Source organism: Oncorhynchus nerka, linkage group LG4, assembly GCF_034236695.1.
Source record: "Oncorhynchus nerka isolate Pitt River linkage group LG4, Oner_Uvic_2.0, whole genome shotgun sequence".
NCBI classification, from domain to species: Eukaryota; Metazoa; Chordata; class Actinopteri; order Salmoniformes; family Salmonidae; genus Oncorhynchus; species Oncorhynchus nerka.
The window spans coordinates 77469432-77611107 of record NC_088399.1 but is presented as its reverse complement, the minus strand read 5'-3'; the positions used below and the strand labels follow the sequence as shown (position 1 = coordinate 77611107).

The window sequence follows — 141676 nt, the reverse complement described above, 5'->3', positions numbered from 1 at the left end:
CTGTTGGTTTTGTCTGTTCCTCCGTCTCTTTGTCTGTTTTTAGTCTGTTCCTTTGTCTGTTAGTTTAGTCTGTTCCTCCCTCTGTTGGTTTAGTGTGTTCCTCCCTCTGTTGGTTTAGTTTGTTTTTCCATCTGTTGGTTTAGTCCGTTCCCCCATCTGAGGGTTTAGTCTGTTCCTCCCTCTGCTGGTTTAGTCTGTTCCTCCCTCTGTTGGTTTAGTCTGTTCCCCCCTCTGTTCCTTTGTCTGTTGGTTTAGTCTGTTCCTCCATCTGTTGGTTTAGTCTGTTCCTCCCTCTGTTGGTTTAGTCTGTTTTTCCATCTGTTGGTTTAGTCCGTTCCCCCATCTGTTGGTTTAGTCCGTTCCTCCCTCTGCTGGTTTAGTCTGTTCCTCCCTCTGTTGGTTTAGTCTGTTCCCCCCTGTTGGTTTAGTCTGTTCCCCCTCTGTTAGTTTAGTCTGTTCCTCCGTCTGTTGTCTGTTTTTAGTCTGTTCCTCCATCTGTTGGTTTAGTCTGTTCCCCCTCTGTTGGTTTAGTCTGTTCCTCCATCTGTTGGTTTAGTCTGTTCCTTTGTCTGTTGGTTTAGTCTGTTCCTCCATCTGTTGGTTTAGTCTGTTCCTCCCTCTGTTGGTTTAGTCTGTTCCTCCATCTGTTGGTTTAGCCTGTTCCTCCATCTGTTGGTTTAGTCCGTTCCTCCCTCTGTTGGTTTAGTCTGTTGCCCCCTCTGTTGGTTTAGTCTGTTCCTTTGTCTGTTGGTTTAGTCTGTTCCTTTGTCTGCTGGTTTAGTCTGTTCCCCCCTCTGCGGGTTTTGTCTGTTCCTCCATCTGTTGGTTTAGTCTGTTCCTCCTGTTGGTTTAGTCTGTTGGTTTAGTCTGTTCCTTTGTCTGTTGTTTTAGTCTGTTCCTCCATCTGTTGGTTTAGTCTGTTCCTACATCTGTTGGTTTAGTCTGTTCCTCCATCTGTTGGTTTAGTCTGTTCCTCCATCTGTTGGTTTAGTCTGTTCCTCCATCTGTTGGTTTAGTCCGTTCCTCCCTCTGTTGGTTTAGTCTGTTCCTCCCTCTGTTGGTTTAGCCTGTTCCTCCATCTGTTGGTTTAGTCTGTTCCTCCCTCTGTTGGTTTAGTCCGTTCCTCCCTCTTTGATTTAGTCTGTTCCTTGCTCTGCTGGTTTAGTCTGTTCCTCCCTCTGCGGGTTTTGTCTGTTCCTCCATCTGTTGGTTTTGTCTGTTCCTCCGTCTGTTCATTTGTCTGTTGGTTTAGTCTGTTCCTTTGTCTGTTAGTTTAGTCTGTTCCTCCCTCTGTTGGTTTAGTGTGTTCCCCCCTCTGTTGGTTTAGTCTGTTTTTCCATCTGTTGGTTTAGTCCGTTCCCCATCTGAGGGTTTAGTCTGTTCCTCCCTCTGCTGGTTTAGTCTGTTCCTCCCTCTGTTGGTTTAGTCTGTTCCTCCCTTTGTCTGTTGGTTTAGTCTGTTCCTCCATCTGTTGGTTTAGTCTGTTCCTCCCTCTGTTGGTTTAGTCTGTTTTCCATCTGTTGGTTTAGTCTGTTCCCCATCTGAGGGTTTAGTCCGTTCCTCCCTCTGCTGGTTTAGTCTGTTCCTCCCTCTGTTGGTTTAGTCTGTTCCCCCTCTGTTGGTTTAGTCTGTTCCCCCCTCTGTTGGTTTAGTCTGTTCCTCCGTCTGTTCCTTTGTCTGTTGGTTTAGTCTGTTCCTCCATCTGTTGGTTTAGTCTGTTGCCCCCTCTGTTGGTTTAGTCTGTTCCTCCCTCTGTTGGTTTAGTCTGTTCCTCCCTCTGTTGGTTTAGTCTGTTCCTCCATCTGTTGGTTTAGTCTGTTCCTCCATCTGTTGGTTTAGTCTGTTCCTACATCTGGTTTAGTCTGTTCCTCCATCTATTGGTTTAGTCTGTTCCTCCATCTGTTGGTTTAGCCTGTTCCTCCATCTGTTGGTTTAGTCTGTTCCTCCCCTCTGTTGGTTTAGTCTGTTCCTCCCTCTGTTGGTTTAGGTTTTTAGTCTGTTCCTCCCTCTGTTGGTTTAGTCCGTTCCTCCCTCTGTTGGTTTAGTCTGTTCCTCCATCTGCTGGTTTAGTCTGTTCCCCCTCTGTTGGTTTTTGTCTGTTCCTCCATCTGTTGGTTTAGTCTGTTCCTCCGTCTGTTCATTTGTCTGTTGGTTTAGTCTGTTCCTTTGTCTGTTAGTTTAGTCTGTTCCTCCCTCTGTTGGTTTAGTGTGTTCCCCCCTCTGTTGGTTTAGTCTGTTTTTCCATCTGTTGGTTTAGTCCGTTCCCCCATCTGAGGGTTTAGTCTGTTCCTCCCTCTGCTGGTTTAGTCTGTTCCTCCCTCTGTTGGTTTAGTCTGTTCCTCCCTCTGTTGGTTTAGTCTGTTCCTCCGTCTGTTGGTTTAGTCTGTTCCTCCCTCTGTTGGTTTAGTCTGTTTTTTGTCTGTTGGTTTAGTCTGTTCCTCCATCTGTTGGTTTAGTCTGTTGCCCCCTCTGTTGGTTTAGTCTGTTCCTTTGTCTGCTGGTTTAGTCTGTTCCTCCCTCTGTTGGTTTATTCTGTTCCCCCCTCTGTTAGTTTAGTCTGTTCCTCCATCTGTTCCTTTTTCTGTTGGTTTAGTCTGTTCCTCCATCTGTTGGTTTAGTCTGTTCCTCCCTCTGTTGGTTTAGTCTGTTCCTCCCTCTGTTGGTTTAGTCTGTTCCTCCATCTGTTCCCTTTGTCTGTTGGTTTAGTCTGTTCCTCCATCTGTTGGTTTAGTCTGTTCCTCCCTCTGTGTTCCTCCATCTGTTGGTTTAGTCTGTTCCTCCATCTGTTGGTTTAGTCCTGTTCCTCCATCTGTTGGTTTAGTCCGTTCCTCCCTCTGCTGGTTTAGTCTGTTCCTCCCTCTGTTGGTTTAGTCTGTTCCTCCATCTGTTTAGTCCTCCATCTGTTGGTTTAGTCTGTTCCTCCCTCTGTTGGTTTAGTCTGTTCCTCCATCTGCTGGTTTAGTCTGTTCCCCCTCTGCTGGTTTAGTCTGTTCCTCCATCTGTTGGTTTAGTCTGTTCCTCCATCTGTTCTTTGTTGTTGGTTTAGTCTGTTCCTCCATCTGTTGGTTTAGTCCGTTCCTCCCTCTGTTGGTTTAGTCTGTTCCTCCCTCTGTTGGTTTAGTTTGTTTTTCCATCTGTTGGTTTAGTCCGTTCCCCCATCTGAGGGTTTAGTCTGTTCCTCCCTCTGCTGGTTTAGTCTGTTCCTCCCTCTGTTGGTTTAGTCTGTTCCCCCCTCTGTTGGTTTAGTCTGTTCCTCCATCTGTTGGTTTAGTCTGTTCCTCCCTCTGTTGGTTTAGTCTGTTTTTCCATCTGTTGGTTTAGTCTGTTCCCCCATCTGTTGGTTTAGTCTGTTCCTCCCTCTGTTGGTTTAGTCTGTTCCTCCCTCTGTTGGTTTAGTCTGTTCCTCCCTCTGTTGGTTTAGTCTGTCTGTTGGTTTAGTCTGTTCCTCCCTCTGTTGGTTTAGTCTGTTCCTCCATCTGTTGGTTTAGTCTGTTCCCCCTTTGTTGGTTTAGTCTGTTCCTCCCTCTGTTGGTTTAGTCTGTTCCTCCCTCTGTGTTTAGTCTCTTCCTCCCTCTGTTGGTTTAGTCTGTTCCTCCCTCTGTTGGTTTAGTCTGTTCCTCCTCTGTTGGTTTAGTCTGTTCTTTGTCTGTTGGTTTAGTCTGTTCCTCCATCTGTTGGTTTAGTCTGTTCCTCCATCTGTTGGTTTAGTCTGTTCCTCCATCTGTTGGTTTAGTCTGTTTCCATCTGTTGGTTTAGTCCTGTTCCTCCATCTGTTGGTTTAGTCCGTTCCTCCCTCTGCTGGTTTAGTCTGTTCCTCCCTCTGTTGGTTTAGTCTGTTCCTCCGTCTGTTCCTCCATCTGTTGGTTTAGTCTGTTGTCCCCTCTGTTGGTTTAGTCCGTTCCTCCCTCTGCTGGTTTAGTCCGTTCCTCCCCTCTGCTGGTTTAGTCTGTTCCTCCATCTGTTGGTTTAGTCTGTTCCCTCCTCTGTTGGTTTAGTCTGTTCCTCTATCTGTTGGTTTAGTCTGTTCCTCCCTCTGTTGGTTTAGTCTGTTCCTCCATCTGTTGGTTTAGTCTGTTTTTCCATCTGTTGGTTTAGTCCGTTCCCCCATCTGAGGGTTTAGTCTGTTCCTCCCTCTTTTGGTTTAGTCTGTTCCTTTGTCTGTTGGTTTAGTCTGTTCCTCCATCTGTTGGTTTAGTCTGTTGCCCCCTCTGTTGGTTTAGTCTGTTCCTTTGTCTGTTGGTTTAGTCTGTTCCTCCCTCTGTTGGTTTAGTTTGTTCCTCTATCTGTTGGTTTAGTCCGTTCCACCCTCTGCTGGTTTAGTCTGTTCCACCCTCTGTTGGTTTAGTCTGTTCCTCCATCTGTTGGTTTAGTCCGTTCCCCCCTTTGAGGGTTTAGTCCGTTCCTCCCTCTGCTGGTTTAGTGTGTTCCCCCCTCTGTTGGTTTAGTCTGTTCCTCCCTCTGTTGGTTTAGTCTGTTCCTCCGTCTGTTCCTTTGTCTATTGGTTTAGTCTGTTCCTCCATCTGTTGGTTTAGTCTGTTCCTCCCTCTGTTGGTTTAGTCTGTTCCTCCCTCTGTTGGTTTAGTCTGTTCCTCCCTCTGTTTGTTTAGTCTGTTCCTCCCTCTGTTGGTTTAGTCTGTTCCTCCCTCTGTTTGTTTAGTCTGTTCCTCCCTCTGTTTGTTTAGTCTGTTCCTCCCTCTGTTGGTTTAGTCTGTTCCTCCCTCTGTTGGTTTAGTCTGTTCCTCCCTCTGTTGGTTTAGTCTGTTCCTCCCTCTGTTGGTTTAGTCTGTTCCTCCCTCTGTTTGTTTAGTCTGTTCCTCCCTCTGTTGGTTTAGTCTGTTCCTCCCTCTGTTTGTTTAGTCTGTTCCTCCCTCTGTTTGTTTAGTCTGTTCCTCCCTCTGTTGGTTTAGTCTGTTCCTCCCTCTGTTGGTTTAGTCTGTTCCCCCCTCTGTTGATTTAGTCCGTTCTTCCCTCTGTTGATTTAGTCCGTTCCTCCCTCTGCTGGTTTAGTCCATTCCTCCCTCTGCTGGTTTAGTCTGTTCCTCCATCTATTGGTTTAGTCTGTTCCTCTATCTGTTGGTTTAGTCCGTTCCTCCCTCTGCTGGTTTAGTCTGTTCCACCCTCTGTTGGTTTAGTCTGTTCCTCCATCTGTTGGTTTAGTCTGTTCCCCCCCTCTGTTGGTTTAGTCTGTTCCTCCGTCTGTTCCTTTGTCTGTTGGTTTAGTCTGTTCCTCCATCTGTTGGTTTAGTCTGTTCCTCCCTCTGCTGGTTTAGTCTGTTCCTCCCTCTGCTGGTTTAGTCTGTTCCTCCCTCTGCTGGTTTAGTCTGTTCATCCCCCTGTTGGTTTAGTCTGTTCCTCCATCTGTTGGTTTAGTCTGTTCCTCCATCTATTGGTTTAGTCTGTTCCTCCATCTGTTTGTTTAGCCTGTTCCTCCATCTGTTGGTTTAGTCCGTTCCTCCCTCTGTTGGTTTAGTCTGTTCCTTTGTCTGTTGGTTTAGTCTGTTCCCCCCTCTGCGGGTTTTGTCTGTTCCTCCATCTGTTGGTTTTGTCTGTTCCTCCGTCTGTTCATTTGTCTGTTGGTTTAGTCTGTTCCTCTATCTGTTGGTTTAGTCTGTTCCTCCCTCTGTTGGTTTAGTCTGTTCCTCCATCTGTTGGTTTAGTCTGTTTTTCCATCTGTTGGTTTAGTCCGTTCCCCCATCTGAGGGTTTAGTCCGTTCCTCCCTCTGCTGGTTTAGTCTGTTCCTCCCTCTGTTGGTTTAGTCTGTTCCTCCGTCTGTTCCTCCATCTGTTGGTTTAGTCTGTTGTCCCCTCTGTTGGTTTAGTCCGTTCCTCCCTCTGCTGGTTTAGTCCGTTCCTCCCTCTGCTGGTTTAGTCTGTTCATCCCTCTGTTGGTTTAGTGTGTTCCCTCCTCTGTTGGTTTAGTCTGTTCCTCTATCTGTTGGTTTAGTCTGTTCCTCCCTCTGTTGGTTTAGTCTGTTCCTCCATCTGTTGGTTTAGTCTGTTTTTCCATCTGTTGGTTTAGTCCGTTCCCCCATCTGAGGGTTTAGTCTGTTCCTCCCTCTTTTGGTTTAGTCTGTTCCTTTGTCTGTTGGTTTAGTCTGTTCCTCCATCTGTTGGTTTAGTCTGTTGCCCCCTCTGTTGGTTTAGTCTGTTCCTCCCTCTTTTGGTTTAGTCTGTTCCTTTGTCTGTTGGTTTAGTCTGTTCCTCCCTCTGTTGGTTTAGTCTGTTCCTCTATCTGTTGGTTTAGTCCGTTCCTCCCTCTGCTGGTTTAGTCTGTTCCACCCTCTGTTGGTTTAGTCTGTTCCTCCATCTGTTGGTTTAGTCCGTTCCCCCCTTTGAGGGTTTAGTCCGTTCCTCCCTCTGCTGGTTTAGTGTGTTCCCCCCTCTGTTGGTTTAGTCTGTTCCTCCCTCTGTTGGTTTAGTCTGTTCCTCCGTCTGTTCCTTTGTCTATTGGTTTAGTCTGTTCCTCCATCTGTTGGTTTAGTCTGTTCCTCCCTCTGTTGGTTTAGTCTGTTCCTCCCTCTGTTGGTTTAGTCTGTTCCTCCCTCTGTTTGTTTAGTCTGTTCCTCCCTCTTTTGGTTTAGTCTGTTCCTCCCTCTGTTTGTTTAGTCTGTTCCTCCCTCTGTTACGTTTAGTCTGTTCCTCCCTCTGTTGGTTTAGTCTGTTCCTCCCTCTGTTGGTTTAGTCTGTTCCTCCCTCTGTTGGTTTAGTCTGTTCTTCCCTCTGCTCTTTAGTCTGTTCCTCCATCTGTTGGTTTAGTCCGTTCCCCCCTTTGAGGGTTTAGTCCGTTCCTCCCTCTGTTGGTTTAGTCTGTTCCCCTTTCTGCAGGTTTAGTCCGTTCCTCCATCTGTGGGTTTAGTCTGTTCCTTTGTCTATTGGTTTAGTCTGTTCCTCCATCTATTGGTTTAGTCTGTTCCCCCCTCTGTTGGTTTAGTCTGTTTCTCCATCTGTTGGTTTAGTCTGTTCCTCCCTCTGTTGGTTTAGTCTGTTCCTCCCTCTGTTGGTTTAGTCTGTTCCTCCGTCTGTTGGTTTAGTCTGTTCCTCCCTCTGTTGGTTTAGTCTGTTCTTCCCTCTGTTGGTTTAGTCTGTTCCTCCCTCTGTTGGTTTAGTCTGTTCCTCCGTCTGTTCCTTTGTCTATTGGTTTAGTCTGTTCCTCCATCTGTTGGTTTAGTCTGTTCCTCCCTCTGTTGGTTTAGTCTGTTCCTCCCTCTGTTGGTTTAGTCTGTTCCTCCCTCTGTTTGTTTAGTCTGTTCCTCCCTCTGTTGGTTTAGTCTGTTCCTCCCTCTGTTTGTTTAGTCTGTTCCTCCCTCTGTTTGTTTAGTCTGTTCCTCCCTCTGTTGGTTTAGTCTGTTCCTCCCTCTGTTGGTTTAGTCTGTTCCTCCCTCTGTTGGTTTAGTCTGTTCTTCCCTCTGCTCTTTAGTCTGTTCCTCCATCTGTTGGTTTAGTCCGTTCCCCCCTTTGAGGGTTTAGTCCGTTCCTCCCTCTGTTGGTTTAGTCTGTTCCCCTTTCTGCAGGTTTAGTCCGTTCCTCCATCTGTGGGTTTAGTCTGTTCCTTTGTCTATTGGTTTAGTCTGTTCCTCCATCTATTGGTTTAGTCTGTTCCCCCCTCTGTTGGTTTAGTCTGTTTCTCCATCTGTTGGTTTAGTCTGTTCCTCCCTCTGTTGGTTTAGTCTGTTCCTCCCTCTGTTGGTTTAGTCTGTTCCTCCGTCTGTTGGTTTAGTCTGTTCCTCCCTCTGTTGGTTTAGTCTGTTCTTCCCTCTGTTGGTTTAGTCTGTTCCTCCCTCTGTTGGTTTAGTCTGTTCCTTTGTCTGTTGGTTTAGTCTGTTCCTCCCTCTGTTGGTTTAGTCTGTTCCTCCCTCATTTGGTTTAGTCTGTTCCTTTGTCTGTTGGTTTAGTCTGTTCCTCCCTCTGTTGGTTTAGTCTGTTCCTCCCTCTGTTGGTTTAGTCTGTTCCCCCCTCTGCAGGTTTAGTCTGTTCCTCCCTCTGTTGGTTTAGTCTGTTCCTCCATCTGTTGGTTTAGTCTGTTCCTCCGTCTGTTCCTTTGTCTGTTGGTTTAGTCTGTTCCTCCATCTGTTGGTTTAGTCTGTTCCTTTTGGTTTCTTTCTGTTAGCGGCTCCCATCACTCTGAATAGAAGAGAGGTCCTTCACTTTCTAAGCACACACCCACATGACATAGACACACACAGAGAGACACACAGAGAGACAGTGCTGACTGGATTCTGATTGTAATCCCCCGGTTTGAGACCTTTGTGACTAAGATGCTGTGTGATACTGTGTGTGTGAAGCTGCGTGTTTGAAGCTGTGTGAAACCCTGTATGTGATGCTGTGTTTGTAAAGCTCTCTCTCACCACTCCCCATTTTCTCCATCTTTTTCTTCTCCCCATTTTATTTTTTCTGTAATCTGTGGGTGTGTGTGTTACGGGGGTTGAAATGGGGGGACTCTAACCCTCTTAGAGATTTTGGAGGTCTGGGTTACTTCCCCTCTAACCTCAGCCTTACACTTCCTCCTTACCTCTCTCCTTCCTTTACCATCTCTTACCCTTCTTCCCTTCCCCTCTCCTTCCTCATCTTTTACCCTCCCTCCCTCCCCCTCTCCTTCCTTCCCATCCCTTACCCCTCCAAATCTCTCCCCTTCCCTTACCCATCCCTTACCCCTCCAAATCTCTCTCCTTCCTTCCCCATCCCTTACCCCCTCCAAATCTCTCCCCATCCCTTACCCCCTCCAAATCTCTCCCTTCCCTTACCCATCCCTTACCCCCTCCAAATCTCTCTCCTTCCTTCCCCATCCCTTACCCCCTCCAAATCTCTCTCCTTCCTTCCCCATCCCTTACCCCCTCCAAATCTCTCTCCTTCCTTCCCATCCCTTACCCCCTCCAAATCTCTCCCCTTCCCTTACCCATCCCTTACCCCCTCTAAATCTCTCCCCTTCCTTACCCATCCCTTACCCCTCCAAATCTCTCTCCTTCCTTCCCCATCTCTTCCCCTTCCTTCCCCATCCTTCCCCTTCCTTCCCCATCCTTCCCCTTCCTTCCCCTTCCTTCCCCATCCTTCCCCTTCCTTCCCCTTCATTCCCCATCCTTCCCCATCCTTCCCCATCCTTCCCCTTCCTTCCCCTTCCTCCCTACCGCACCACTGTGTCAGAGGAAACACCGTACACCTGGTGACTGTGTCAGCGTGCATAGTGCCCGGCCCACCAAAGGAGTCGCTAGTGCGCAATGGTACAAGAACATCTCTGCAGGCCAAAGCCAGACGATACTGGGCCAATTGTGTGCTGCCCCATGGGTCTCCCGTTCGCGGCCGGCTGTGAAAGAGCCTGGACTCGACCCAGGATTGATAGTGGCACAGCTTAGGCCACTGCGTCACTCGGGAGGCCTTGATATGATTATTTTCATATACCAAAAACACAAAACACTTGGGTTGTATAGCCCAGTACAGTGGGGAGAACAAATCAAATCAAATTTTATTTGTCACATACACATGGTTAGCAGATGTTAATGCGAGTGTAGCGAAATGCTTGTGCTTCTAGTTCCGACAATGCAGTGATAACCAACAAGTAATCTAACTAACAATTCCAAAACTACTGTCTTATACACAGTGTAAGGGGATAAGGAATATGTACATAAGGATATATGAATGAGTGATGGTACAGAGCAGCATACAGTAGATGGTATCGAGTACAGTATATACATATGAGATGAGTATGTAGACAAAGTAAACAAAGTGGCATAGTTAAAGTGGCTAGTGATACATGTATTACATAAGGATGCAGTCGATGATGTAGAGTACAGTATATACGTATGCATATGAGATGAATAATGTAGGGTAAGTAACATTATATAAGGTAGCATTGTTTAAAGTGGCTAGTGATATATTTACATCATTTCCCATTATTAAAGTGGCTGGAGTTGGGTCAGTGTCAATGACAGTGTGTTGGCAGCAGCCACTCAATGTTAGTGGTGGCTGTTTAACAGTCTGATGGCCTTGAGATAGAAGCTGTTTTTCAGTCTCTCGGTCCCAGCTTTGATGCACCTGTACTGACCTCGCCTTCTGGATGATAGCGGGGTGAACAGGCAATGGTTCGGGTGATTGATGTCCTTGATGATCTTTATGGCCTTCCTGTAACATCGGGTGGTGTAGGTGTCCTGGAGGGCAGGTAGTTTGCCCCCGGTGATGCGTTGTGCAGACCTCACTACCCTCTGGAGAGCCTTACGGTTGAGGGCGGAGCAGTTGCCGTACCAGGCGGTGATACAGCCCGCCAGGATGCTCTCGATTGTGCATCTGTAGAAGTTTGTGAGTGCTTTTGGTGACAAGCCGAATTTCTTCAGCCTCCTGAGGTTGAAGAGGCGCTGCTGCGCCTTCTTCACGACGCTGTCAGTGTGAGTGGACCAATTCAGTTTGTCTGTGATGTGTATGCCGAGGAACTTAAAACTTGCTACCCTCTCCACTACTGTTCCATCGATGTGGATAGGGGGTGTTCCCTCTGCTGTTTCCTGAAGTCCACAATCATCTCCTTAGTTTTGTTGACGTTGAGTGTGAGGTTATTTTCCTGACACCACACTCCGAGGGCCCTCACCTCCTCCCTGTAGGCCGTCTCGTCGTTGTTGGTAATCAAGCCTACCACTGTTGTGTCGTCCGCAAACTTGATGATTGAGTTGGAGGCGTGCGTGGCCACGCAGTCGTGTGAACAGGGAGTACAGGAGAGGGCTCAGAACGCACCCTTGTGGGGCCCCGTGTTGAGGATCAGCGGGGAGGAGATGTTGTTGCCTACACTCACCACCTGGGGGCGGCCCGTCAGGAAGTCCAGTACCCAGTTGCACAGGGGCGGGTCGAGACCCAGGGTCTCGAGCTTGATGACGAGCTTGGAGGGTACTATGGTGTTGAATGCCGAGCTGTAGTCGATGAACAGCATTCTCACATAGGTATTCCTCTTGTCCAGGTGGGTTAAGGCAGTGTGCAGTGTGGTTGAGATTGCATCGTCTGTGGACCTATTTGGGCGGTAAGCAAATTGGAGTGGGTCTAGGGTCTCAGGTAGGGTGGAGGTGATATGGTCCTTGACTAGTCTCTCAAAGCACTTCATGATGACGGAAGTGAGTGCTACGGGGCGGTAGTCGTTTAGCTCAGTTACCTTAGCTTTCTTGGGAACAGGAACAATGGTGGCCCTCTTGAAGCATGTGGGAACAGCAGACTGGTATAGGGATTGATTGAATATGTCCGTAAACACACCGGCCAGCTGGTCTGCGCATGCTCTGAGGGCGCGGCTGGGGATGCCGTCTGGGCCTGCAGCCTTGCGAGGGTTAACACGTTTAAATGTCATGAACAAGTATTTGATACACTGCCGATTTTGCAGGTTTTCCTACTTACAAAGCATGTAGAGGTCTGTAATTGTTAGCATAGGCACACTTCAACTTCAAAAATCCAGAAAATCACATTGTATGATTTTTAAGTAAATAATTAGCATTTTATTGCATGACATAAGTATTTGATCACCTACCAACGAGTAAGAATTCCGGCTCTCACAGACCTGTTAGTTTTTCTTTAAGAAGCCCCCTGTTCTCCACTAATTATCTGTATTAACTGCACCTGTTTGAACTCGTTACCTGTATAAAAGACACCTGTCCACACACTCAATCAAACAGACTCCAACCTCTCCACAATGGCCAAGACCAGAGAGCTGTGTAAGGACATCAGGGAAAAAAATTGTAGACCTGCACAAGACAGGACAATAGGCAAGCAGGACAATAGGCAAGCAGCTTGGTGAGAAGGCAACAACTGTTGGCGCAATTATTAGAAAATGGAAGAAGTTCAAGATGACGGTCAATCACCCTCGGTCTGGGGCTCCATGCAAGATCTCACCTCGTGGGGCATCAATGATCATGAGGAAGGTGAGGGATCAGCCCAGAACTACACGGCAGGACCTGGTCAAGGACCTGAAGAGGGCTGGGACCACAGTCTCAAAGAAAACCATTAGTAACACATTACGCCGTCATAGATTAAAATCCTGCAGCGCACGCAAGGTCCCCCTGCTCAAGCCAGCGCATGTCCAGGCCCGTCTGAAGTTTGCCAATGACCATCTGGATGATCCAGAGGAGGAATGGGAGAAGGTCATGTGGTCTGATGAGACAAAAATAGAGCTTTTTGGTCTAAACTCCACTCGCCGTGTTTGGAGGAAGAAGAAGGATGAGTACAACCCCAAGAACACCATCCCAACCGTAAAGCATGGAGGTGGAAACATCATTCTTTGGGGATGCTTTTCTGCAAAGGGGACAGGACGACTGCACCGTATTAAGGGGAGGATGGATGGGGCCATGTATCGCGAGATCTTGGCCAACAACCTCCTTCCCTCAGTAAGAGCATTGAAGATGGGTCGTGGCTGGGTCTTCCAGCATGACAATGACCCGAAACACAGCCAGGGCAACTAAGGAGTGGCTCCGTAAGAAGCATCTCAAGGTCCTGGAGTGGCCTAGCCAGTCTCCAGACCTGAACCCAATAGGAAATCTTTGGAGGGAGCTGAAAGTCCCTATTGCCCAGTGACAGCCCCGAAACCAGAAAGATCTGGAGAAGGTCTGTATGGAGGAGTGGGCCAAAATCCCTGCTGCAGTGTGTGCATACCTGGTCAAGAACTACAGGAAACGTATGATCTCTGTAATTGAAAACAAAGGTTTCTGTACCAAATATTAAGTTCTGCTTTTCTGATGTATCTAATACTTGTGTCATGCAATAAAGTGCAAATTAATTACTTAAAAATCATACAATGTGATTTTCTGGATTTTTTTTTTTTTTAGATTCCGTCTCTCACAGTTGAAGTGTACCTATGATGAAAATTACAGACCTCTACATGCTTTGTAAGTAGGAAAACCTGCAAAGACTTAAAGGTTGAGACCGAGTTTGCGTCTCTGACATGGGTAGGCAGACCATTCCATAAAAATGGAGCTCTGTAGGAAAAAGCCCTGCCTCCAGCTGTTTGCTTAGAAATTCTAGGGACAGTTAGGAGGCCTTTGTCTTGTGACCGTAGCGTACGTGTAGGTATGTACGGCAGGACCAATCGGAAAGATAGGTAGGAGCAAGCCCATGTAATGCTTTGTAGGTTAGCAGTAAAACCTTGAAATCAGCCCTTGCCTTGACAAGAAGCCAGTGTAGGGAGGCTAGCACTGGAGTTATATGATCACATTTTTTGGTTCTAGTCAGGATTCTAGCAGCCGTATTTAGCACTAACTGAAGTTTATTTAGTGCTTTATCCGGGTAGCCAGAAAGTAGAGCATTGCAGTAGTCTAACCTAGAAGTAACAAAAGCATGGATTAATTTTTCTGCATCATTTTTGGAAAAAATAAATGCCAATACACAACATAACATTCATTTTACTATAACGGTGACAAACGGTGCCCACAAACTGTTAGGGCCTACATAAAGCTGTCCCAACACCTTACCACACACCTGGCTATCAGGGAAGCCTTGTCTGGCAGCGAAACTGTTCATTCAGCCTCATTCACTGCCTTTAAAAAAAGCATAGCTGATATGGCTGACCTAGTTAAACAAATGTGGTTTCTACTGACAATTGCGATGTACAAACTGTGGCATAAGGGGACGACAAACGGATAAGAGGCTATCTGTAATTTTTATTAAGACATCAATGAGCGAGCTAGGATGTACGTAGTCAATATAACTATTGGTTTAGCGCTTTTGAAATGTACGGTGACAGAATTCAGAACATCAAATCAAATCAAATGTTATTAGTCACATGCGCTGAATGAAACAGGTAACCTTACAGTGAAATGCTTACTTACAAGCCCTTAACCAACAATGCAGTTTAAAAAATAATTAAGTAATTAAAGAGCAGCAGTAAAATAATAATAGCGAGACTATATACAAGGGGGTACCAATACAGAGTCAATGTGCAGGGGCACCGGTTAGTGCCCTCTTCACGACTGTCTTGGTGTGCTTGGACCATGTTAGTTTGTTGGTGATGGACACCAAGGAACTTGAAGCTCTCAACCTGCTCCACTGCAGCCCGGTCGATGAGAATGGGGGCGTGCTCGGTCATCTTTTTCCAGTAGTCGACAATCATCTCCTTTGTCTTGATCCCGTTGAGGGAGAGGTTGTTGTTCTGGCACCACACGGCCAGGTTTCTGACCTCTTCCCTATATGCTGTCTCGTCGTTGTCAGTGATCAGGCCTACCACTGTTGTGTCATCGGCAAATTTAATGATGGTGTTGGAGTCGTGCCTGGCTGTGCAGTCATGGGTGTAAGGGGGACTGAGCACTCACCCTTGAGGGGCCCCCGTGTTGAGGATCAGATTGGCGGATGTGTTGTTACCTACCCTTACCACCTGGGGGCGGCCCATCAGGAAGTCCAGGATCCAGTTGCAGAGGGAGGTGTTTAGTACCAGGGTCCTTAGCTTATTGATGAGTTTTGAGGGCACTATGGTGTTGAACACTGAGCTGTAGTCAATGAATAGCATTCACACATAGGTGTTCCTTTTGTCCAGGTGGAAAAGGGCAGTGCGGAGTGCAATAGAGATTGCATCATCTGTGGATCTTTTGGGGTGGTAAGCAAATTGGAGTGGGTCTAGGGTTTCTGGGATGATGGTGTTGATGTGAGCCATGACCAGACTTTCAAAGCACTTCATGGCTACATACGTGAGTGCTACGGGTCGATAGTTACAGTATTTATTCAGGTTACCTTTGTGTTCTTGGGCACAGGCACTATGGTGGTCTGCTTAAAACATGTTGGTATTACAGACTCGGACAGGGAGAGGTTGAAAATATCAGTGAAGACACTTGCCAGTTGGTCAGTGCATGCTCGCAGTACACGTCCTGGTAATCCATCTGGTCTTGCGGCCTTGTGAATGTTGACTTGTTTAAAGTTCTTACTCACATCGGCTGAGGAGAGCGTGATCACAGTCTTCCGGAACAGCTGGAGCTCACATGCATGTTTTCGTGTTATTTGCCTCGAAGTGAGCATAGAAGTAGTTTAGCTCGTCTGGTAAGCTCGTGTCACTGGGCAGCTCTCGGCTGTGCTTCCGTTTGGAGTCTGTAATGGTTTGCAAGCCCTGCCACATCCGACGAGCGTCAGAGCCGGTGTAGTACGATTCGATCTTAGTCTTGTATTGACACTTTTTTTAAATGTATTTATTTTTATTTCACCTTTATTTAACCAGATTTTGAAAGTATGATGTTGACATGATCAGTCCAATCAAAGATACTGTACATATAACATTATTTGAAGTCATTTTATCTGTGGCCAATGACCTTGATCCTTCTTGGATGGGCACATCTAATGTAACTCTGTGGCAGCACCCAAGGGGCTAGAATTTTCTAACTCTACCCTTAGACTTGGCAGTGACGTAGTGTCCCCATGAGTGACAGAACACAACGCTCCGTATTTTCTGCTGACTTGCCCCACCACCACAGAATTCACTGAACTAGGCTGAAACACCTGCATTTTGGAGCTGCCTTGCTCAAAAAAACAAAAAAGAGACCATGTTTGTATGCAGCTTTATTACATCAAGGATAGGTAATATATTTTTTACATTGTTTGCAAACCCTATATGTGACACGTATTAATGCCAAAATAACATGCAAAACAGGAAAGCCCTGAATGACAGGTCGCCACTGCAACTAGCCTACAGACAACTCCTTCCATCAAAGATGAAAGGAAGAAATGAACTATTATTGCTTTCCTTTAAAACTAGTCAGAAAATGATAGCCATCAAAGAGCGAATGAAGGATGCAATTTATATTAGTATTCAACTGATATTCCAAACTTTCTTTTCATTGTTTCTCCATCAAGGAGTAGCAGTGTAGGCTGGGTCTAAAAGAGGGAGGGGTGGAGGGAGGTTAGGAAGGGGAGGAGACTGAGGTTCGAGAGAAATGAAAGTCAAACTATGACCCTTTCTCAATTGTATACTCCTCGAGTCATCTCTCCTGTCTCCTCGTCACCTTCTCCAAACCCATATGAGGAGAAAGTCAGAAGGGAGAGAGACCTATAACTTAGGAAGGGGAGGAGACTGAAGTTCGAGAGAAATGAAAGTAAAACTATGACCCTTTCTCAATTGTATACTCCTCGAGTCATCTCTCCTGTCTCCTCGTCTCCTTCTCCAAACCCATATGAGGAGAAAGTCAGAAGGGAGAGAGAGACCTGTAACTTAGGAAGGGGAGGAGAGTGAAGTTCGAGAGAAATGAAAGTAAAACTATGACCTTTTCTCAATTGTATACTCCGTAAACAACTTTTGTCAATTTGAAGTCAAACGATTTGATCCCCAGTCATCTCTAGCCTACTCATCAGGGGAGTCTAACCAAAAGTCCAACGAACTAGTTGCATTTGATCTACAATCTTTAAGTCAACTATGGTTTTAACAGCGTGAGTATACCTTCTTTCTGCTACTTGCTTGCTTCTTCTACTCTGAGTTGCAGTTTTCTACTAAAAGGTAACAGAAATGTGTAGCTTTATTGATGTAGCTTTATTCACAGGTAGGTCTTGCCTAGTAGTGAACAGTCAGATATGTAGCCAGAGTGGTATTTTTTTCAAAACTCTTAGTACAAAAGTCTTAACTGATAACACTTGTGATGCCCCTTTCTGAAGTTCAGAACCTTTGATTGTGCATTCATTGGAGTTGAACACATCTTTCACCCCTGAATCATTCATGCAAAATCCAAGTTCCTCATGAAAAACCATGAAAACATTTTGTTTAGTCATCAATACATCAGATAATAAGGTGGTTGCTTACATTTATCCTATTTCACACATGTACAAGTGTGTTTTATACACATGTGAATTTTTTTTTTTTTGCTTATACTCCTCAGAGAGTGCTGTAACAGCCAGAGATAAACCATTATTGATGCTGGAGCTATTAGGGTCAAGTGCCTTGCTGAAGGGCACATTGACAGATTTTTCACCTATTTGGCTTGGAGATTTGAACCAGCAACCTTTAAGTTACTGGCCCGATACTCTTAACCACTAAGCTACCAGTAAAAATATAATAGTGTAGCTTGGTTATGTACATTGTGCATTGTACACAATCATTTCAAATGGTAGCACTTTCCAATTTGCCTTGGCCTTTTGAAGCACACTGGCTGATGGAGAAGGATGCTGCAGTATTTACAGCCATATCCATATATGATTTGGTTTGACCTTTCAACCCAAATTGTTCTCAATTGATACATTTATGATGTAAAAATATATAATTTTACAGTGGCTAGGGAAGGTCTACATACTCCTTGCGCAGCCTTCACATTTTGCTGCCTGGAATTTGCAACCCATGGTTAGGTTTTCAGAAGACTCTGTTTTCCTCTAACCTTTTACCTCTTTAACCGCCTACAGATGTCTGTACTGAATGAAATATGACCACTACCTTTTTAAAACCATGTCTATCTTTATTATTCCCCAAACACAATTCAACACAATCACACATCGCTTTGTTGTCTTTTAATCATTTTAAGCATCTTTTAACACCTAACAAACACGTTGTACTTTATTAAACACGTTAAACATATCCCAGCGCTAATGTCTTGCATTACACCTGGGAAGAAAACTATTCAATTTGCTCAACTTGCCATTGAGTCACAACCATTGGCTCAATTTACCTCAAAGGCAAACATTTTGAGTATATTAGCCCACACAGCTACAAGGATGCACTTTCATGCTAGGTTTAGGACCTTGTATTTATGCTTATGGAGTCCCCAAATGATGTACAGAACAATCTTAAAATGATATACTTTAGTTTAGATACAAGCATCATGAAACCTCTAACGCAATCAATTCATTTGTCTTTGTGAACATCCGTTTTTTGGACCTAACTTGCTTTCCACTGTTTCCAGAGGCTTCTTCCTTCACAGACTCCATGAAACGATGACCTCTTCTTAAATATTTGGTCAAATGAATTCAATTTGTATATAGTTTCCTAGAAACAAGTGTGGCTCAACTTACCTCTTTCGCTCAACTTACCCCACTCTCCCCTACCACATGCTTGCAAAAATTGCACCAATGTGATTGAAATAAATCTTTTCAACACTGTTTCATTTCAAGTTAAAACAACTGTTCTCTTTCTCCCCAGGCACTGGTTAACGTTCAGTGTTGGTCAATATGCCCTTACAATGGGAGCAGCAACAGTCTCCACGCCTGCTCTGTTGGGTCTGGGGGTAATAGCTGCTGTCACAGTTGGCTACTATTACGTCTACAAAACTGGTCATGAGAGTAAGTCATCCGTCTTCTATTTTTGTGTACGTGTGATTATGGCAAAAATAGGGGTTGGACTCTCGCTCTCGATGGCTCTGCCCAGTCTGAAATAGTACTGCTTCTGTTGTTATAGAAGAAAAGGGTAACCAGAAGAACGCATGATGTGACCCCGCCCCCTGCTGGAGGATTCAGACATCACAGCAGAACTCCACAACGCTAGATAATCATAGTTTGTGTGTTTCAAGGTGTTGTTGTGTTGAGAACATGGAATTGCGTTAAAAAAATAAATATGCAGTTGCATTTTCACATGTGATAATTATGATTCCTTTGACTAAATACAGCTACATTTCCCAAACAACTATTTAGGGGTGTAAACACAATGTCTACTTAGATACAAATCATGGAATTGAACATAAAAGAAGTATGGATTAATACATATAATTTAGTTTGATACATAAATAGGCAAGTCTTTTACTTATTTCTACAAATGATAAATGAAAAACATGAATTGAACAGCTTGAGTGTATGGAAGCACAAAACAAGGGTAATACATTATATCTGGTTCATTGACGTGAACTCAGCCTCTTCTAGTTACATCACAATGTATTACTTGGTCAAACTAGAACTAGTGTCGTGTCTTTGGCATCATTCAACTGAAGACTTATTTTTATCAAATAAATTCTCTGTAATTATTACGTGATTAAACTAACTAATCATGTAACTGTGATTAACTAGGTAGTCGGGGGAACCAAGGAAAATATTCAGATTACAAAGTTAGAATTTTCCTAATATAAATTTCAGATATTTTAATATCTGATCAATTAGTCTTCTAATGAATGAATTATTCTTTACCTCACGTTAGTCTCATTCCAAACGTCGTAAATTGTTGGTTATCTGCACGAACAGTCTTTACTATGAGTCATCCATACATCAATTGTCTTAAATCATTTATTTACTAACTAAATAATCACAGAAATGTATAAACAAACAAACAGATATAGTTACAAGGAAATGATAGTGGAGTTTCCCTAGTGGGATAAACCGGTATCGCGGATTGGTGGACAAAAGGGAAGTGGGGGTCGACCGAGATAAAAGACACTACAAAGTTGATTATCATAACAATTGAAATGCTAATCTTTTGCACATGAATGCTCACTCATTCGGGAATAATTGCAATCAATATATATATTTACGCTCAGTGTGTCGTCGTGATCTCTGTTGGAAAGTTTGTTACTTTTGGATTGGTTGTCCGCCCTCTCGCTCTCTGCGGTGGTTAGAATGGCTAGTTCAGAGTAACATTCAGCAATGTTGTTATAGAATAGATGTTTCAGCGGTTGTCAGTCTTCTTTAGCCTTAGCCCTCTCGTGGTTATCGAGGTAAGCTGGTCTCTACTCAAACCTTAGCCCTCTCGTAATTGAGAGAAGCATGGTCTCCAGATAAATTCCCATGGTGGGGGTTATATTCAGAAGGGCAGAAAAAGGCTGTCCCATGACACCAGATCAATGTCTGTACTCATGGGGAGGGCCAATGACTTAGTTCACTTTAAAGGGAATTGGGTTCCCTTTCATTAAACAGTTTAAAATCACATTACACAAGTTCACAAATAGTTTCATCTTTACTCATTCATTTTACACAACAATTAGATGCAAGCCTCATAACTGAGACTCTCGTATAAATAGGGTTATGATAATGTGGCTGTATTGTCTCTCATGAGTTTCACAAACATTAAACGAATTGGACCGGTCATAGCTGGATTCTTCCCCGACGGTGTACACCTTCTCCAAAACATGTACATTGTTCAGTCCTCAAGTTCTATGTTGTGGAAGAAATTCCTTTGTTCTCCCTATAAAAACACACTCTCTTTCTATACTGTCTGGCCATGAGGAAGAATCTCCTCCAGGAACTTACGACCTGAGATAACAGCAGCCTGGGTGTAGGAGAGAGAGGGGGGGGGGATGGTGCTCGCTGTACCCAAAGAGGGCAACGTCGTGACACTAGGGAGGAGCTACCCATCAGATTAGGTGTACGATTCACTTTGACTTTCACCTCTGCAGGCCGTCATTGTAAGTAAGAATTTGTTCTTAACTGACTTGCCTAGTTAAATATAGGTTAAATAAACACATTTAAATAGAACAGAGATAGAGGGCACCTGACCTGACACTGGACAAGAGAGCACCTGTATTTGAAACCTTTATAGACATATTCATTTAAAAGGAAATACTCAGGCAAGATGGTCCAAGCATTCTCAGTGTAGCTACTGTAAAATCCAGTTGGTTTCACGTAGAACCTTTTACAAAGAGAGTTCTACATGGAACCCAAAAGAGTTCGACCTGGAACCAAAAAGGGTTCAGGAAAAGAAGAATTACATTAAATGTACTGTCTATCACTTATCTGATATTCTGAAATATGGTAAATGGCCATTGCAACAAAAACAAGGGAAAAAAAGTTAAACATTATCTGAAAGTAGACTGTTAGATAAAAACAGTTACTGAAAAAAAGACAATGCATTTCTCTAGTTTGCTATAGCTACTGTTATCTGAATTACCACTGTTCATATTTAATCTTTTTTTCCCCTGTACCTGTGAAAGACCTTGGGACTAAATATATATCTTGTATGTTATTTGTTTCCATTTGGTAATTAAAACTTCTTGTTGATGCATAATTTGTTTAATTGAAAAACGTGTTGAACATAAATTGTGGTGTGTGCCTTTACGACTACGTGATCACAGGTAAAGAATGTTTCTGCTTTTGTCCTCAGTGATCTATTGTTAGTTTGTATATCCTCACATGACAGAGTTGGACAGAAACTACCAAACAAGCCTGAACAAAGAGATGAGAGTATGACGAATAAAAACCAAAACATGCACACAAACCATTTCCAGAAGACATCTAATAAAGAGTGCAAAACATCCTCATACTTTCTTGACAGCTCCACCTAAGCAGACATATAGTTATCTTGTTGTTGCAGCAGATCAGGCATAACAGGAGTCATGACCTGAATGTTCACCATGTATAACTGCAAAGCTTGTGGCTGTTTAGAAGGAAAACATTTGAGTGATATCAATATCACAGGAGGTCGGTGTCGCCTTAATTGGGGGGGACAGGCTTGTGGTAATGGCTGGACCGGAATCAGTGGAATGGTATCAAACACATCAAACACATGGTTTCCACATGGTTTCTACGTGTTTGATGCCATTCCATTTGCTCTGTTCCAGCCATGAGCCATCCTCTCCTCAGCAGCCTCCACTGATCAAGTTCCATTTGTTTAAGATCATTTTAGTAACCAAAAGTGTTATATTTGATTTATGTTTATTTTAGATTCTTCAAAGTAGCCTTTGCCTTGATAGCTTTGCACACTCTTGGCATTCTCTCAACCAGCTTCACCAGTCTTAAAGGAGTTCCCACATATGCTGAGCACTTGTTGGCAGCTTTTCCTTCACTCTGCGGTCCAACTCATCCCAAACCATCTCAATTGGGTTGAGGTCAGGGGATTGTGAGGGCCAGGTCATCTGATGCAGCACTCCATCACTCTCCTTTGTCAAATAGCCCTTACATGCTGGTTAAGTGTGCCTTGACTTCAAACAAAAAAAATTGTGTCAACATCAAAGCAGCCCCACACCTCCATGCTTCATTGTGGGAACTGCCCATGCGGAGATCATCCGTTCACCTATTCTGCGTCTCAAAAAGACATGGGGGTTGGAACCAAAAATGGCACATTTGGACTGATCAGACCAAAGGACAGATCTCCACCGTTCTGATGTCCATTGCTTGTGTTTCTTGGCCCAATCAAGTCTCTTCTTATTATTGGTGTCCTTTAGTAGTGGTTTCTTTGCAACAATTTGACCATCAAGGCCTGACTCAGTATCCTCTGAACAGTTGATGTGTCTGTTACCTTAACTCTGAAGCATTTATTAGGGCTGCAATATGAGGTGCAGTTAACTCTAATGAACTTATCCTCTGCAGCAGAGATAACTCTGTCTTCCTTTCCTGTGGTGGTCCTCATGAGAGGCAGTTTCATCATAGCACTTGATAGTTTTTGCAACTGCACAAGTTCTTAATTTTCTGGCTTGACTGACCATGTCTCAAAGGAATGATGGACTGTCATTTCTTTGCTTATTTGAACTGTTCTTGCCAGAATATGGACTTTGGTCTTTTACCAAATAGGGCTCTCTTCTGTTTACCATCCATACCTTATCACAACACAACTGATTGGCTCAAATGCATTAAGGAAAGAAATTCCACAAATTAACTTTGAACAAGACACACCTGTTAATTTAAATGCATTCCAGGTGACTACCCCATGAAGCTGGTTGAGAGAATGCCAAGAGTGTGCGAAGCTGTCAAGGCAATGGGTGGCTATTTTGAAGAATATAATGTTTTTGGGTTACTACTTGATTCAATGTGCTATTTCATTGCTTTGATGTCTTCACTATTCTACAACATAGAAAAAGGTACAAAATAAAAACCCTTGAATGTTTAGGTGTCAACTTTTGACTGGTTCTATATTTTTCAGCTGTGATGTTTCACAAGTTCCTCCACTAAACTACTTCTCCCGCTGGTCAATTGACTATGGCTGCCCATCCGGCCAGGACCACAGCCACCTCCACCCATTTTACCGCATGATGACATCCCCAAACACCAATTTGGCTTCCAATCCTCAGATTATGCCTCAGACTCATGCCCCCAAACTAGCTCTGGACCTAGCTTCTCCCTGCACTTACAGCTCCCCAATAGGCCAGCATTCTCTACCAAACAAGCCTGAACAAAGAGACGAGAGTATGAGGAAGAAAAAACAAAACATTCCCAGAACATCTAATAAAGAGTGCAAAGCATCCTCATACTTTCTTGACAGCTCCACCTAAGCAAATTATATGAACTCAGCTAAAAAAGAAACGCCCTCTCACTGTCAACTGCGTTTATTTTCAGCAAACTTAACATGTGACCATATTTGTATGAACATAACAAGATTCAACAACTGAGACATAAAATGAAGAAGTTCCACAGACATGTGACTAACAGAAATGGAACAATGTGTCCCTGAACAAAGGGGGTTCAAAAATCAACAGTAACAGTCAGTATCTGGTTTGGCCACCAGCTGCATTAAATACTGCAGTGCATCTCCTCATGGACTGCACCAGATTTTCCAGTTCTTGCTGTGAGATGTTACCCCACTCTTCCACCAAGGCACCTGCAAGTTCTCTAACATTTCTTGGGGTAATGGCCCTAGCCCTCACCCTCCGATCCAACAGGTCCCAGATGTGCTCAATGGGATTGAGATCCGAGCTCTTCGCTGGCCATGGCAGAACACTGACATTCCCCAACTTCCGGGTTGGAGCGAGCGGTCGCATCTGCACTCGGTCCGCAGGTAGTATTACATTTCATTACATTTCATTATAGTACAACGGTTTGATTTGTCTAATCTTAGCAATTTTTCTTCTTAGCTAGCTACATAGCCGTCTTTGTATCATAGATAATTGCGTAATTATCGTATTTCGTCGTCCTAACGCAGTCTACACCGCCCTGCAGCTAGCTAACGTCTACCGTTAGCTAGTCCACCGTCTACCGATTAGCAGCACAACTTACACTCAACTGAACGACTTGATTAGTGTAGTGTTAGCTAGCTACATAGTTGTCTTTGCTGTCTATTGTAAAGTGGCTGTTCCACTGGATGTCATAAGGTGACAAATGAGAGTGTGTAGTTTTAGAGTGATTATCTTAATTTACCGAGGTTAGCTAGCCAGCTATTCGTCGTCCTTAACGTAACAGAACTTCCGCACTCAACAATCCGGTCGCATTTCGCTTCGCTCCACAGGTAGTATCACATTTTTCATTTCATTACAGTACAACGGCTTGATTTGTTTGATCGTAGCTAGCTACATAGCTAGCTACATAGCCGTCTTTGTATCAAAGATAATTGTGTAGTCTTGAGCGATTTCCTAGGTTAGCTAGCCAGCTATTGTCGTTCTTTTAACGCAACGTAACGTAAATCAACACTGCTAGCTAGCCAGCTAGCCCAGAATAGCAGCACAGTAGCACAGTAGAAACCATTACACTCAACGGAACGACTTGATTAGTGTAGTGTCAACAACGCAGACACTGCCAGCTAGCCTACATAGTCAACAACGCAGCCTCTGCCAGCTAGCCTACTTCAGCAGTACTGTATCATTTTAATCATTTTAGTCAATAAGATTCTTGCTACGTAAGCTTAACTTTCTGAACACTCGAGACGTGTAGTCCACTTGTCATTCCAATCTCCTTTGCATTAGCGTAGCCTCTTGTGTAGCCTGTCAACTATGTGTCTGTCTATCCCTGTTCTCTCCTCTCTGCACAGACCATACAAACGCTCCACACCGCGTGGCCGCGGCCACCCTAATCTGGTGGTCCCAGCGCGCACGACCCACGTGGAGTTCCAGGTCTCCGGTAGCCTCTGGAACTGCCGATCTGCGGCCAACAAGGCAGAGTTCATCTCAGCCTATGCCTCCCTCCAGTCCCTCGACTTCTTGGCACTGACGGAAACATGGATCACCACAGACAACACTGCTACTCCTACTGCTCTCTCTTCGTCTGCTCACATGTTCTCGCACACCCCGAGAGCTTCTGGTCAGCGGGGTGGTGGCACCGGGATCCTCATCTCTCCCAAGTGGTCATTCTCTCTTTCTCCCCTTACCCATCTGTCTATCGCCTCCTTTGAATTCCATGCTGTCACAGTTACCAGCCCTTTCAAGCTTAACATCCTTATCATTTATCGCCCTCCAGGTTCCCTCGGAGAGTTCATCAATGAGCTTGATGCCTTGATAAGCTCCTTTCCTGAGGACGGCTCACCTCTCACAGTTCTGGGCGACTTTAACCTCCCCACGTCTACCTTTGACTCATTCCTCTCTGCCTCCTTCTTTCCACTCCTCTCCTCTTTGACCTCACCCTCTCACCTTCCCCCCTACTCACAAGGCAGGAAATACGCTCGACCTCATCTTTACTAGATGCTGTTCTTCCACTAACCTCATTGCAACTCCCCCCAAGTCTCCGACCACTACCTTGTATCCTTCTCCCTCTCGCTCTCATCCAACACTTCCCACACTGCCCCTACTGGATGGTATCGCGCCGTCCCAACCTTCGCTCTCTTTCCCCGCTACTCTCTCCTCTTCCATCCTATCATCTCTTCCCTCTGCTCAAACCTTCTCCAACCTATCTCCTGATTCTGCCTCCTCAACCCTCCTCTCCTCTCTTTCTGCATCCTTTGACTCTCTATGTCCCCTATCCTCCAGGCCGGCTCGGTCCTCCCCTCCCGCTCCGTGGCTCAACGACTCATTGCGAGCTCACAGAACAGGGCTCCGGGCAGCCGAGCGGAAATGGAGGAAAACTCCGCCTCCCTGCGGACCTGACATCCTTTCACTCCCTCCTCTCTACATTTTCCTCTTCTCTCTCTCTGCTGCTAAAGCCACTTTCTACCACTCTAAATTCCAAGCATCTGCCTCTAACCCTAGGAAGCTCTTTGCAACCTTCTCCTCCCTCCTGAATCCTCCTCCCCCTCCCTCTCTGCAGATGACTTCGTCAACCATTTTGAAAAGAAGGTCGACGACATCCGATCCTCGTTTGCTAAGTCAAACGACACCGCTGGTTCTGCTCACACTGCCCTACCCTGTGCTCTGACCTCTTTCTCCCCCTCTCTCCAGATGAAATCTCGCGTCTTGTGACGGCCGGCCGCCCAACAACCTGCCCGCTTGACCCTATCCCCTCCTCTCTTCTCCAGACCATTTCCAGAGACCTTCTCCCTTACCTCACCTCGCTCATCAACTCATCCCTGACCGCTGGCTACGTCCCTTCCGTCTTCAAGAGAGCGAGAGTTGCACCCCTTCTGAAAAAAACCTACACTCGATCCCTCCGATGTCAACAACTACAGACCAGTATCCCTTCTTTCTTTTCTCTCCAAAACTCTTGAACGTGCCGTCCTTGGCCAGCTCTCCCGCTATCTCTCTCAGAATGACCTTCTTGATCCAAATCAGTCAGGTTTCAAGACTAGTCATTCAACTGAGACTGCTCTTCTCTGTATCACGGAGGCGCTCCGCACTGCTAAAGCTAACTCTCTCTCCTCTGCTCTCATCCTTCTAGACCTATCGGCTGCCTTCGATACTGTGAACCATCATATCCTCCTCTCCACCCTCTCCGAGTTGGGCATCTCCGGCGCGGCCCACGCTTGGATTGCGTCCTACCTGACAGGTCGCTCCTACCAGGTGGCGTGGCGAGAATCCGTCTCCACACCACGTGCTCTCACCACTGGTGTCCCCCAGGGCTCTGTTCTAGGCCCTCTCCTATTCTCGCTATACACCAAGTCACTTGGCTCTGTCATAACCTCACATGGTCTCTCCTATCATTGCTATGCAGACGACACACAATTAATCTTCTCCTTTCCCCCTTCTGATGATCAGGTGGCGAGTCGCATCTCTGCATGTCTGGCAGACATATCAGTGTGGATGACGGATCACCACCTCAAGCTGAACCTCGGCAAGACGGAGCTGCTCTTCCTCCCGGGGAAGGACTGCCCGTTCCATGATCTCGCCATCACGGTTGACAACTCCATTGTGTCCTCCTCCCAGAGCGCTAAGAACCTTGGCGTGATCCTGGACAACACCCTGTCGTTCTCAACTAACATCAAGGCGGTGGCCCGTTCCTGTAGGTTCATGCTCTACAACATCCGCAGAGTACGACCCTGCCTCACACAGGAAGCGGCGCAGGTCCTAATCCAGGCACTCGTCATCTCCCGTCTGGATTACTGCAACTCGCTGTTGGCTGGGCTCCCTGCCTGTGCCATTAAACCCCTACAACTCATCCAGAACGCCGCAGCCCGTCTGGTGTTCAACCTTCCCAAGTTCTCTTACGTCACCCCGCTCCTCCGCTCTCTCCACTGGCTTCCAGTTGAAGCTCGCATCCGCTACAAGACCATGGTGCTTGCCTACGGAGCTGTGAGGGGAACGGCACCTCAGTACCTCCAGGCTCTGATCAGGCCCTACACCCAAACAAGGGCACTGCGTTCATCCACCTCTGGCCTGCTCGCCTCCCTACCACTGAGGAAGTACAGTTCCCGCTCAGCCCAGTCAAAACTGTTCGCTGCTCTGGCCCCCCAATGTCGGAACAAACTCCCTCACGACGCCAGGACAGCGGAGTCAATCACCACCTTCCGGAGACACCTGAAACCCCACCTCTTTAAGGAATACCTAGGATAGGATAAAGTAATCCCTCTCACCCCCTCCCCTTAAAAGATTTAGATGCACTACTGTTCCACTGGATGTCATAAGGTGAATGCACCAATTTGTAAGTCGCTCTGGATAAGAGCGTCTGCTAAATGACTTAAATGTAAATGTATTCCTGTCTTGCAGGAAATCACGCACAGAACAAGCAGTATGGCTGGTGGCACTGTCATGCAGGAGGGTCATGTCAGGATGAGCCTGCAGGAGGGGTACCACATCAACGATAAACGCGAATCCGACCATCACCCCTGGTGAGACAAAACCGCAACTCGTCAGTGAAGAGCACTTTTTGCCAGTCCTGTCTGGTCCAGCGACGGTGGGTATGTGCCCATAGGCGACGTTGTTGCCGGTGATGTCTGGTGAGGACCTGCCTTACAACAGGCCTACAAGCCCTCAATCCAGCCTCTCTCAGCCTATTGCAGACAGTCTGAGCACTGATGGAGGGATTGTGCGTTCCTGGTGTAACTCAGGCAGTTGTTGTTGCAATCCTGTACCTGTCCCGCAGGTGTGATGTTCGGATGTACTGATCCTGTGCAGGTGTTGTTACACGTGGTCTGCCACTGCGAGGATGATCAGCTGTCTGTCCTGTCTCCCTGTAGTGCTGTCTTAGGCGTCTCACAGTACGGACATGGCAATTTATTGCCCTGGCCACATCTGCAGTCCTCATGCCTCCTTTCAACATGCCTAAGGCACGTTCACACAGATGAGCAGGGACCCTGGGCATCTCTCTTTTGGTGTTTTTCAGTGTCAGTAGAAATGCTTCTAGTGTCCTAAGTTTTCATAACTGTGACCTTAATTGCCTACCGTCTGTAAGCTGTTAGTGTCTTAACGACCGTTCCACAGGTGCATGTTCATTAATTGTTTATGGTTCATTGAACAATCATGGGAAACAGTGTTTAAACTCTTTACAATGAAGATCTGTGAAGTTATTTGGATTTTTACAAATTATATTTGAAAGACAGGGTCCTGAAAAATAACATGGGCCATGCATGACCTGTGTGTTCACCATGTATAACTGCAACGCTTGTGGCTGTTTAGAAGGAAACCATTTGGGTGATATCATTATCACCCCCCCGCTCTCTAATAAACTCAGCAAAAAAAGAAACATCCCTTTTTCAGGACCCTGTCTTTCAAAGATAATTCATAAAAATCCAAATAACTTCACAATCTTCATTGTAAAGGGTTTAAACACAGATAGGTCACCCTCTATCTGTCAGTGCCAACCTCTTTCCCTCGGGTCTCTCTGACCTGTCTTCACAGCCTCCGATTCCTCTCCACCCTCAGGTCCCACAGGCCCTGTGACTGCTGCACTGGCAGTGGGTCACCCACTTCTCTACCAGTTTTGACCTCTTTTGCTCTGGTCTTGCTCTGGCCTCCCGGCTTCCTTGCCTGCTCTTCAAAGCCTCCATCTCCCATCCCCCAGCTCCAGGTTCCAATGGCCCCATCTCAGTCCAGTGGCTCACCCTCTATCTGCCAGTTTCGACCATGCTCCTTCCTTAAGGTTCGGCTGCCTCTACTGCAGCGTCTCCTCCCCTCCCTGCCTACTAATCCGCTGTCCCTGCTATGTTAGCGGCTCACCCCCTCTCTCTGCCAATGACTACCCTCCCTCTCCACCAGCGACAAACTCCATTTTCGCCTCTGGTCCCACTGGTTCTGTCACCGCCACCCCTGCAGTGCCTCACCTTCTCTGCCAGCAACGACTGCCCAGCCAGCTATATGTGCCTGCTGCTACTGTTCCCCACAGCTGTGACTTCTGTTCAGTGAGCTGATTGCCTAAATGTTCCAGTTTAATGCTCAGCCTCACCATTCCCTCTCAACGGCCGCCTGGCTTCCTCCACCCAACCCCCTCCACTTCAATTTGCATCCAGTCTCTTCCTCTCTTCGCACACTCCTTCTTCATGCCAGTGAGAACCTCTCCCCATTTAACCCTGTGATCGCTGCTCCAGCAGCGGCTCACTCTCTCTCTGCTGACCTTTCCCCACATCAGGTCCCCCCGTCCTTGGCCTTCTTGTACTAGAGACATCTGCTCGGCTCGGCTTAGGAGTTGGTTAACTACCACTCCATCGTTATTGGTCTGGACATTCATTTTGGTGGGGCAAAAATCTACAACTGCCATTGCCTGTTTTCAGCTGTCACTGCCTCCAGGCTCCTACAGTGAAATGTCAGCACATACTGGGGTGCTCACGATAGCTCTATGGTGTCTCCTTGACCACGGGGTGTCTATCACTGCAACCTCCGGTTGTTCATCCCACCCTGCCTGTATTCTGTCTGCCCTGATTCAAGTGGCCCCTGATCCATCCCACCCTGCCTGTATTCTGTCTGCCCTGATTCAAGTGGCCCCTGATCCATCCCGCACTGCCTCTGCTTGCTGCTCCACTCCCTCTTCCTTCCTCTGGACAATGCATGTACTTGGCTTCCTCTGTGGTGAAGGAAAGCAGCCCCCCCCATGCTCCAACGACCTGGTTACTACATTTGCCTTTGACACTCCAGTGGTGGCTCACCCCCTCTGACAGTGATGACTTCTATCCCTGCAGTGCTTCACTTTCCATCTCTACCAGTTGTCATGACTTGACTTTCATTTAATCTGATGACTATTTATTTAATCCACTAACTGTGTTTAATTGTTTCCCGTCTAAATGAACCATGTAACAATTAACTCATCAGGAATTGGGGCACCATGGAAGAAGTTGTTTAACGAGTTACCATCTCCCGAATGAAACTCTAGAAGATTTGTTATCAATATGTCACCGCATATCAATTCTCATTCTGAACAGTTGTGACCTTCTTGGATCTGCAAGAATCCCAACCTTGCTCATTATTCAGTACTACACAAATTGGTTTATTTACTAAATCATTCCAGAATACACACTTACATGAGACAAGGGTCCCTAGTTGACTGACAAGATATGATGGCTTGTTACATCTTAGATGGAGAAGTGGAAAACAGAGGAAAAGGGGACATTTATCGTGGATACATTCTATAACTCGTTTCACAATCATATATCTTGCACATGAACCACCACCTGTTTTGGGGTAAGAAAATAATGGATGTATTTACATGTTGAATGCCTTCGTTCGTCTATCTCGGTTAGAACCAAGCCCCCTCGGAAGGTTGTTTCGGTGGGCTCTCTTATGGGCGTAAGGCTCTGATTGTCCACCAGAGGTCACAATGTCCTTAGTTGTGGACATGGGCTCCAGCTCTTAGTCTCTCTGGTCTAAAGGAAGGTGAGTTTATTTCTTCACATCGTTTCGAGGTTCAGAGTTTCAACCATTTCCATTTCCAACAGCTAACGCTCCATGTTTTTCTGGTCTAATATGTTCATTCTTAGCTAGTCCTTTTAAGCACTCTAGTTGGAAAGGGCAGTCCATCACACTGACACTGACCTCATTCGGGGCATGATTAGAAGTTCTCTTATGACTCCTAAAATGACATTCTTATCTTAACAAAAATAGTTTCATCCATTTTCATATCACATAGACAACTTGACAGATAAAGGGGGTATCATTCGTAAGTTAAAGTATTTGGTTGATACAGTTTTTAATAGTATCACAAAATGAAAACCAATATGACAGTTTTCTACATCTGCCCACTGACCATTTCTCACATTCAAATGTTAGAAATATTGTTCCAAAGTTTACTTTTTGGACATTAGCGTTTTGTCCCCATGTGCAGTTGCAAACTGTAGTCTACCTTTTTTAATGGCTGTTTTGGAGCAGTGGCTTCTTCCTTGCTGAGCGACCTTTCAGGTTATGTCGATATAGGACTCGTTTTACTGTGAATATAGATACTTTTGTAGGCTATTCCTCCAGCATCTTCACAAGGTCTTTTGCTATTGTTCTGGGATTGATTTGCACTTCTTGCACCAAAGTACGTTAATCTCTAGCAGACAGAAGGCGTCTCCTTCCTGAGCGGTATGACGGCTGCGTGGTCCCATGGGGTTTATACTTGCGTACTACTACTTGGACAGATGAACGTGGTACCTTCAGGCATTTGGAAATTGCTCCCAAGGATGAACAAGATTTGTGGAGGTCTACAATTTTTTTTCTGGGGTCTTGGCTAATTTCTTCTGATTTTCGCATGATGTCAAGCACAGAGGCACTGAGTTTGAAGGTAGGCCTTGAAATACATCCACACCTACAATTGACTCAAATTATGTCAGTTAGCCTATCAGAAGCTTCTAAAGCTATGACGTAATTTTCTGGAATTTTCCAAGCTGTTTAAAGGCACTGTCAACTTAGTGTATGTAAACTTCTGACCCACTGGAATTGTGATAGAGTGAAATAATCTGTCTAAACAACCTATAATACTTTTCCTCTAAAACACTCACCATCAAACTCAAGATGACGACTGATATTCTCCCAAATTAGCCACTAGTACCATTAAGTTCCAATGTTTCAGCTAGAGTATGGTGCTGTAATTATTTTATACTTGTTGGTCAGTATCCAGTACTGGATCTGTGATGTCAATGTCCTGTAAAATAGAGTATCACGTCCAACATCATTGAACTCTGAACACACACACAGTAAAAAAGGACACGTACACAGATCGATAGTTTCATATAAAACACAATGATTTGCGTATACTCTTCAGCACTGGTCAATAAAGCATACAGCAAGTGTGTGTAACAATGGTTAAATGACATCAAAATGAGGACCTGTCCAATGTGAAGATTAGATTCCTTGACTGTTTCTTACTGTGGATCCAAAATATGTACTGTGTGTATTCATAAGGTGACTGGGGTCAAGGTGTGGTCTCATGTTTCTGCTCCCCGGCTGTGTATGGCTGTGCTTGGAGGACCAGGCTGGGTCGGAGCTATCCCATCAGGCTGTGGTGGTGGGTCTGACAGAAGAGAAGAAGAAACTACATGAGCGGGCACGTTCCAGCGGATCAGTTTCATGCAGTTAGTTACCAGCGTTGGTCACCGCCTTTTAAAAAGTGGGTGGCATTATAGGGATAAAAAAAAATCCGACTTGCACCTTACATATCAACTGCATGAACTTCGTAAAATCCATGTGCTCAAAGGCCATTGCTTGCATTGTGGAAGGCGCTATAGTCAATTAAAGGTGTTTTTGATTGACCACGAGAACGTTACCAAAGCCATGACTGAAACAGGAACCAACTTTGCTGAGATTTAAAAGACAGTGGATACAAATGAATGTGATATTTGAAACCTTTCTAACCAATGAATTGTATAAATGTTTTCAGTTCATGAGTGTGTGATACAGGTGGTAGAGACAAGTTTATTTTGATCTTATTAATAAGAAACTTTAATAAAACAATGGCAGCTATATGTTGATTTGGGGCTTCCTGTTGGAAAACAACAATGACCAACTTTTGGCTGTGGCAGATACACCTCCCCAAACTTCAATCGTCAACTTCCGTCAACATACAGAGCATTCGGAAAGTATCCAGACCCCGTCCCCTTTCCACATTGTGTTGCGTTACAGCCTTTATTCTAAAATCGATTAAAACTCATTTTCTTCATCAAACAATATCCCATAATGACAAAGCAAAAACAGGTTTTTAGAAATTGTAGCAATTCTTTTTACAAATAAAACACAGAAATACCTTATGTAAATAAGTCCAACCACACCAAGACAGTCGTGAAGAGGGCACGACAAAGCCACTCCCCCCTCAGGAAACTAAAAAGATGTGGCATAGGTCCTGAGATCCTCAAAAGGTTCTACAGCTGCAACATTGAGAGCATTGGTTGCATCACTGCCTGGTACGGCAATTGCTTGGCCTCCAACCACAAGGCACTTCAGAGGGTAGTGCGTACAGCCCAGTACATCACTGGAGCAAAGCTGCCTGCCATCCAGGACCTCTACACCAGGTGGTGTCAGAGGAAGGTCCTAGAAATTGTCAAAGACCCCAGCCACCCCAGTCATAGACTGTTCTCTCTACTACCGCATGGCAAGCGGTACCGGAGTGCCAAGTCTAGGACAAAAAGGCTTCTCAACAGTTTTTACCTCCAAGCCATAAGACTCCTGAACAGGTAATCAAACGGCTACCCGGACTATTTGCATTGTGTGCCCCCCCCAATCCCTATTTTATGCTGCTGTTACTCTCTGTTCATCATATATGCACAGTCACTTTAACTATACATTCATGTACATACTACCTAAATTGGCCGGCCCAACCAGTGATCCAGCACATTGGCTAACCTGGCTATCTGCATTGTGTCCCACCACCCACCACCCGCCAACCCCTCTTTTACACTACTGCTACTCTCTGTTCATCATATATGCATAGTCACTTTAACGATATCTACATGTACATACTACCTCAATAAGCCTAACTAACAGGTGTCTGTATATAGCTTTTCTACTCTTTTTTCAAATGTCTTTTTACTGTTGTTTTATTTCTTTACTTACCCACACACACACCTTTTTTCCCACACCATTGGTTAGAGCCTGTAAGTAAGCATTTCACTGTTGTATTCGGCACACGTAACAAATAAACTTTGATTTGATTTGAGTATTCCGAACCTTTGCTCTGAGACTCGAAATTGAGCTCCGGTGCATTCTGTTTCCATTGACCATCCCTGAGATGTTTTTACAAATGGATTGAAGTTCACCTGTGGTATATTGAATTGTTTGGACAGGATTTGGAAAGGCACACAGCTGTCTATATAACATCCTGACAGTTAACAGTGCATGTCAAAGCCATGAGGTTGAAGGAATTGTCCATAGAGCTCCGAGACAGGATTGTGTCGAGATAAATATCTGGGGAAGGGTACCAAAACATTTGTGCAGCATTGTATGTCCCCAAGAACACAGTGACCTCCATCATTCTATTTGCATTGACCCCCCCCCCCCCCCCCCCCTTTTTATGCTGCTGCTACTCGCTGTTTAATATCTATGCATAGTCAATTTACCCCTACCTACATGTACATATTACCTCAATTAACCCAACTAACTCGGTACCGGTACCGCCTGTATATAGTCTCGTTATTGTTGTTTTATTGTTGCTCTTTTATTTTATTAAAATGTAGTTTCTTTAGTAAATGTTTTTTTCCTTAACTCTTATTTTTCTTAAAACTGCATTGTTGGTTAAGGGCTTGTAAGTAAGCATTTCACAGTATTCGGCGAATGTGACAAATAAAATAAGATTTGAAACCCACACATGGGTGGTTTCCACTAGCTGGAAAATGCAGGCTTTTGGCCGCTTAAATCAATTAAAAGACAACTTAAATCGTAGCCGGCCAAATTGTCCAGGGCTGCCTATCATACATCCCGATTTCAGCTTCAGCACCATTCTCTCACTCATTACCCTCTGCCTTACACGCATGCACCTGCTGCTGAAGAGAGAAAGAGAGCTAGAGAGGAGCCTTGGGATACTGTTTATTGCGAGGATGTAGGTCTTTTGCACTGAAGTAAAACGAAAGTTAGAGTACATGCCTATAGTGAAAAGTCCACAAGGGGAATGTCCCCTGAATGGACAAGTTTTAATATTGTGTTGGACAAAGATGAGAAGAACGTTGGCTTGGCCAAATGCAGGCTACTGTGCAAGTAGCTATTCAGGTAGGATGCAATTTTGGAACTTTATTGTGTATTTTTTTCATATTTATAATTATTTGTTTTATCCTTATTGTATATCATTGTTATTATTGTAAGCCTATTTATTCATCTAAACCAGTTCTTTAAATAAGCCAAACGTGTTTTGTTACATCAGTTGAGAAATTGTCACTGGCTAAATTAAGTCCGATCTGTCTTTTTAAATGTGTTATCCGTATTTAGTTTAAGGTTCTAAGTAGGCCTGTTGTAAAATAAATACCATTAGCCACCTGCTGTCATTTGTTGGGTACGGTAGGCACTAGCCTTTCTAGGTAATTGCTGCAAAAATGTGAAGTTTTAAACCAGTTCACAAGTGTTTTGTTTCATTCTGTTCCAACTGTAATATTGTGTTTGCCACAATATAATATCCTACTCATGTTTTCCCTATAAGCAATGGCTTGAGTTACATTAGAAATTACGTGATCTTCCTGTCCGGGTTGGCACCCCCCCTTGGGTTGTGCCGTGGGGGAGATCTTCGTGGGCTATACTCATCCTTGTCTCAAGATGGTAAGTTGGTGGTTGAAGATATCCCTCTAGTGGTGTGGGGGCTGTGCTTTGGCAAAGTGGGTGGGGTTATATCCTGCCTGTTTGGCCCTGTCCGGGTGTATCGTCGGACGGGGCCACAGTGTCTCCTGACCCCTCCTATCTCAACCTCCAGTATTTATGCTGCAGTAGTTTATGTGTCGGGGGGCTCAGTCTGTCATAGCTGGAGTATTTCTCCTGTCTTATCCGGTGTCCTGTGTGAATGTAAGTATGCTCTCTCTAATTCTCTCTCTCTCTGAGGACCTGAGCCCCAGGACCATGCCTCAGGACTACCTGGCCTGATGACTCCTTGCTGTCCCCAGTCCACCTGGCCGTGCTGCTGCTCCAGTTTCAACTGTTCTGCCTGCGGCTATGGAACCCTGAACTGTTCACCGGACGTGCTACCTGTCCCAGACCTGTTGTTTTCAACTTTCTAGAGACAGCAGGAGCGGTAGAGATACTCTGAATATACTGACATATACTCCTGATGGGCTGACCTGTTGCACCCTTGACAACCACTGTGATTATTATTATTTGACCCTGCTGGTCATCTATGAACATCTTGGCCATGTTCTGTTATAATCTCCACCCGGCACAGCCAGAAGAGGACTGGCCACCCCTCATAGCCTGGTTCCTCTCTAGGTTTCTTCCTAGGTTCTGGCCTTTCTAGGGAGTTTTTCCTAGCCGCCGTGCTTCTACACCTGCATTGCTTGCTGTTTTGGGTTTTAGGCTGGGTTTCTGTACAGCACTTTGAGATATCAGCTGATGTAAGAAGGGATTTATGAATACATTTGATATGATATACAGTTGAAGTCAGAAGTTTACATACACTTAGGTTGGAGTCATTAAAACTCGTTTTTCAACCACTCCACAAATTGATTGTTAACAAACTATAGTTCTGGCAAGTCGGTTAGGACATCTACTCTGTGCATGACAAGTAATTTTTCCAACAATTGTTTACAGACAGATTATTTCACTTATAATTCACTGCATCAAAAATCTATTGGGTCAGAAGTTTATATACACTAAGTTGACTGTGCCTTATGTATTTCTTAGTGTATTTCAAGGCCTACCTTCAAACTCAGTGCCTCTTTGCTTGAAATCATGGGAAATCAAAAGAAATGTAGACCTCCACAAGTCTGGTTCATTTCAAAATGCCTGAGCAATTTCCAAATTCCTGAAGGTACCACGTTCATCTGTACAAACAATAGTACGCAAGTATAAACACCATGGGACCAAGCAGCCCTCATACCGCTCAGAAAGGAGACGTGTTCTATCTCCTAGAGATTAACGTACTTTGGTGTGAAAAGTGCAAATCAATCCCAGAACAGCAGCAAAAGACCTTGTACCTGTTTCCTCCAGCATCTTCACAAAAGTATATATATCCACAGAAAAATGAGTCCTATATCGACATAACCTGAAAGGCTGCTCAGCAAGGAAGAAGCCACTGCTCCAAAACCGTCATAAAAAAGCCAGACTACGGTTTGCAACTGCACCTTTGGGGACAAAGATCGTACTTTTAGGATAAATGTCCTCTGGTCTGATGAAACAAAAATAGAACTGTTTGGCCATAATGACCATTGTTATGTTTGGAGGAAAAGGGAAGTCTTGCAAGCCGAAGAACACCATCCCAACCGTGAAGCACGGGGTGGCAGCATCACATTGTGGGGGTGTTTTGCTGTAGGAGGGACTGATGCACTTCACAAAATAGATGGTATCATGAGGAAAGGAAAATGATGTGGATATATTGAAGCAACATCTCAAGACATCAGTCAGGAAGTTAAAGCTTGGTCGCAAATGGGTCTTCCAAAATGGACAATGACCCCAAGCATACTTCCAAAGTAGTGACAAAATGGCTTAAGGACAACAAAGTCAAGGTATTGGAGTGGCCATCACAAAGCCCTGACATCAACCCTATAGAAAATGTGTGGGCAGAACTGAAAAAGCATGTGGGAGCAAGGAGGCCTACAAACCTGACTCAGCTACACAAGCTCTGTCAGGAGGAATGGGCCAAAATTCACCCAACTTATTGTGGGAAGCTTGTGGAAGGCTACCCAAAACTTTTTACTCAAGTTAAACAATTTAAAGGCAATTCTACGAAATACTAATTGAGTGTATGTAAACTTATGACCCATTGGGAGTGTGATGAAATAAATAAAAGCTGAAATAAATCATTCTCTCTACTATTATTCTGACATTTCACATTCTTAAAATGAAGTGGTGATCCTAACTGACCTAAGACATGGAATTGTTACTAGGAGTAAATGTCAGGAATTGTGAAAAACTGAGTTTAAATGGAGTTAGGCTAAGCTGTAGTTAGGCTAAGCTGTATGTAAACTTCTGACTTCAACTGTATGCATGAAAATACACAGTAAAAGTCAGCCATGCGTCATTTTCAACAGAACGCACCATGTAGGCAGAGTAGTCACACTTCCTTACCAACTACTAGAACTGTACATTTGTTTTACCACTTGAGGAAATTCAGTAAGAACATGTTTTTGAATCCATGCAGCTTCTACATTTAGGCCTATAAAAGGTTTTTAGCTTTATTTATTGATTGAACCCAAGTTGCATTGTCTTATGTCAGACAGCACGAAGAACCGTCTGTACTGTTTGAGGGACAAGCATAGTTTCTTTAAATAAATAGACCTGATTCTAAATACATTACATAGGCCTGATTATCAAATGGGCCATTTTTCAATATGTTAATATATAACAATATATGCCTGTTGTAGGCTATAAGTATTTTATCTAATAAGACAGATACACACAGAGGACAGAGAGTGATAAGATAAAATTATGTGTGTGTGTGTGTGTGGTACTATAAAATAATCATAATCCTGTAAATGAGCACCATTGGGTGTTGCAAAAGTGAAAAGTGAAAGTACACAACTATACTCTCCCAATGTATAGTCACCAGGTTACATCTCTGTGTGGAGAGAAGATACTTTATAACAAGGACAATATCAATACATACAGTGCACTCTGAAAGTTTTTTTTTTATTAACCAAAAAAGTGTTAAACAAATCAATATATTTGAGATTCTTCAAAGTAGCCACCCTTTGCCTTGATGACAGCTTTGCACATGCCATACTACTAACTTCTCATTATAACTAACGTTGCTTTATAGAGAGTAGGCAACTAAGACAGATAGTGATGTGGTGCTCAGTGGTGAGGCTGAGGCAGGGTGCAATGAACCAGAGCACACAGAGAGAGAGGAAGCGAGCACAGAGAGAGAGGAAGCCAGCAGAGAGAGAGAGAGAGAGAGAGGAAGCAAGCAGAGAGAGAGAGAGAGAGAGAGAGGAAGCAAGCAGAGAAAGAGAGAGAGAGAGAGAGAGGAAGCAAGCAGAGAGAGAGAGAGAGAGAGCGAGAGAGAGAGCGATTTGTACATTGGTTTCCATGTGGGATCCCCTGAGAAAATCGGTACTAAACTTACCAAAAAGTTAGGAACTGAATAAAAGGTAGATATGTTTCCACACGTGGTCGATATTCCCCATAAGGCTTAGGCATACATTAAAAGGCAAACAATACAGTTGTAAAAATGTAAAGTTTTGGTTTTGTCACTGATTTTACGTGCAGCGTGAATCATTTCTCATAATTGTATGACATTACAATTGTAGCTAATAAGCTTTGTGCTTATAGATTGACTGAGGTGAATGAACGTACAGCCTCTAAGTGATACTAGCTGGGGTCATTTTTGCTTGTTTTAGCTGTTCTCAAAATAGCATTTAAAAAAAGTATAATTGTATAGAAATGCAGTAATTGAGCTTCAGCTTTGTTAACTGGTCACTGCCCTGGTTGTACTAATCCCGAGATATGCTAAATTCAGATGTGTTCTTTCTGTAAATCACTGTAAATCGTATATATTAGGTCGAATATTTCATTGATTAGTGTAATATTTCTTAATCCAGGTCTTGGGGACACAAAGAGGTGCACATTTGAGTTATTGTCCCAGCAGTACACAGCTGATTATATTAATAAAGTGTGAATTGGAGGGGGGGGTTGCACCCCTTTCAGTTCCCAGGATCAAGATGAAGAGCTACTGGATTAGAGCAACACAGAGCCAGTGTTTAGGCCAAACACTCTAAACCGATTGCTTTTACAATCTCCACCCAGCAGAGCTAGAAAAGGACTGACCACCCCTCAGAGGCCAGTTTCTCTCTGGGTTTATTCCTAGGTTCCTGCCTTTCAAGGGAGTTATCCTAGCCACCATGCTTCTACATCTGCATTGCTTGCTCTTTGGGGTTTTAGTCTGGGTTCTGTATAGCACTTTTTGAGACCTGCTGATGTAAAACGGGCTTTATACATACATATGGTGTGTGTGTGAACAAAACATTTCAAAGAAATGGGCCTAGTTTCCTATAAGTCAGTTGTGACATCACAACCGAAAGTGACTGATTCTGAAATCTCAGACTTCCGAGCGTTCAAAAGTACTGGAAACTCGCAGAGCTCTGAGTTTAGAGCAATGATTTTCCGACTCGAAGATCACAGACGTGATCTTTTTTTTTTAGAGTTCCAAGTTGTTAGAACGCCGCATTAAGGCGTTTCCGTGTGAATGTCGTCGCGATGTAGGTGTTTTCCAGAGCGATCATTAACGCAGAACACACACCTTTGGGCTCTTGAAGGGACATATTCATTATCTCAGACAAGATGGCTTTGCTTATGTGAGTAGCAAATATGTGTTATACTGTACTTGTCACCAGGGTTCGGATCAATATTATTTCACTTCAGTCAATTCAAGAACTAAGAATTAAAATTCCTAATTTGTATCATAAAGAATCATTGGGGGAAGGTGAAATGGGAATTGACCCAAACGCTGATTGTCACCACTAGCTTTTTGGCGGGAGGGGGTGCTTCACGAAGCAACTCAAATGACGTACAAACGGCATCGTGTAACGGCAGTTATAAATGTTTTTTGTACTCATTTCAAGTTATGCATGTGATGAGAGTCTAATTCAAACATTTAATTTGTTGAAACGACTGGACATATTAGATTAGGTGTAACATTTCATTGATAAAAGCAACAGAGCCTTATATTTAGGACAAACTATATGGCTCTGTGTTGCTCTAATCAATGGAATGTCGGCGCTGTATCGACGCATCATTAAAATGATCATATTGCCAGCTAACTAAAATGAAGGGAGAGGAGACAAGATAATTGAACGCTAAATGATCACTAGGGTGCAGTGCGTCCATGCATGTCTGATTTTCGCCTATTTCATAACCGAGGCCACTTGAGTCTAAGCAACACTGCCACTCCCAGGCTATCATCATTAGGTTAAACAAGTGAAAGTGTTCTGTGGAGTGATTCACCACCTGTGTGGAGTCTGAACTGAGCACATATCTACAAAAGACATACTGACTCTCAAACGAGGGTTTTTGTTCTGTGAGTAGTGTAATTGTCTTTGTCACCATTTCCCTCATCACTGTGAACCTGTGAAAATGTCAAATGGTGAGCTTGTCATTAAATTATTAATGGACATTTCCCTTAATTTCAACAGTCAGGGATTGGCTATCTGGGGCTTTAAAATCGGTCTGCTGGCAGTATCAACTAAAACTCTCATCGTTATTGGAATTATCGTTGTTGTAGTAATTGCAACATACTACCTTGCCAAATCGCTTTATGGTGAGTAAGGCTAGGTTTAAAATGTATACAATGACCAATACAATGCATTTTGTAAAAAGTTGAAGATGTATTTTTTTGTCCGATGGTTGTGTGTGATTTGTCCTACACTTTTTGGTCCTGATCAAAACAAGGAGAAAATGAATGCTGTCCATATTGACCTATACATTCAAGAATCCCTTTGCTTTGAATCACACTGATGCAATAGAAAACCCTACTGATTGGGCTGGTACTGTTTTATAATTCAACAGGGAAACAGAAGGCGGCTTAAACCTCAGCAACATGACTAACGACTGGAGAGCAGCCAGAGGTTGATTAACTCGACGACGTACTGTCTCTCTTTACTGCTTTACTGCTCATTACATGGGTTTTTACAATGAGTTGTAAAGGGAAATTGTCTATATGCTCTTGAGCAAGGCACTAATCCAGAGTGACTTACAATTATAATTGTAATGTGTGGCAATTAAATGTATTCATCCCTCATCCTCCGTTTGACTTTAATGGTTTTCAAACTACATGTCTGGGTGGGTGGGAGGGATCGATGAAAGAAAAAGGGATATGACAATGAGTTTTTATGAAAGACCATCATGAGGGTGAGGTGCAGCGCTGGTCCCGTAGGGCTGCTATACTGTGGTTCTGGTCCTATCAAACTCTACAGTCAATGAAAGAAACCAACCTATAATACTTTCTCTAAAACTCACCCTCATACACAAGATGACTGATATTCTCCCAAACTAGCCACTAGTACTGTTTCAGCTAGTTAGAGTATGGTGCAATATTTCTTTCATACTTCAGTCAGTATCCAGTACTGTATCTGTGTGATGTCAATGTCCTGTAAAATAGAGTATCACGTCCAACATCATTGAACTCACACACAGTAAAAAAGGACACGTACACAGATCGATAGTTTCATATAAAACACAATGATTTGCGTATACTCTTCAGCACTGGTCAATAAAGCATACAGCAAGTGTGTGTAACAATGGTTAAATGACATCAAAATGAGGACCTGTCCAATGTGAAGATTAGATTCCTTGACTGTTTCTTACTGTGGATCCAAAATATGTACTGTGTGTATTCATAAGGTGACTGGGGTCAAGGTGTGGTCTCATGTTTCTGCTCCCCGGCTGTGTATGGCTGTGCTTGGAGGACCAGGCTGGGTCGGAGCTATCCCATCAGGCTGTGGTGGTGGGTCTGACAGAAGAGAAGAAGAAACTACATGAGCGGGCACGTTCCAGCGGATCAGTTTCATGCAGTTAGTTACCAGCGTTGGTCACCGCCTTTTAAAAAGTGGGTGGCATTATAGGGATAAAAAAAAATCCGACTTGCACCTACATATCAACTGCATGAACTTCGTAAAATCCATGTGCTCAAAGGCCATTGCTTGCATTGTGGAAGGCGCTAGTCAATTAAAGGTGTTTTTGATTGACCACGCGAACGTGACCAAAGCCATGACTGAAACAGGAACCAACTTTGCTGAGATTTAAAAGACAGTGGATACAAATGAATGTGATATTTGAAACCTTTCTAACCAATGAATTGTATAAATGTTTTCAGTTCGTGAGTGTGTGATACAGGTGGTAGAGACAAGTTTATTTTGATCTTATTAATGAGAAACTTTAATAAAACAATGGCAGCTATATGTTGATTTGGGGCTTCCTGTTGGAAAACAACAATGACCAACTGTTGGCTGTGGCAGATACACCTCCCCAAACTTCAATCGTCAACTTCCGTCTGCATTACTAAGTCAACATACAGAGCATTCGGAAAGTATCCAGACCCCGTCCCCTTTCCACATTGTGTTGCGTTACAGCCTTTATTCTAAAATCGATTAAAACTCATTTTCTTCAAACAATATCCCATAATGATAAAGCAAAAACAGGTTTAGAAATTGTAGCAATTTCTTTAACAAATAAAACACAGAAATACCTTATGTAAATAAGTCCAAACACACCAAGACAGTCGTGAAGAGGGCACGACAAAGCCACTCCCCTCTCAGGAAACTAAAAAGATTTGGCATAGGTCCTGAGATCCTCAAAAGGTTCTACAGCTACAACATTGAGAGCATCGGTTGCATCACTGCCTGGTATGGCAATTGCTCGGCCTCCAACCACAAGGCACTCCAGAGGGTAGTGCGTACGGCCCAGTACATCACTGAAGCAAAGCTGCCTGCCATCCAGGACCTCTACACCAGGTGGTGTCAGAGGAAGGTCCTAGAAATTGTCAAAGACCCCAGCCACCCCAGTCATAGACTGTTCTCTCTACTACCGCATGGCAAGCGGTACCGGAGTGCCAAGTCTAGTACAAAAAGGCTTCTCAACAGTTTTTACCTCCAAGCCATAAGACTCCTGAACAGGTCATCAAATGGCTACCCGGACTATTTGCATTGTGTGCCCCCCCCAATCCCTATTTTATGCTGCTGTTACTCTCTGTTCATCATATATGCACAGTCACTTTAACTATACATTCATGTACATACTACCTAAATTGGCCGGCCCAACCAGTGCTCCCGCACATTGGCTAACCTGGCTATCTGCATTGTGTCCCACCACCTGCCAACCCCTCTTTTTACGCTTCTGCTACTCTCTGTTCATCATATATGCATAGTCACTTTAAAAGATACCTACATGTACATACTACCTCAATAAGCCTAACTAACAGGTGTCTGTATATAGCTTTTCTACTCTTTTTTCAAATGTCTTTTTACTGTTGTTTTATTTCTTTACTTACCCACACACACACCTTTTTTCCCACACCATTGGTTAGAGCCTGTAAGTAAGCATTTCACTGTTGTATTCGGCACACGTAACAAATAAACTTTGATTTGATTTGAGTATTCCGAACCTTTGCTCTGAGACTCGAAATTGAGCTCCGGTGCATTCTGTTTCCATTGACCATCCCTGAGATGTTTTTACAAATGGATTGAAGTTCACCTGTGGTATATTGAATTGTTTGGACAGGATTTGGAAAGGCACACAGCTGTCTATATAACATCCTGACAGTTAACAGTGCATGTCAAAGCCATGAGGTTGAAGGAATTGTCCATAGAGCTCCGAGACAGGATTGTGTCGAGATAAATATCTGGGGAAGGGTACCAAAACATTTGTGCAGCATTGAATGTCCCCAAGAACACACAGTGACCTCCATCATTCTTAACTGGAAGAAGTTTGAAACCACCATGACTCTTCCTAGAGCTGGCCACACGGCCAAGCTGAGCAATCGGGGGAGAAGGGCCTTGGTCACTGACAGAGCTCCAGAGTTCCTCTGTGGAGATGGCAGAACATTCCAGAAGGACAACAATCTCTGCAGCACTCCACCAATCAGGCCTTGATAGTAGAGTGGCCTTACGGTAGCAACTCCTCAGTAAAAGTCACATAACAGCCCGCTTGGAGTTTGCCAAAAGGCACCTAAAGGACTCTCAGACCATGAGAAACAAGATTCTCTGGTCTGATGAAACCAATATTGAAATCTGGCCGGAATGCCAAGTCATTTTTTGTGAACATTTTCTAGAGGTAAGGGGCAGTGGGGTGAGGGTACTCACACATGCCGTTTGGAGCTCCAGGGTGTCGGGGGGCCATGGTGAGAGAGTTTCCCCCAGTAGGCATCATCTGGCTGGGCATGGACTGGCCTAAAGGAGAGGTGAGAGATGGATGTTACATATTTACTATGACATTCGCACACACAACATGTGTGTGTACGTGCGAGTACAGACCTGTGTGTTGTTGTGGAGTGTATGGTGCTTGCTGCTCTCTCTGCTGTAGAATCTTCATCTCTGCATGTTTCAGCTGCTCAGAGTGGAAACTCTGTCGCTCTGACAACAGCTGCTGACGCTGTTGCTCCAACTACACTCACAGTGACAGAGGAGCAGGGAAAGAGGGACACAGATGCATGTTACATTTATAAGGAACCATTATGAAATACCCAAAGTCATGTTTAGTAGCTCCCCCAAACTAGAGCCCAATTGGCTAGATGTAGATCTGTATACTCACAGCCTCTTTCTCTCGGTCCATGATGGTCTCCAGCTCCTCAAAGTGTCTCAGTTTGATCTCCAGCTTCTTCATCTGAGTCTCCACCAGCAGAGCCACCAGAGACTTGATCTTCCTCTCCTCTACTGCTGCTAGGTGCTAGAGAGAGAGGGCAAGAGAAAGAATTACTGTATCTATTTGCTGTACACAAAATACAAAACATTTATTTCCATCACAGACTGACCAGGTAAATCCAGGTGAAAGCAATCATCCCTTATTGATATCACTTGTTAACCTCTTAAAGCCGGTGTCCTGGCTAAATTCCCAATCTGACCCTCAAACCATCACGGTCACCTAATAATCCCCAGTTAACAATTGTCTCATTCACCCCCCCCTCCCCTGTAACTATTCCCCAGGTTGTTGCTTCAAATGAGAACGTGTTCTCAGTCAACTTACCTGGTAAAACAATGGATAAAACAAAAAGCTAGGGGGCAGAATTTTCGCTTTTGGATAAATACGTGCCCAATTTCAACTTCCTGCTACTCATGCCAAGAATATAAGATATGCATATTATTCATAGATTTGGATAGAAAACACTCTGAAGTTTCTAAAAACGGTTTGAATCATGAGTATGAGCATAACAGAACTTATGTAGCAGGCAAAACCCAGAGGACTAACGGTTCAGAATTTTTTTCTTCTTCTTTCCCCCCCCCTCCCATCTCTCTTCCCTATATTGTCTTTGCCATTGGAAATGTAATAGGAACTTTCAGTTCCTACCACTTCTGTAACGGATGTGAAACGGCTAGCTTAGTTAGCGGTGGCGCGCGTTAATTAGCGTTTCAATCGGTGACGTCACTTGCTCTGAGACCTTGAAGTAGTTGTTCCCCTTGCTCTGCAAGGGCCGCGGCTTTTGTGGAGCGATGGGTAACGATGCTTCGTGGGTGACTGTTGTTGATGTGTGCAGAGGGTCCCTGGTTCACGCCTGGGTATGGGCGAGGGGACGGTCTAAAGTTATACTGTTACACTTCCACACAATGTCACCAGTGTTAGGAATATGGCTGAGGTTATTTCTTTGTCTTAACAGGAAGTAGGCCAACTCGGAACAGGGGACACATTTGTGAGTTGCACAAGACGTGAAGAGCAGAGCTTTTTTCTTTTAGCTCATGTATTGAATACAGATTGCCCCGTCTACAATTTGATCAATTATTAACATTTAAAAACACCTAACGTTGTATTACAAAAGTAGTTTGAAATATTTTGGCAAAGTTTATAGGCAACTTTTGAAATATTTTGTAGTGATGTTGCTTTTTTCAAAGCTGTTTTTTTATGGATCAAACGCGCTTTATAAATGGACATTTTCGATATATATGGACGGAATTAATCGTACAAAAGGACCAATTGTGATGTTTATGGGACATATTGGAGCTCGTCAAAGGGAATTTATATTTTATTTCAGCGTTTTGTGTAGCGCCTGCTACGCTAGCCCCTTTGTTTACTGCTGGTGAGGATGGCTGCAGGCTATCAGATAATAGCTTCATATGCTTTCGCCGAAAAGCATTTTAAAAATCTGACATGTTGGCTGGATTCACAACGAGTGTAGCTTTAATTGAGTATCTTACATGTGTCACTTAATGAAAGTTTGAATTTTATAGCATTTTATTTGAATCTGGCACTCTGCATTTCCCCTGGAAATTGGCCAGTTGAGACGCTAGCGTCTCCCCTATCCTCATTAATGGGCAGTTGACAGAGATTGGCTGATGGGTGGGTTAAGTGAGCAGCGATAGGGTGGTTTGAGGGTTGTGGGCGGGGCTTACCTTGGCCTTAGTAGCAGCAGCGCCTAGAGCAGCAGCTGCTGCCGTGGTAACGGTCCCATCTACCAACTCCAGCTCTGCTAGTCTCCTCCCTTCATCCTGCTCTACTTCCCTCCATCGTCCCGCAATCTCCTCCTTCTCCCCTCGGTCTAAAACGGAGAAGGAGATCATCTAGAACTTACATCATTACACACCATCTTGTCTGTAAAAATATAAATTAGACACACACACCTGACTCGCGGTTCCCTCCGCTATCGCAGTCTCTCTCCTCTGTGACTGTCATTTCAGCATTCTCTCTCTTAACTTGTTCTCCCTCCACTAATCTCTCTCCTCCACTGGGCTCTAGAACCGTCTGTCTATCCGCCTGGAACACACACACAATCATCACCCACTGACAATCAGATTCTCAGAAACACCAGAGTGTAAATTCCTGTCTCACTTCCTCTGACCCCACAGGTCACTTCTAGTCTCACCTGCAGAAACTGCTGGGAGCCAGAGTCAGTCTCCATCTTCTCACCATCCATCACATCTACAGGGAAGGAGAGGGAGGGATAGAGTTTATTTAACTAGGCAAGTCAGTTAAGAACAAATTCTCATTTACAATGACGGCCTAGAGAGAAAGTGTGATGAAAGGATTCTCTACTGCAGTGTTTGAGGGTTGAGGAGTGTGTGTAATATATACAGTACCAGTCAAAAGTTTGGAGACACCTAATCATTCCAGGGTTTTTTCTTTATTTGTACTATTTTCTACATTGCACAATACTAGTGAAGATATCAATACTACGAAATAACACATTAGAAGGAATCATGTAGTAACCAAAAATGTTTAAACAAATCAAAATATAGTTGATATTCTTCAAAGTAGCCACCCTTTGCAAACTCTTGGCATTCTCTCAACCAGCTTCATGAGGTAGTCACCCCAGAATGCATTTCAATTGACAGGTGTGCCTTGTTAAAAGTTAATTTGTGGAATTTCTTTCCTTCTTAATGTGTTTGAGCCAATCAGTTGTTTTGTGACAAGGTAGGGGGTATACAGAAGGCAGCCCTATTTGGTTAAAGACCAAGTTCATATTATAGCAAGAACCGCTCAAATAAGCAAAGAGAAACAACAGTCCATCATTACATTAAAACATGAAGGTCAGTCAATCCGGAAAACGTGTGCAGTCGCAAAAACCATCAACAGCTATGATGAAACTGGCTCTCATGAGGACCACCACAGGAAAGGAAGACCCAGAGTTACCTCTGCTGCAGAGGATATGTGCATTAGAGTTACCAGCCTCAGAAATTGCAGCCCAAATAAATGAGTTCAAGTAACAGATACATCAACATCAACTGTACAGAGGATACTGTGTGAATCAGGCCTTCATGGTCAAATTGCTGCAAGGAAACCACTACTGAAGGACACCAATAAGAAGAGACTTGCTTGGGCCAAAAAACACGAGCAATGGACATTAGACCTGGTGGAAATCTGTCATTTGGTCTGATGAGTCCAAATTTGAGATTTTTGGTTCCCACTGCCGGACTTTGTGAGACGCAGAGTAGGCGAACGGATGATCTCTGCATGTGTGGTTCCCACCGTAAAACATGGAGGTGTGATGGTGTGGGAGTGCTTTGCTGGTGACACTGTCAGTGATCTATTTAGAATTCAAGGCACACTTAACCAGCATGGCTACCACAGCATTCTGCAGTGACATGCCATCCCATCTGGTTTGCTCTTAGTGGGAATATCATTTGTTTTTCAACAGGACAATGACCCAACACACCTCCAGGCTGTGTAAGGGCTATTTGACCAAGGAGAGTGATGCATCAGATGACCTGGCCTCCACAATCACTCAACCTCAACCCAATTGAGATGGTTTGGGATGAGTTGGACCGCAGAGTGAAGGAAAAACAGCCAACAAGTGCTCAGCATATGTGGGAAGTCCTTGAAGACTTGTTGGAAAAGTGTTCCAGGTGAAGCTGGTAGAGAGAATGCCAAGAGTGTGCAAAGCTGTCATCAAGGCAAAGGGTGGCTACTTTGAAGAATCTCAAATATAAAATACACTTTTGTGGTTACTACATGATTCCATGTGGGTTATTTCATAGTTTTGATGTCTTCAATGTAGAAAATAGTCAAATTAAGAAAAACCCTTCAATGAGTTGGTGTGTCCAAACGTTTGACTGGTACTGTATATCTGCCGTGTTTCAGACTCCTACCTGCCTTCTCAGCCTCATTGAGTGCAGGGAACTCCAGAACCTTGTCAGCTTCCTCACGCACACGACAAAACTCCTCTACAGAGAGACAGAGACCGGGTTAACACAAACACTTGCTCTCTCTCTCTCTCACACACACACACACACACACACACACACACACACGTACCCAAAGCAGCCTTGGCGGCGGCGGAGGCAACTCTGGGATCAACCACGGACGCCAAGAACGCCACGGTGCTCATCACCGGATTCTCTGATTGGCTGAAAGGAACGGGCTGGTAGGCCAATGGGCCAAGAGAGGAGGCGGAGTCCTCCAGATACGGGTCTTCTATTGGCAGGCGCAGGAAGTGGAGGATGCACTCGTCCTGGGTACGAGACCCCACGTGTTCTGACACCTTGTTCCAGTCGTCTCTATAGACCTCTAACGCCTGGGATGGAGGGGGAGAGAGAGAAGAGAGATAGGGGAAGAAGAGAAATAGGATGGTAATAAGAGAGATAGGCATGAGGGAGAAAAGAAGGTTATTGGCCAGATAACTAATACAAATATAAGTACCAAAACAATGTTTTCAAGCATAGGTTTACAGTACAGCAATTCATCAGTTGCTGTTATGTTGTGTTGCTGCCTTGCTATGTTGTTGTCTTAAGTCTCTCTTTATGTAGTCTTCTCTCTTGTCGTGATGTGTTTTGTCCTATATTTATATTGTATTTATTTATTTATTTTAATCCCAGACCCCCGTCCCCGCAGGAGGCCTTCTGGTAGGCCGTCATTGTAAATTTGTTCTTAACTGACTTGCCTAGTTAAATAAATAATAAAATAGAGGTAGTGGAAACAACATTATCAGCATCATCATCATCATTATTGTCCAGCTCCTCAACTACCCTGAGTCATCCCCTAACCGTTTCCAACCATTGCGGCGAATCAGTACTGTGTCTGTGCAGTCAACTAGTAAAATTATTGTTTGTGAAGTAAATATGATGGTTCTCATTAAGGATCTGGTCTTCTGAGATACAGGCAAGTACACAGCAAACCAAATAACTATACAATTAAACAAATACAATATTTAAAAACCAATCAATCAAATGATCATATGGTTGGTTGCTTGAGACTAATGAGTTGTCTACAGGAACTGTTCTTTTTTCACATATATGTTTGCAGTTTAATTTTATGGGTGATCTTCTCCATTAAACACATTTCTTTCACTCTACAAGTCCATTCTTCCATAGTAGGAATGTCCTTATTTAACCAATGTGCTGTAATACATTTCTTTGAAGCAGACAAGAGTATATTTAATAGGTTTTGAAACCGTTCATGGATAACTAACTATGGCACGCTTTGGATTCTTTTCCAGGAAACATTTAAATACATTGTTTACAGAGACGAAAACACCATTCCAGAATTTCATTATTCTATGACAAAATCAAAAAACGATGTAGGTCGACAATTCCCCACATTTTCTCCAGCATTCATTGGTTGTTTCTGGTCTTCACCATTCTGTCTGGAGTTAGAATGTACCTACTAATGATATTCCATTGATACGCTTTCCATATGAATGAGTGTGTAATAATAATCATTTTCAATGTTCTCATATTCAGATTCCCATTTGCACTTAGTTTGCATAGTATTATTCTATGTCATGACAGCAATAGATTGTTATAGCTGTGTTATTGGTTCACTACCAGTTGTCCTTTTATGAGTATTGATTAGGTGTTTTTCTATGGGTGGTGTATAGACTTGGGGTACAAATGAAGTAATGATCACCTTTGAAAACCTGAATCTAGTGATAATGGGGCGAAGTCAGTAAGATATACAATACCAGTTAGGGGTGATGAGCCATAGGCTGATGGAGACTACATGGTACTTCCTCCTAATCTGGAGCAGATGATTGGACTACAGGTCCTTACTGTTGATCTTCTTTCCCAGAAAAGGTCTTACTACTGTTGCGTATTGATCACCATAGATTTGTACTATTTTCGAGCCATCTAGATGAATGTTGAATCCAAGTAATCATTAGTTGCGATCGTGTAACCCAGTAGCACCACGTAAAGTTTGGTAACCCTAGGTCACCTGATTCCTTGGCAGTTGGAGTGTTTTGTACCTCACCCTCGTTTTTTTACATTGCCAAAGAAACATTAAAATTAGACAGTCTAATTGTTGAAAAATGGATTCTGGGACCAGAATAGGTAGTGTCTGAAAGAGGAAAATATCTTTCTGATATGACAGTGTTGTAGTACTCAAGTCCAGGAGTCAGACTTGATCCGGAATCAAGTCACAATTTTCGAGACTCGACCAGTGATGACTCCGACCAGTGACTTGACTACATCACTGAGTAGAGGGAAGATAAACAGAGATGATTGGCTCACCTCCAACAGTAGGAGGGTCTCCTGTTCTGTCCAATCCCTCCCTGAACTGGCTCCTTTACTCTTGGGGTGTTTCCTGGCATACAGGTCTGTTCTGAGGCCAAAGTTCTGAGAGTCTGAGGGCTTCTCTACACTTCTCTCAGGGAAGAACAACATCTGCTGGGAGGACGACACCTGGACAGGGAGAGAGTGAGGGATGGAGAGAGAGGGATGGAGGGGAAGAGAGAGGGATGGATGGAAGAGAGAGAGGGATGGAGGGGAAGAGAGAGAGGGATGGAGGGAAGAGAGAGAGGGATGGAGAGGAAGAGAGAGAGGGATGGAGGGGAAGAGAGAGAGGGATGGAGGGGAAGAGAGAGAGGGATGGAGGGGAAGAGAGAGGGGATGGAGGGGAAGAGAGAGGGGGATGGAGGGGAAGAGAGAGGGGATGGAGAGGAAGAGAGAGAGGGATGGAGAGGAAGAGAGAGAGGGATGGAGAGGAAGAGAGAGAGGGATGGAGAGGAAGAGAGAGAGGGATGGAGAGGAAGAGAGAGAGGATGGAGAGGAAGAGAGAGAGGGATGGAGAGGAAGAGAGAGAGGGATGGAGAGGAAGAGAGAGAGGGATGGAGAGGAAGAGAGAGAGGATGGAGAGGAAGAGAGAGAGGGATGGAGAGGAAGAGAGAGAGGGATGGAGAGGAAGAGAGAGAGGGATGGAGGGGAGAGAGAGAGGGGATGGAGGGGAAGAGAGAGAGGGATGGAGGGGAAGAGAGAGAGGGATGGAGGGGAAGAGAGAGAGGGATGGAGGGAAGAGAGAGAGGGATGGAGGGGAAGAGAGAGAGGGATGGAGGGGAAGAGAGAGAGGGATGGAGGGGAAGAGAGAGAGGGATGGAGGGGAAGAGAGAGGGATGGAGAGGAAGAGAGAGAGGGATGGAGAGGAAGAGAGAGAGGGATGGAGAGGAAGAGAGAGAGGGATGGAGAGGAAGAGAGAGAGGGATGGAGAGGAAGAGAGAGAGGGATGGAGAGGAAGAGAGAGAGGGATGGAGAGGAAGAGAGAGGGATGGAGAGGAAGAGAGAGGGATGGAGAGGAAGAGAGAGAGGGATGGAGAGGAAGAGAGAGGGATGGAGAGGAAGAGAGAGAGGGATGGAGAGGAAGAGAGAGAGGGATGGAGAGGAAGAGAGAGAGGGATGGAGAGGAAGAGAGAGAGGGATGGAGAGGAAGAGAGAGGGATGGAGAGAGAGAGGATGGAGAGGAAGAGAGAGAGGGGATGGAGAGGAAGAGAGGATGGAGAGAGAGAGAGGGATGGAGAGGAAGAGAGAGGGGATGGAGAGGAAGAGAGAGAGGGATGGAGAGGAAGAGAGAGAGGATGGAGAGGAAGAGAGAGGGATGGAGAGGAAGGATGGAGAGGAAGAAGAGAGAGGGATGGAGAGGAAGATGGAGAGGGAAGAGAGAGATGGAGAGAGAGGGATGGAGAGGAAGAGAGAGAGGGATGGAGAGGAAGAGAGAGAGGGATGGAGAGGAAGAGAGATGGGGAGGAGAGGAAGAGAGAGAGGGATGGAGAGAAGAGAGGATGGATGAGAGGAAGAGAGAGAGGGATGGAGAGGAGAGGGGGATGGAGAGGAAGAGAGAGAGGGATGGAGGGAAGAGAGGGATGGAGAGGAAGAGAGAGAGGGATGGAGGGGAAGAGAGAGAGGGATGGAGAGGAAGAGAGAGAGGGATGGAGAGGAAGAGAGAGAGGGATGGAGAGGAAGAGAGAGAGGGATGGAGAGGAAGAGAGAGAGGGATGGAGAGGAAGAGAGAGGGGATGGAGAGGAAGAGAGAGAGGGATGGAGAGGAAGAGAGAGAGGGATGGAGAGGAAGAGAGAGAGGGATGGAGAGGAAGAGAGAGAGGGATGGAGAGGAAGAGAGAGGGATGGAGAGGAAGAGAGAGAGGGATGGAGAGGAAGAGAGAGAGGGATGGAGAGGAAGAGAGAGAGGGATGGAGAGGAAGAGAGAGAGGGATGGAGAGGAAGAGAGAGAGGGATGGAGAGGAAGAGAGAGGGGATGGAGAGGAAGAGAGAGAGGATGGAGGGAAGAGAGAGAGATGGAGAGGAAGAGAGAGGGATGGAGAGGAAGAGAGAGAGGGATGGAGAGGAAGAAGAGAGGGATGGAGAGGAAGAGAGAGGGATGGAGAGGAAGAGAGAGAGGGATGGAGAGGAAGAGAGAGAGGGATGGAGAGGAAGAGAGAGAGGGATGGAGAGGAAGAGAGAGGGATGGAGAGGAAGAGAGAGGGATGGAGAGGAAGAGAGAGGGATGGAGAGGAAGAGAGGGGATGGAGAGGAAGAGAGAGAGGGATGGAGAGGAAGAGAGAGGGATGGAGAGGAAGAGAGAGAGGGATGGAGAGGAAGAGAGAGGGATGGAGAGGAAGAAGAGAGGGATGGAGAGGAAGAGAGGGATGGAGAGGAAGAGAGAGGGATGGAGAGGAAGAGAGAGAGGGATGGAGGGAAGAGAGAGGGATGGAGGGAAGAGAGAGAGGGATGGAGAGGAAGAGAGAGGGATGGAGGGGAAGAGAGAGGGATGGAGAGGAAGAGAGAGAGGGATGGAGAGGAAGAGAGAGAGGGATGGAGAGGAAGAGAGAGAGGGATGGAGAGGAAGAGAGAGAGGGATGGAGAGGAAGAGAGAGAGGGATGGAGAGGAAGAGAGAGAGGGATGGAGAGGAAGAGAGAGAGGGATGGAGAGGAAGAGAGAGAGGGATGGAGAGGAAGAGAGAGAGGGATGGAGAGGGAAAGATTTGAGAGGATCAAAACAAGCATACAGGCTGTCAATTTGTACCTCAATTTCACTGTTAGTGTTCGATTATATATACACATATTTATTTATTTTCTTTTTACCTTTATTTAACTAGGCAAGTCAGTAAAGAACAAATTGTGCGCTGCCCTATGGGACTCCAAATCACGGATGTGATATAGCCTGGATTCGAACCATGGACTGTAGTGACGCCTCTTGCACGGAGATGCAGTGCCTTAGACCGCTGCGCCAATCAGGAGCCCAAAAACATAAGTGTGTGTGTGTTACCTGTAGTGGTCTGTGCTGCAGCGGGGCCAGTCCTGAGGGTGCATCAGCCAGTGTGTTGAAGTGAGGGGTGGGAGGGGGTCCCATAGGGAGAGGTCTGCTTTCTGCATCCACCTGGTAGTTCACTAACCCCCACTGCTCCAACAACGCATGGACCCTACACACAGTTACAATACACACACAGTTACAATAAACACTGTTACACAACACACACACAGTAAGTGGTAGTTAAAACTTCATAGCACACCTCATGACGGCGCAGACGTCTCCTGTCAGGTTCCGTCTGCAGGAGGTGGAGCTGAGGTACTCCTGGGGGTTCAGCCGGTACGAGTCAATCATGAAGTTACGATATGCCAGGTATCTACACACACACATTGTGTTCATTATGTCTCTGAAGGGGTACAATCATGTGTGAAGAAAACAGCAGGGGCCCAAGCACTGAACCCTGAGAAACACCTGAAATTGTTACTCACATCTCTGGAGATTTGGACTTGTTCTGTCCGTTAAAGAACTCTGGAAGAGCTCGTTTCTCGATCTGGTGAATACTGGAACATGTACACAAAGTTTGGAAAAAAACAGGCAACACTCATTTTGAATATACAGTGGGGGAAAAAAGTATTTAGTCAGCCACCAATTGTGAAAGTTCTCCCACTTAAAAAGATGAGGCCTGTGATTTTCATCATAGGTACACTTCAACTATAACAGACAAAATGAGAGAAAAAAAATCCAGAAAATCACATTGTAGGATTTTTTAAGAATTTATTTGCAAATTATGGTGGAAACAACTATAACTGGTGTGTACTCACCAGTTATAGTTGAACCAGGCGGTGTAGGACGGGACGATGATGTGGTGAGTTTGTTCTGTGATGTTGTCTTCTCCATCTGACAGACGCAGCCCCTCTCTGCCCTCCTCATCCTCCTGCACACACACACACACATACAGTACATAATTGGTATATCGGTGTGTAGGGTACAGACACACTAAATTCCTCATCAAAATGAGACAATTCAATCAAATTCTTGCAGTTCTAATTGAATTGTTACCCTTCCACCAGGAAGCAGAGAGTCATCCTCAATTTCATCTGAAGAAAAGAGGGAGAATGAGTTATAACCACACACACACACACACACACACACACACACACACACACACACACGCCCTCTCTCTCTCTCTCACTCACCCAGGTCGGTCATCATCCCTCCTTTGACAGGAGTGTTCTCACTGTCCTTCTTTGGGTTCACTGTAGACAGAGACACAACAAGTAAACATCTGTCTGTGTGTGTGTCTGTCTGTCTGTGTGTCTGTGTGTGTACACATGTACCATTCTTAGGCAGTATAATTTCTTCCATATTAGGGACAGGTGTTGGATCCTCCATATCTTTAGTCAGATCCTCCTCTACGTCTTCCTCTTCCTCCTTTGGCCCACGCCTCTTAAACCCACCACTAGGGAGGGAAGGCAGGGTTATAGAGAGAGGGCCAATAGGTAGAGAATAGGGGTTAAAAGGAACAAATATGAAAATTCCATCAAGATTGAGCTAGGGGTGGAAGAAGAGACAGAAACCTCACCTCTTCTTTCCTCCTTTCTTTTTGCCATCGGAAGAGGGAGGAGAGGGGGAGCGTCTTCTCTTCTTCAGTGGAGTAAACTTACGGTCCTGGTGGAGGAAGAGAGGGGGGAGAGACAAGTGATGGTAGACATACCAACTAAGAAAGTGCTCACACAGGCCTGTTAAAAAAAGACAGTGGAGGGAGAGCAACACACACACAAGCACACAACTAGCCCAGAGCCACAGGATCTCACACACACACACACACCTGTTGGTCTGTGACGTGGACTCTCCGGCGGAGGATGAGAGGAACGTTTCTGTCATCTACCAGGTAGTCTTCTTCATTCATCCACTCATTATACACCTCCGTATCCAACACCCAGCCTGCATGCACCTGTACACACACACGTATTCATCACTTGTGAGAAATAGTCATAGAACTGTGTGTGTGTGTGTGTGTTTTCTTACCCTCCAAGGTCTGTGTGTGTGTGGAGGTTCCTGCACCTCTCCCTCTACGTCACTGGTGGACAGCCAGCTATCGTAGCTACAGGAAACAAACAGTCATACACATGATTATGGAGGGTGTGTGTTCGTGTGTTAGGGTTGAAAATGTTTCCGGTATTTTACAACATGTTCCATCCTGAGAATAAATCACTTCTCTCACATGTAACCCAGTATTTTCCACCAAACCGGAAGTGTCATTCAAAAGCATTATAAGGCATATAAATAGGCATATGTCTGGATTAGATTTGTATTTTTTAGGGATCCCCATTAGCTGTTGCCAGCAGCTACTCTTCCTGGGGGCCAAACACATTAAGGCACTAATATGATGTACTGTTTTATACGTAATGTGACATTATTACACCACTACATATCCACAATACAAAATGTTCAATATCACCATACAACAATATCACAATGTGTGCATATGCACGTGTCTGTACCTTTGCGTGTGTCTCTTCACATTCCCTGTTGTTCCATAAGGTGTATTTTTTACCTGCTCTTAAAATCTGATTCTACTGCTGCATCAGTTACCTGATGTGGAATAGAGTTCCATGTAGTCATGGTTCCATGTAGTACTGTAACCCTCCCATAGTCTGTTCTGGACTGGGGAATGTGAAGAGACGTGTGGCATGTCTTGTGGGGTATGCATGGCTGCCCTGTTCTGAGCCAACTGCAATTTTCCTGCAAATTCCCTCTTTGTGGCACCTGACCAGACTCTGAACAGTAGTCCAGGTGCACAAAACTAGGGCTTGTAAAACTTGCCTTGTTGATAATGTTGTTAAGAATGCAGAGCAGTGCTTTATTATGGACAGACTTCTCCCCATCTTAGCTAATGTTGCATCTATGTTTTGACCATGACAGTATACAATCCAGGGTTAGAGCTTTGATCGGAAATTAAAGCCTGATGCTACCTGAGCCATACATTAAATACATTTAGAGCCATACATTTTATGAGCCCTATATTAAAAAGGCATTTAATGACCAAGCCCACATGATTGTGCCATTATCCAATACAGCTATGACATAAGCTACTGCACATTACGCACAACAGAAAAACATAAAAGTAGCTTCCGGGTTGGAGCGAGCGGTCGCATCTGCACTCGCATCTGCACTCGGTCCGCAGGTAGTATTACATTTCATTATAGTACAACGGTTTGATTTGTCTAATCTTAGCAATTCCTTCTTAGCTAGCTACACAGCCGTCTTTGTATCATAGATAATTGCGTAATTATCGTATTTCGTCGTCCTAACGCAGTCTACACTGCCCTGCAGCTAGCCAGCTAGCTAACGTCCACCGTTAGCTAGTCCACCGTCTACCGATTAGCAGCACAACTATTACACTCAACTGAACGACTTGATTAGTGTAGTGTTAGCTAGCTACATAGTTGTCTTTGCTGTCTTCGTACCCAAGATAATTGTGTAGTTTAGAGTGTGTAGTTTTATGTCGTCCTTAACATAGGAGACTCTGCTAGCTAGCCAACAGCTAGCCAACGTCTACCGAACAGAACTTCTGCACTCAACAATCCGGTCGCATTTCGCCGCTCCACAGGTAGTATCACATTTTTCATTTCATTTCATTACAGTACAACGGCTTGATTTGTTTGATCGTAGCTAGCTACATAGCTAGCTACATAGCCGTCTTTGTATCAAAGATAATTGTGTAGTCTAGAGCGATTTCCTAGGTTAACTAGCCAGCTATTGTCGTTCTTTCAACGCAACGTAACGTAATCATCACTGCTAGCTAGCCAGCTAGCCCCGAATAGCAGCACAGTAGAAACTATTACACTCAACGGAACGACTTGATTAGTGTAGTGTCAACAACGCAGCCAATGCCAACTAGCCTACTTAGTCAACAACGCAGCCTCTGCCAGCTAGCCTACTTCAGCAGTACTGTATCATTTTAATCATTTTAGTCAATAAGATTCTTGCTACGTAAGCTTAACTCTCTGAACACTCGTGACGTGTAGTCCACTTGTCATTCCAATCTCCTTTGCATTAGCGTAGCCTCTTGTGTAGCCTGTCAACTATGTGTCTGTCTATCCCTGTTCTCTCCTCTCTGCACAGACCATACAAACGCTCCACACCGCGTGGCCGCGGCCACCCTAATCTGGTGGTCCCAGCGCGCACGACCCACGTGGAGTTCCAGGTCTCCGGTAGCCTCTGGAACTGCCGATCTGCGGCCAACAAGGCAGAGTTCATCTCCGCCTATGTCTCCCTCCAGTCCCTCGACTTCTTGGCACTGACGGAAACATGGATCACCACAGACAACACTGCTACTCCTACTGCTCTCTCTTCGTCTGCCCACGTGTTCTCGCACACCCCGAGAGCTTCTGGTCAGCGGGGTGGTGGCACCGGGATCCTCATCTCTCCCAAGTGGTCATTCTCTCTTTCTCCCCTTACCCATCTGTCTATCGCCTCCTTTGAATTCCATGCTGTCACAGTTACCAGCCCTTTCAAGCTTAACATCCTTATCATTTATCGCCCTCCAGGTTCCCTCGGAGAGTTCATCAATGAGCTTGATGCCTTGATAAGCTCCTTTCCTGAGGACGGCTCACCTCTCACAGTTCTGGGCGACTTTAACCTCCCCACGCCTACCTTTGACTCATTCCTCTCTGCCTCCTTCTTTCCACTCCTCTCCTCTTTTGACCTCACCCTCTCACCTTCCCCCCTACTCACAAGGCAGGAAATACGCTCGACCTCATCTTTACTAGATGCTGTTCTTCCACTAACCTCGTTGCAACTCCCCTCCAAGTCTCCGACCACTACCTTGTATCCTTTTCCCTCTCGCTCTCATCCAACACTTCCCACACTGCCCCTACTCGGATGGTATCGCGCCGTCCCAACCTTCGCTCTCTCTCCCCCGCTACTCTCTCCTCTTCCATCCTATCATCTCTTCCCTCTGCTCAAACCTTCTCCAACCTATCTCCTGATTCTGCCTCCTCAACCCTCCTCTCCTCCCTTTCTGCATCCTTTGACTCTCTATGTCCCCTATCCTCCAGGCCGGCTCGGTCCTCCCCTCCCGCTCCGTGGCTCGACGACTCATTGCGAGCTCACAGAACAGGGCTCCGGGCAGCCGAGCGGAAATGGAGGAAAACTCGCCTCCCTGCGGACCTGACATCCTTTCACTCCCTCCTCTCTACATTTTCCTCTTCTCTCTCTGCTGCTAAAGCCACTTTCTACCACACTAAATTCCAAGCATCTGCCTCTAACCCTAGGAAGCTCTTTGCAACCTTCTCCTCCCTCCTGAATCCTCCTCCCCCTCCCCCTCCTCCCTCTCTGCAGATGACTTCGTCAACCATTTTGAAAAGAAGGTCGACGACATCCGATCCCCGTTTGCTAAGTCAAACGACACCGCTGGTTCTGCTCACACTGCCCTACCCTGTGCTCTGACCTCTTTCTCCCTCTCTCTCCAGATGAAATCTCGCGTCTTGTGACGGCCGGCCGCCCTACAACCTGCCCGCTTGACCCTATCCCCTCCTCTCTTCTCCAGACCATTTCCGGAGACCTCCTCCCTTACCTCACCTCGCTCATCAACTCATCCCTGACCGCTGGCTACGTCCCTTCCGTCTTCAAGAGAGCGAGAGTTGCACCCCTTCTGAAAAAACCTACACTCGATCCCTCCGATGTCAACAACTACAGACCAGTATCCCTTCTTTCTTTTCTCTCCAAAACTCTTGAACGTGCCGTCCTTGGCCAGCTCTCCCGCTATCTCTCTCAGAATGACCTTCTTGATCCAAATCAGTCAGGTTTCAAGACTAGTCATTCAACTGAGACTGCTCTTCTCTGTATCACGGAGGCGCTCCGCACTGCTAAAGCTAACTCTCTCTCCTCTGCTCTCATCCTTCTAGACCTATCGGCTGCCTTCGATACTGTGAACCATCAGATCCTCCTCTCCACCCTCTCCGAGTTGGGCATCTCCGGCGCGGCCCACGCTTGGATTGCGTCCTACCTGACAGGTCGCTCCTACCAGGTGGCGTGGCGAGAATCCGTCTCCACACCACGTGCTCTCACCACTGGTGTCCCCCAGGGCTCTGTTCTAGGCCCTCTCCTATTCTCGCTATACACCAAGTCACTTGGCTCTGTCATAACCTCACATGGTCTCTCCTATCATTGCTATGCAGACGACACACAATTAATCTTCTCCTTTCCCCCTTCTGATGACCAGGTGGCGAATCGCATCTCTGCATGTCTGGCAGACATATCCGTGTGGATGACGGATCACCACCTCAAGCTGAACCTCGGCAAGACGGAGCTGCTCTTCCTCCCGGGGAAGGACTGCCCGTTCCATGATCTCGCCATCACGGTTGACAACTCCATTGTGTCCTCCTCCCAGAGCGCTAAGAACCTTGGCGTGATCCTGGACAACACCCTGTCGTTCTCAACTAACATCAAGGCGGTGGCCCGTTCCTGTAGGTTCATGCTCTACAACATCCGCAGAGTACGACCCTGCCTCACACAGGAAGCGGCGCAGGTCCTAATCCAGGCACTTGTCATCTCCCGTCTGGATTACTGCAACTCGCTGTTGGCTGGGCTCCCTGCCTGTGCCATTAAACCCCTACAACTCATCCAGAACGCCGCAGCCCGTCTGGTGTTCAACCTTCCCAAGTTCTCTCACGTCACCCGCTCCTCCGCTCCCTCCACTGGCTTCCAGTTGAAGCTCGCATCCGCTACAAGACCATGGTGCTTGCCTACGGAGCTGTGAGGGGAACGGCACCTCAGTACCTCCAGGCTCTGATCAGGCCCTACACCCAAACAAGGGCACTGCGTTCATCCACCTCTGGCCTGCTCGCCTCCCTACCACTGAGGAAGTACAGTTCCCGCTCAGCCCAGTCAAAACTGTTCGCTGCTCTGGCCCCCCAATGGTGGAACAAACTCCCTCACGACGCCAGGACAGCGGAGTCAATCACCACCTTCCGGAGACACCTGAAACCCCACCTCTTTAAGGAATACCTAGGATAGGATAAAGTAATCCCTCTCACCCCCCCTCCCCCTGAAAAGATTTAGATGCACTACTGTTCCACTGGAGGTCATAAGGTGAATGCACCAATTTGTAAGTCGCTCTGGATAAGAGCGTCTGCTAAATGACTTAAATGTAAATGTAAATGCCCAGATGTACCTAGCTATATGCTCTCTTGGGTACATAAGTTAAACTAGCTCCAGTAGGCTAATCTTTTTGACTGTGGACTGTATTATATGGACTGGAATTGTTCAAACCATGATAAAGCAGGGAGAGAACATGTGATTCTGGTGCAGCACATGCAGCCTACAAAGTTACAAGTTTAGGCTAGCGAATTTGATTTTAATAGTTGTATAATTAGTAGGCTGACGCATATATACCCATGATAACATTTCCCCATGTTATTAGCCTACCTCTTTCTTTCTCTATTGCTGCTTTATTCCTTCCTCCATTTCAACAGTTAAATGAAATAAGTTTGGTTGTCCTCATCTTCATCATTCTAATGACATCCTTGAATAATATAGGACTAGAATTAGATGCAGAATGGTTGTTTGTCTGAATAAATAACTGCTACAGCCTACCAGCATAGCGCTTCGCTCTTCTTTCAAACTACCTGTGAGTTCTATTGGCTGCTGTAAAAAACATTCAGCAAACAAGAGCTTGCATCCCTCTTCAAATAGTCTATTGGCATAAGAAATTATGTCCAGCAAGGTATTGTAGGAAGCTTTTCCTGCATGGATTCCAAGAGCTGAGTTTTTTAAAGGTGAGAGGCCAGCGGAGCACAGGTGCATGCGTATTGCACCAAGAGACAGAGGCTATAAGTTAGAAGATTATTATGCATAACCAATCATTAATTAGCTAAATATAAGGCTAATACTGCATTGAATGTATAACCTGAAAGAGGTAGTCTAGGACATCTCTATATATATAGAGCTATATATCAATCTAGAACAGGATGATCTATTTTGGATGCAATTTGATTGGAGTTGATAGAGAGAAAGACAGATTGCTCGCGCGTGCCTGCATTGATTTAAAGCAACGATATTCGAGTGAGGCTGTTTTAAAACTCTGCAGCTGTAATTAAAAAATTATAATCTTTACAATTAAAATATAAGGTTGCCATGCTTTCATATAAATAATCTATTATAGTTTACCGGTTTCTCACAGTTATTTAACCCCGGAAAAGGGAGTGGTATTGGTGGTAAATCCTGGTAAATCTCGGTAACTGGGTTCCCACCATTCAACCCTAGTGTGTGTGTGTTACCTGTCAGGGTGCCTGCCCCAGTGCACCAACACATAGTTGTCCTTCCGCATAACAGGGCGCACCCACTCCCAATCTGGAAATAAGGACACACAAACACACACCAACGGTCAAAAACTAAGAACAGAACTCACAAAATTACTTAAAAATGTGAATTTGGATCAAAGCTGCCAACAGGCTATGACCCACAAAGATCCTATTAAATTAGTTACAATATGTAATTCTATGCGATGACCCCACACACACACACATTGACCTTGGTCTGTGACAGCTGGACGGGGGTAGATGTGGTGAGAGGCTTGGGTTCTGTCCTCAGTCAACGAACCCTGAGACAGACAAAGAACTACATTACCCATCAGTTGAGACAAAGAACTACATTTCCCAACAGAGATAACAGCCCAAGAGAGAAAACAACAGCACCCATGGCAAAATTACAGAAATCTTCCTTCCTCCCCCTGCTCTCCATCTATCTTCCCTTCTTGCTGCCCTCCCTCCCGCACCTCCTCCCTCACCTGGTGTTTGGTGATGATGTCAGCCAGTCTGCTGTTCAGGTTCTGATCCACCTCCTGGTCCACATACACGACGGGCCTCGACAGACAGCTATTCTGGACCAGGGTCTTCTCCAGAGTAGTAAACATCTCTACGTTACGGTCCGTCCTGGAGGAGTTCTGTAGGTCAAACCTTCTCCTGGGGGAGGAAGAGTACTCATGCAGGTTACCAAGCAGGACGTTGCCAAAGGTGTCACTCACCAGCCCTGTCAGAGGGAGGAGATAAGAGACAGGGGACGGGGGCTAGGAGGTAAGTGATAGGGGATAAGATCTGTCACTCACCAGCCCTGATCAGTCTTGAACTTGTATGCAGTGCCAAGGATGTGGCAAAGCCCGCCTCCTGGGCGCAGGTCCAGGAAGCACTGAGACTAGAGAGGAGCACACACACAAAAATACCAATAATGGCGCCGGAGATGGGTGCTGTTTTACGGGCTCCGAACCAATTGTTCTATTTTGTGTGGTTTTTTTCACGTTATTTGTACATAATTGTACATTTTGTACATAATGTTTCTGCCATAGTCTCTTATGACTGAAAAGAGCTTCTGTACATCAGAACAGTGATTACTCCCCTTTAATACAGACGCGAAGGATTTACTCCAGATACCCGACAAGGCCCAAATCCCCGTCATTCGTGTGAAGAGAAGACGCAGATACAGTGGACGCAGGTCCGGGTGCCTTGTGAGAAGTTGTTGGCGAGTGAGTAACCCTCCTCTACCATTTGTCCTATTGGCCAACGTGCAATAATTGGAGAATAAACTGAAGGAGCTCCGTTCAAGACTATCCTACCAACGGGACATTAACAACTGTAATTTCTTATGTTTCACAGAGACGTGGCTGAACGACGACATGGATAACATACAACATACAAAACAGCTGCCACCGGTAAGACAAGGGGTGGTGGTCTGTGTATTTGTGAATAACAGCTGGTGCACAAAATCTAATATCAAGGAAGCCTCTAATTTTTGCCCGCCTGAGGTAAATTATCTTATGATAAGCTGTTGACCACGCTATTTACCAAGAGAGGTTTCATTTGTATTTTTCGTAGCTGTCTATTTACTACCACAAACCAATGCTGGCACTAAGACCACACTCAACGAGCTGTACAAAACCATAAGCAAACAATAAAATGCTCGTCCAGAGGCAGCGCTCCTAGTGGCTGGGGACTTTAATGCAGGGAAACATAAATCTGTTTTTCCTCATTTCTACCAGCATGTTACATGTGCAACAAGAGAACATTTTTAAATTAAACTCTAGACCACCTATACTCCACACACAAAGACGCGTACAAAGCTCTCCCCCACCCTCCAATTGGCAAATCTGACCATAATTCTATCTTCCTGATTCCTGCTTCAAAGCTTAAATTAAAGCAGGAAGCACCAGCTCAATACGGAAGTTGTCAGATGACGAAGATGCTAAGCTAAAGGACTGTTTTCCTTGCACAGACTATAATATGTTAATCCGATGGAATTGAGTAGTATACCACATCCGTCACCAGCTTCATCAATAACGTACATACTAGAGGTCGACCGACTATAATTTTTCAACGCCAATACCGATTATTGGAGGACCAAAAAGCATATAAAATAATGACAATAACAACAGTACTGAATGAACAATGAACACTTATTTTAAGTTAATATAATACATAAATAAAATCAATTTAGTCTCAAATAAATAATGAAACATTCAATTTGGATTAAATAATGCAAAAACACAGTGTTGGAGAAGAAAGTACAAGTGTAAAAAAGCTAACATTTCGGTAAAAGTTCCTTGCTCAGAACATCAGAACATATGAAAGCTGGTGGTTCCTTTTAACATGAGTCTTCAATATTCCCAGTTAAGAAGTTTTAGGTTGTAGTTATTATAGGAATTATGACGTGTCGACTATTTCTCTCTATACCATTTGTATTTCATATACCTTTGACTATTGGATGTTCTAATAGGCACTATAGTATTGCCAGTCTAATCTCGGGAGTTCGTAGGCTTGAAGTCATAAACAGCACAGGGAATCAAGCACTGGCAAAAGCTGCTGGCAAACGCAGTAAAGTGCTGTTTGAATGAATCCTTAAGAGCCTTCCACCGCTCAGTCAGACTGCTCTATCAAATCATATACTTAATTATAATAAACACACATAAATTCAAGCCTTTGGTCATTAATATGGTCAAATCCGGAAATTATAATTTCGAAAAAACAAAATGTTTATTCTTTCCGATAAAATACGGAATGGTTCCGTATTTCACTAACAGGTGGCAACCCAAAGACTAAATACTGCTGTTACATTGCACAACATTCAATGTTATAACTATGTACAATTCTGGCAAACTAATTACAGTCTTTGTTAGGAAGAAATGGTCTTTACACAGTTGGCAACGAGCCAAGCGGCCAAAAGTGCTACATATACCCTGACTGTGCTTGCACTGAATGCAAGAGATGTGACACAATTGCAATGTAATCAGCCATAATCGGTGTCCAAAAAGGCAGATTACCGATTGTTATGATAACTTGAAATCGGCCATGCCGATTAAATCGGTCGACCTCTAGTATATACCCCAACCAGAAGCCATGGATTACAGGCAACATCCGCACCGAGATAACGGGTACAGCTGCCGCTTCAAGGAGAAGTACTCTAACCCAGAAGCTTATAAGAAATCCCGCTATGCCCTCAGACAAACCATCAAACAAGCAAAGCGTAAATACAGGACTAAGACTGAATCCTACTACACCGGCGCCGACGCTTGTCGGATGTGGCCGGGCTTGTAAACTATTACAGACTACAAATGGAAGCTCAGCCGCGAGCTGCCCAGTGACAAGCCTACCAGACGAGCTAAATGACTTCTATAGGCGCTTCAAGTCAAGCAACACTGAAGCATGCATGAGAGTACCAGCTGTTCTGGATGACTGTGTGATCACGCTCGCCGTAGCCGATGTGAGCAAGACCTTTAAACAGATCAACATTCACAAGGCCGCAGGGCCAGACGGATTACCAGGACGTGCACTCCAAGCATGCGCTGACCAACTGGCAAGTGTCTTCATTTACATTTTCAACGTGTCCCTGACCGGGTCTGTAATACCTACATGTTTCAAGCAGACCACCATAGTCCCTGTGCCCAAGAACCCTAAAGTAACCTGCCTAAATGACTACCGACCCGTCGCACGACTCCAACACCATCATTAAGTTTTCCGAAGACACAACGGTGGTAGGTATGATCACCGACAACAATGAGACAGCCCATAAGGAGGTCATACCTGGAAGTGTGGTGCCATGCCAACAACCTCTCCCTCAACGTGATCAAGACAAAGGAGATGATCGTGGACTACAGGAAAAGAAGGGCCGAGCACGCCCCCTTCTCATCGACGGGGCTGTAGTGGAGCAGGTTGAGAGTTTCAAGTTCCTTGGTGTCCACATCACCAACAAACTATTATGGTCCAAACAAACCAAGACAGTCGTGAAGAGGGCACGACAATGCCCAGTCCTCCTCAGGAGACTGAAAAGATTTGGCATGGGTCCTTAGATCCTCAAAAAGTTCTACAGCTGCACCAGAGACTATCACCACCTGGTATGGCAACTGCTCGGCCTCCTACCGCAAGGCACAACAGAGGGTAGTGCGTATGGCCCAGTACATCACTGGGGCCAAGATTCCTGCCATCCAGGACCTCTATACCAGGCGGTGTCAAAGGTAGGCCCTAAAAATTGCCTAAGGCTCCAGCCACCCTAGTCATAGACTGTTCTCTCTGCTACTGCACGGCAAGCGGTACCAGAGTGCCAAGTCTTGGTCCAGAAGGCTTCTACCCTTTAGCCATAAGACTGCTGAACAGATAATCAAATGGCTACCCGGACTATTTGCATTGACCCCCCCTTTTTATGCTGCTGCTACTCGCTGTTTAATATCTATGCATAGTCAATTTACCCCTACCTACATGTACATATTACCTCAATTAACCCAACTAACTCTGTACCGGTACCGCCTGTATATAGTCTCGTTATTGTTGTTTTATTATTTTATTAAAATGTAGTTTCTTTAGTAAATGTTTTTTTCCTTAACTCTTATTTTTCTAAAAACTGCATTGTTGGTTAAGGGCTTGTAAGTAAGCATTTCACAGTATTCGGCGAATGTGACAAATAAAATAAGATTTGAAACCCACACATGGGTGGTTTCCACTAGCTGGAAAATGCAGGCTTTTGGCCGCTTAAATCAATTAAAAGACCGGCCAAATTGTCCAGGGCTGCCTATCATACATCCCGATTTCAGCTTCAGCACCATTCTCTCACTCATTACCCTCTGCCTTACACGCATGCGCCTGCTGCTGAAGAGAGAAAGAGAGCTAGAGAGGAGCCTTGGGATACTGTTTATTGCGAGGATGTAGGTCTTTTGCACTGAAGTAAAACGAAAGTTAGAGTACATGCCTATAGTGAAAAGTCCACAAGGGGAATGTCCCCTGAATGGACAAGTTTTAATATTGTGTTGGACAAAGATGAGAAGAACGTTGGCTTGGCCAAATGCAGGCTAATGTGCAAGTAGCTATTCAGGTAGGATGCAATTTTGGAACTTTATTTTGTGTCTTTTTTTCATATTTATAATTATTTGTTTTATCCTTATTGTATATCATTGTTATTATTGTAAGCCTATTTATTCATCTAAACCAGTTCTTTAAATAAGCAAAACGTGTTTTGTTACATCGGTTGAGAAATTGTCACTGGCTAAATGAAGTCCAATCTGTCTTTTTAAATGTGTTATCCGTATTTAGTTTAAGGTTCTAAGTAGGCCTGTTGTAAAATAAATACCATTAGCCACCTGCTGTCATTTGTTGGGTACAGTAGGCACTAGCCTTTCTAGGTAATTGCTGCTAAAATGTGAAGTTTTAAACCAGTTCGCAAGTGTTTTGTTTCATTCTGTTCCAACTGTAATGTTGTGTTTGCCACAATATAATATCCTACTCGTGTTTTCCCTATAAGCAATGGCTTGAGTTACTTTAGAAATGACGTGATCTTCCTGTCCGGTTTGGCAACCCCCCTTGGGTTGTGCCGTGGGGGAGATCTTCGTGGGCTATACTCAGCCTTGTCTCAAGATGGTAAGTTGGTGGTTGAAGATATCCCTCTAGTGGTGTGGGGGCTGTGCTTTGGCAAAGTGGGTGGGGTTATATCCTGCCTGTTTGGCCCTGTCCGGGTGTATCGTCGGACGGGGCCACAGTGTCTCCTGACCCCTCCTATCTCAACCTCCAGTATTTATGCTGCAGTAGTTTATGTGTCGGGGGGCTCAGTCTGTCATAGCTGGAGTATTTCTCCTGTCTTATCCGGTGTCCTGTGTGAATGTAAGTATGCTCTCTCTAATTCTCTCTCTCTCTGAGGACCTGAGCCCCAGGACCATGCCTCAGGACTACCTGGCCTGATGACTCCTTGCTGTCCCCAGTCCACCTGGCCGTGCTGCTGCTCCAGTTTCAGCTGTTCTGCCTGCGGCTATGGAACCCTGAACTGTTCACCGGACGTGCTACCTGTCCCAGACCTGTTGTTTTCAACTTTCTAGAGACAGCAGGAGCGGTAGAGATACTCTGAATGATCGGCTATGAAAAGCCAACTGACATATACTTCTGATGGGCTGACCTGTTGCACCCTTGACAACCACTGTGATTATTATTATTTGACCCTGCTGGTCATCTATGAACATCTTTGGTTTCTGTACAGCACTTTGAGATATCAGCTGATGTAAGAAGGGATTTATGAATACATTTGATATGATATACAGTTGAAGTCAGAAGTTTACATACACTTAGGTTGGAGTCATTAAAACTCGTTTTTCAACCACTCCACAAATTGATTGTTAACAAACAATAGTTCTGGCAAGTCGGTTAGGACATCTACTCTGCGCATGACAAGTAATTTTTCCAACAATTGTTTACAGACAGATTATTTCACTTATAATTCACTGCATCAAAAATCTATTGGGTCAGAAGTTTATATACACTAAGTTGACTGTGCCTTTAAACAGCTTGGAAAATTCCAGAAAATTATGTCATGGCTTTAGAAGCTTCTGATAGGCTAATTGACATCATTTGAGTCAATTGGAGATATACCTGTGGATGTATTTCAAGGCCTACCTTCAAACTCAGTGCCTCTTTGCTTGAAATCATGGGAAATCAAAAGAAATCAGCCAAGACCCCAGAAAAAAAAATGTAGACCTCCACAAGTCTGGTTCATCCTTGGGAGCAATTTCCAAATGCCTGAAGGTACCACGTTCATCTGTACAAACAATAGTACGCAAGTATAAACACCATGGGACCAAGCAGCCCTCATGCCGCTCAGGAAGGAGACGTGTTCTGTCTCCTAGAGATGAACGTACTTTGGTGTGAAAAGTGCAAATCAATCCCAGAACAGCAGCAAAAGACCTTGTACCTGTTTCCTCCAGCATCTTCACAAAAGTATCTATATCCACAGAAAAACGAGTCCTATATCGACATAACCTGAAAGGCTGCTCAGCAAGGAAGAAGCCACTGCTCCAAAACAGTCATAAAAAAAGCCAGACTACGGTTTGCAACTGCACCTTTGGGGACAAAGATCGTACTTTTAGGATAAATGTCTTCTGGTCTGATGAAACAAAAATAGAACTGTTTGGCCATAATGACCATTGTTATGTTTGGAGGAAAAAGGGAGAGGCTTGCAAGCCGAAGAACACCATCCCAACCGTGAAGCACGGGGTGGCAGCATCACATTGTGGGGGTGTTTTGCTGTAGGAGGGACTGATGCACTTCACAAAATAGATGGTATCATGAGGAAAGGAAAATGATGTGGATATATTGAAGCAACATCTCAAGACATCAGTCAGGAAGTTAAAGCTTGGTCGCAAATGGGTCTTCCAAAATGGACAATGACCCCAAGCATACTTCCAAAGTAGTGACAAAATGGCTTAAGGACAACAAAGTAAAGGTATTGGAGTGGCCATCACAAAGCCCTGACATCAATCCTATAGAAAATGTGTGGGCAGAACTGAAAAAGCATGTGGGAGCAAGGAGGCCTACAAACCTGACTCAGCTACACCAACTCTGTCAGGAGGAATGGGCCAAAATTCACCCAACTTATTGTGGGAAGCTTGTGGAAGGCTACCCGAAATGTTTGATCCAAGTTAAACAATTTAAAGGCAATTCTACCAAATACTAATTGAGTGTATGTAAACTTATGACCCATTGGGAATGTGATGAAATAAATAAAAGCTGAAATAAATCACTCTACTATTATTCTGACATTTCACATTCTTAAAATAAAGTGGTGATCCTAACTGACCTAAGACAGGGAATTTTTACTAGGATTAAATATCAGGAATTGTGAAAAACTGAGTTTAAATGTACTTGGCTAAGGTGTATGTGAACTTTTGACTTCAACTGTACCCTAATAACGTTTGGAAAGTAAAAACCAATAGGCTAAAGTTTTGCACACATCGAAACACAAGGAATATTTTTAAATGTTGTTATATTATAGGCTGTTTTTAAGGACACATCAATATGGCGCATTTGGCCAATATCCCTTGTTTATTGATGGAAAATGTTCATCTTGTCTGTCGTGTCATAAATAATCCTTGGTTCCTGCCTGTGCTTGGTAAATATATGAGGGGGCGACATGAAGACATCCTTAGGACCATCTGGCCGAACGCCCAGAATATGTTCTATAAGTTAAGACATCTCTTTCATATCGTCTGAGATCCCCAAGGATTGGAAAGCTGCCGCAGTCATCCCCCTCTTCAAAGGGGGAGACACCCTGGACCCAAACTGTTACAGACCTATATCCATCCTGCCCTGCCTATCTAAGGTCTTCGAAAGCCTAGTCAACAAACAGAACACTACTGACCATCTCGAATCCCACTGTACCTTCTCCGCTGTGCAATCTGGTTTCCGAGCCGGTCACGGGTACACCTCAGCCACGCTCAAGGTACTAAACGATATCATAACCGCCATCGATAAAAGACAGTCCTGTGCAGCCGTCTTCATCGACCTGGCCAAGGTTTTCGACTCTGTCAATCACCATATTCTTATCGGCAGACTCAGTAGCGTCGGTTTTTCTAATGACTGCCTTGCCTGGTTCACCAACTACTTTGCAGACAGAGTTCAGTGTGTCAAATCGGAGGGCATGTTGTCCGGTCCTCTGGCAGTCTCTATGGGGGTGCCACAGGGTTCAATTCTCGGGCCGACTCTTTTCTCTGTATATATCAATGATGTTGCTCTTGCTGCGGGCGATTCCCTGATCCACCTCTACGCAGACGACACCATTCTATATACTTTCAGCCCGTCATTGGACACTGTGCTATCGAACCTCCAAACAAGCTTCAATGCCATACAACACTCCTTCCGTGGCCTCCAACTGCTCTTAAACGCTAGAAAAACCAAATGCATGCTCTTCAACCGTTCGCTGCCTGCACCTGCATGCCCGTCTAGCATCACCACCCTGGATGGTTCCGACCTAGAATACTGTAAACTCTCCTTCCAGACTCATATCAAACATCTCCAATCTTTAATCAAATCTAGAGTCTGCTTTCTATTCCGCAACAAAGCCTCCTTCACTCACGCCGCCAAACTTACCCTAGTAAAACTGACTATCCTACCGATCCTCGACTTCGGCGATGTCATCTACAAAATAGCTTCCAATACTCTACTCAGCAAACTGGATGCAGTTTATCACAGTGCCATCCATTTTGTTACTAAAGCACCTTATACCACCCACCACTGCGACCTGTATGCTCTAGTCGGCTGGTCCTCGCTACATATTCGTCGCCAGACCCACTGGCTCCAGGTCATCCACAAGTCCATGCTAGGTAAAGCTCCGCCTTATCTCAGTTCACTGGTCACGATGGCAACACCCACCTGTACCACGCGCTCCAGCAGGTGTATCTGACTGATCATCCCTAAAGCCAACACCTCATTTAGACGCCTTTCCTTCCAGTTCTCTGCTGCCTGTGACTAGAACGAATTGCAAAAATCACTGAAGTTGGAGACTTATCTCCCTCACCAACTTAAAATATTTGCTATCTAAGCAGCTAACCGATCGCTGCAGCTGTACATAGTCCATCGGTAAATAGCCCACCCAATTTACCTACCTCATCCCCATACTGTTTTTATTTATTTACTTCTCTGCTGTTTTGCACACCAGTATCTCTACCTGCACATGACCATCTGATCATTTATCACTCCAGTGTTAATCTGCTAAATTGTCATTATTCGCCTACCTCCTCATGCCTTTTGCACACAATGTATATAGACATTTTTTTTCTACTGTGTTATTGACTTGTTTATTGTTAGTGGTTAGAGTGTTGGACTAGTAACAAAGGTTGCAAGTTCGAATCCCCGAGCTGACAAGGTACAAATCTGTCGTTCTGCCCCTGAACAGGCAGTTAACCCACTGTTCCTAGGCCGTCATTGAAAATAAGAATTTGTTCTTAACTGACTTGCCTAGTAAAATAAAGGATAAAAAAAAAAATGTAAAAACATTTTTTACTCCATGTGTAACTCTGTGTTGTCTGTTCACACTGCTATGCTTTATCTTGGCCAGGTCGCAGTTGTAAATGAGAACTTGTTCTCAACTAGCCTACTTGGTTAAATAAAGGTGAAATAAAAAAATAAAAAAGATAGGATACTATGCCAGACACACACAGGAACCAACCCTATGAACCATGCCTACTTGTCTGTTTAAGCAGTATATAAACAGATCTAATGGGACCTCCCGAGGGAGCTCACTTCAGACCAGTACTTTATGCATCTAAGTTTGACTGTGACCTCCCCAGCTTGCTGTAAATAAAGAATGATTCATTTAAGATTCACTTCAGGTGTCCCTGGTGGTAATTTCCACGACACACACAATGCATATGTCCGGTAAATTAAAATCTTCCTGGTCACTTGTCCTTACAGAAACCCTAGTGTGTTTGTATACTCACAGGTAGTTTGGTGTGTGTGCGGATTTCAGCCCGTCTGCCGAACACTTCCTCCTGGAACTGAAGCATCTGAAGGGTGAGGGAGGCTAGAGCCTGGCAGGATGGAGAATCTGCCTGCACATACTTCGCACACAAACACACCATCAGTAATGCAGAAGGACATGCCTAACAGTAGGACATCTGGTATAGCTTGAGCATCTTGCTACATTGTACAGTCACTACTCTATGAAATACTGAGCACAAAACTAGCTATATAGTGTTTTAACGGAGTCGAAGATAGCAGCCTTAGCAGCTGAAAACATACATACGTAGTTTCCTAGCAAGCTAGTTACAATGTTACTGTTTGCAGATTATAAACAGTTGCTATTGTACATGAGTGGGGTCAATTCAGGAAGTACACTGAAATTCGAATTTGGTTTACTTTCTGAATTGAAATTGATCGCAACCCTGCTATTGTAACGCAGTTAGCTAGCTAATGTTAGCTGCTAGCTTACTTGCAATCTTGCTAGTTAGGTAGAAGTAGCTTCCAACCTCTGGCAGTTAGCTAGCTAAGGCATACAGCAAATGTATTTAATAACTTACTTTAGTTAGCTAGTTAAGTAGCGATAAATTGCTTAGCTAGCTAGCAGTATTCATCATGTCAACAATAGTTAGCCGCTATGCTAACTAGCCCATGATTACCAATGTAAATAGTTAGCCGCTACGCTAGTGTTAGCTCACGCACCTTTTTGTAGTGCTTCCCGATCCACTGTCGCACCGTCTCGAGCTGAACCAGGGAGTCGTGGCTCTCCCAGTACCTCGCGGATGGATTCCCGTCTTTTTTCCGCTGTGCCGTGGTGGTGTGTGGACTCTGGCTGGTCCCGGGAGTCCCGATGTTGGGTCCCCCTGACGTTGTCGCCATAATAACGGGTGGAGAACTAGCCCGCTCAAGAGCTGTTACAGCTGTAAATCAGCAGGGTTGCCAGGGGTAGAAAAAACTGTTTTGCACAAGAACCACTTAAACCCGCCCACAAGCCCTGAAAACTTGCCGGAAAAAAATATTTTTCGCAACAAGAGACGAGTTGACAAATTTATCCAATAGGTGTTTCCATTATAACAATCTAAATACAACTGGTAAAACAGCTTTACCGTGTTCTCTGCATTTTCTCCTTTGTTATTGGTTCATCACACCACATTATTTAATCTGAGCTATTGATAGTGAATGGTTAAAACGTGTTGTTCTTTTTTTCTTCAGTTTGCTTTTTGGCTTATTTTATTCAATAAAACATGTAAATTCATGTGTGGCTGCAGGCAGGCAGCCAGATGCCTCAGTCATCCATCCCTTTGGAGCAAGATGGAAAGGAAAGAGAGAGATCCATCATCCATTATGTCCAGTAGGCTACATTAAGATAGTTTTACTCTACTATAAATCAATCAATCACTCACTAGAAAACTATTATAATTTGATATTCAGCTTTTGTTCAAGTCGGTCCGTTAGACGATATTCACAGAAACTCCCAAAGTATATTATGCTATAGAGACCTCTGATTATTGACTGTTAAGGTTTCATACACATTTTTGACAGATGGAATTCCATGACTTTAACCAAATTTCCATGACAACAATTGGTGGTGTCTATGTGGCCTATATGAAAAAGTCAGCATGAATGTGGAATTGACACTAGAAGGCTGCTGGTCTCTGATCCCATGTAATCCTACTATCTCCTGCCAAGACACTTAACCCCTCACAAAGTAAAATAACTACACTGTTAGGCTACTGCATAAAATACATATGATCAACCCTCCATCTGGAGAGCTACTGGGTGTGCCAGCTTTTGATTCAGCCCTGAAACACACCCACGTCTACATATCAAGGTCATGTTGAGCAGCTGATGTTTGGGCTACAACGTGGTGTATTAGAGTGGGCTCGAACAAAAGCCTGCACATCCAGTAGCTCTCCTGGAGGATGGTTGGTCACCCTTAATATAAAATATCAACATTACAACCAAATACTTTCATGTCTTTATATAAGTATTCCCTCATTCAATGAATCAGGGATAAAATGGATAAGGTAGGCTACTTCAGTTAAGTAAAGGTTAAATTCAAAGTAATTAATTAATTGCAAGGTAGCTAACTAAGACATGTTTATCTATAACTTATAAGGCTAAAATATTAATGCTTTAGGGGAGATATATATGCACACCATGGAAGCTATTTGTCAATTGGACAATTTTTAAAATGTTTTATGTGTGAATTACATAACCTACTGTTTTTAATAGAGGGGAATCGCAGCTTTCAAATAATGTGTCCGATGTATTTCTCAACAGTGCCAGTGGAAAGGCGACAACGAGTCAATTACAATAATGCTTAGTCCTATAGCTAAAACGTTAACTAGCGAGATAGTTGTAGCATGGCTTATTATGTTTTGAATTAGCTATTTAGTTAGTCTATCATTATTTTATAGGCTACCTGCTGATGAAATCTCTCTCCTCCAATTCCCCAAAAATTGGAGGTGCCAGAATGGCGCCCTGGTCAGCTCCAGCCCAAGCTCCAGTGTGACTTCAACTTTCTGGCCAATGCCAGCTAACCTGCTACATACAGGTCTCAAGACTAACTTTTTTCATCACCATCCAGAAGTGTAATTTAAGTGTAATTTAAATTGTCCCAAAGTGAAGATGAACCATCCCAATTTCAAATATAGTGTTAGAGACCTGCTCCATGCTGTTTCATTACAACATATGTTCATATGGCAACATGGGTCTATTCCTGGACCTAGGTCATTCACACATTTAAAAGGCTAATAAGAGTAGACTATAACTAAAATGGATCAATTGGGCTGTCTGAGCCAGAAATTCACATTTTAAAAAATAAAAATAAATTGCCTCTAAAAGGCCAACATTTAAATCGTATATTTAAATCTATTTTGCCTAAATGGAGCCTACATAAATAATTTGCCTACATGTAAAATTGTAGCCTGGGTTAAAGGCGCTGCTTGGTAATCTGACGTCTGCCTTGGCTGTGCAGCATTTACAGTGAAATCTCTGCAGAAGTCAGGGCATTCATACCTCTTGCACTTCACAGAGCAGTGCAGAGCTGTTGTGAAGGAAGTGAGTTTGTGTTTATACAGGACCTCCCGCCCTCACCTACCATCAACCAATCATGTCAATGCAGAGCTAAACAGAGCCCTCCACATTGTTAAAACATTGAGAGGTGCATTGCGATGCAGTATGGAGCTCAATTTGGCCTCTGAGTGCCTCTGGAGGTTCCGCAATTGCGTCATACCATCCACGTGGCTCCTCCAACCACATTTTAGATTCAAGCATGAATTGGCTCGAAAAGGCACAGATGTCTGCATTGGCCATGCAGCATTTACGGTGATATGGCCTCTGCAGAAGTCAGGGCATTCATACCTCTTGCACTTCACAGAGCAGTGCAGAGTTGTTCTCAAGGAAGTGATTTTGTGTTTATACAAGATCTCCCACCCTCACCTACAGTCAACCAATCATGTCAATACTGAGCTACACAGAGCCCTCAACATTTTTACACAATTTGGGAGGTGCATGGCACAGAGGTAAAGAGCTCAATTTGGCCTCTGCAAGCTGCCGGAGGCTCCGCAATTGCGTCACACTGTCCATTTTGAGCCTCCAACCACATTTGTGGATCAAGCATAAATGGGCTTTTAGGCTATATAAGCTATGTATATTTGCAGCCTGGTCTCATATACTAGACGTAACATAGTAAAAGTAAATCAGTGACACTCAAATTAGTGTGATATTGTTATGTTTGTTGTGGTTACATAAGACAGATGTTTACTTAAGGCAAAAACCAAGGTCAGGGTGGATGGGTGGGCGAATAGCACTAACATCTAGCAACCGTGAGGTTGTCAGTTTAAATCACATCAAGGACAACTTTAACATATTAGCAACTTTTCAACTACTTGGCATGTTAGCTAACCCTCTACTAACCTTAACCTTAACCCTTTAACCTAACTCCAAAACTTAACCCTAACCTTAACCCTTTAACCTAACTCCAAAACTTAACCCTAACCTTAACCCCAACCCATAGTGTAGCTAACGTTAGTTCCCCTGGGTGTCGAAGGCGTGGCAGCCCCCCACACCTCTCTGATTCAGAGGGATTGGGTTAAATGCGGAAGATACATTTAAGTTGAAGGCATTCAGTTGTACAACTGACTAGGTATCCCCCTTTCCTTTAGCCAGCTAGCTAACGTTAACCACCTAGCTAGAATTCATAACACATCATTTTGCAAATTCCTAATAACATATCATACGGAATGGGTGCTGAATATCCACAAAGTAATACATATCATACGAAAAGTCCCCTGATTTACAGAAAGAATAATACGTAATGCTCTGATACCAGGTTGCAGCTGCGCACCTCACACGTCACCCACCTTTCAATCTGAGTGGAGACAGTCAGCATTCACAATCCTGGTGTTGTTTATTGCATCTGTAGATTTACCCTCTCTACATTTCTAAGGGATAGTTTCACCTCTGTTACATGAAACCACTCTCATATGTGGTGCGCTTTTTAGAATGGTGTGTTCCCCCTAATTGTATTGAGGAACATTCGAGCATAGCCTACTGCCATGTGTGCATTGCTGCGCTTATAATGTGAAGAAATAATTGTTTTTCAACATTTTAAGCATTCTGATCTGTTGCATCAGGCTCATTGCTTTTAAACATTTGTTGATGTAAAGTATACCTTATTGTATGAACGTTGCACAGGTGCTTGGTGGCACCTTAATTGGGGAGGACGGGCTCATGGTAATGTCTGGAGCGGAATCGGTGGAATGGTATCAAATACATAAAACACATGGTTTCCATGTGTTTGATGTCATTCCATTCGCTCTATTCCAGTCATTATTATGAGCCGTACTCTCCTCAGCAGCCTCCACTGAAATGGTGTATCTATGGTCCTGTTTGAACCGTCCCAGACATAGCCACTTTGATCTTCCCCCGGAAGACGGATGAGCTAGCTATATAGCCTACCTAGAAAGAAAGCACATCTTTCAATCCTCTCTCCCGAAACTATTTGAATGATTAGGACTATTTCTCAGTTTCTCTCCCTTTCTGTGTTGGCTAAAGTATACTCAGCTGCCGTCTGTCTGCTGCAGTGCTCTCTCAACAGCAATGACTGTGCTCAACACAAAAGATATTCATGTAGACTACATTGTCTTGCGAATGACTCGCAAAATCATCCTGTTGTCCCACATTTGGGTCTTTTAAATGTGCTCACCCTAAGGCCAGCTGAACAGTGAACTGATGCATTGCAAGGAGACAACTCTTTTACATAAAATCTTCAGTGAGAGTAATAAAATGATATTTTATTTTGCAATGGGTTGTTTTTTTATACAATGAATGTAGCAAGTGGATTTAGGGGCTCCCGAGTGGAGCAGCGGTCTAAGGCACTGCATCTCAGTGCTGGAGGTGTCACTACAGACCCTGGTTTAACTCCAAGCTGTATCAAAACCTATGATTGGGAGTCCCATAGGGCGGTGCACACTTGGCCCAGCGTCGTTAGGGTTTGGCTAGGGGTAGGCTGTCATTGCAAATATGAACTTGTTCTTAAATGGCTTAGTTAAACAAAAATACATTTTGAAACTCAATCTCCCATGGTTCCTTTCGCGCGTGTTTTGACGTAGCAGGAAGTAAACTTGTCATGTCGATGTCTTTTGAAGTGAAACGGGTGAGTTTTATGACAATTAACGTGCATATTTATCTGTCTCATTTTATATTTCACGTCAATACAATATGCACAGCAACGTTTGGATTATATCTAATGTAGTTCATATATATCTGTGTCGTTTTATATTTCATGTTAATACAATAGGCTTTGTAAGGTCTGCGCCTCGTCACGTTGTTTTCAAGGAAATATGTTTTTCCCTGACCACAGTCAGCCCCTAAACAAGATCAAGATGAACACATTCTCCAGAATAGCAATAATGTGTAGTGTAGACAAGAGTACACAGTTTATACTTCAATCCCTTTGTTGTAACTCTGTATACTTGCGTGTAAAATTGGTTGTAAGAACCGTTATCTCTCTCTCCACACCCCCTATCTTTCGCAACACTCCTTCCCGCTCTTTCTTCCCCCTCACTCTTTCCCTCCAGGGCAGTCTATATATGATGTGATGTGATGGGTGTCCATGGTCTGACCAGCTATGTGGAGGGTAACAGGGGCTTGTTCCAGGACGTCAGGTTCAGAGACAGCAGACTTGTGATAGATGGCTGTAGTCTGTTCTTCAGGCTCTATCTAAACCATGGACTGGATCAGGCACACGGAGGGGACTACGATGCCTTCGCTGCCCTACTGTCTACCTTCATCTCTGCACTGGAGGCCTGCAATATACAGCCTTATGTGGTGCTGGATGGCGGTAAGGAGGAGGAGGTGTTTGTGTGTGTCTGGTGTGTGTGCAACAGGATCTGTGGCTCACGAATCGGCCTCTTCAGTAACTTCTGAAGCCCCTTAAATAAAATCCACTAGGAGAAAAATCATGATCGATTCCAGTAACCGTCAATGATGATGATGATGATGATGATGATGTGTGTGTCAGGGTTTATGTTAGCCGGCTTTTTGGCCGCAATAAAACTGTTGCCGGGAGAAAAACGAATCCCATTGCAAAATAACACTTTTTTATTAATTAATGTAAATACATTTGACCGTCATGCTTATCGGTCTATAGGTTACTTTGCATAATTTAGTGGAATTAAATTGGCCTTTGTGTATTTTTGTTAGTCATCTAATATCTTATTTATTCAACACAACTATCATTTAGAGCCTATTTTGATAGGGATTTCTCCTGCAGATTCACAGCTGGTTGGTGCTGGAGTAAAACATGCTTTTATAAATCCATTCAATGCGCAACAATTCTAAATGTAATCTTGTGTTAAAAACAGTTTTGGTTCTAAATTAAAAATAGCTTTTTTATTTCTCAACTGGTAATTGAAGTGCGCCACCCATTCACCATTCAAGTGCAGGCAGCAGGCTATCAGTGGGTCACCAACCACTTTACAATGTGAGCTGGAGGCAGTATTCATTTTGAAAACATGCTTAATTGTTTGAAACCTGAATGTTTTATTACATATTGAGACATGTCTTCCATTGCTTCAATGTAGCCTATAGGCAAAATCTGACCATGGAAACATGGAGGCAATTATTTTATGAAAGGCGCGTGAGTTTCAAGTTTGGGGAAGATGTCAATTTATCCTACCATTTCTACCGTTCTGCATGCCAGTTATGATTTTCATATGCACATTTTTGTGGAACCGTTTCATTTCAATAATAAAGTTTTAATTTCTCAAAATCATTATCAAATGGTTAATCATAAACATCTAATTAAAATTCTAAAAGTTAAGTCAACTAATGAGAGATCACCAGCCTCTGCCATACGGACACATTGAGACACCGTGATCCATTGGCGGCTAAAGAAATGAGCGTATGGAACTCATAGCCTATAGGCCAATGCAGCAGTAGCCTATAACTGGTGATTATCGAGCGGTAGATTGTTGGAAATATTTTTGAAATAGCTTACTGTGAGGAAGTAAAGTTTTAATATATTATAATTCGCAATGGATGTAAAAAACAACAACAACACTTTCCTAAATTTCCGCGCAGCAGGCCAGGTACTTCTATGCGTGCGAGGTCCCCCAACATGATCAAAACAGAGAAACTAGACACATGCTCATTGCTCACATGGAGCACTCCAAACAAGACAATGAAAACATATATACATCTCGTAAATGATGGTTATGAAATAAACCCAAACTTGTTTCTCGCAAGTGTAGCAGGTTGTGAACTCTGCAAACAACGTTTCTACTCCGCGCATGAGAACGGTGAAAACTGTCATTAATACATGCATTAACAGAAATTGATGTAACCAAATGACGGGAATTAACTACTTGTGACATATGTGATGGGGAATTGATAAAGAAAATATATAATCAAAGTGCAAACAATTCACACAATGAAACAATGAATGCGCAAGAGAGAGACTCGCCTATACAGTATCTTCGCCACACATCCCTCCCCTTCTTCATGTCTCAACATTTTAAATTAAACTCAAGACACATTATCTCCACACATATTTTAGATGTTTTTCACTGACACCTGCAACTCAATAACCAGCTTGGCCTATTCCCACGCGTGCTGCCCAAATTGCGGACTTCGCAAATAGGCATATGCCTACGAGGTTATGATTTGAAACAATCCACAGCTAGCTATTTTTTTAAAATAAGCTAATAATCCTTGTTTCCTCTGTGGCTAAATAATACTTTCTGGTGAAGTATTTTGAATTATTGTATTTATGAATTATTGTATTTATTTCTGTATTTATTTCTGTACAGACAGGAGCAATTATAGGAGTAATTTGGCACATGTATTTCCATTTACTTTTCTATTCGATCCATCGCTATGCAATTTCACTCCTAGTCATATTAGCAACCCATTCTAGTTGTTGCATCTTTAAATTCTCCCTCTTTATAACCGCTATCAGGTGTGCTGTGGTGTTTTCCCAGGTGTGCTGTTTTAGAATGGTGTTTTCCCAGGTGTGCTGTGGTGTTTTCTCAGGTGTTCTGTTTAGAATGGTGTTTTCCCAGGTGTGCTGTTTAGAATGGTATTTTCCCAGGTGCGCTGTGGTGTTTTCCCAGGTGTGCTGTTTTAGAATGGTGTTTTCCCAGGTGTGCTGTTTTAGAATGGTGTTTTCCCAGGTGTGTTGTGGTGTTTTCTCAGGTGTTCTGTTTAGAATGGTGTTTTCCCAGGTGTGCTGTTTAGAATGGTGTTTTCCCAGGTGCGCTGTTTAGAATGGTGTTTTCCCAGGTGTGCTGTTTTAGAATGATGTTTTCCCAGGTGTGCTGTTTTAGAATGGTGTTTTCCCAGGTGCTCTGTTTTAGAATGGTGTTTTCCCAGGTGCGCTGTTTTAGAATGGTGTTTTCCCAGGTGCGCTGTTTAGAATGGTGTTTTCCCAGGTGCGCTGTTTTAGAATGGTGTTTTCCCAGGTGCTCTGTTTTAGAATGGTGTTTTCCCAGGTGCACTGTTTTAGAATGGTGTTTTCCCAGGTGCGCTGTTTAGAATGGTGTGTTCCCAGGTGCGCTGTTTAGAATGGTGTTTTCCCAGGTGCGCTGTTTTAGAATGGTGTTTTCCCAAGTGCTCTGTTTTAGAATGGTGTTTTCCCAGGTGCGCTGTTTTAGAATGGTGTTTTCCCAGGTGCGCTGTTTAGAATGGTGTTTTCCCAGGTGCGCAGTTTAGGATGGTGTTTTCCTGTGAATTGTATATTGGCAAATGTTTGAAAATGATGTTTTATTGTCTGCTTCATTACGTGAGTTGCATGTTCTGTTAAGCTGCATTACCATAATCTAAATGGGATTTCTGTCATTCTGAGCACCGTGGTTGGACCCCCTTATGCACGCAATGCATATGGGTCCGATAGATTTCTCAAAAGGCCCGAAAATTTGAATCTTCCCGGTCACGTTGTCCAGCGCCACATTTTCCTAACGGAAACCCTGGTGTGTGTGTGTTTCTCAGGCATGGACCCCAGTGATAAGAAGCTGTCCACCCTGAGGCAGCGGCTGCAGAGTAAGATCCAAGAGGCTGAGTCTCTGTCCCGGGGCCGACACGGCTCTGTCCTCCCCCTCCTCACAAGACACGTCTTCATCCAGGTACAGACACACACAGACGGACCCAAAGACATACACACGTACGAAATACAGGTGAACTCATACACACCACTCTTCTCCTTTTTCACATCACATTCTTTTTTTTTCTGTCCCTCCCTCAGGTCCTCTCCCAGCGAGGTGTCCCGTTGGTCCAGTGCCCCGCCGAGGCAGACTGGGAGATTGCCTGCCTGGCCAATCAGTGGGGTTGTCCAGTTCTGACCAATGACAGCGACTTTTACATCTTTGACTTGCCAGGTGGGTGGAGCCAGACCATGAAGTGATGTCTCCTTCCAGTTTTTATCTTACCCCTCCCCCTCCTCTCTCTCATCCCTTTCTCCCGCCTCTATTTCCAGGTGGTTATATTCCGTTCCGGTTCTTCCAATGGGGCAGTGTTAGCGGTTCCCCTCCACATCACTACATCCCAGCCAGACGCTACACGGTCAGTGGGATGTGCCAGCACTTCAGGGGAATGAACCGGGAACTTCTGCCGCTGTGTGCTGTCCTGGCAGGGAATGACTACACCACAAAACAAACCTACAAACACATACACACACTCCTCCCTCAGCTAACCACGGGAGGGAAGAGGGGAGGCAGGGGCGGAGGGAGCCCATCCCATATAGAGGGCCTCCTTCTCTGGCTCTCCTCCTTCCCTGGTCCTGAGGAGGCTCTGGAGGAGGTGGGGAGACTGACAGGAAGAGTAGAAAGAGGAGGAGGGAGAGGGAGAGGAGGAAGGGAAAGAGCAGGGAGTGGAGGAGAGAAGTCCGGCCTGTGTTCTGTGCTCTGGTCAGGCATGCAAGAGTACCATCTGACTCCTCAGAGCCGTCTCTCTACCTGGTTCTCTGGAGGCTCATCCAGGTCGCCAGAGGGGCTGTGGACCACTACTCCCTGCCCGCTGCCAGAGTGGCTGTGCTGGGCCGCAGGGAGCGGGGCGATGGCCCCCCTGGTGCTGGATGTCCTGGAGCTCAGGAGGGTGCTGCTCATCCCTCAGGTGGAGAACAGCCGACTACCCAGCAGCCACTGCAGTGCCACGGCCATACGACAGGCCCTCTACGGGATCCTACTGGCCAATCAGGAGCAGGGGGAGAGGGGAGAGACGGGGTGGGGAGAGTGTCACAGGGTCCAGAGACAAGGTGGACAGGAGACCCAGGTAGAGGGACAGGGAGAAAGGGGGAGGGGAGGAAGGCAGTGGGGGAGGGGGGGAAGGGGCAGAGGTCAGAAACAGGGAGTGGGTCAGGGGGTGCAGAGCCTTCCTCAGGCAGTGGTCAGGGTGAGAACATTGCCCCTAGCGCTGTGGAGAGTGACAGAGGTATGAGTGTGTTTGTGGAGGAGTACGACAGACACAATCTGAACCTGAGGAAGTGCCAGGTGGAGCCACGGACCCCTGGAACCATTCTACACCTTGAGACACTCTGCCAGGTAACCATAACTCTCTGGCAGGTAATCATAGCAACACACTGGCAGGTAACAATATCAACACACTATGCCTGGTAACCATAACAACACACTCAGTCTACATTTTTTCCAAGATTGTTACTTTTTTGTCCATAGTGTCATCTTCCTTTTGATTATACTAATCCCCACCCCTCCCTCTCTCTCCCTCCCTCTCTCTCCCTCCCTCTCTCTCTCGCTCTCTCCCTCCCTCTCCCTCCCTCCCTCTCGCTCTCTCCCTCTCTCTCTCTCTCTCTCTCTCTCTCCCTCCCTCCCTCCCTCCCTCCCTCTCTCTCTCTCTCCCTCCCTCTCTCTTCCTCCCCCTCTCTCGCTCCATCTCTCTATAGGCTCCTGTGTCAGTTCGGCTGGGAGTGCTGTATGATGTTCTGGGGGTGAAGGAGTCTTCTCTGTCCCCCCTACCTCCTCACCTTAGGCTGGCCCTTGGAGTGACTGGGTTCTGGAGGAGAGAGGCCAGACCTTTTCCCTCTCTACCCCAGGTACAGGCTCTGCTGCTGGGCATGGTCCATGGAGAGATGGCCCGGAACACTCATCCTGGACAGAACCAGAACACAGGTAGGGGCAGTGTACACACATGCAAACACACAGGCACGCGCATAAACGTGTGCACAAACACACACACAAATACAAAAAAACATCAAAGTGCCCAAATATTTGGTTGTACAGTCTTGTCTTTCGTACACCAACATACACACTAAACCAGTTCTCGCTCTAACTCAGCCACAGAACGGAACCTGTGGATGAAGCTTCGCCTGCGGCCAGGAGACAGGCGGGGTTTCGATGTGGGCGTGGCTCATTCCCTCAGCCAATGGCAGGCCTGCCTGTGGAGTGTACTCAGTCTGAACCAGCTACTGTGTCTGCCCCTGCCTGAACCAGACACAGCATGGTAGGTAACGCAAGCACACACACACACAAACTGCCCCTACCCGTTTGAACCATACTGTCCCTCTGTCCCCTAGGTTATTCAGTGGTAGTCTGGTCCATGGTTTGGTTGGCCGTCTGAGAGGGGGTTGTTCTCCTGAATCTGTTCTGGCTGCAGCTCCTCTCTCTGGGCGTATCTACCGCTCCCTACTGGCTGCTCTGGAGGACTGCATGCTAAGTACACTACCCTCATCATCATCAGGGAGGAGGAAGAGGGGGAGAGGAGGAGCAAAAGGAGGAGCCCCTTCCTCCCAGGAGATCAACAACAGGTTTGCTCTGCTGATGACTGAGGAAGAGGATGAAGAGTGAGAGGAGTGAGGAGACTGTAGGTTCTTTCTAGTCAACGTGGTGCTCAAATAAACGTTGTTCCTCTTTTCACAGCTTAGAAAGAGAGGAATGGGATGAAAAGAAAGAGATGGCCTGTGGGACACTATTTTAGGAAGCATTAATCCAAATGATTTAAACCCACTCAGGGAATGCTGCGTTTCAATGACGATTCTAAATGATTAACATTTCTATTTCTGATTAAACTCTTCCTTTTAATTAGGACATATACATATGGCCTTCATGAGGCCTTTACAGCAGCTAATGCCATCTTGACAAGCAGCTGATGTCACCTTGTCAGCATATGAGTCTACACAAAACATTGAGCCTTTAAACTGTTTTTAATTAAATGTGTAAACTCAATGATGTGCATATTGTTCTTATCATTAGTCTCAATGTCCACATAGCAACCTAACTATTAGTAACCAAATAAAAACATGTTTAGTTCCAGCTTTGTTTATTATCAATTTCATGTAACAGTCATCACATACATACAGTAGTAAAAATGCTAATGTTTCTTCTATAACCTCAGACATTACATTTCATTGCTGTACAATATAAAACAGTACAATTAAATACACACAATAGCATAAAATACATAGTATAGAATCATATTTTCAAATTCTTGAGCTGCACTTGATTTCATTTACACGGTAAAATACAACCAATGGATTAGTTCCAAAAGTGCTATCTACTTTCAAGTACTTAAAAGTACCTGACCCAGGTCTGATAAAAACATGTTTAGTTGAGACTAAGTGTATCAGCTGAGAGCTCTTAGATCAGTCGTTCATCTGTAGCTTTAACAATGAGCTTCTGTCAGAAGACAATCATCACTGAGTGACTTTCATGTTAGTATTTTCCCAGTTCTATGTTCTGCTAGTCAGCACCTCGCCTCAGAGTGTGTTCTCTATGATTTCTGTCAATGTGAAGCTTCAACATGATTCCAGTACAGCAGTTTCATACCACACTGACCAGCTCTCGTCCTCCAAATAAAAGCACAACAGATAAAACATTTTAAAGACCCTGTGTTATGCTGTGGATGATGATGGGGGTACTATGTGTGTTGACTCAGTCTCCTCTTCCTTGGCCCCACAGGTGTCCACCACACAGATCAGACAGCTGGTGACGGGGAACGCCCTCACCTTACTGCACGTCACCCACCTACACACACACACACACACGAAGGAGTAAGATAAAACACACACAGGAAATCATACACAAATGTGTGTGTGTGTACCTGTCAGTGTCAGTGTGGTACTCCAGGATGTGTCCGAGTCGTCCGACCCCCTGGAAACCTGCCAGTACGTAAATCACTCCGCTGACTGCAGCACACCTCACGTTCATCCCACGCCACGGCATCGCCGTGGCAACGTGCCACTCATTCCTGCCGATGTCATAGTACTCCACCGAGTCCAGCCCACCTATACACTCACACATATAAATATACCCCAAACATACCCAACAGAGTGTGTGTGTGTGTGCCATACCCAGTCCGTTCATTCCTCCCACAGCATAGATTCTGTTGTTGACAAACACCAGACCGTGGTTCTTCCTGGCTTCCCTCATCCCACTCAGCTCCCTCCATCTAAAAACACACACAGAAGATACACACATTTATTAACTAGTTATTCACTTCTAGAAGAGTATGGTGTGTGTGTATGTGAGCAAGTACGTACGAAAGGGAAAGGAGGATACCTAGTCAGTTGTACAACTGAAATGTGTCTTCCACATTCAACCCAACCCCTCTGAATCAGAGAGGTGCGGGGGGCTGCCATAGTATGTGTGATTAGACTCACTCCTCCTTAACGGAGTCATAGACCTCACAGTTGCTGAGGACCCTCCCAGAGACGTTGTTGCCTAGGGACCCTCCACAGACGTAGATGAGCCCATTGGCCTCCACGCTGCCGTGGCTACAGCGAGGCATCAACATACTGGCTTTGGTCTGCCATGACTCACACCTCGTATCATAACACTCAAACAGGTTCAACGCTGAGCTGCCTGGAGGGAGAGACGGACAGACACACACAGAAAGGAGCACAAACACTTCAATACAAAGGAGATACAAAGGTACGCTACAATACTAATATAGATAAGCCATCAGCACAATACTTCCCTGTTCTCCGGTGTGTGTGAAACTCACCTACTTCCGACCCTCCAGAGGTGTAGATCTTGCCCTGAGAGGCGCAAGCAGCCAGACTGTCCCGTGGTGTAGGGGGGCCTGGTTTACAGAAGAGAAAATGTAGGAACAAACACAATATTTTTCTCATTTTAGACCACATGGGAGTGAGTATTTAATGGTATTAAAAGACACCGAATACTAAATGTTTTATGAATAGGGAATGACCCTAGAATGGCAAAAAATGTATTCCAAGTGGTTTTAATGGGCTTTCTTCATTCTGATGGTTTTATACACAACCAAACTAGGACAAAACTGACAGTGAAGTAGTCCAATTTGTAGAACTTTTCATTGATTTAGCACTGTATCAAAATACCTTTATAGATGGTATTATATCCATACTGGGGTATTCTGGTTTTCACAATATATCACCCAGCCCAAACACACACATTTTTCTATGTTGCAACACAAGTCACACTACTCCCATTTCAGTCACTAATACAACACACACACACACTTTCCAGTACCTAGTTTGGAGTACCAGCTGTCCTTCAGTACGTTGTAACAGTCCATCCTCTTGATGGGGAAGAGCTGAGACCCTCCCAGGATGTAAACAACATTATCCCAGAACACCGCCGTGGCATCACGACGCTTCTCAAACGGACAACGAATGTCTGACCAGCTGTAGTCCTGGACACACACGGCCCGTACTTGAAATGATTTGGCCGTTTGATTAACATCCCCACATACTTGAATGAGAGCAGATGGACTACAGACTGGCCTTATCTAAGTGACGTAATGTTCTTTGCGTTGAAGCACATGTAGGATTACAAAGGTGTGTGTGTGTGTTTGTGTACCTTAGGGTTGAAGTATCTGCAGGACTGTGGTTGCGAGCCTCCAAACAGAGCAATCCTGTAGTCGTGTTTCTTACGTCGCGGGTGACTGTTCTCTCCCAAATCCTCACGATCCTCTGGGCACAACAGGTGGTACCGCATCCCACCTAGATACACAAAAGAGGTTACACACACCCACATAAATAATGGGGCCAATGTGTGACATTGGGATCCACATGTCAAAATGGTTTGAAACAACAAAATATGAGTTTAAATGCAGTTCCACATATGCAAATTGTCCCATAACTCCCATTATACTTCTCCCTTAGGCCGAGGACCACATCTTTAAGCAGGGTTCATACAGACATTTGCAAGTCAAATTCAAGGACTTTTGGGGACTTTTTCCAGGCACTTAATTGTAATTTTCAAGGACCTCAATGTTATACAATTGTATAATTTATATAACTGCACACACAGTATTGGGCCTTATATAGACCCCCTCCCCAAAAAAGCATGCAAAAAGTGTAAAAGAAAAGTAGGCCCTTGTCACTTTAAGAATAAATGCATTTTTCAGGCCTTGATATTCAAATGATTATTACATTGTAAAATATGTGAGAATAATGTGGACATTGCCTGACGAAATAGATTGGATGCATGGCAATGTTTCTGTAGCCTATGTGGCTGACGCAGGCACATATAATAAAGCCATGGATAGCAGTAGCATTAATCTCACCATCGCTGTTATCATGAGAAAGTGACCAAAAAACAGGAAGTATTTGTATGGAAAGCCAAGTTGAAGCCAACATGAGATGTTGTCATCATCATAATAACCGCACATGGTTTTACCGCAACAGAGTTGCGCAGCGCCCTTCAATTGAAGCGGTGGAAAACAAAGGAAAGTGGTCACATCTCTGACAAAAACAGATAAAAAATTAAATAAAATGGATACCAAATGCAAATCCAACAAGTATTATGCATAATGATTGAAGAAGCACGTTAATGACAGTATGTATTTAGGTTTTAAGTATCAAGGTAAGGTCCCTCTCGGTTAGAGACATTTGATTTTTCAATAGTATTTACTTTTTTAAAGCATTTACAAAATGTTATGTAGTTACACTGCATTTCTGAGATCTCTATACAAAAACTGACAGCAACAGTGAGGGGGAAAAATGATTTGATCCCCTGCTGATTTTGTACATTTGCCCACTGACAAAGAAATGATCAGTTTATTATTTTAATGGTAGGTTTATTTGAAAAGTGAGACAGAATAACAACAACAAAAATCCAGAAAAACGCATTTAAAAAATGTTATACATTACATTACATTTAAATCATAAATTGATTTGCATTTTAAATGAGGGAAATAACTATTTGACCCCTCTGCAAAACATGACTTAGTACTTGGTGGCAAAACCCTTGTTGGCAATCACAGAGGTCAGACGTTTCTTGTAGTTGGCCACCAGGTTTGCACACATCTCAGGAGGGATTTTGTCCCACTCCTCTTTGCAGATCTTCTCCAAGTCATTAAGGTTTCGAGGCTGACGTTTGGCAACTCGAACCTTCAGCTCCCTCCACAGATTTTCTATGGGATTAAGGTCTGGAGACTGCCTAGGCCACTCCAGGACCTTAATGTGCTTCTTCTTGAGCCACTCCTTTGTTGCCTTGGCCATGTGTTTTGGGTCATTGTCATGCTGGAATACCCATCCACAACCCATTTTCAATGCCCTGGCTGAGGGAAGGAGGTTCTCACCCAAGATTTGACGGTACATGGCCCCGTCCATCGTCCCTTTGATGCGGTGAAGTTGTCCTGTCCCCTTAGCAGAAAAACACCCCCAAAGCATAATGTTTCCACCTCCATGTTTGACGGTGGGGATGGTGTTCTTGGGGTCATAGGCAGCATTACTCCTCCTCCAAACACTCACGAGTTGAGTTGATGACAAAGAGCTCCATTTTGGTCTCATCTGACCACAACACTTTCACCCAGTCCTCTGAATCATTCAGATGTTCTTTGGCAAACTTCAGACGGGAATGTATATGTGCTTTCTTGAGCAGGGGGACCTTGCGGGCGCTGCAGGATTTCAGTCCGTCACGGCGTAGTGTGTTACCAATTGTTTTCTTGGTGACTATGGTCCCAGCTGCCTTGAGATCATTGACAAGATCCTCCTGTGTAGTTCTGGGCTGATTCCTCACCGTTCTCATGATCATTGCAACTCCACGAGGTGAGATCTTGCATGGAGCCCCAGGCCGAGGGAGATGGACAGTTCTTTTGTGTTTCTTCCATTTGCGAATATTCGCACCAACTGTTGTCACCTTCTCACCGAGCTGCTTGGCGATGGTCTTGTAGCCCATTCCAGCCTTGTGTAGGTCTACAATCTTGTCCCTGACATCCTTGGAGAGCTCTTTGGTCTTGGCCATGGTGGAGAGTTTGGAATCTGATTGATTAATTGCTTCTGTGAACAGGTGTCTTTCATACAAGTAACAAACTGAGATTAGGAGCACTCCCTTTAAGAGTGTGCTCATAATCTCAGCTCGTTACCTTATAACAGACACCTGGGAGCCAGAAATCTTTCTGATTGAGAGGGGGTCAAATACTTATTTCCCTCGTTAAAATGCAAATCAATTTATACCATTTTTGACATGCATTTTTCTGGATTTTTTTGTTGTTATTCTGTCTCTCACTGTTCAAATAAACCTACCATTAAAATGATAGACTGATCATTTCTTTGTCAGTGGGCAAACATACCAAATCAGCAGGGGATCAAATACTTTCCCCCCTCACTGTAGATCCAGGATTCTTACAGGGTTCAAGTTCAATGTCTGGTTTCCGAGCCGGTCACGGGTGCACCTCAGCCACGCTCAAGGTACTAAACGATATCATAACCGCCATCGATAAAAGACAGTACTGTGCAGCCGTCTTCATCGACCTCGCCAAGGCTTTCGACTCTGTCAATCACCATATTCTGATCGGCAGACTCAATAGCCTCGGTTTCTCGGATGACTGCCTTGCCTGGTTCACCAATTACTTTGCAGACAGAGTTCAGTGTGTCAAATCGGAGGGCATGCTGTCCGGTCCTCTGGCAGTCTCTATGGGGGTGCCACAGGGTTCAATTCTCGGGCCGACTCTTTTCTCTGTATATATCAATGATGTTGCTCTTGCTGCGGGCGATTCCCTGATCCACCTCTACGCAGACGACACCATTCTATATACTTTCGGCCCGTCATTGGACACTGTGCTATCTAACCTCCAAACGAGCTTCAATGCCATACAGCACTCCTTCCGTGGCCTCCAACTGCTCTTAAACGCGTGTAAAACCAAATGCATGCTTTTCAACCGATCGCTGCCTGCACCCGCATGCCCGACTAGCATCACCACCCTGGATGGTTCCGACCTTGAATATGTGGACATCTATAAGTACCTAGGTGTCTGGCTAGACTGCAAACTCTCCTTCCAGACTCACATCAAACATCTCCAATCGAAAATCAAATCAAGAGTCGGCTTTCTATTCCGCAACAAAGCCTCCTTCACTCACGCCGCCAAGCTTACCCTAGTAAAACTGACTATTCTACCGATCCTCGATTTCGGCGATGTCATCTACAAAATGGCTTCCAACACTCTACTCAGCAAACTGGATGCAGTCTATCATAGTGCCATCCGTTTTGTCACCAAAGCACCTTATACCACCCACCACTGCGACTTGTATGCTCTAGTCGGCTGGCCCTCGCTACATATTCGTCGCCAGACCCACTGGCTCCAGGTCATCTACAAGTCCATGCTAGGTAAAGCTCCGCCTTATCTCAGTTCACTGGTCACGATGGCAACACCCATCCGTAGCACACGCTCCAGCAGGTGTATCTCACTGATCATCCCTAAAGCCAACACCTCATTTGGCCGCCTTTCGTTCCAGTACTCTGCTGCCTGTGACTGGAACGAACTGCAAAAATCGCTGAAGTTGGAGACTTTTATCTCCCTCACCAACTTCAAACATCAGCTATCCGAGCAGCTAACCGATCGCTGCAGCTGTACATAGTCTATTGGTAAATAGCCCACCCATTTTCACCTACCTCATTCCCATACTGTTTTTATACTGTTTTTTAAATTTATTTATTTACTTTTCTGCTCTTTTGCACACCAATATCTCTACCTGTACATGACCATCTGATCATTTATCACCCCAGTGTTAATCTGCAAAATTGTATTATTCGCCTACCTCCTCATGCCTTTTGCACACATTGTATATAGACTGCCCATTTTTTTCCTACTGTGTTATTGACTTGTTAATTGTTTACTCCATGTGTAACTCTGTGTTGTCTGTTCACACTGCTATGCTTTATCTTGGCCAGGTCGCAGTTGCAAATGAGAACTTGTTCTCAACTAGCCTACCTGGTTAAATAAAGGTGAAATAAAAAAAATAAATGTCTAATTTAACTGATTAATGCTTAATATATGATATAAAGACAACTTATATTGCCATAAATGCAAGGACAGAAAAGTAATGTTTTATGTCACATGATTTTGGACAAATCCTTCAAGGCACCAACCATAGCTATGATCCCACCTATATCATAATGAAATGACATGAAAATGGTTTGCAGATTATTATCAACGACTTATCAAAAGCTGTAACAAGTTGTCTAGTGTAGGAAATCCTCACTGGTACCCCAGTTTATAGTAAGACCCATATACAGCTGTGTGTACTCACTGATGACCATCTTGAGACACTCTGGGTTGTCCTGTATGAGGGGTTCAGCCTGGACAGTCTTAGACAGGAAGGCTTTGGACACCAGAGGGAAGCGAACACAGCCCAACACTTCCACCATGTGACTCTGTCTGTTACACACATCATACTTCAGCCACCGCACCGCAGACTCATAGATCTACACACACAAACACACAGAAAGGGAGAGAGAAATAGGGGGGAGGGATGTCATACTAGAGCCACTGATCTACACACATTAATGACAACATGGCAAAGTATCTTGGTGTGTGTATGTTACCTGGTCCTCTGCCCGGACAGTGAGTGTGTCTTGGTGCAGTAGCTGTGTGAGCTGGGCGACGTTCAGTTGGAGGAATTCATCCAATTTATAGACCTCAGTGAAGTGTTGATGGATAAAGTCATCCGCTGACAGCTTCAATTCTGGACAGTCCAAACACTCCGCTAGAGCAGAGATGCCTAGAGAGAGACCAGAGGTTAAGGAGTGGGTTTGTGTAGAGGTGAATTTGAGAGACACTATTATAGATGTATAGAATCTAGACATGTCTTACCCAGACAGTTGGTTGCATCGACTTGCTCTTTTAGGAAGTCAACACACATCTTCTTCACAGGTTCTATCTGGTACTGGTTGGCTGCATCCAGCAAAGACTGGACATTACTGCTGTTCACTGAGATACTGAAACACACACACGGTTTGGGGTGTGTTTTGTGTCGTAAGTGTCCCATATGGATGGACATTTGAGTGTGTGTGTGTCTTACCGAGCGGTGTAGACAAACTCCACCAACAGTTCTATGATCTCAGGCTCAGCACTCCTCAACTCCACCTCGTGACTGGTAGACTCCATCATGCTGGCTAGAGAGAGATATGGATTGAGAGATGTGAAGGGGGAGCGATAGAGAGACACACATGTCACATTGGGTAATTAGAGGTAAGGGAGAAAGAGATAGGGATACAACAAAGTTGAGTGTGCATGCGAGTGTGTTTGTAATGTACTCACTAGTAAACATGAGGCTGAAGAAGTGGCTGGCTGCAGCTAAGACTACTCTGTGAGCAGGAATATGTTTCCCCTGAACCACCAAGATCACATCACATAGGGTACCCTGCAGAAAACACTGTTAGACATACACTGTAAGAGACACACACACACGGCGCGCACGCACGCACACACCTGTTTCCTTAGGTTGTTCATGACGCCCATGATACTGGACAGGAATCTGGACTCCTCTTTGGAAGCCAACTTCTTTTCATTCTTCTTCTTAGAACCCGAACCTGAGGGTTTGTCTCCTGTTACCGCTGCAGAAGCCATGCTGGTGCTGGCCATAGCTGCTGGCTACTAAATGTGGTGTATATTTAGTTAACTTAGGGTTGTCAATGGCCTCATAAGACAGGACATTCAAAAACGCCCCAATAATAATGTGTATGGATAAACTGGCTAGCTTGCAATAGTAGCTAGAACTCCCACTCTGCTGCTGCCAAAGTCCACTGCACAGCACACCCTGTTTGTTTTGGAGATAGTAATTACGCTAACTTAGCTAGCTAGCTATATAGACTGCGTGCAGTTCAGTAGCTAGCTACATACATAGGCATGTCCAGCTCGTATATACACTAATATTGATGTTGACTCGCTGCGATTAAACCGCTGGGCTATAATATTAGTTTAGTTTGCTGACAGAAGAAGTTAAGAAAAGTGGGTTCTGATTTCATGTGTTAGCTAGCCGGCTAGCACTGCCAGAGTATCTCTGGCACTGATCACTTCTTCCGGCTCCCTGTTGTGGTAGAATCAGTAGCAGCGGCTGTCAAATATCGCCCTCTAGCGTCAGTTGACAGACCGCTTCCGTTTGTCTGTTTCAAAAAGTGTATTTCTTACAGGCAGCCTTCCGTTTGTCGTTTCATAAAGGCACCAGCGTTGGAAAAAGTACTCAATTATCATACTTGACTTAAAGTAAAGGTAACTTAATAGAAAAGGAAAGTCACCGAGTATTGTAAAAGTGAAAGTCACCCTGTAAAATACTTCTTAAGTAAAAATCTAAAAGTATCTGGTTTTAAATATACTAAAGTATCAAAAGTAAAAGTATAAATAATTTCAAATTCCTAATATTAAGCAAACCAGATAGTTTGACGGATAGCAAGGGGCCCACATCCAACACTCACACATAATTTACAAACGAAGAATTTGTGTTTAGTGAATCCGCCAGATCAGAGAGTAGCGATGACCAGTAATGTTCTCTTAAAATGTGACAAGTACTTTTGGATGTCAGGAAAAATGTATGGAGTAAAAATTATATTATTTTATTTAGGAATGTAGTGAAGTAAAAGTAAAAGTTGGCAAAAATATAAATAGTAAAGTACAGATACCCCCAAAAATACTTAACTAGTACTTTAAATAATTTTTCTTTGAGTACTTTATACCACTGAAATGCACTACCGAAAAAGACGGAGCTGATGTGTCAAATGTCTGTGTTGTTCACTACTGAATGCTAAAACGTATAGCTATGCATTTCACCTGTACAGTTCTGGCATAGAAGTTGGGTGCACCTGTCCTATCTATTGTAGTACAGCTACAAAACTTTCCTGCAAGTCCCATGACAGATGACGTCACCAGGAATGCGGGGCATTGATGGATTGACCTGGATAACGAGAGAGAAAAATAAAGTCTGTGACAAACAATAACGAGAGATTGATTGCGGGGATTAACTGTCGGGTGTCGGGATCATTTATTTCAGCCGCCATGTCTGTGCTATTTTGCTGCCGCTGTGTTTTTCCATCCGAAGACACCGACGAGGTACTGTATATGGGAACAGGAAAGAAACATTATTTATTGTCTGGGTGTGCTTACAGTAACACTACAACCACATTTTTTTACCCGAGGGAGGCATTTGTGGAATAAGATACATACAAGCACATTATAATCACTTATGCATTAGGCTACTTTCAAATAGGTTTGTTTAAAAACATATCATGTTAAGCCAATAGGTCATTGCATGTATGACAACACACAACCTACATGTTTCTGCATCAGGAAGTGTTATGCCACAATATTACCAACTGAGTGAAACACAGACTACTGAATAGAATAGGTATGTTGTTACAGTATTAGACATTGATCGGATTAGTATAACCCGCCCTATACCTCATTCACACATAGTGGAACTTGTGTGTTACAGAGACAGCCCCTACTGCAACCCAAGCTTCCAGAATCAGAGAAGCCAGTTTCGGCCAGACAGCCTCGACCAGCACCCACAGGTTCAATCACACATATTACCATCATATTACAATTGTGTATGTGTGTGTTATTGACTGTGTGTGTGTATGTGTGTGTGTGTGTGTTTTTCAGTGAGTCGGAGTGGTCAGTTGGTCCCGAAGCGTGTGGGTGTGAAGGACTTGGACCAGCGGTTCTCTGATGTGACCGAGACATTCAACCAACAACATGAGAGCTATAATGTCATGAAGGAACGTATCATATCTCTTCGCCGCACTTACAACTGTAGCAACGACAGCACCCTGACTCTGACCGAGTGTGTGAGGAAGATCAAGGAGGAATACGGTGAGACACACGCACGCACACACACACACACACACACACACACATCTGCACACATACACGTATGCACACACACACACACATACACGCATGCATACACACACACACACACACACACACACACACACACACACACACACACACACACACACACACACATACCCTTTCTATTTCTTTCTCTCTCTTTTATTTAACCTTTATTTAACCTGGTTAGTTTCGTTGAGCTAAAAATCTATTTTTCAAAAGATACCTCTTCCTGTCCTCTTTTTACCCCTCTCACTCCTACTACATATGAAGCCATATAACTTTTTATCTTTCCTTCTCTCTCTCTCTCTCTCTCTCTCTCACTCTCTCTCTCTCTCTCTCTCTCTCTCTCTCTCTCTCTCTCTCGCCAGAGGACAGCTACAGGGTAACCGTGGTGATAAAGGGGTATGACTTCTCTCTCTCTGTGGTTCCGCTGAGGTCTGTGGATGAGGGAGAGAAGTCTCTGCCTCGCCTACTCCGGTTGGCTCAGGATGAGCTCAGGGGCTTTTCCCAGGGCGCCATAGCAATTGTCGCTGCCGGGACCAAGCTCCAGGTGCTGATAGACTGGCTGCTTAGTCGGGGGGAGCGAATGGCGGAGCAGGTCAGGGAGGTGGCACCAACTCATCAGGAGCACTGTAGGCTGGAGGAGAACCTGATTGAGACCATGCAGGAAGTGAGAAGGGTGAGGGAGCTTTCGCTAGGGTACTGCCAGCAGGCTAGAGAGATCCAAACTGAGGCTGCACAGATAGCAGGGCTGGCCTGACACATACATACAGACACACTCTGGTAACACTGAATCTATAAATGTCACATTTAAATCTTATGGGAATTAATTTAGGCTATTTTTACCATCATGTAAAAGCACACTATGGACCTACACTGTTACACAACACACTAGATAGTATTTCAGTATTACATAGTGAGTATGTCTATAAAGATGTTAGAGAAATTAGCTGTGATATATCCTAATGTATTCTGGACAGGAATTCCTCATCTAAATTCTAATCTAATCAAACACTGTGTTGATTAAACCACTGTCAATGTTAGATATCATGTTAGTGTCTTAAGGTTTGAATGAATATGTTTGAGTGACATACAGTAGTTGAGTATTAAACATTTTTATTCCACACATCACAACCACTTAGCACACAGAGACTCCTTACTGGTACTGACTAGACCCTGCAGCAGGAGAAGGGGATGGAGGAAGGGGTAGGGAGAGACTGCGTGGGGGGTTAGGGGTGGGAGAGAGCGAGAGAGATGTGCGTGTGTGTTAAGAGGGAAAAAAGGGAGATGAGAGGATGGAAGAAAAAGCTTTGCTACTGATATGTTGCTGCTGTAGTGTGGGCTAGGACATGCCAGTCAATAACTTACATAATGTATTAGCTCAAATGTTAAGTACTGCAATTATCTGAAGGCCCACTGTTTTTATGCATCCATAACCTTTTGCATGGCCATTAGCTATGCACCTCATACTGAGACTGGCAGTCAGTCTTTTCCCAGGTTAATTATTATGTCAACCTTATATAATTAAGCAATAAGGCCCATACCACAGCTAAGGGCTGCTCTTTCATTTGAGTCATTTAGCAGATGCTGTTATCCAGAGTGATTTACATGAGCAATTAGGGTTAAATACCTTGGCCAATGGCACATCAACATATGTTTCACCCAGTTGGCTTGGGGATTCAAACCAGTGACCCTGACCCAACGCTCTTAACCACTAGGCTACCTGCCGACAACGCAACATGGAGTGCCTGGACACAGCCCTTAGCCGTGGTATCCCATATATCACAAACCCCTGACGTAATTAGAGCAGTAAAAATTAATGTTTTGTATATGGTCTGATATAGCACGGATGTCAGCCAATCAGCATTCAGGGCTCGACCACCCAGTTTATCATTATTATTACAGACCTACCATAACATTTTTATATAATGGAGCCGGCAGTAATAACCATGTACATACAATTTATAATCCAGCATATTATAAATACATACCCTTTAAAGAGTTGACAACATAGCTGCTACTCTCTGTTATTATCTATGCATAGCCACATTAATAACCCTACCTACATGTACATAATTACCTCAATTACCCCGGCACTGGTGCCCACATATTGACTCTGAACCGGTACCCACTGTATATAGCCCCGTTATTGTTATTTACTACTGCTCCTTAATTGTTTGTTTTTCTTATCTATTACTTTTTTTGTATTTTTCTTAAAGTAAGCATTTCACTGTAAGGTCTACTACACCGGTTGTATTCGGCGCATGTGACAAATAAAAATAGATTTGATTTAATATGGAACATAGTATACTTTCCTTTTTAAAATCACGCATCAAAGTTTCATTTAAAAGTTACAACTATAAGATATGATGGCTAAAACACAAAGGTCATAAATCATTTAACTATGACCATGGCCGGACTGTCAAACAGCGATGACAGCGACAATCTACCCTATTTGTAAAAAATTATTATGTCCCGCCCCTACATCAAATTTAATTGGTCGCTATTTCTGAAGGCGCGGTTCTTACTTTTTATACTGCTTAGCCATTGGCTTACCATTCCTGTCATTCCGAATTAGTCCTTCTCGAGTTCACTCTAGTGTTGGAGAGTGGTGGGAGTAAATGAAAATGGAGGTTTTGATGTTGATTAATGATTTAGCTTGCTAGTGTCTTTATGGAGTAATTGATATCTACCCATTTCCTCGGACGGAACAATAGTGGACTTGGAGACGAAGGAAATCTCGAGATAGCATGATAGTAAGTAAACAAACAACTTTCCAGCCAGCTAGTTAGTTCGTCTTTTTGGAGAGCGCTTTCTGCATGCACATTTTCAGTTTGAAACCTGGCCGATTCGGCTAGAGATTATGTCGAGCTCGGAAGCATATAAATTAGCTAGATCTGCTGCTAGCGACCTCACACAAAGTAATTTGCGAGAATAGTTAAATATCTACAGTTTGTATGTAGCGAGCTTGTGTATAGCTGTCGACCAGACTTGCGAAGCTGTGTGAAAGGTGAAGGATCTTGCCCGCTAGCATCTAGCTAGCCAACTGACAGGCGTGAAGTGAAACTCTCACAATTAGCAGCAAACTTAGTTCCGTCACTACGTTGGCCAGCATGCTAGCTATCAGGTTTAACTGTCATTGGCCTGACAAGCCCAGGACAGGTAGCTTCCTTAGCCAGAAGGCTGTCAAAAAGTTTGTCCCTCAGCTCGTCTTCTGGTTAGCTAGCTAGCAAGTACCCATAGTCTAATGTCAAGCAGTATCCTTTTCAGTCGGTCAGTGGTTTAGTCTCCACATGATGTAGCTAAATGATGTTTATAGTGATGGTCTAACTACTGCTTAGGGTTTCTGCCGGTGGATATTGTGGCTGTACGCTGATCAATAGTCCTGTAGGATCGATCAGTGGTGGGCACTACATAGACATAGGTGTGGGTGTGTACCCTATACTGAGTCTTTAGCCAGTTGTCTGTGTTCGCTCTGTCAAGCATGTTTGATTAAAATCCTTTGTTTCATTATCAATGTTGCTGTGTGTGTGTGTGTGTGTGTGTGTGTGTGTCTCTGCCCTGCCTATCGGGCAGGTTGAGTAATGCATTGTTCAGATTTTTGCAATAGTTGACATGTGACGCAGCTTTCCTCAGTAAAGCCCTAGAGACTGGCGAGAAACACGGCTCTAATGCAGTGGAACCTCTGTAGGATGGTACGCGCACACAGTCCCTCTGCTATACAGAATGATAGGACAGTTTGCCAAACAGCAGTATGAGGAGCTCTCTGTAAATATGATCAGGGCCGAGCCTATAGTTACCTGAGACAGAGGGGGATGAAGAAAGAGTGAGAGGGAGAGAGAACAGGAGTGTAGGCTGCTATAAGAAGATTCCAGCCTGTCCACTTTCTCTCTCAGAACCCACATCTATCAGACCACACACACAGAGCTACTAATTAGAGTTAGGCACACTACTGCTGCTGGCAGAGAAACTACTGCGGGGGAAGGGGGGGGGGGGTGCAGATTCTGCAGAATCGGGTGATTGAGCGATGAGGAGAGGAAGTCTGGAGGAAGTAAGAGGTTAGGAAAGCGGGGGCATTATTTCCAAAGGAGAGGGAGATCTGCTAGGATTGTGTGTGTACTCGTGTGAGTGAGTATGAGGATAATGTAGACTATTTTCAGGACATTCCTTCACCTCATTTGGGCTACAGCGCTCTTTCTTTCTCGCTCCTCTGTTTCCTTTAGGGCATGGCACAATTATATGACTGCCGTGTGTGTATTTTTCCCCGTAACACAGGAAAAAGCGGCTCAGGCAGCTTTTTCTTCTATCCTCCAAGCTCTCCAAAACAGGGTTTTCTGATTGGCCCATTCACTTCCTGGCTTTTGCTCCGGTCTGATAACATGCCAGAGCAGCCCTTGGCTTGCCCTGTCCATTTTTCACTTGTTCACTTCTTTGATTCATAAGGAATAAGACGTGTAAGAAATATGGTGGAAACTTGCTTTGAACACAGCTAGCCCTTGCTTACACCAACCCATTGTTTTTAAGTGCGTGGGGAGGAGTGCATTCTTTGAGAGAAAGCACAGAGAATTGGGACGCATCATAGTGTGAGTAGGTCTATGTATTGGAAAGAGATGTCATAGTGAGTGAGTTGTCTAGGAGGAGTGGGTGGATGTGTCTGTTCTGTGTGCGTTGGTATACAGTCTTGCGATAAAAGATCTCCTACTGACAGCGCAGTAAGTAGTGTGTTGTGTAATAACATTGATTCAGAATAGCTTGTTCTCCAGTTAGCCAGTGTAAGAGTATGTGATTGGCTGTGCTGTCTGTTAGCTTGTTTCTGATAGGCTGTGTTTATAGGACAAGTTTGATGGTATTGGTGCTGTGATTGATAGATGGAGAAGAAACTACTACTGTGGACATAGCATCCAACTGGAGTGTGTGTGGCTGGGCTATTGATGTTAAAGGTTGTTTGTTTGGCTGCTACTCTTGTTTGGGCTTACTGTACCTCTCGGACCACACACACACAGAGAAGATTAGAAGTGTAAACTAGCAGAGGAATGTGTTGTTTAAATAGAGAGGATTATGAGGAAAGGCTGCCTGTTTTAAGCTCTGTGGTAATAACCTAGAGGTCAGTGTGTGTGTGAGACCGTGAATGGAGTCTTTGTGATTGCAGTTATAACCGGTTGGCAGGCTCTCTGAAACAGGTTTTGTGAAACATGGAGGTGAATATTAGAATACACACACACGCGCCCACGTTCCTGTTTGGTGTTGGGCAATATTGACCAGCCGCCTCGCAACATTCCACTGTGTCTCCACCTATACTAACAAAAATAAAAACGCAAAATGCAACAATTTCAAAGATTTGTACTGAGTTACAGTTCATAATGAGGAAATCAGTCAATTTAAATAAATGTATTAATGCCCTAATCTATGGATTTCACATGACTGGGAATATAGATATGCATCTGTTGTCATAGAAAATGGGCCTCACAATGGGCCTCAGGATTTCGTTACAGTATTTTTGTGCATTAAAATTTCCATTGGTACAATGCAATTGTGTTCATTGTCCTCTCAATAACCATAACTCCACAACCACCATGGGGCACTCTGTTTGTTTACAACGTTGACATCAGCAAACGGCTCGCCCACACGACGCCGTTCATATGGTCTGTGGTTGTGAGGTCGGTTGGACATACTGCTAAAGTGACATTGGAAGCGGCTTATGGTAGAGAAATTAACATGAAATGATTTGACAACAGCTCTGGTGGACATTCCTCCAGTCAACATGCCAATTGCACGCTCCTTTAACTTGAGACATCTGTTCCATTGTGTTGTGTGACAAAACTGCACATTGTAATGATCATGCTGTTTAATCAGCTTCTTGATATGCCACACCTGTCAAGTGGATGGATTTATCTTGGCAAAGGGGAAATGCTCACTAACAGGAATGTAAACAAATTTGTGCACAACATTTGAGAGAAATAAGCTTTTTGTGTGTATGGAACATTTCTGTGATAATTTATTTCAGCTCATGAAACATGGGAGCAGCACTACATGCTGCTTTAGCTCGGTGATCCTCCGGGACCATGGTCAACGTTTGGTCATTATGTCTTCTAGTCTAGTAGGCCAGATCTGAGCTCATGGAAACACACTGTAGATGGATGATATTTGCATGATTCATCTAGCTCTGTTTATACCATACGAGGGGCTGTGTGCGTGACTTTGTGTGTAGTCTCGTGGAACCAGATCAATGTGTTGTGTTTGTGTGACATCATGTGAATGTAAATGATCTTAAGAAGTAGTTGAAGAAATAATCATTCCAATCTGAGCACATGTTCCTGCAGGAGAGTTTTGTCTCTCTCTCACCCCCTCTCCTTTTCACTCTTCCCCTCTCTTTCACACGGTGTGTGGACATGGTCCATCTCCTCTCCTTGCACCCACTTCTCACGACACACACACACACACACCACACAGAATTAGTGCTGTACTTCATTGTCTTGAACAAACATCTCAAATCCATGAGGGGAGGGATGGAGAAATGGATGGGGGATGGGGGAGTGGGGGCTTAGCACTGTTTTCCTCCCTCTCTCTCTCTCACACACTCTTATGTAACTGTGGGAGAGCCTGAAGTAACATTATAAGGAGAGAGCGAGGGAGAGTGCTGTTGATAGTGAGAGAGGTGTGAAACAGCAGAGATTGTGTGAAGCTGTAACTAAGGGAGAGTGAGGGAAAGCGAGATGGATTTTGTATTGTGTGTCTGTCTTAGTTAGAGTGTACTAACAACAGTCCCTCTTTGCTTCCCAGGTAGAGGTGTGTCCACAACAGCAGATGAGGGAAGATGTTGGCTATGGACCAAGGAGTGGTGGAGGAGTGGCTGTCAGAGTTTAAGGTGTGTGGCTGTCAGTCAGGTTGTCTGTCAGTCAGGTTTTCTGTTAGCCCCCCCTCAAGCCCATAAATAAAAAATAATGACTTTTAGCCTATTCATTGATGGGAATACCAGTCGCTGGAAATGCATTTGACCGGTCTTATCGGTCTCTTGGTTAATTAGCATAATTTTGTGGAATTAAATTGGTGCGTGTGTAACGGATACAGAGCCTGTATATGAGCGGGAAATCAGCGCGAGAGCTGCTGCTACAGCTGATCACACAGCTCGTTCGTTGTTAATGGGGTAAAGCATGCTTTTATAAGCCCAATCATTACACAACAATTGGAAAAGCCATTGCGTCTTTAAAACAGTTTTGATTAAAAATAAAATAAAAAATATATACTTTTTTTATTTCTCAACTGGTAATTGAAGCTTGCTTCCCATTCGCTATTCAAGTACATGGACAATGATAGGCAGGCTTTAATCCATCACACACCGCTTTACAATGAGCTGGAGGCAGTATGCATTTTGAAAACATATTCTTAATTGTTTGAAACCTGAACATTTTACGTCATTATGAGGCATGTCTTACCTTGCTTCAAAGTAGCCTAGCCTAAAGTATTTTATAAAGACTTCCATATGCCATTGAAACCAGTAGCTATTGATTTTCAAAACAATTTTCTTTCATTGGCTACAGGACAAATGTCCATCCTAGTCATATTAGCAACCAATGCTAGTTGCATCTTTAGATCTCCCCTTTTTCGACATTTGTAAATTATGTTTTCGTCTGTCATATGAAACTGCTGACGTGCGGTGTGCTTTTGACAACTGTTATCCCGCTAATTGCATTATGCAACGAACATTTGCGCTTAGCATACTGCCTTGTGTGCATTGCTGAGCTTATACTGTGAAGAAATAATAGTTAATCAACATTTTATGCTAAATGTTCTGATCTGCTGCATCAGCCTCTTTTTAAAGATGTTTTGGTGAAGTCTAGGCCTACTGGTTGTGTGAATTTTGGGATCTATCGTCCTACAACTGTCCTAGAATCTGTTTGGAATAGGCTATTTCTTTCTCGCACAGAATGACAAGTTGACCAATAGAATAGGTCAACTTTTCTACTATGGGTGATAGACTAGTGATTTTGCTGTTCGTTACTTGTCTTGTTGGCTGAGGAAAAGTACATCTTCAAAGTATGCATCAGAATTCGGTAAGAAGGAAGCACGCTGTTGCATCCTCGAGTTGCATGTTCTGTTAAGATGCATTACCATAATCTAAGTGTGAATTCTGTCATTCTGAACACCGTGGGTGGTCGCCCTAGTGGGTCCAGAAAATTCAATTCTGCCTGTCCGCTGTCTGCCGCCACATTTTCCTCATGGAAACCCTGGTGTGTTTGTGTATGTGTGTTAGGGGAGTGTCACTGTCTCCTCATCAGTGTTCACTGTATCTCTGTCTGTCAGCACACACACACACAAAACGTAGATGTGTGGGCTTAGTACACACATAGTTACCTGTTATTTCAAGGTTGCTCCGGGTACAGAGTGTTGATCTGTGTGATTGTGTACAGACCCTTCCTGACAGTGCAGTGTCCAGCTACGCAGCGTCTCTGAAGGAGAAAGGCTCCCTGGTCCCAGCGCTCTACAAAGTCATCAGGGAGAACTACAGTGATGTACGTACTACACACACGCACATACAACGTTAATGCATACACTGATACAATCCGCTTCCACTAGCATTGCTACATTCTGCAAAAATGGTCACCAGGAGCTTCTGGACTTTGCTAAATATCCAGCTAATGAAACACTAACAACCTATGTATTTAACAGAGCTAAGCTAAAATTTCAAAACGTGAACTCTCCCTCAAACCCTCTCCTCTATATCTATCTTCTAGTTGTTGGAGCCAGTGTGTCACCAGTTGTTTGAGTTCTATCGTAGCGGAGAGCCACGGCTGCAGCGGTTTGTTCTCCAGTTCCTCCCTGAGCTGCTCTGGTCCCTCCTCCTGGCTCCGTCTGCAGCCAGGGACCCACATACCTCCGGCTGTATAGAGGCCCTGCTACTGGGGATATATAATCTGGTGAGATACACACACCCACATTCTAACACACACTTTCAGGAGGGTGTTGGGGGGTTAGCAATTAGAGCTTTCTCTCTCTCTCTCACTCTCCTTCTCGCTGTCTGTCTCAGAATAGCAGAGTAGGTCAGCTGTCATTCAGCATCCTGTCACAGCTATTACTCATCCTGACATTAACAGCTCTGACATCGCCTAACAGGCCTTTACACACAGACACACACCACTGAGACACTGCTTCGCTTTAAGGTGTACTCTTTAAAATAGCTTTTATTTCCCTCGCCCACACACTGACATTCTCTCTCTCTCTTTCTCTCTGTAGGAGATTGTAGATAAGGATGGACAGAGTAAAGTCCTTTCTTTCACTGTCCCCTCCCTCTCCAAACCCTCAGTCTACCACGAGGTAAGTACACCTTTCAAGTCAGTCTTTCTCTATGAACATGGTATATGGATGGGGTTGGCTAACTATTAAATCCTCCCTAGATTAAATAGTTTATAATCCATGACCATCTTTAAATAACTTTTTATAGATCAAGTTAGTAATATGAATAAACCCTTCCCCCCCAGCCCTCCACCATTGGCTCCCTGGCGTTGACGGAAGGGGCTCTAGCTAATCATGGTCTGCGTAGAGTGGTGTACAGCGGGCCTCACCTACAGAGAGAAACCTTCACGGCTCAGAACAGGTCAGACAGAGTTATGGTTGAATTGGAGCTGGGCTGCAGTGTGTTGTATTTGTTTTATGGCAATTTGGCTGAAGTGCTTAAGATCTTGGTTTGTGTTAACGTTGCTGTGCGTGTGTGTGTGTGTGTGTAGGTTTGAGGTGCTGACCTTCCTGCTGCTGTGTTACAATGCAGCTCTCAGCTACATGACCTCCTCATCTCTGCAGTCCCTCTGCCAGCTCAGCTCCAGGTAACACACACACACACACACACACGCTCCCCTGCCAGCACCCGCTTATTTGATCCTCTTAAAGACTTTAGTGGAGAACTGGGCCAAGATACTACCACTTTCCCTGAGAGCCTAGGACACACACACACACACACACACACACACACACGGTCTCTGTCTGAGGAGTTGTTAATCTGCTGGCAGTGGTTGAGCATTAGTGTGATGAACACTGAGCTAAAGAGAGACAGAGAGGCGATCAGCTCACTGCAGTTCTACTCTTTGCCTTAGAGCAGGTATTCCAAAACTGGGGTACGTTTAATGCCATCGGGGGTACGGCAAATAAAAATGTGATTCACATTTGGTTGAGTTTATTTTTTTTTGTCACCCGAGTAGCCTCGTTTCACTGACAACAATAACATGAAACTATCTAGTGTTCAGCAAAATAACAACACAAAGTCAAATACAGGTAGCCTAATAATTAACATCTAATCACATTAACCGTTACTCTCTCGTGGGAAATCGGTCCGTATGTAGCCAAACGCAGCTGCTGCTCATGTTGGTATCTACTGATGGCGCAAAAGCGATGACAGGGAGACATAGTGGAGTGGTAACGTGCGTGTAAGCAGTTGCTCCTGACATCACTTGGGTACACTGCAGCATCTACCGAGAGGCTCTTGGGTACACTGCAGCATCTACCGAGAGGCTCTTGGGCACACTGCAGCATCCACCGAGAGGCTCTTGCTGCCAAGGGAATGCCTGACAGCTTGAAAGATGTTTTGGACACTACAGTGAAAATGGTTAACTTTGTTAAAGCAAGGCCCCTGAATTCTTGTATTTTCTGCATTATGCAATGATATGGGCAGCGACCATGTAACGCTTTTACAGCATACAGAAGTGCGCTGGTTATCAAGGGGCAAAATATTGACACGTTTTTTTAAAATTGAGAAACGATCTTTTAAAGTTTTCTTTACTGACCATTTTCACTTGTCTGACTGTTTGCATGATGACGAGTTCCTCACACGACTGTCTGGGTGATGTTTTTTCTTGCCTGAATGATCTGAATCTAGGACTCTTCTCAACTATATTCAATGTGAGGGACCAAATTGAGGCTATGATTAAGAAGTTGGAGCTCTTTTCTGTCTGCATTAACAAGGACAACACACAGGTCTTTCCATCATTTTGTGTGCAAATGAACTCAAGCTTACGGACAATGTCAAATGTGATATAGCGAAGCTCCTGATTGAGATGGGTCCGCAATTACATAGGTACTTTCCCGAAACGGACAAAACGAACAACTGGATTCGTTATCCCTTTCATGCCCTGCCTCCAGTCCACTTACCGATATCTGAACAAGAGCGCCTCATTGAAATTGCAACAAGCGGTTCTGTGAAAATTGAATTTAATCAGAAGCTACTGTCATATTTCTGGATAGGGCTGCGCTTCCGCTCATAAGACACTGATGCCATTTGCAACCACATACCTATGTGAGAGTGGATTCTCGACCTTCACTAGCATTAACACTATATACAGGCACAGACTGTGTGTGGACAATGATTTAAGACTGACACTCTCTCCAATGCAACCCAACATTGCAGAGGTATGTGAATTCTTTCAAGCACACCCTTCTCATTAACCTGTGGTGAGTTATTCACAATTTTTGATGAACAAATAAGGTTATCTGTAAGATGGCTAAATAAAGAGCTAAATTATTGTATTTTTTTTGTGCCCTGGTCCTATAAGAGCTCTGTCACTTTCCATGAGCCGGCTTGTGACAACTCACACTCATTCTTATGTTTAATAAATGTATGGTGTAGTGGGTGGCAGGCTTACAATGATGGCAAAAAAAACATTTGAGAGTGTGCTGACCCTGGTGCTAGAGAGGGTACGCAGCTAGAGGTTGAATGTTTGAAGGGGTACGGGACTATAAAACGTTTGAACTACTGATCTAGAGGAATCTGGCTGCTTGAAGAAACACAACAGTATATTATGGATGGCATGGATTTTTCAAATCATCCTGGTCTTTTATAAAGAAACTCTCGAAGCTTGTCATTTGTGTTCTGGTTGGTGGCTGTATTCTCTGTACTGTGATTGGTTGAATTACGGTATTCTCTGCTGTTTGATTGGTCTACAGGGTGTGTATCTGTGGTTACCCGCGGCAACAGCTAAGGAGGTATAAAGGCATCAGCTCTCGTCTGACCGTCACCTCTGAGTTCCTGGTCCAACTCATCACTGGGATACATTACGCACTGTGAGAAAACACACACACACATTCCCTAACCTCGAACCATGAAACCAGCCTCCTTCACTCCTGCTGCCAAACAGCCAGTTTTACGAGGGTATCCTACCTATCCCTGACTTCGGCCATGTCATTTACAAAATAGCCTCCAACACTCTACTCAGCAGTATATCACAGTGCCATCCGTTTTTGTCACCAAAGCTCCATATACTACCCATCACTGCGACCTGTATGCTCTCATTGGCTGGTCCTCGCTACATATTTGTCTCCAGACCCACTGGCTCCAGGTCATCTATAAGTGTTTGCTAGGTAAAGCCCCGCCTTATCTCAGCTCACTGGTCACCATAACAACACCCACCCGTAGCAGTCGCTCCAGCAGGTATATTTCACTGGTCATCCCCAAAGCCAACACTCCCGTTGGACGCCTTTCCTTCCAGTTCTCTGCTGCCAATGACTGGAACGAATTGCAAAAATCACTGAAGCTGGAGACAGTGGGGCAAAAAAGTATTTAGTCAGCCAACAATTGTGCAAGGTCTCCCACTTAAAAAGATGAGAGAGGCCTGTAATTTTCACCATAGGTACACTTCAACTATGACGGACAAAATGAGAAAGAAAAATCCAGAAAATCACATTGTAGGATTTTTAATTCATCAATTTGCAAATTATGGTGGAAAATAAGTATTTGGTCAAAAACAAAAGTTTATCTCAATACTTTGTTATACCCTTTGTTTGCAATGACAGTGGTCAAACGTTTTCTGTAAGTCTTCACAAGGTTTTCACACACTGTTGCTGATATTTTGGCCCATTCCTCCGTGCAGATCTCCTCTAGAACAGTGATGTTTTGACTTTCAACTCCCTCCAAAGATTTTCTATGGGGTTGAGATCTGGAGACTGGCTAGGCCACTCCAGGACCTTGAAATGCTTCTTACGAAGCCACTCCTTCGTTGCCCGGGCGGTGTGTTTGGGATCATTGTCATGCTGAAAGACCCAGCCACGGTTCATCTTCAATGCCCTTGCTGATGGAAGGAGGTTTTCACTAAAAATCTCACGATACATGGCCCCATTCATTCTTTCCTTTACACGGATCAGTTGTCCTGGTCCTTTTGCAGAAAAACATTCCCAAAGCATGATGTTTCCACCCCCATGCTTCACAGTAGGTATGGTGCTCTTTGGATGCAACTCAGCATTCTTTGTCCTCCAAACATGACGAGTTGAGTTTTTACCAAAAAGTAATATTTTGGTTTCATCTGACCATATGACATTCTCCCAATCTTCTTCTGGATCATCCAAATGCTCTCTAGCAAACTTCAGACGGGCCTGGACATGTACTGGCTTAAGCAGGGGGACACGTCATGCACTGCAGGATCTGAGTCCCTGGCGGCGTAGTGTGTTACTGATGGTAGGCGTTGTTACTTTGGTCCCAGCTCTCTGCAGGTCATTCACTAGGTCCCCCCGTGTGGTTCTGGGATTTTTGCTCACCGTTCTTGTGATCATTTTGACCCCACGGGGTGAGATCTTGCGTGAGCCCCAGATCGAGGGTGATCTTATGTCTTCCATTTCCTAATAATTGCTCCCACAGTTGATTTCTTCAAACCAAGCTGCTTACCTATTGCAGATTCAGTCTTCCCAGCCTGGTGCAGGTCTACAATTTTGTTTCTGGTGTCCTTTGACAGCTCTTTGGTCTTGGCCATAGTGGAGTTTGGAGTGTGACTGTTTGAGGTTGTGGACAGGTGTCTTTTATACTGATAACAAGTTCAAACAGGTGCCATTAATACAGGTAATGAGTGGAGGACAGAGGAGCCTCTTAAAGAATAAGTTACAGGTCTGTGAGAGCCAGAAATCTTGCTTGTTTGTAGGTGACCAAATACTTATTTTCCACCATAATTTGCAAATAAATTCATAAAAAATCCTACAATGTGATTTTCTGGATTTTTATTCTCATTTTGTCTGTCATAGTTGAAGTGTACCTATGATGAAAATTACAGGCCTCATCTTTTTAAGTGGGAGAACTTGCACAATTGGTGGCTGACTAAATACTTTTTTGCCCCACTGTATCTTCGTCACCAACTTTAAGCATCGGCTGTCAGAGCAGTTTACTGCAGCTTTACACAGCCCATCTGTAAATAGCCCATCCAACCAACTACCTACCTCATCCCATATTTGTTTTTATTTACTTTTTTGCTCTTTTACACCAGTATTTCTACTTGTACATCCTCATCTGCACATCTATCACTCCAGTGTTAATTTGCTAAATTGTAATTACTTGTAATTACTTTTTATTGCCTTACCTCCTTACTTCATTTGCACACACTGTATGTATATAGACCTTTTCTATTATATTATTGACTGTACGTTTGTTTATTCCGTGTGTGTAACTCTGTTGTTTGTGATGCACTGGTTTGCTTTATCTTGACCAGGTCGCAGTTGTAAATGAGAACTTGTTCGCAACATGCCTACCTGGTTAAATAAAGGTGAAATAAAATAAAAAACCCTACCCTGTGAACGAGAGGGTTGATTAGTTTGTGTGTTCCAGGTGTAATGGGGAGATGGACCTGGGTTCCAAGGCGCTGGATGATGTTCTGTATCGAGCTCAGCTAGAACTGTACCCTGAAGCTCTACTGGTGGGTGACATCACACACAAACACACACAGGTGTGTGCCAGGACACCGACCTCTCCCATGTCATGTCACCAGAGGGTGTGTGTGTGGTGCCTGTAATCCCACAGTGTTAAAACATTGAGATGTTAATCTGTAATCCTGAAGGCTGCTTCATCAAACCTCAGGCAGCGGTTCTTCAACAGTACCGTAGACACACACAGAGCAGCATCCTGTGGTTGTTGTCAGTACTTAACATTGTGTGTGTTATTTAGGTGGGTAATGCCATCAAGTCGTCCCAACAGTGTGCTGCGCTGAAGTCTGGCGCTAGTAAAGAAGGAGCTCGCAGCATTCAGGTGGAGATCACTCCTACTTCCTCTAGGTACGTATGTACTCTCTATCTACACAGTATATTTCCTCTAGGTATGTGCAGTGCCTTCAGAAAGTATTCATACCCCTTGACTTGTTCCACATTTGTTGTGTTACAGCCTGCCTTCAAAATTGATTAAATTGTTTATTTTTCTCACGCATCTACACACAATATCACATAATGAAAAAGTTTTATTTTTTGGGGGTGAAAGTGAAATACAGATATCTAGTTTATACTGAACAAAAATATAAACGCAACATGCAAGAAATTACAATATTTTACTGAGTTTAACTAAGTTTTACTAAGTAAGTTGGAATAAATTAATTAGGACCGACTCCATGCATTACACTTGACTGGGAATACAGATATGCATCTGTTGGTCACAGATACATAAAAAATAAATGGGCCTCGGGATCTTGTCACGGTATCTCTGTGCGTTAAAATTGCCATCAATAAAATGCAATTGTGTTTGTTGCCCATAGCTTATACCGTAACTCCACCCCCACCATGGGGCACTCTGTTCACAACTTTGACATCAGCAAACCACTCGCCTACACGACGCCGTACACGTAGTCTGTGGTTGGGAGGCTAGTTGGATGTACTAAAAAACATTATGTTCTCAGGCAACAGCTCTGGTGGACTGCAGGAATTGTTCCCAGCACAAGGTGCTGTAATGATCATGCTGTTAATCAACTTCTTGACATGCCACACCAGTCAGGTGGATGAATTCTTTTGGCAAAGGGGAATTGCTCACTAACAGGGATGTAAACCAATGTTATTTTTGTTTCCGCTCATAAGACATGGGACTAACACTTGTTGTGTTTTTATATTTTTGTTCAGTGTACGTAAGTATTCACACCTCTGAGTCAATCATTTGTAGAAACACCTTTGGCAGCGATTACAGCTGTGAGTCTTTCTGGGTAAGTCTCTTAAGAGCGTTCCACACCTGGATTGTGCAACATTTGTCCATTATTCTTTTCAAAATTCATTAAGCTATGTCAAATTGGTTGTTGATCATTGCTAGACAGCCATTTTCTGGTCTTGCCATAGGTTTTTGAAGTAGATTTAAGTCAACTGTAAATCGGCCATTGTGTGTAGATCAGAGACAGACATTTTTTCTTCTTCTATTAAATCAATTTTAAATTCCCACTAACACAACAATGTGGAATAAGTCAAGGGATGTGAATACTTTCTGAAGGCACTGTATGTGTATATAATACATATATCTACACAGTATACTTCCTCTAGGTACATTTTTATTTATTTCACCTTTATTTAACCAGGTAGACTAGTTGAGAACAAGTTCTCATTTACAACTGCGACCTGGTCAAGATAAAGCAAAGCAGTGGGACACAAACAACATAGTTACAACATAGAATAAACAAACATACAGTCAATAGTCTATATACAGTGTGTGCAAATGAGGTAGGATAAGGGAGGTAAGGCAATAAATAGGCCATAGTCGCAAAATAATTACAATGCAGCAATTAAACACTGGAGTGATAGACATGCAGAAGATGAGTATGCATGTAGAGATACTGGGGTTCAAAGGAGCTAAATAAAATACAGTATACACAGTATCCATTTTGATCTATAGTCATAGGTTCATAGATTGATCGTTATTTTTTTAGTGGAAAATTGTCTTTAGTATTTTCACGTCGCACTCTAACAGTTTAATGTGAACATAAGATCTTGGTTTGTAGACGCATGTTTTTTGATGGATGATTTTGATAAACTGCATTTTATATTGATTTTCCTGTTTACCTCTTTTGAACTACTAATAATTGAATGTGAATTCCCTCCTGTAGGATTTCACGGAATGCGGTCACGTCACTCTCTATCAGAGGACACCGCTGGAAACGCCATGGTAAGACTCTGACGCACGCACGGACGGTTTAGAAACTATAACCTAGAGTCAGTAGGGTATCTGGCCTATTATCTGTAGCTAGTCGTGATTATAGACATTAGGCTGTCTGTCTGCAATAAGAGGTTCTCAGTTCCAGACCCTTCCCACTCACCCATCTCTACTGACTACTCTCTGCCGGAGTTCAGCATGCCATGGGTTCTCCGCATCAGGACGTTTATTTAGCTTCTTGTCATTCACTACAGCTCTGCTCATCTGTCTTCTCTAGACATTATCACTGTCTGTACATGTGACCTAGACACGTTATTACATTGAATGTTTACACATGATCACTGCCTCGTCTGTTTTAATAGTTTACTGTATGCATTATTATTCATGCATGTACAGTTTAAGTCGGAAGTTTACATACACCTTACATACACCAAATACATTTAAACTCAGTTTTTCACAATTCCTGACATTTAATCCTAGTAAAAATTCCCTGTCTTAGGTTAGTAAGGATCACCACTTTATTTTAAGAATGTGAAATGTCAGATTTAATAGGAGACTGATTTATTTCAGCTTGTATTGCTTTCATCACATTCCCAGTGGGTCAGAAGTTTACATACACTCAATTAGTATTTGGTAGCATTGCCTTTAAATTGTTTAACTTGGGTCAAACGTTTCGGGTGGCCTTCCACAAGCGTCCCACAATAATTTGGATGAATTTTGGCCCATTCCTCCTGACAGAGCTGGTCTAACTGAGTCAGGTTTGTAGGCCTCCTTGCTCGCACACGCTTTTTCAGTTCTGCCCACACATTTTCTATAGGATTGAGGTCAGGGCTTTGTGATGGCCACTCCAATACCTTGACTTGGTTGTCCTTAAGCTATTTTGTCACAACTTTGGAAGTCGCTTGGGGTCGTTGTCCGTTTGAAAGACCCATTTGTGACCAAGCTTTAGCTTCCTGACTGATGTCTTGAGATATTGCTTCAATATATCCACAAAAGGTTCCTACCTCATGATGCCATCTATATTGTGAAGTGCACCATCCACTCCTGCAGCAAAGCACCCCCACAACATGATGCTGCCACCCCCGTTCTTCAGCTTACATTTACATTTAAGTCATTTAGCAGACGCTCTTATCCAGAGCGACTTACAAATTGGTGCTTTCACCTTATGACATCCAGCTTGCAAGCGTTCCCCTTTTTCTTCAACATAACGACGGTCATTATGGCCAAACAGTTCTATTGTTTCATCAGACCAGAGGACATTTCTCCAAAAAGTACGATTGTTGTCCGCATGTGTAGTTGCGAACCGTAGTCAGGCTTTTTTATAGATACTTTGTACCTGTTTCCTCCAGCATCTTCACAAGGTCCTTTGCTGCTCTTCTGGGATTGATTTGCACTTTTCGCACCAAAGTACATTCATCTCTAGGAGACAGAACGCATCTCCTTCCTGAGCGGTATGATGGCTGCGTGGTCCCATGGTGTTTATACTTGCGTACTATTGTTTGTACAGATGAACGTGGTACCTTCAGGCATTTGGAAATTGCTCCCAAGGATGAACCAGACTTGTGGGGGTCTACAATTATTTTTCTGTGGTCTTGGCTGATTTCTTTTGATTTTCCCATGATGTCAAGCAAAGAGGCACTGAGTTTGAAGGTAAGCCTTGAAATGCATCCACAGGTACACCTCCAATTGACTCAAATGATGTCAATTAGCCTATCAGAAGCTTCTAAAGCCATGACATCATTTTCTGGAATTTTCCAAGCTGTTTAAAGGCAAAGTCTACTTAGTGTATGTAAACATCTGACCCACTGGAATTGTGATACAGTGAAATAATCTGTCTGTAAACAATTGTTGGAAAATGTATCATGCTCAAAGTCCTGACCGTCTTGCCGAAACTATAGTTTGTTAACAAGAAATTAGTGGTTGAAAAATGAGTTTTAATGACTCCAACCTAAGTGTGTCAACTTCCGACTTCAACTGTACATTGTCACTGTCTGCATGTGCAGTGTCACTATATTCTGTGTACTGTGTGATCATCATGATTTTGTCTAGGATTTTTTTTTTGCCATCACATTTATTTTACTGTGTGTGTGTGTCTCTTATCTGTGTCTTCGTGTGTGTGTGTGTTTTATATCTGTCTCCATCTCCATGACCCCAGAGTCCCAGGAGGTCAGTGTAGATGGTGACCCGGCGACCCCTGGAGGTCAAGGGTCATCCATCCCAGAGATCAGTGTGACGATGCCCAACGGAGACTCTCTACGACCCCGCGACCCCCGACCTTTAACCCAGTCCGAGCCTGAGCCGCTGGGGTCAGCCTCAGAGGTCAGCCCCACCCACGACCCCAGTCCTAGGGGTCAGGAGGTCAGGAGGCAGAAGTCTGTGAGGCGATTGGTGGACGAGAGTTCTGGGCCCTCCTCTGCAGGAAGGGCCCAGTACTAAGACCCTCCCCATCCCCGGGGTAACCTAAGTAACAGTGTGTGGAGGCGTGGTCTTCTCTAAGCATGACGGTTGATTGGCTGGCTGACTAACTTTCGCCGCACTGCGTTGCCTCCTGACATGTTCTCCAATTTATTCAGTTTGAGATATCCCTTCCTCCTCATCACTCACTCCATCCATTTTCTCTCTCTCTCTGTGTGTGTGTGTGTGTGTGTGTGGCGGGGGGGTGGAGGTATTTTGGTCTCTAAAACGCCTAGCTCCAACACATCCCTGGGTTGCCGGGGGAGACAGACTGCTTTCTCCTGATTGGTTAGTTGCAGCAGCTGAGGACAATAGGCAGCTCTGGATTGGTCATTAGTCTCTTCCCCAGTATTTATTTTGTTTTAATTTCAGTATGTATATCAGTTCAGTGTGTCTGAAGGACCTGCCTATCTGTCTGTCTGCTGGTATAAGATTGTAGATTGCAGTCAGACGTGAGTTGTTAGTCGTGTGTTTTGTGTGTGTGTGGTTGATTGGTATGTGTGTTGCTTTCTACAACTCTTGTTGCCCAGACCTCTGCCTGTTGCTGTTCTCAGATAACTCAAGTATCAACAGTTAGTGGTGCTATGATTAGTTAATTACTAACTGTAGTACAGCTGAATGGCAACCATGTAAATAGGTGTCTTTACTCACTACTAGGGTCAGCACTAGCCCACTGTCCTGTCCTATAGCCTGCTCTACTATTCTGTCTGTCATTTAACGATAACTAACCCCTCTCTCTATCTCTTTAGACGCAGTGGATTTGGGTTCCCCGGATGAGTTGATGGATATCTCTGAAGTGGACGAAGGGGTGTGGCCTACAGGAGGGGCTGGCCCGGACTCACTGACTCCACCTACCATCACTATCAGCAACAGTGTTACCCCTGCGGTGGGAGGGGCCAAGACAGGAAGCAGGAAGTGGCATCTAGGCGGACGGTCGCATAAGGAGAAGGAGGCTTGTCCTCCAGGGGGGCAGACCCTGGGCGAGAACCTGGATCTGTCAATCAAACGTCTGACGCTGACGTCCAGCCAATCGGTGCCCAAGGGGCCGAGCCATAGCGCACTGAGCAGCCTATCGCGTACAGCCAGCGCTGTGTTCTCACGCTCCTTTGAGGGAAACAACACCGGAGGAAACCGTGGCAACCCAGAGGCTGGCCGCTATTCATGCAGTGGCAGCCTGCAGGAGGAGGAGTTAGGCTATCTAAGCCCCACCCCCAACCACAACCAGCGCTCGCCCAGCATCAGCGTGCACTTTAGGAGCGACCTGTGAACCCTGACCTATAACTCTTGAGCTCTCACCCCCATCTCAATCCTCTAACCCCATGTACCTGTGACCTGTATTCCCAGCCTGCCAGAAGGACTGGAACACATTCCCTCTTATCCCCCTCCTTTCCTCACCATCCCCCTTTCTTTCCTATACATACCATTCTTCATTTCCTTCTCTTCTTCAGTAGGACAGCTGCCCCCTCTAGAAACTGGCTTCTCTCCTACCCTTCCTCTCTCTCCAAAGCGAGAGCCTTGTGTGAGAGCAGGGAGCCTGTGTCCATCCCTCCGCCCTGGAACTACAGAACCACCAGACAGATCTGCAGACTGTTTTCTGAGAGGGTTTGGAAATTGAGTATTTAAGACTCTTGTTTGTCCTGTTTGGCTTTCTGTACATCCCTCCTGACCCCGCCCCCATCACCGGGCAAGTACGGTGTTTGTGAGCTTGTGTGTGTGGGAGCTTGCATGTGAGTGTGAATGCAATAAAGTGTTGCCGACTGTTTTTAGAATAAAGGTTGCTGATTGCTGCAATGAACAAGGTGTGATACTCCCAAAAATAAAATGAAAATAAATATAGTCTCTAGTGAAACTCTTTTTCCATTTTCAGATGCCCTCTCTTTCCCCTCTCCTTACTCATCATGCACTAGGCCCTAGTGACTAGGGTTGGATCGAACCCTAACACAATGTGACCTCCTCACTCTCATTGCCATAGCAAATATTTATTCATCCAGTCTGAATAATTCTGCATTCCACAAAAATGATTAAATGACAGACCACAAAAATGATAGAAACCAAAAATAATCATTAGTCTTTCATGTTCACATGTGAAGAGTATTGATTGATGTCATCCTACTAGAAGCAATATTTATCTCTCTGTGGTTATTTTCTCCCAGGTCTGATCAACAAACAAACTGGGTTGATTGGGTGATTGGGTTCATTTATGTTTCTGATCAATAAATTGATTGGGGATGGGTTTAAGTTTGTATGATAATGTATAAACTGTTTGTATGATGTAAACTGTGGAATTTTCCTATGACTGAGAGACTTGGGTTTTTAAATATAGATGCAACAATATATCAAAAGCAGTGGGGCGCCTACCTACGGTATTGATATGCATAAGTAGGAAGTCACCCTGTTGTCAATGCTGATGTCATATTGCTGCGTCTACCTTTAACTGTGGTGTTCTATGTACGGCAGACAGTGGTTATAAATGTGGTATTTTCCTACGAGAGGGAGGGAGGGAGAGCCAGTTGTTGTTCGAGCCGTATTGAATCTCCTCAGTGTTAAAGAACAAGAAGAATCCAACCCAAACCTGCACGATACGTGCCTGACTCCCAAACCACACCACCACCAAACCGAACACACCCCTAGGCCTAGGAGTAGTGGTTATAGGGGCTAGGGAACATTGGTATGCTTATACAAGCTAGGGAATAGGTTTATTTGAGTTGGTTTGGGATTAGGCCTGTAAACTGTCCTCTCCTCCAATCCCTTTCTACTCTGAAGTGTCAGTACAGTAATGTTGTTTGGTTGATCTTTATTGAGTGATTGGTTGATTTAACTTATATATATTTTTTATGTTAACATGAACTTGACTGTGTTTGTCTGTTCTCTGGTTCATCATCACCTGCTTTATAACATAATGGAAATTGAGGATACAGACAAAGAACACGCTCCCTTTGAGGAGAGGCGCACTGGCTGAACATTTTAAGTCAATGATTGCACGACAGTCACACTCCATTTGGTGGCAATGGAGTTCACTGTGGTGCAGACGGAGAGAAGAGTGTCGGGTGTAGGTCATGTGCTACTGGACATCTGAATGCAGAATAACGTCTGCCCTACTGGAACCTTTGTTCTAGAACCAGTGTTCTATCAGTCTGTCAGTGTTCTAGATCTGTTTTTATATTCATACGGTGGAACAATAACAATCATGTTTCTGTATTCGGTTGCTTTATGGAATGTCATGAATCTGTACATATTGTTGTTCGACTTCAGTTGTTGGTTTGGCCTTTCTGTCTGAAGATAACGCTCTGCTAGAGCTACTCTCTGAGAATAAAATCGTTCTATATTTCACTATATGCCTGACCCTGTTCTTCATCATACACACATTTATTTTACTCTCCTTGTGAGGACCAAATAATTTATTCCCATTCAAAATCCGATTTTCCTTAACCTAACCATAATTTTAACTCTAAAATAGCCTTTGTCCTCTTCCCACGTGTCTGAATTTTCCTTGTTTTACTGTCCTTGTGAGAACACAAGGATTGTTTTTGCTTTTACTATCATCCTAACATGATGGCCAAGCTCTCAATCCAAAACATCTGAGTGAAAGTATGCAACCATCTGTGTATGTATGTATTTATGTGTATTTATGACAATTTTAGGCGTAATGTTGCTACTGTAGGTGCAGATTAACATTTCCTATTGCGTCCACAAAGTGGCGCTCGTCATATTTCTGATTGAACCAACTATCGCAAAAAATCTAAACCACCTGCCACGCTTTACGGCAATGCGTCGGCTTCCTCTTTTTCACGTCCTTCAGAACCAGAACCAGTGAACCAACTAGCTACCATGGCGAAGCTCAGCAAAGAGACCAAGCAGCGGCTGCAGACGGTGTTTCAGGCCGGACAGTTCGTCATCCGCTGGGGTTTCATCCCCACGGTGCTCTACCTTGGTCAGTATGTGGCAAGTCGGTTAGCTTAGAGTGATAGCAGTTCGGGTAGGGGGATATGTCCAAGTGACAGTATTTGGACTGTTGTGGTATGTTGCAAGGTTGAGATTTGTTTATGATTAACAAATTCAAGTTAGGGGAACCTCGTTTGTGTAACGCGACCACTGCATGCATTTGGAATTGCATAATCAACTCTATGTTTTTCGCAATTTCGGTTAGCTAAACAACGTCCGAAAATGTATGGAGATTTGTGGCCATAGTGTGACACGGGGACTCTGTCATATAACAGCTAAACCACAGCTAGCTCACAGTGGTCGGTGATAGCCAGTGGTGTGAATGGGGAAACGATGCCTGTGAGACATTTCCTGAATTAGCTACCGCAGGAACACCCCAGCTGTCAAGGGAAGCTAGCTAACTAAAATTAGGCAAAACACACGTTTGGGACTCCTGCTGTTGGTCGGTGTGTTTGTGCGGCTTTGCGTGTTTCTCGGGTGAGATCCCCCACGGGAGAAACCAACGTCTTAACCATAAGCCCAGCGTTTCCCAAACTTTTGCCCTAGCACTACAGAGCTGATAAAAATAATCGAAACTTTGAGTTGACTATGGGGAAATCTATTGGAATTCAATAACTTTTTGACAGCATCCCTTTAGATTTAAACAGCTTTCGATACGTTTGCCCATTGAAGAGGTGGACGTGAAGGGCAAAACATTCAGGAGATGAAAGGGCCTCAAACCCCTCATACCCCACCATACCATGAGAAATCTGTCTTCATCACTCGAAAATATAAACGGTTGCGTTTGATATCATTTAAAAGCTTAGTGTTGTCAAACTATTTTATTATAGGCATTTTTTAAACCTTTTACGTCAATAATGTAAAAACGTGTAAACTCATATTTTTTTTCATATCAGCATATTGTTGTTTCTTAGACCCTAGTTCACATCATTTGAGTTTTTTGTGTTGTGCCAGTTGAGACACAACATGCTCTTGAATACAGGGTAGGTGTCATTTCAATCATAAAATAGACTTCATAGAATTGACATACCTTCAGACCACTGCAATTTAGCTGGTACACCGGTGACCTTTTAAATGAATCGATGTTGAATGTCAAAGGAGAAAAGGTCAATTTTACATAACAAAATATGCTTTTTCCCCCCAGAACCTATAAAATGCTTTTACAACCATCTATCTTTTCCAGTGATGACATGGATCTCTTATGGTATGGTGGGGTATGCAAAATGGGTCAACTTTCAGCCCCTTTATCTCTCAAATGTTTTGGCATTCAGGTCCAAAGTCACTTTATGAGCGCTTCTACAATGGGTATGGAAGGTTTGGTGAAGTTCAAAAGAGGCCTTCAAAAAGTGATTGAATTAAAATGGGTTTACCCTTATTTGAATCAGTGGTGTAGTGCTAGGGGAGAAAACAAAATGTTCACTCGTTAACCCAATAGGAAATTCCTTCTTGGGTCGAGGGTGAGACTGATTTTTAAATCATAAGCAGGGCTACCTCGAGACTGTGAGCCCGACTTTCTGCCTTCTGTCCAGCAACACCTCTCTCTACTTCTTTCCTTCTTCAACCTCTCCTACTGCCTTCTCACTTTCTACCCCTCTCCCTCTAACTGCGTCCCTACTTTCCAAGTGTGTTTCCCTCTATGTGCTAACTGAGGATTAGTGTGTGCGTGCATCATGACCTGTATTCATAGACCAGTGCAGATTGCTATTGTCATCAACCTGCTACAGGCTGGGCTAATGTTAATGCTAACCACAGCTAGCCCAGGGTAGGCCACGGAGGACCCTGCCAGTTTCGGTACCTGATCAGTAGTTACATTTAGCTCCAGGGTAGGAAGGAAATAGTTACAGCTTCTCTGGGAGGGAGATAATTACACTGGGGAAACCCTGAGTGCCACAAGCTGGCATGTCTACACAGTACACACACACACACACACATACATACATACGCTAACTATCTTCAGAGAAAGTGATGGGGAAACCCAGAATGTCTGCATGTGTCAGGAATGAGGATGTTGATGCAATGTTCTAGCATGAGTGAATGAAGTGTTGCAGAAACCGAAATGTGACTTATGAGTTAATTCATAGAGCATTGCTGCTATTTTCTATTCCCCTCCCCCTCTCTCAGGTCCAATAGTAGGTGTTGGAGACTCAACACCAGGGTTGGGGTCAGTTTGAATTGAAGTCGATCAATGCAGGAAGGATTGGAATTTTGAAATTAACTAATAGAAAAACATTGGAATAATATTTTCTCAATTTCGGGTTTATTGAGAAGCCAATTTTTTCAATTATTGAATTGGAATTTCAGTTTACTTCCTGAATTCACAGACTTAAATTAGAACTGACCCCAACCCTGACGTGTTTAGTCTCTAACGCCTACAACTTACCCAACCCTGAACAGTCAGAAGCAGCGGGTGGCTGTCCTATCGCTTCTGACCAGAAGATTGGCTGTCATAATCAGTTAATTTCCAGAAGATTCTAATGTTAAATCGCCACCATTCGTTGACACCCACAGCTTTTAGCCGTTCATCTTTGCAATATGTCTTAGCTATTAGGGTAGTCAGTTCCAACATTCACTTTCCTTCCCGGACATCTTTATTGGACCACAGGCAGAACTGCTGGTTAAAAGGGATAAGAGAGCGGGGAAACGCGAGGGAGAGATTGGGGCGGACGAAGAGACGGAGAGAGCGAGAGAGAGGTGGGTGGGGAAATCCCAAAGCTGTCCGTCTGAAGCTCCATTTCGGAATGTTATGACACGTCAAGAGCTGGCCACGCAACAGGCATGTTCACCTCTTCTCAGGAACACGCTACTGATGCTAGATAACTACATCACTTGTGTTTGAGGTTGTTTTATTGGAAACCGCTCTGATATGAACAGACGTCACATTACACAGGCTTTGAAAAACCAAGCTCGGGAGTGCAATTAATGTTTCTACAACGATTTGCTTTTCTTCATCTCTGCTCTCTTTTGTTTTTGATGTACAGGTTTCGCACGAGGGGGGGATCCTGGTATGCCGGAGCCCAACATCCTGAGGTGCGCTGTGTCTGTCGGTCCATCTCTGTGTGTGTCTGTCTGTTTTTGGTTTGGCCATCTGATACAGGGAATGTTAAGTTGGCTGACGTTTTACATGCCGTAACCAGTTGTGCTATTTGGTTTGTTTTTGTTTGTAACTTTTTTTTGTAACTTATTTTGTACATAATGTTGCAAACCATCAAACAAGCAAAGCGTCAATGCACGATTAAGATTGAATCCTACTACACTGGCTCCGACACTCGTCGGATGTGGCAGGACTTGAAAGCTTTTATGGACTACAAAGGGAAACCCAGACGCGAGCTGCCCAGTGACTCAAGCCTACCGGACGAGCTTAATTCCTTTTATGCTCGCCTCGTTATTGTTCTACTTTGTGTTATTTTACTTTAGTTTATTTGGTAAATATGTTCTTAACTCTTCTTGAACTGCACTGTTGGTTAAGGGGTTGTATGTAAGCATTTCACGGTAAGGTCTACACTTGTTGTATTCGGCGTGTGACAAAGTTTGATTTGAATACGGTATCATGACGCTGGTCAAAGTAGTTAAATACATAAGGAATAGTGTGCCAATGCTTCTGGTCAAAGTAGTGCATTTATATAGGGAATAGGTAGCAATACCATAAATAAGAATGTTTACTCAGGCTGTTTTCCATTGAAAGAAATGGTCATGGTTACTGTCTGAGTGGGCGTTTCTACTCACGTGTGAGCATGCTTTTCCTGCCTGATATCATGGTTCCTCAGTAATATCTGGCATGCTCACGCGAGAGAGGGAATAGCTGGCTCTGCTCTACTTATTGTGCCCACCTGTCCCGGCCAGAAAAAAATTGCCAGTGAGATGTCTCACTCTGTGGCACCCCCTAGATGAGGGAGTGGGGTGTCTTGCTTTCTCTACCATCTCTGGCCATGCCATTAAGACAAATGTAACCTCTGACCTTGTTTTCTCTATTCCAGTCTGCTGTGGGGCTGAGGACAACCCTGACCCACCCAATCACCTCCTCCCACAATGGTCATGTGACTCCCAGCTGTCACCACGGAAGTGGATGCCATCTTTCCCTCAACAATTTCTATATGGCCCATATATTTTAGGCTGGTTGGAACTTTCTTTGTCACTTCACGTTTGGGTCGGAGACCTGAAGCGCTGAATTCCCTCTCACTCTGAAACACCAAATGGCGGGATGGACATCTTATTCTGAAACTGTACCTTTACTGCTTGGTGACGGACCATTTTTCTCTCATTTTGTTTCCTGTCAGTTTGGAAACATGTAAAACCTAGTCTTTTCATTTGGTCATGGATCTGTGTTTGTCTATTTACCTTAAATCATCCTGTATAAAATGTCTGCCTGTTGGTTAAAAATGTACCTGAGTTTGTCTATAAATCACCTTTTGAGAGAAGATTACTGTTTGTTTGGTTTGATTTTTGATTTATACCGTGACATTCTATTTTTTTCATGGAACCTATACATTTTTATGGGCCTAATAGTAGCCTAAAGCCATCCGTTAAACGGTAAAAAAAACTAACATTTATCTTTTTAATTTCTCATTAACACAACCAGTCATGACGTTTTCATCTTATTAATTAACCATGTTTCCAGCCAACCTTTTTATGGGGGTAAAGTACATGTCGGGCAAAAAATGTCATGACTGGCCTTATGGAAACAGAACATTTATCGGTCAACTTTCCAAATGTCGACAAAGCAAAATACGCTAGACAAAGTGTGATCTTTTTGTGTCTGTAAAATTAATTTTGTGAGAAATGGTGGCGGAAACGCCTTTATGCGCAAATATGTCTATGATAACCCATATGGAAGTAAACTTGGAGTCAAGGATGTTATGGTGTGTGGTCCTCCAACTACGACTTGGGAAAATGTGCATTTTTATTAGGCTACAGATGAAATAACTTACAGTACATTCGGAAAGTATTCAGACCCCTTGACTTTTTTCACATTTTGTTAAGTTACAGCCTTATTCTAAAATGTATTAAATCATTTGTTTCCCTCATCAAGCTACACACACTACCCCATAATGACAAAGTGAAAACAGGTTTTTAAAAATGTTTGCAAATGTATTTTTTTTTAATTTAAATTTCAAACCCTTCGCCATGAGACTTGAAATTTGAGCTCAGGTACATCCTGTTTCCATTGATAGTCCTTTAGATGTGTCAACAACTAGATTGGAGAACACCTGTGGTAAATTCAATTGATTGGACATGATTTGGAAAGGCACACGCCTGTCTATTTAAGGTCCCACAGTTGACTGCATGTCAGAGCAAAAACCATGAGGTGGAAGGAATTGTCCGTAGAGCTCCGAGACATGATTGTGTTGAGGCACAGATCTGGGGGAGGGTTCCAAAATAATTCTGTAGCATTGAAGGTCCCTAAGAACACAGTGGCTTCCATCATTCTTAAATGGAAGACGTTTGGAACCACCAAGACTCTTCCTATACCTGGCCGTCCGGCCAAACTGAGCAATCGGGGGAGAATGGTCACTGACAGCTCCAGAGTTCCTCTGTGGAGATGGGAGAACCTTCCAGAAGGACAACCATCTCTGCAGCAATCCACCAATCAGGCATTTATGGTAAAGTGGTCGGCTGGAAGCCATTCCTCAGTAAAAGTCACATGACAGTCTGCTTGGACTTTGCCAAAAGGCACCTAAAGAACTCTGACCATGAGAAACAAGATTCTCTGGCCAGAATGAATGCCAACCGTCACCTCTGAAGGAAACCTGGCACCATCCCCATGTTTTTCAGGGACTGGGAGATAAGACAGGATCGAGGGAAAGATGAACGGAGCAAAGAACAAAGAGATCCTTGATGAAAACCTGCTCCAGAGCGCTCTGGACCTCACACTGGGGCGAAGGTTCACCTTCTAACAGGACAATGACCCTAAGCACACAGCCAAGACTACGCAGGAGTGACTTCGGGACAAGTCTCTGAATGTACTTGAGTGGGCCAGCCAGAGTCTGGACTTGAACCCAATCTAACATCTCTATAGAGACCTGAAAATAGCTGTGCAGTGTCGCTCCCCATCCAACCTGACAGAGCCTGAGAGGATTTGCAGAGAAGAATGGGAGAAGCTCCCCAAATACAGGTGTGCCAAGCTTGTAGTGTTATACCCAATAAGTCTCAAGGCTGTAATTGCTGCCAAAGGTGCTTCAACAAAGTACTGAAAACGTCTGTAAATTTGATATACTGCATAAATAAATACAACATTTTGAAAAAAATCTAAAAACATGTATTTTCTGTCATTATGGGGTATTGTGTGTAGATAGTCCCCCCCCCCCCCCCTAATTAATTTAATCAATTTATCATGTAGACTAGCCTACCCGCACTGTATCTGCGAGCTTTTGGCTAGAGCGCATGACACCAGAACCAGAGTAGGCACATTTGCTATTTAACGCAACAGTTTTTGTGACAAAACTATCGGTAGAGTTGAAAATGGGATGGAAACACATTGAACTTTAGATTTGTATTCAGTATATGAGAACTTAAGTGAAAAACACCACTGGTGGGAAAACGAAATCTCTCCAGTTGGATGGAAACCTAGCTACTGTCAAAGAAATAACTTAAAATAGGCTACCTTCGCATGTTCGTCCACTCAAATAATTCCATGCACTCGTGCCGTTTGATTAATGGAAAAAAGCATCTGTTAAAAAATACCAAAAAGTGTAATGACATTTGGCGATTGTCATTGAGTCAACACATTCTTGTCGCCTGAATTAATGTATGCGTCTTGCTGACAGAATGACACCTACCGATAAGTGGATTTTTTTTGTTTGTTTTTGTGATGACCACATGTCGTGAAAATAACCATCTTGTTGAAACAATGTTTGGCGAACAACATATGAGCAACACATTTCTCTATTCTCTCAGATACCATTTATTATTCCTTTTTATATCCAAAACATTTGTCACAGTTAGAGCTGGGACGATGAACTGACAATTATCGACACCGACCATACTGATCACTTATCGCAGGCATTTTGCTGATATCGTTCATTACGATAAGTAGCCTATACTAGAGAAATGTCAAGTTTGAAATGAAATAAGTTTCCTAATATGGTTGGTTGTTAATTGGACAATTGAAGGCTACAACCATCAAACTAGTAGTAGTCACAATCAATGTAGTCTCTAATGTACTGTAAAGGCACTTAGGGATACATTTAAGTCTGCTTGAAAACCATCAACATGTCATAATTAGAAAAATACATTGAGTCGATTTGTGTGAAAATAAATAACACTATTTGCTATAAAAAATATATAAATATGTATTTTTATAACAAGTTTCTCGAAAGTTGGGTACAAGAGGCACAAAGCTGCTCGAGATCAAATAAATTAATCAGATTAAATAAATTCAATACATTTTTCATCTCAACCATAAATACATGAATAAATATATAAATAACTGTGTTTTGAAGTTCAGTCAAGTATTACATTCAATAAAAAAACTAAACAGCTGATTCAGAGAATAAGACATCAGTGCAGGTTTTTACTCCAAGCCTGATCTAACACACCTCTGCCCACCATAGTGATGTCATGGTTACTGGCAGCCTTCGCCCCTCTTCTCCATGCGCGGAGGGCTGTCTTGGTGTCGACCAGGAAGTGACGTAGTTCCCTAAGGATGGCGTGAACGCTGGTCTTCCTCTCCCACTCTATCCCTGTAGACACCTCACCCAGCACACGCTCCCTCTCACTGGCAGACAGGTCCTCTACTACCTCAGCAGCCTTCATCTAGAGAAAGAGATGATACATTAGGTCATCTGTGTGCCACAAGATTTTGCTAAATCCTAGGTATCTGGTGGAACTAAAGCAAGTCTGGGAAAATCTGCCCACAATGAAAGTCAACTTTCTAAAGAAAGGGGTATTTAAAGGGGCAATCTACAGTTGCTTCATCCATTTTAGGACCTATAAATAAATTATATGTAGTCATTTCTTACTCCAATGTTTGTAAAATAAAAAATAAAATAAAAATTACATTTAATTTTGATATCATGGATGGTCAGTCCTTGCATTCATAGCTCTGTCTATGAATTTGATAGTTACATTTTTCCAGGCCCATCCCTCAGCTCTTTACCAAAACAGTGGCGGTGAGGAGGTTTGTTATTGTTTCAACTGCAGATTGCACCTTTAAGTAGTATAATGAAGTAGTATAATGATTGTATTTAAGTAGTACTATAACATAATATAACTATTACATACCTTGTCTTTGAACAGGCCTATCAAGACAGTAGTCTGGTGCATGACAGAGGGGAACAGGGTGGATTGTGGGTATTCAGCCTTAACGTGCTGGAGAAGAACATGGTACACCTGCAGACCATGACTGATCTTCTGCAGACATGCCTCCTATAGGAGGGGACAACAAATACTTTCAATCAATTAATCAACAACAACAAAAAGTAATCCCTAGATTCATCTAGAAGGAAGAAACTAGGAGAGAAACCAGACTCAAAATGTCAGATGTCTGCATGATGCTGCCTCAAGGTTTAATTTCTAGGATTTTTCATTTAGATCACAAAAGGAATAGCTTGGCTTCATGATTTGGACTTAATTCCAGACACAGGTCTTAGCCATTCATTCAACTTTATCTATACCTTGTTGTAGTTTGAGGTGGAGCAGGGGGTCTTGGAGAGGTGTGTGGGGATGGAAGGGACCTGGTACTGTATGAATGATGACATCTCTTCCACTGGCTTCTGAAACTCCTCCACAAACTACAACACAAGGAGGAATAAAAGTTATACTTTTCAGATGGTTTAATTTATTATTTTCAAAGTTAGTATTGTTGTTTTCAATTAATAACGTTTGAAGAGCCATTTACAATAGAATACAAAGTACATGTAAAACAACTCACCTGTTGGTCTCGGAAGTTGATCACTTCCTGAACGAGCAGCTTGATCACCTTGATCACGTTCTCCCATATCGGCGGCGCGAGCTCCTCTCCAGAGGTCCAACCAGCCGCGCTGGGCACTGGACTCCCGTTAACTACCATCACCACGAGCACCGAGAGGAGTGAGAGGTCTGAATGAAGGAGGAGAGCAATAGAGGAGTTAGTGATAAAATACAAAACACAACCCAGTTTATTTGACCAGGTAGAACGGTAGAATAGTGTGACGTCCGACTTACAGTGTGTAGAAGTCATGTCCCAGTTAATTGTTTTGTCGGTGCTGTGTCCAGTGACTCTTGAGTGATGCTGAAGTTGGTAGGCTACTTGTTTGTCTGACCGATGCTACATGCGCAAGCATTTATATTCTTACACATTACAAGTGTTTCCTGATCTCCTTCCCCTCACCCCTCCCCTCTCCTTTTTTATCATCACTCCATCATTATCAGTCAGAGATATTGTCTTAGTCCCAAATGACACTCCACTCCTACATAGTGCACTAGTTTTGACCAGGGCTAGGACTTTGGTCAAAAGTAGTGCACTATCTAGGGCTCTGGTCAAAAGTAGTGCACAAGGGAATAGGGTGCCATTTGGGACAGAACTTACAGAAATATTACTACAGGAAGTCTCTAATGGAGAGATATTACTCTGTCATCATATAACCTGTAACGTTACACATGTCACCAGGTCTCTACTCTGCACCATGGAACACTCAGACAGGTAATCAAGCCTAATAATCTAGAATGCAGGGTTGGGGTAGTTCTCTCAATGCACGTGTTTAATCAAATTCAAGAATTAAGTTCCGTTCATTCTTGTATTCTGTATATTTATGCAACTCAATGAGAGGTAGAAGAGATGTGAGGATAGGGAAGAAGAGACAAGATAAAGAGAGGAGAGGTGAGGAGAGAGGAATAAAGGTGTGTCCGTTGTCTTGTAATATGGGGCTGCACCCCAGCCCCACAAATTATTCATAATCTAATAGGGCTATTTTGTGCTGTCATCAGGGCGCAACAAGTCTAGTGGTTGAGAACATCATGGGGCAGTTTCACTTCACTAAGAAAATTCCCAGAAAACCCCTCTTAAGTGTCCTTCTTTTCGAAAGACATTAATGCAGTGCATTTGGAAAGTATTCAGACCCTTTCACCTTTTCCACATTTTGTTACGTTACAGTTTTATTCTAAAATTGATTAAATAAAACATTGTCCCCATCAATCTACACACAATGCCCCATAATGAGAAAGTAAAAACAGGTTTTACGAAATATTTGCAAATGTATTAAAAATACAAAATGGAAATATCACATTTACATAAGTATTCAGACTAGTGGTGCAACCCTGCATCGAGATTTAGGGAATTATTAAAAGTAACAGCGGCAGTAAAACTGTATTTCACACTATGATGGTTAAACTTTGCAATTGATCGGCGGTTCAATTACAGTTTTACTGCCGCTGTTACTTTTTAAAGTAATAATTCCCTAAATCTCGATGCAGGGTTGCAGTGAAAAGATAAAGACAAGACAGATAGATGCGTGCTGTGTTCTACTCTGACGCCTGAAGGTTGATTTGATTTTTTTTTAAAGCAGTTGCGTGTACTGTTCACGTGAACGGGGCATGTTGAATCCCAACGAATCAATCCTGGATTCTCGCGTTTGCAAAGAAGAAAAAAGAGCAGTGACAGCCACGGCTAGCGGAGAAGCTGAAGAACTGGAAAAGCCTCTCGCTTCATTCAAGTCTCATGTATGGGAGCGTTTTGGCTTCCCTGTCAAATATGATGACGGAAGAAGGGTGGTGGACAACACCATTACGGTGTGTAGGCATTGTGCCACAAGAAAGCGGTATGATCATGGCCACACATTTAAAGCGTCATCAGCCTGGTGTGTCAGTGACGGGAGCCAACTCAGCCAAGAAACAACAACTTCTCACTGCGACATTTAAGCAGCCCTTTGCTGCAGAATCAGACCAGACTAAAGCCATCACCAAATCTATTGGGATGTTTATCGCTGCAGACATGAGTCCACATTATGTTGTGGAAAACAAAACTTTTAAAATACGGTGAAAGTGCTTGAGCCACGCTACGAAATCCCCTGGCGCACCCACTTCAGTATGAAGATCGTTCCAGATCTTTATGAACAGGAAAATATCATAATTGAGCACTGAAACGGCACTGTCTGTGTCTATGATCCTACCTCTGAAAACAAGGATTCTACAATCCATGTCCCCAAGTGAGGAAGACAGCACCATCACTAGAGATGCCAAGGCTGCCATTAGAGAGGACCTGAACCCCAGATACCCCCCTAATGTACAGGACTACCTTCATAGATCTACTGCACCGGATCCAAGGTTCAAGTCCCTGTCTCACCTAGACCCTGCCCTACGCTGGAAAACATACAGTGAGCTCACCACTGAGATTGTGGCCACTGAAGAGGTAAAACAATAAATAAGAGTGAATTACTTACATAGTAAATATACTGCAGTCTAATCTTAGTCAATGCTATTGCTATTAGAATCATCCATTTTAAATGTGGAATTACAATGGCTTATTAAAAGTTATTTATACAATTATAGTTCTATGAAATATGAAAATAAATAATTAGTTTAATAGATCAAGTCGTTTTTTCTGCAGGGTCAAGCCACAGAGCCAACAGGAGCAGACTCGGAGGCATCTCCTCCACAAAATAATTTGGCCATGAAGGAGCTTTTCGGGGAGACCTTTATGAGCAAGGACACAAGCAAGAGGGTATTCTCCACAGCAGGGGCCATAGTGACTGCAAAGAGGTCGACCCTCTCCCAGACTATGTAGAGATTCTCATCTTTTTGAAAAATTATTTGAAGTTATAAGCTCAGGTCTGTTTTGCTTTCTTTCTTTACTTTTTTTTTAATGCCAATTCCCTATCACAGCATGCCAATTCCCTATCACAGCATGCCAATTCCCTATCACAGCATGCCAATTCCCTATCACAGCATGCCAATTCCCTATCACAGCATGCCAATTCCCTATCACCTCTGGCGTACAGGGGGGTACTGTCACGCCCTGACCATAGAGAGCCCTCTGGGTTCTCTATGGTGTAATAGGTCAGAGGGTGACTAGGGGGGTTTCTAGGTGTTGTGTTTCTGTGTTGGTGTGTGTATGGTTCCCAATTGAAGGCAGCTGATAATCATTGCTTCTAATTGCGGATCATACTTAGTGTGTTCCTTTTCCCACCTGCGATGTGGGATATTGATTTTGTATAGTGCCTATGTGCGCTACGTATTTGCACGTTTGTTAATTCTTTGTTGTTTTGGGAAGTTTCACTTTAATAAAAATGTGGAACTCTACTCACGCTGCACCTTGGTCCATTTATTTATATAACGATCGTGACACGGCCAAAGGTGCTTCAACAAAGTACTAAGTAAAGGGTCGGAATACATGTGATATGTAAACCTGTTTTTGTTTTGTCATTATGGGGTATTGTGTGTAGATGGATGAGGGGAAAAAACAATTGAATCTATTTTAGAATAAGGCTGTAACGTAACTAAATGTGGAAAAAGTGAAGGGGTTTGAATACTTTCCGAATGCACTGTACATTCTCTAGTTGTCAAGGCTCAGGAGAAGACCCAGATGCAGACAGTTTCGAAGTAACAAAAGTTTATTACAAAAATGGGGGCAGGCAAAAGACAGGTCAAGGGCAGGCAGAGGTCAGTAATCCAGAGCAGCCCGAAAGGTACAGAATGGCAGGCAGGCTCAGGGCAGGCAGAGGTCAGTAATCCAGGGCAGTGTCACAGGGTACAGAACGGCAGACAGTCTCAGGGTCAGTGCAGGCAGAATGGTCAAAACCGGGAAAACTAGAAAACAGGAACTATAGAAAGACAGAAGCACGGGGAAAACGCTGGTTAGGCTTGATGAAACAAAACGAACTGGCAACAGAGAACACAGGTATAAATACACTGGGGATAATGGGGAAGATGGGCGACACCTGGAGGGGGGTGGAAACAAGCACAAAGACAGGTGAAACAGATCAGGTTGTGACAGTAACCCCCCCCCCCTCTAGGGGCGACACCTGGCATCCTACCTGGGTGCAGAACTGGTACCGGCGTTGGAACTCAGCGATGTGGCCTGGGTCCAGGATGTCCCTAGCGGGGACCCAGCACCTCTCTTCCAGGCCATAACCCTCCAGGTACTGGAATCCCCTGCCCCGCGGTCAAACATTCAGGAGTGGCCTTGATGAGACGGGGGAGAGGGGTGTGCCTGGAAACAGGAAACTGTGGGCTGTGGGACATAGGTTTAATTCTAGACATGAAAAGTGGGATGTATACGGAGGGTACGGGGCAACAGAAGATGAACAGCAGGGGGGCTAATGATCTTGGATATGGGGAAAGGGCTGATAAAACGGGGGAGAAGTTTGAGGGACTCCAGCCAGAGGGGCAGATCTCGAGTGGACAGCCAAACACAAAGCCAGGGTCGGATGGCAGTCCGCTTGTTGCCGATACCTGGAGGTAGTCTTGAGAAGAGCCGACCAGGCTCTCTTCCAGGTATGGCGACAGCGGTGGACAAACATCTGGGCAGAGGATATGCCGACGTCTTCCTCTAACCCAGGGAATGCTCGAAAGGCGAGAGCCCAGTGGCAGGGGGAGGGTGTTGCGGGCGTATTCAACCCACATGAGTTGCTGGCTCCAGGTGGTGGGGTTGTCGGAGACAAGGCAGTGAAGAGTCATCTCCAGGTCTTGATTGTCTCGCTCCAACTGGCCGTTGGACTGAGGGTGGAGCCCGGTGGACAGGCTGGTCGACAACCCAATGAGTGTGCAGAACGCCTTCCAGAACAGGGATGAGAACTGAGGACCCTGGTTGGAGACCATGTCCATCGTGAGTCCATGGATCCGCAAGACGTGCTGCACCATGAGCTGGTCTGTCTCTTTGGCAGAGGGTAGCTTGGGGAAAGGAAGAAATGGGCGGCTTTGGAAACCGATCCACTACAGTCAGGATGGTGGTGTTGCCATCAGACGGGGGGATAGAAGTCCAGGGACTGTGAGGGACAGGCAGTGGTTGAAGGAGACCAGCCGGAGCTTGCAGAGGAGTCTTGCTTTGTACACAGATCGTGCAGGCGGCGACAAACTCGGAGACATTCGGAACCATGTTAGGCCACCAAAAGCGTTGCCGCACAAAGGCCAGGGTCCGTTGGGAGCCCGGGTGGAAGGTAAGCCTGGAGGAGTGGGCCCACTCCAGGACCGAGGGGGGGACAGCGTCAGGAACAAACATCCATTTATCTGGGCCCCTCGGGGTTCGGTTGGGAACGCTGTGCCTCACAGACCTGCTTCCTTATTCCCCAGCTGAGTGCCGTTGCCAGGCACGAGGTGGGAAGGATGGTCTCAGGGTCCGAGGGTGTAGCAGTGGGGTTATAGCGGCATGACAGCGCATCCGGCTTGATATTCTTGGATCCAAGTCAGTAGGAGAGGGAGAGGTTAAACCGAGTGAAAAGTAGGGCCCACCTAGCTTGCCTGGAATTGAGACGCTTGGCGGTGCGGAGATATTTCAGGTTCTTGTGATCCGTCCACACAATGAACGGATGTTCCGCCCCTCCAACCAGTGTCTCCACTCCTCCAACGCCATCTTCACCACGAGAAGCTCACGATTTCCCACATCGTAATTCCTCTCCTTGGTGTTGATGCGATGGGAGAAGGCACAGGGATGTAACTTGAGGTCCAGGGCAGAACACTGGGATAGGACAACCCCCACTCCGACATCCGAAGCATCGACCTCCATCACGAATTGACGGAATGGGTCAGGATGAACCAATATGGGAGCAGTGGTAAAGCGGTGCTTGAGGTTCCAGAACGCCCAGTCAGCAGCAGGGGACCACGTGAACGGAACCTTGGGAGAGGTGAGAGTAGACAGGGAGGAATCCAGGGTGCTTTAACCCCGGATAAAGAGGCAATATAAGTTGACAAATCCCAGGAAACGTTGCAGCTGCACTCTGGACGTAGGCTGGGGCAGCTCTCACCGTCCCGGGATACATCTGTACATTCCCTGCAGCAATGATGTAACCAAGGAAGGGGATGGAATTTGCATTTCTTCGCTTTCACAAAAAGCTGGTTCTCCAGGAGGCGCTGGAAGACGTGGAGAACGTGTTCTTGGGCTGAGTGGGAGAAAATGAGGATGTCGTCGAGGTACATGAAGACAAACCGGTTCAACATGTTGCGGAGAACGTCATTAACCAGGGCCTGGAACACAGCTTGGGTATTGGTAATGACAAGTGGTATGGCCAAGTATTCGTAGTGACCACTGGCCGTGTTGAAGGCAGTCTTCCACTTGTCCCCTTCCTGTATCCGCACCAGGTGGTAGGCGTACCGCAGGTCCAACTTGGTGAAAACGGTGGCTCCCTGGAGCGGCTCGAAGGCCGAGGTGATGATGTCATTGAGGCCCCAGTAGTTGATGCATGGGCGCAGGGTTTTGTCCTTCTCCACAAAGAAGAACCCTGCGCCAGTGGCGAGGGAGAAGGACGGATACACCCTGCAGCTAGGGAGTCCTCAATGTAGGTCTCCATAGCCTTAGTCTCCGGACACGACAGAGAGTACGTCCCCTGGGCGGTGTGGTGCCTGGGAGAAGGTCAATCACGAAGTCATAGGATCAGTGCAGAGGAAGTGAAGTGGCCCGGGCCTCACTGAACACCTCCTGGACACCTCCTGGTACTCCGCTCAGTCTGCTACGTCCGTCATGGCCAGTTCGTACTGTCAAGGCTCATGAGAAGACCTAGATGCAGACTATTTCAAAGTAACAAAAGTTTATTGCAAAAACAGGGTGGCAGGCAAACAACAGGGCAAGCAGAGGTCAGTAATCCAGGGTGGTGTGACAAGGTACAGAACAGCAGGCAGGCTCAGGGCAAGCAGAGGTCAGTAATCCAGGGTGGTGTGACAAGGTACAGAACAGCAGGCAGGCTCAGGGCAAGCAGAGGTCAGTAATCCAGGGTGGTGTGACAAGGTACAGAACAGCAGGCAGGCTCAGGGCAAGCAGAGGTCAGTAATCCAGGGTGGTGTGACAAGGTACAGAACAGCAGGCAGGCTCAGGGCAAGCAGAGGTCAGTAATCCAGGGTGGTGTGACAAGGTACAGAACAGCAGGCAGGCTCAGGGCAGGCAGAGGTCAGTAATCCAGGGTGGTGTGACAAGGTACAGAACAGCAGGCAGGCTCAGGGCAAGCAGAGGTCAGTAATCCAGGGTGGTGTGACAAGGTACAGAACAGCAGGCAGGCTCAGGGCAAGCAGAGGTCAGTAATCCAGGGTGGTGTGACAAGGTAAGAACAGCAGGCAGGCTCAGGGCAGGCAGAGGTCAGTAATCCAGGGTGGTGTGACAAGGTACAGAACAGCAGGCAGGCTCAGGGCAAGCAGAGGTCAGTAATCCAGGGTGGTGTGACAAGGTACAGAACAGCAGGCAGGCTCAGGGCAAACAGAGGTCAGTAATCCAGGGTGGTGTGACAAGGTACAGAACAGCATGCAGGCTCAGGGCAGGCAGAGGTCAGTAATCCAGGGTGGTGTGACAAGGTACAGAACAGCAGGCAGGCTCAGGGCAAGCAGAGGTCAGTAATCCAGGGTGGTGTGACAAGGTACAGAACAGCAGGCAGGCTCAGGGCAAGCAGAGGTCAGTAATCCAGGGTGGTGTGACAAGGTACAGAACAGCAGGCAGGCTCAAGGCAAGCAGAGGTCAGTAATCCAGGGTGGTGTGACAAGGTACAGAACAGCAGGCAGGCTCAGGGCATTGCAGAGGTCAGTAATCTAGGGTGGTGTGACAAGGTACAGAACAGCAGGCAGGCTCAGGGCAAGCAGAGGTCAGTACTCCAGGGTGGTGTGACAAGGTACAGAACAGCAGGCAGGCTCAGGGCAGGCAGAGGTCAGTAATCCAGGGTGGTGTGACAAGGTACAGAACAGCATGCAGGCTCAGGGCAGGCAGAGGTCAGTAATCCAGGGTGGTGTGACAAGGTACAGAACAGCAGGCAGGCTCAGGGCAAGCAGAGGTCAGTAATCCAGGGTGGTGTGACAAGGTACAGAATAGCAGGCAGGCTCAGGGCAAGCAGAGGTCAGTAATCCAGGGTGGTGTGACAAGGTACAGAACAGCAGGCAGGCTCAGGGCAAGCAGAGGTCAGTAATCCAGGGTGGTGTGACAAGGTACAGAACAGCAGGCAGGCTCAGGGCAAGCAGAGGTCAGTAATCCAGGGTGGTGTGACAAGGTACAGAACAGCAGGCAGGCTCAGGGCATTGCAGAGGTCAGTAATCTAGGGTGGTGTGACAAGGTACAGAACAGCAGGCAGGCTCAGGGCAAGCAGAGGTCAGTAATCCAGGGTGGTGTGACAAGGTACAGAACAGCAGGCAGGCTCAGGGCAGGCAGAGGTCAGTAATCCAGGGTGGTGTGACAAGGTACAGAACAGCAGGCAGGCTCAGGGCAAGCAGAGGTCAGTAATCCAGGGTGGTGTGACAAGGTACAGAACAGCAGGCAGGCTCAGGGCAGGCAGAGGTCAGTAATCCAGGGTGGTGTGACAAGGTACAGAACAGCAGGCAGGCTCAGGGCAAGCAGAGGTCAGTAATCCAGGGTGGTGTGACAAGGTACAGAACAGCAGGCAGGCTCAGGGCAAGCAGAGGTCAGTAATCCAGGGTGGTGTGAGAAGGTACAGAACAGCAGGCAGGCTCAGGGCAGGCAGAGGTCAGTAATCCAGGGTGGTGTGACAAGGTACAGAACAGCAGGCAGGCTCAGGGCAAGCAGAGGTCAGTAATCCAGGGTGGTGTGACAAGGTACAGAACAGCAGGCAGGCTCAGGGCAGGTAGTATAGAGCCTAATGAACCCTGCTCAGGTAGAGCCGAACGAACATTGGCCACCGCTCTGTGAGTGAATCAACTGCTGTGTTAGTTTGCCACGGTGCTTGTATTTGGCCTATAGTTTTAAAAGCTGAATTTATATGGGATCTTTGATTGTTCTTTGGCCTGCATCTGTGGCGGTTTGCTGTGTGATTCTAGTATTCTGCTTTTGACACACACACACACACACTGGTTGATGTCCTATAAGAAATGTCCATGCACATGGCAATTGAAAGTTCAAGGTCCAGTGTCTATGATGTCAATTTGTCAGTGTTTGAGGGAACGATTGGACTTCCCTGACGTCTTCTCTCTCAGGATGAGACTTAGTCAGGCTAAATGTTTGAAGAATTTTTTCCTGGGAATCGGCTGGGTTGCGGTTTCAAGTGTCATTCTCAAAGCAACAATTCACTATTAGGATCTGCCCTGGTTAGATTTCACAGTTCCAGTCAATTCAGAAAGTACGCCAAACTGACTGGAATTTAAATGGAATTGACACCGACCCTATTACGAGGACACATTCATATCCACACTAATGTAACACTATTAGTTCAGGTTTGTTATGTTATTAAAGCATTCCTGTGGTTAGTTTTGTTTGTATTAAATTGTAGTGTTAGTGTCTACTTGTGGGGCTGTGACCCTGAGTCAAAGTAAAACACATGTCTCCCCCCCTCCTAGAATGCAGACACTTCTCCTGAAGAGCTGAACACTTAAGGCCCTAATTTTGCTAGATCAAAGTATGTGTGTAATGGTGGGGATATAAAGTCATCACATAAGTTGCTATTGTATTTATAACTGCATATTCTGATAAACTTAGTCAGCCAGTTGCACTTTCCTTATCTACATTATTTCCTGTTCTCTCATGCTCTTACAAACTCTCTATTCTCAGTTTTTTTCTCTCTATTTACGTATTCTCGGAAAACTCTGGCAGTCTGTGACGGGCTCCGATTCCACAGAACTACTAGGCTTGTGTCAAGAAGCTTGCGTAATAATGAAATCCTCTTTGATTTATACAGTATCTCTTTCTCAGAATATGTTTTCCCCCTCTCTGTCCCCCATTGTATTGCTCTTCCAATTCATGACTCTCTGTAAAAACTCAACTCAGAGATTCTGTGCTAAGTAGTTGAACACTGACTGTGTCTACAGAGGGGAGATGTAGGCCCTTATCCAGAAACAGCCCCTATGCAATTAACACTTCCCTAGGCACTAGGCATTTCCCATAGTCCCTACTAGGAGTAGTTAGTGGTAGACTAGGACTAGTTAGTAGTAGACTAGGAGTAAGAGTAGTTAGTGGTGGACTAGTTGTAATACAATATTAGTAGTACACTGTTTCAGTAAGTAGAGGGTGAGTGTGACTGGGTAAGAGTTAGGAGAGGAAAACCATAGTCAGCCGTTTATAATAACTAGAGTAACTAGAGAGTTGCTGTGATCGTAGGAGAGATGGCGAAATGGAGGGATGCAGAGAAGGAATGGTTTAATAGGGAAGCGAGAGATACTGTAGGAGGGATGCCATGCTAGATCATAGTGCTTGTATTCATCAAGCGTCTCAGTAGGAGTGATCTAGGATCAGTTTTGCCTGTTAGATCACAATAAATACAATTGCATTGACAGAGGGGACCTGATCCTAGATCAGCACTCCTACTCTGAGACGCTACTAGTCACAGACACATCAAAGGTCTGTCTGGATGCATACCACTGCTGCACTATTTGGTGAGATAAGTGTCTTCCAGTAGTGATCGCTAGAGGGCAATGAAGCATTTCACCGAAATAAACCATACATGACCTCAACCTCTACAGTCGAGCAGGGACATCTACTGGTCAAAGAGATAGACTGCAGCTCTGCACCCACCACAGCAGAACTGACCCCAAGACCTTAGAGGATGGTGTGTGTGTGGAGTAACACAAGCATTTGGCTGCACATGCTTTAACATCTGCTAAACTGTGTATGTGACCAATAAACTTTGATGTGTGTATGTGTGTGTGTGGAACAATGAGGAAAATATTCATGGTTAATAGATAATGGTTTATAGTGTGTCTTCTAGAATGGGTCAACATCTCAGTCTGTTCCATTTTTAGAATCTTCATGTGTTCCATCAGAAGCTTAAGGCTCTTCTCCTCTCCACTGCTCTAACCTCTCCTCTCCACTGCTCTAACCTCTCCTCTCCACTGCTCTAACCTCTCCTCTCCACTGCTCTATCCTCTCCTCTCCACTACTCTATCCTCTCCTCTCCACTACTCTATCCTCTCCTCTCCACTGCTCTAACCTCTCCTCTCCTCTCCTCTCTCCTCTACTCTAACCTCTCCTCTCCACTACTCTAACCTCTCCTCTCCACTGCTCTATCCTCTCCTCTCCACTACTCTAACCTCTCCTCTCCACTACTCTAACCTCTCCTCTCCACTGCTCTATCCTCTCCACTACTCTAACCTCTCCTCTCCACTGCTCTATCCTCTCCACTACTCTAACCTCTCCTCTCCACTACTCTAACCTCTCCTCTCCACTACTCTAACCTCTCCTCTCCGCTGCTCTATTTTCTTCTCCACTGCTCTATCCTCTCCTCTCCACTGCTCTAACCTCTCCTCTCCGCTGCTCTATCCTCTCCTCTCCACTGCTCTAACCTCTCCTCTCCACTGCTCTAACCTCTCCTCTCCGCTGCTCTATTTTCTTCTCCACTGCTCTATCCTCTCCTCTCCACTGCTCTAACCTCTCCTCTCCACTGCTCTAACGTCTCCTCTCCGCTGCTCTATCCTCTCCTCTCCGCTGCTCTATCCTCTCTTCTCCTCTCCACTACTCTAACCTCTCCTCTCCGCTGCTCTATCCTCTCCTCTCCACTGCTCTAACCTCTCCTCTCCACTGCTCTAACCTCTCCTCTCCGCTGCTCTATCCTCTCCTCTCTCCACTACTCTGCTGCTATCTCTCTCCCTCTCTCTCCACTGCTCTAACCTCTCCTCTCCGCTGCTCTATTTTCCACTTCCTCCACCGCTGCTCTATCCTCTCCTCTCCACTGCTCTAACCTCTCCTCTCCACTGCTCTAACCTCTCCTCTCCGCAGCTCTAACCTCTCCTCTCCACTGCTCTATCCTCTCCTCTCCACTGCTCTAACCTCTCCTCTCCGCTGCTCTATCCTCTCCTCTCCACAGCTCTAACCTCTCCTCTCCACTGCTCTATCCTCTCCTCTCCACTACTCTAACCTCTCCTCTCCACTGCTCTATCCTCTCCTCTCCACTACTCTAACCTCTCCTCTCCACTGCTCTATCCTCTCCTCTCCACAGCTCTATCCTCTCCTCTCCACAGCTCTAACCTCTCCTCTCCACTGCTCTATCCTCTCCTCTCCACTGCTCTATCCTGCTCTATCCTCTCCTCTCCACTGCTCTATCCTCTCCTCTCCACTACTCTCTCTTCTCCTCTCCACTGTTTTCTCTTCTCCTCTCCACTGCTCTGTCTTCTCCTCTCAAATCAAATCAAATGTATTTATATAGCCCTTCGTACATCAGCTGATATCTCAAAGTGCTGTACAGAAACCCAGCCTAAAACCCCAAACAGCAAGCAATGCAGGTGTAGAAGCACGGTGGCTAGGAAAAACTCCCTAGAAAGGCCAAAACCTAGGAAGAAACCTAGAGAGGCTATGTGGGGTGGCCAGGCTATGTGGGGTGGCCAGTCCTCTTCTGGCTGTGCCGGGTGGAGATTATAACAGAACATGGCCAAGATGTTCAAATGTTCATAAATGACCAGCATGGTCGTTTAATAATAAGGCAGAACAGTTGAAACTGGAGCAGCAGCATGGTCAGGTGGACTGGGGTCAGCAAGGAGTCATCATGTCAGGTAGTCCTGGGGCATGGTCCTAGGGCTCAGGTCAGTTGAAACTGGAGCAGCAGCACGGCCAGGTGGACTGGGGACAGCAAGGAGTCATCATGTCAGGTAGTCCTGGGGCATGGTCCTAGGGCTCAGGTCCTCCGAGAGAGAGAAAG

The 141676-nt window shown here is 44.6% G+C and overlaps 6 protein-coding genes, 4 long non-coding RNA genes and 1 pseudogene across 20 annotated transcripts; 7 read left to right on the top strand and 4 right to left on the bottom strand.

The window, feature by feature from the left end:
• Positions 1-16122: 16122 nt before the first annotated feature.
• Positions 16123-18474, top strand: LOC115117800 (uncharacterized). The gene is made up of 3 exons (XR_003861738.2): positions 16123-16353; positions 18047-18186; positions 18302-18474. It is a non-coding gene; the product is annotated as an uncharacterized LOC115117800 (long non-coding RNA).
• A 13484-nt stretch (positions 18475-31958) lies between these two features.
• Positions 31959-33597, bottom strand: LOC135571468 (uncharacterized). The gene is made up of 2 exons (XR_010463843.1): positions 32980-33597; positions 31959-32250 (listed from the first exon to the last, which is right to left on the bottom strand). It is a non-coding gene; the product is annotated as an uncharacterized LOC135571468 (long non-coding RNA).
• A 6421-nt stretch (positions 33598-40018) lies between these two features.
• LOC115117811 (uncharacterized) lies at positions 40019-41595 on the top strand. Its single transcript, XR_003861740.2, has 3 exons — positions 40019-40153; positions 40991-41115; positions 41364-41595. It is a non-coding gene; the product is annotated as an uncharacterized LOC115117811 (long non-coding RNA).
• Positions 41596-42014: 419 nt separating this feature from the next.
• On the bottom strand, positions 42015-74148 carry LOC115117810 (SWI/SNF complex subunit SMARCC1-like). 2 transcript variants are annotated; one of them, XM_029646312.1, is made up of 26 exons: positions 73913-74148; positions 73192-73311; positions 63562-63647; positions 63244-63418; positions 62982-63057; positions 62735-62807; positions 56478-56553; positions 56278-56403; positions 56032-56117; positions 55787-55908; positions 55646-55705; positions 55509-55546; positions 55271-55383; positions 54938-55009; positions 54712-54825; positions 54468-54621; positions 51443-51613; positions 49251-49509; positions 49085-49159; positions 47362-47417; positions 47120-47252; positions 46892-47037; positions 45102-45236; positions 44825-44954; positions 44654-44740; positions 42015-42306 (listed from the first exon to the last, which is right to left on the bottom strand). In XM_029646312.1, the coding sequence occupies exons 1-26, from the start codon at positions 74087-74089 to the stop codon at positions 42221-42223; spliced, it is 2946 nt and encodes a 981-aa protein (XP_029502172.1). In that variant the 5' UTR covers positions 74090-74148; the 3' UTR covers positions 42015-42220. The 2 variants fall into 2 exon arrangements, with proteins under 2 accessions (XP_029502172.1, XP_029502173.1); XM_029646313.1 differs by having other exon boundaries at positions 62988-63057.
• Positions 74149-78769: 4621 nt separating this feature from the next.
• Positions 78770-85977, top strand: aste1b (asteroid homolog 1b). Its single transcript, XM_029646308.2, is given in 9 exon segments — positions 78770-78872; positions 79297-79559; positions 82706-82839; positions 82959-83091; positions 83190-84071; positions 84074-84252; positions 84612-84837; positions 85003-85168; positions 85242-85977. Coding segments are annotated over 8 exon segments (2229 nt in total). The 5' UTR covers positions 78770-78872; positions 79297-79321; the 3' UTR covers positions 85513-85977.
• On the bottom strand, positions 85968-94963 carry klhl7 (kelch-like family member 7). 2 transcript variants are annotated; one of them, XM_029646311.2, is made up of 13 exons: positions 94358-94963; positions 94187-94289; positions 93948-94041; positions 93740-93864; positions 93472-93647; positions 93177-93351; positions 88501-88643; positions 88171-88333; positions 87668-87745; positions 87324-87525; positions 87015-87112; positions 86765-86948; positions 85968-86688 (listed from the first exon to the last, which is right to left on the bottom strand). In XM_029646311.2, the coding sequence occupies exons 1-13, from the start codon at positions 94508-94510 to the stop codon at positions 86556-86558; spliced, it is 1827 nt and encodes a 608-aa protein (XP_029502171.1). In that variant the 5' UTR covers positions 94511-94963; the 3' UTR covers positions 85968-86555. The 2 variants fall into 2 exon arrangements, with proteins under 2 accessions (XP_029502171.1, XP_029502170.1); XM_029646310.2 differs by having other exon boundaries at positions 86765-87112; positions 94358-94962.
• Positions 94964-95752: 789 nt separating this feature from the next.
• Positions 95753-99051, top strand: si:ch73-345f18.3 (uncharacterized). The gene is made up of 4 exons (XM_029646296.2): positions 95753-95971; positions 96354-96432; positions 96524-96733; positions 97126-99051. Exons 1-4 carry the CDS (start codon positions 95918-95920, stop codon positions 97515-97517), a joined length of 735 nt encoding a protein of 244 aa, XP_029502156.1. The 5' UTR covers positions 95753-95917; the 3' UTR covers positions 97518-99051.
• Positions 99052-99316: 265 nt separating this feature from the next.
• hycc1 (hyccin PI4KA lipid kinase complex subunit 1) lies at positions 99317-119393 on the top strand. 9 transcript variants are annotated; one of them, XM_029646307.2, is made up of 13 exons: positions 99320-99513; positions 103538-103622; positions 105166-105267; positions 105490-105672; positions 105989-106069; positions 106234-106349; positions 106480-106575; positions 108686-108802; positions 111324-111441; positions 111660-111766; positions 113563-113621; positions 115765-115928; positions 116813-119393. In XM_029646307.2, exons 2-13 carry the CDS (start codon positions 103572-103574, stop codon positions 116843-116845), a joined length of 1227 nt encoding a protein of 408 aa, XP_029502167.1. In that variant the 5' UTR covers positions 99320-99513; positions 103538-103571; the 3' UTR covers positions 116846-119393. The 9 variants fall into 9 exon arrangements, with proteins under 9 accessions (XP_064873972.1, XP_029502167.1, XP_029502165.1 ...); XM_029646305.2 differs by having other exon boundaries at positions 99321-99513; positions 115765-116064; positions 116813-116902; XM_029646306.2 differs by having other exon boundaries at positions 99321-99513; positions 115765-116079; positions 116813-116902.
• Positions 119394-119820: 427 nt separating this feature from the next.
• Positions 119821-124420, top strand: tomm7 (translocase of outer mitochondrial membrane 7 homolog (yeast)). Its single transcript, XM_029646295.2, has 3 exons — positions 119821-119994; positions 122984-123032; positions 123980-124420. Exons 1-3 carry the CDS (start codon positions 119892-119894, stop codon positions 123993-123995), a joined length of 168 nt encoding a protein of 55 aa, XP_029502155.1. The 5' UTR covers positions 119821-119891; the 3' UTR covers positions 123996-124420.
• A 2857-nt stretch (positions 124421-127277) lies between these two features.
• LOC115117812 (interleukin-6-like) lies at positions 127278-129232 on the bottom strand (annotated as a pseudogene).
• A 1186-nt stretch (positions 129233-130418) lies between these two features.
• Positions 130419-132215, top strand: LOC135571316 (uncharacterized). Its single transcript, XR_010463721.1, has 2 exons — positions 130419-131325; positions 131524-132215. It is a non-coding gene; the product is annotated as an uncharacterized LOC135571316 (long non-coding RNA).
• Positions 132216-141676: the final 9461 nt, after the last annotated feature.

Excerpts from the sequence above, each read along its gene's own strand:
- si:ch73-345f18.3 (XM_029646296.2), top strand. The coding sequence starts at position 95,918 with ATGTCTGTGCTATTTTGCTGCCGCTGTGTTTTTCCATCCGAAGACACC. Across the intron at positions 95,972-96,353 it reads CATCCGAAGACACCGACGAG|AGACAGCCCCTACTGCAACC; the intron begins GTACTGTATATG and ends TGTGTGTTACAG. Across the intron at positions 96,734-97,125 it reads GAAGATCAAGGAGGAATACG|AGGACAGCTACAGGGTAACC; the intron begins GTGAGACACACG and ends CTCTCTCGCCAG.
- hycc1 (XM_029646300.2), top strand. The coding sequence starts at position 103,572 with ATGTTGGCTATGGACCAAGGAGTGGTGGAGGAGTGGCTGTCAGAGTTT. Across the intron at positions 106,070-106,233 it reads AACCCTCAGTCTACCACGAG|CCCTCCACCATTGGCTCCCT; the intron begins GTAAGTACACCT and ends CTTCCCCCCCAG. Across the intron at positions 111,442-111,659 it reads TCACACACAAACACACACAG|GTGGGTAATGCCATCAAGTC; the intron begins GTGTGTGCCAGG and ends TGTGTTATTTAG.
- tomm7 (XM_029646295.2), top strand. The coding sequence starts at position 119,892 with ATGGCGAAGCTCAGCAAAGAGACCAAGCAGCGGCTGCAGACGGTGTTT. Across the intron at positions 119,995-122,983 it reads CCCCACGGTGCTCTACCTTG|GTTTCGCACGAGGGGGGGAT; the intron begins GTCAGTATGTGG and ends TTTGATGTACAG.
- klhl7 (XM_029646310.2), bottom strand. The coding sequence starts at position 94,510 with ATGGCCAGCACCAGCATGGCTTCTGCAGCGGTAACAGGAGACAAACCC. Across the intron at positions 94,042-94,186 it reads CTTCAGCCTCATGTTTACTA|CCAGCATGATGGAGTCTACC; the intron begins GTGAGTACATTA and ends ATCTCTCTCTAG. Across the intron at positions 93,865-93,947 it reads GAGTTTGTCTACACCGCTCG|TATCTCAGTGAACAGCAGTA; the intron begins GTAAGACACACA and ends TGTGTGTTTCAG.
- LOC115117810 (XM_029646312.1), bottom strand. The coding sequence starts at position 74,089 with ATGGCGACAACGTCAGGGGGACCCAACATCGGGACTCCCGGGACCAGC. Across the intron at positions 51,614-54,467 it reads TGCAGCACAGACCACTACAG|GTGTCGTCCTCCCAGCAGAT; the intron begins GTAACACACACA and ends CTCCCTGTCCAG. Across the intron at positions 47,418-49,084 it reads CAATGAGGCTGAGAAGGCAG|ATGTGATGGATGGTGAGAAG; the intron begins GTAGGAGTCTGA and ends CCTTCCCTGTAG.